Genomic DNA, 130,407 nt, shown 5'->3' with positions numbered 1-130,407 from the left:
AATAGATCTAAGGCTCTGAGATCAAGCCCCAGGACTGACATCAAGATAAAAGAAAAGAACAAACCTCTCTTTGTTGGACATAGAACCATGTCCTATTCTGGCATAAGGAGTCCAGCAATAAGTGTGACTACCTATTCAAAAGAACAGTTTTATATATATGTATATATATATATATATATATATATGAAATGGCATGAAAAGTTGGTAATTTGTTGCTTACCAATCAGTTGCTTCCTGTTATTCATAGGCCTCTTTCATTAGGATCATTACCCAAAGGCAACCAGACATGACAGGAAATATAGTAACTGAGCATCTGTAGAGAGCAATGTGTGCTTGAATAAGGTTGCAGATCTGCTTACTTTTCAATGGTATGCAATAAAATTTGCTCTACAATTTCTGCCATTATCTTTTGTAAAAACAATGTCTATAATTTTTATTATATATAGACCCAAGCTCAGACTGTCAAAGAGTAAATAGATCTTGCTAAGCATTTTACTTATACTACAGGAAGGGCCACCCTCTTTTGTTGTGATTGATGTTTGCTTCAGCAATTGCTTATTTGTGGAGGGTAAAAAGTGTCACTGAGGAATTTTCCAATGGACTTCATCCTCACTTCAGCAGTTTTTGTGACAAGCTTGTATCTACTTGTGTCAAAAAAAACCATAAGCTGGGCTGGGAATGTGGCTCAGCGGTAGAGTGCTGGCCTAGCATGCATGGAGCCCTGGGCTTGATTCCCCACCACTACATACACAGAAAAAGCCAGAAGTGGCATTGTGGCTCAAGTGGTAGAGTTCTAGCCTGGAGCAAAAAGAAGCTCAGGGATAGTATCCAGACCCTGAGTCCAAGCCCCAGGACTGGAAAAACAAAAACAAAAAACCCTGTAAGCTTCTTCCTTCTCTGAATTTCCCCACTAGCCAAGTCTCTATCATCTCTCAGGTAGCTAAGGCAAGGGAACTGAAGGGGACTGTAATGTTGCTCTTGCCTTTTTCCCAGGTCAGTACTCATCAGGTGTCCAGAATGCTAATCTGTGTAGTTGCTGTGTGTGTGTGTGTGTGTGTGTGTGAGAGAGAGAGAGAGAGAGAGAGAGAGAGAGAGAGAGAGAGAGAGAGAGAGAGAGAAGCAAAAGAGCTAGAGATCCAGAGAGAGAAAGAGAGAGAAAGCAAAAGAGCTAGAGAGAGAGGGGGGGTACTGTGGCTTGAATTCAGGGGACTGGGCCTTGTCTCGTAGCTTGTTGTTGTTTTTCTCTCAAGGCTAGTACTCTATCACTTGAACCACAGTTCCACTTATGGCTTTTTGGTGATGAATTAGAGATTAGAAATTTACAGATATCCTACCTGGGCTGGCTTTGAACCAAGAGCCTCAGGTCTCAGTCTCCTGAGTAGCTAGGTTCAAGCCATCGGCACCCAGCTTGAATGCTATGGTTAAGAAGATGATGGCTTCTGGTGTACTTGGAGCAGAATCAAAACTGCCTATCAAGTCTCATAGGGAACGGTCTGACCCACCCTACTTTCCTGTCCATTTCACCCAATTTCACCTTTTCACTTGTACTTTGGTTTGTTCTTCCTAGACCCCAAGATCTTTCTGCCTCAGGTTTTTATTCAGTTTCTCTGTCCACTAGATAGCTTCTTGTTTATCTGATGGCGCTAATGCCAGCTGATCCCTTCTTATTCTTGTCCTAGGACCTTTGTCATCATTTACTCCAACTTGTTTCGCCTGTGGTGCTTAGGATATACAGCATATTTTATTATTTGTTTATCTTGATTTTTACCACCGCTCTTAATGTAGAGAAATTGTGTCTCTTTAGTTTAATAGACCATTCCAAGAACTTGGCAGAATAAATAGGTGAAAATATGCTTATGAAAAATTTACAACTATAGCTGCTGGATCAAGGAGTTGTTAACAATCTTAACTGTCATGCAAAGGTTTGTGGTCCCAATTCATATTCTCTCTCTTTTCTTTGTCCCCCTCCTTCCATAAAACTTGATATTTTGAGCTCCATCAAGAATTCAATATTATCTAAGTGCTATTAGATCATAAGAAAAACCAATACATCGAGATTCTGATAAAATGAATATAAGAAATTGAGATTCCCAAGTTAAGCAAATTCTGGATGCTGGTTTTATCTGGGTGTGCCTCCCTAATCCAACATGTGTAAGTATTTCTGATATCAATTGCTATGATTGCTTAATGTAAAAAAATAATGAGAATTAGACAGGTAATGTCAATATTAATTTACAGCATTCTGTAGTTAGGCTAGGTCTCTTCATTTGCAAGCAGTCAGTCTTCCTCTTGCTGATAAAGAACACAGTTCACAGAAGTCCTCAAGTATTTGTAAGCATCAGGGAATCTTTGACTTCTGTTTTGCAGATTATGTCAGTATTATTATTGACAATTCCTGTAGAAAGAAATAGTTTAAAGATAATATCCCTCCCTTCCCCCCCCCCCCATCGGTTGTGGGGCCTGAGCTCTGTGCCTAAGCACTGTCCTCAGCTCTTCAGCTCAAGGCTAGCGCTCTACCACTTGAGCCACAGTGCCACTTCTGGCTTTTTCTGCTTATGTGGTGCTGAGGAATCGAACCCAAGGCCTCATACATGCAAGGCAAGCACTATAGCACGGAGCCACTTTCCCAGCCCAGATAATGGTTTTGAAGTAAATACCAACCTGCCATCCACCCATGGGAAGAAATAACAAGTAGAATATTCCATTAGCTTCTCAAGAGCGGTACCAGGAGACATGACCACCATGCATTGTCTGGTTGCAAGTAACATGGAAATTTCTTGCCGGGACCCCCATGCATCTGCCAGAGGATGGAGTCTGGAACAGGAAGAGGAAGCTGTTGATCTCCAGGCACTCAGTAGTCACTGTAGTTGATCACCAGCTCCAGCCTGGGGATAAAAGAATGCTGAACAGTCTGTCATTTTTATTCTTCAGAGTCAGTGCATTTTTCTATCAAAGACTCATATATTACTATGTTTTTTTACCTAATGAGGTGTTGCACACTGATACTTTTGTGATTAGTAAGTTCTGGTAAGTTTGTTGAACCTGTAAAACTGCATGACTTACTGTAGTCTATTATTCTAAGTAGAACCAAACTTTCTTAAAAATATTAGAGAGAAATTCCAAATGATTTCTGTTCTGCCATTTTATCCATGTCACGTTTGGACAAACATTGAGGTTTTAGCTTAAACATTCCCCCTCCCCGCTGCAGTTTTAGGTATGTCTGAGTGGTCTTTCTTTGCAGTAACATCATTATTTTATCCACTGACATTATGAAGAGGATTAGACTCCATTGTCTACATGTTAAAATCTGTCTTACTGAAATAATGTTGTTTAGCCTATAGAAATTTTCTATATTATTTCACATAAAGGTTTTGTGTGTTTGTTTGTGTGTGTGTGTGTGTGTGTGTGTGTGTGTGTGTGTGTGTATGTATGTGTGTGTGAGTTATCAACTCAGTCTTACGCATTGTCCTTTACCACTTGAGCCACAGCTTCACTTCTGGCTTTTTGGTGGTTAATTGGAGATAAAGAGTCTCACAGACTTTCCTGCCTGGACACTGACTTTGAACTGTGAGCCTCAGATCTCAGCCTCCAGAGTAGCTGGAGGCTACTAGCATCTGGCTCCACATTAACTTTTTTGAGTATCATTTCAGTTTATATTTTGCTTATGGAAACTTACCAAAATTCCCAGAGGTAATTTAAACTGAATACTAAATAGGGTTTTTCAAAAAGTTCTTTTATATTTTTTTATTTTAATTTTATTGTCAAGGTGCTGTACAGAGGGGTTACAGTTACATAAGTAAGGTAGTGAATTCATTTCTTTTCTAACTTGTTATCCTCTCTCTCATTTTTTCCCTCTTTCCTTCTCCCTCCCCCACTCCCCAAGTTGTACAAATCATTTCCAACATACTGTCTTGTGAGTATCTTGTTGCATTGGTCTCCCCTTTGTCCTTTGCCTCACCATTTTTTTTGTTCCTCTTCTCTTCCCTAATTCAGATAAACATATATACAATACCCAGGGTACCAAAATCAAATACAGTGACAATAGGAGATAAAACCACAGGGGGGAAAACACAAAAGAAAAAAGAAATCATGAAGTGCATTAAAAGCAACAGCAACAAAGAAAAACCTCTTGTGTCCATGTGTTGGAGTTCATTTAACTTAGTATCATCCTATATCACTATATATATATATATATATATAGATAGATATAGATATATACATATATATATGTATATGTATATAACTATTGAGCTCTTCTGCTCATGTCAAAGCACAATTCTTTTGTATTATTGTAATTTTTATTGTAAAAATGTTGTACAGAGGGGTTACAGTTACATGAGTAGGGTAATGAGTACATTTCATACGAGCTATGTTAGCTTCTCCTTTATTTTCCCCCTACCATCACTTCCCTGCCTGCCTCCCAAACTCATCCTGCCCACCCCCAGACATTGTAATGTTGGTATTCAATATAGTGTCCTGTACATCTCATCATCACAATGGGTCAGCCTGCATCCCCACTTAAGCGTTGTGCAATATCCCTTCCTTTCCTCAAATTACAAAAATGTATATACAAGATGCAGAACACAGACATCAAATCCAGTGAAAACAGAGCTTGTACCATGGGGGAAGAACCTACAATAGAAACAAAAGAATCACATAGCGCATTGTAAATACATTAAAAACACTAGCAAGAAAGAAAGACAGAAAAAAAAAACACCTCTTGTGTCCCTGTCTTGGGGAACATTTTGCTTAATATTATCTTATGTGGTCATATGTACATGGCCTTTGACCTTCTCTGCTTGTCCTAGACATGTACTAGTCACTGCAAACAAGGGAAAACATGTGATCTATGTTTCTTTGAGCCTGGCTTACTTCATTCAATATAATTTTTCCAAGTCTTTCCATTTCCTAATAAAAGAGGCAATGTTATTCTTTTTACAGAGGCATAGAATTCCATTGTGTGTGTATTATATTTATTTATATATAAATATCTGTATCACATTTTCTTGATCCATTCATCCACTGAGGGGCATCTGGGTTAGTTCCATATCTTAGCCATGGTAAATAATAAACATGGTTGTGCTGATAGCTTTGGTATGACCTTGTTTGTGATCATTTGGGTAAATTCCCAAAAGTGGGATTGCTGGGTCATAAGTGAGCTCTATGTGGAGTCTTTTGAGGAACCTCCATACTGCTTTCCAGAGTGGTTGAACAAGTTTACACTCCCACCAACAATGCAGTAGGGTTCCCTTTTGGCCACCACATCCACTCCAGCATCTGTTGTTATTAGAGTTTGTGATTATAGCCATTCTAGCTGGGGTGAGGTGGAATCTCAGCGTTGTCTTGATTTTCATTTCTTTTATGACTAGAGAGGTTGAGTATTTCTTCATGTGTCTATTGGCCAGTCTTATTTCCTCTTCAGAGAAGTTTCTTTTTAAGTCTTTAGCCCACTTATTTATTGGGCAGTTGTTACTTTGAGGATTTGCTGTTTTGAGTTCTAGGTATTTTAGATATGAGACCCTTTTCTGTTATATGGCTAATGAAGATCTTCTCCCAGTCCGTGGGCTTTCTGTTGATCTTGCTAGCTATGTCCTTTGCCTTGCAGAAGCTCTGCAGTTTCATGCAATCCCATTTGTCCAACCTTTCTTTGATTTGTTGTGCTTCTAGGTCTTTATTAAGAAAATTTGGGGGGGCTGGGAAGGTGGCTCGGTGGTAGTGCGCTTGCCTTGCATGCATGAGGCCCTGGGTTCTATTCCTCAGCACCACATAAGCAAAAAAAAAAAAAAGAAGTGGTGCTGTGGCTCAAGTGGTAGAGCGCTAGCCTTGAGCTGAAGAGCTGAGAGACAGTGCCCAGGTACAGAGTTCAGGTCTCACGACTGGACCCCCCCCCCCCCCCAAAAAAAAAAAAAAAGAAAAGAAAAGAAAAGAAAAATTTGGTCTGTGCCAAGGAGTGCTAGCGTTTCTCCTATTCCTTCCTGTAATGTTTTCATGTTATCTGCTTTTACTTTGAGGTCTCTGATCCATTTGGAGTTGATTATGGTGCAGGATGATATATACTGATCTAGTTTTAGTTTTCTACAGGATTTTAACCAATTTTGCCAGCACCATTTACTGAAGAGTCTGCCTTTCTTCTATTCTATTTCTTTAGCTCTCTTGTCATATATTAGGTGGCTATAGGTATGGGTTCATTTCTGGGTCTTCAGTCCTATTCCATTGGTCCTCAGATCTGTTCTTGTGCCAGTACCAAGCTGTTTTGATTACTATGGCTTTGTAGTAGAGTTTGAAATTTGGAATTGATATTCCTCCAGTGCAAAGCACAATTCTTGCTGAATTAATTTATATTCTTTGATCTCAGCCTGGCACAACTGCAACACACATGACCTTTTTCTGAAATGTTTACCTAAAGTCAGATATGTTTAGAGAAAACTCCACCTCTATTCTCTCTCTCATGAGTCATCTTAGGCTTCAGTTTTGATGCATGAGACAAAAGGCCAATTTCATGGAAATCTGCACCTAATTCTCTCCTTGAGCAATATGACGATTTAAGATTAATCATCCAATCTCCAATCTGAAATCAGGGTTGACAGATTCGCAGGAAACCTCTCTATTTCCTTAGAGTTGAAGTGGTGAAATTTATTTTAAATTGGGTGGGTCAGCCCTCACTTGAATGAAATGCTTTGGCTTATGATATTTTTACTTCCAGTTAGAAGTTTGACTATATAGAAGCTTTTCAATGTATTCAATTAGTCTACTAATGTTTTCCTTTTTTGGAATTTAATGTATTTCTAGGAAGTTATTCACATCTTCAGTGTCTTCAAATTTATTATCACATATTTTCATGGAGCACTTTTCCTAAAAATTTTAAGGAGGGTTTTATAGAATAAATGTAAAACCCAGTAACTTTTCCTTAGTAATGAGAATGTAGAAAGAAGAACTAGAAAAATAATCTATTCAATGATCTCAGTTAAAACATACTCATGAATTTGGAAATAATTTCCTTATGAATTCAAAGATTAGTATTAACAAGAAGCACAGTTAAAGAAAACAGAGAGATACTGTTCTTTTTGTTGTTGTTGTTGGTTGTGAGGCATGAACTCTGAGTCTAAGTGCTGTTCCTCAGCCCCTCAGCTTTTCAGCCCAAGGCTAGTGCTCCACCACTTGAGCCACAGTGCTACTTCTGACTTTTTCTGTTTATGTGGTGCTGAGGAATTGAACCCAGGGCCTCAGGCATGTGAGGCAAGCACTCTACCACTGAGCCACCTTCCCAGCCCAGATACTATGTTCTTAATGAAAATAATTGCTATTATGAAATAGCAGTCTCTTGAAAAATGGACACTTGCATTTTTTAGACTTGACTGGTCATCTATATAGGTGATAGAGAAAAAGAGGGTTAAAATATGGAAGTCTACATGGACTTTCTATATGTTTTATTTTGCTATATGTTTCATTAGCTTCAGTTCTTACAGGTATCTATGTCAAGTTAACTCTATGAATTAATATTTCCCCTTGAAACTCTATGTATACTAAAAATAAAAATATATTGGTTAGTCATGTGCATCCTAGTTTTCCTTGGAAAGGATAAGCTTTGAAGAAAAAATAAGAATAAGCTGGGCACTGGTGGCTCATGTCTGGAATCCTAGCTACTCAGGATGCTGAGATCTGAGGATTGTGGTTGAAAGTGAACTCTGTCACGAAAGTCCATGACACTCCAATTAACCACCAAAACAAGTCAGAAGTGGAGGTGTGGCTTAAGTGACAGAGTGCTAGCCTTGAACAGAAAAGCTCAGGGTCAGTGCCCAGGCCCTGTGTGCAAGCCCCAGTACACACAAAGAAAAATGAAAAAAAAAAAAAGTGAAAAAAAGACTCTGCTACTGAATACTTGAAAGCATTTAGTAAAAAAATGACCTTGAGTTCAAACATGAAAAAGTACATAATTATTGTTTTGGGACTTTGTCTATTAATAAAAATAGCACCTACCGTGAGCTGTTGAATTCCTCTGAAGCACGGATTTTGTTCTAAGCAAGAAGAATGCAGTCTGAAGACACCTGAACTAGCTGTCCCGTCCCGCTGAAGGTGTTGGCAGGAGGCTGATGGTGTGCATTGTTTCCTGGTATGATTGGTAGGTGTGAACTTGGATTGAGAGAAACAGGAACAAAACTAAGAGTAAACATTATTTTTACTAGTGGTTTCAAATAAAAGACCTGGTGGCATTTTTATTGTGAAAGATAATAAGAGAATTGCTCTTCTGGCAATGGGTGTTAATAAGAAAGAAACAAGGGGATTGTAGTGATTTCTGGGGGTCTGCATGAAAGCTTTCAAAATATGATCTCGGAGCTTGGGGCAGTGGTAGAACACGGCATGCCTAGAGCACTAGTACACCTCTTAGCATTCCTCCTCCTCCTCCTCCTCCTCCTCCTCCTCCTCCTCCTCCTCCTCCTCCTCCTCCTCCTCCTCCTCCTCCTCCTCCTCCTCCTCCTCCTCCTCCTCCTCCTCCTCCTCCTCCTCCTCCTCCTCCTCCTCCTCCTCCTCCTCCTCCTCCTCCTCCTCCTCCTCCTCCTCCTCCTCCTCCTCCTCCTCCTCCTCCTCCTCCTCCTCCCCCCCCCTCCCCCCCCCCCCCTTTGATGACAGCTGTACTGATGGAGAGCCTGGCTCAGGACTAGGAGGTCTATTTCAGCATGTGATAGCATCAGAATGGAAAGGGAAACTGGAATTCTAAAATTTGCAGCTATAATCATTGCCCATTGGTATATAAGCTGTCAGTCTTGTGGTGTGGTGTAACATAGATTGTGTGTGTGTGTGTGTGTGTGTGTGCCAGTACTGGAGTACTGGGGTTGGAACTCAGGGCCTGGGTGCTATTGCTTAGCTTTCTCGAGCAAGGCTGGTGCTCTACCACACCTCTACTTTTGGTTTATTTGCTGGTTAATTGAAGGTGAGATTTTCACAAACTTTCTGCATAGGCTGGGTTTTAACTATAATCCTCAGGTCTCAACCTTCTGAGTAGCTAGAATTACAGACCTGGCTAGATGCGTAAATGTGTGCCTAATCTTGGGATGGCTCCAGTGGGATCCATGTAAAGCTCTGTGTCCATAGAGTTTAGTGGGGTCATTATTTACAAGATAAAAAGCATGAGAAAAATCTCATTGTCCATTCATACAGTGAAATATCTTTTAAAATGTTCTTTTATAAATTTGAAAAATTGTGTGTTTATTTTCATTTATATGAAAATATTTTAAAATTAACTCATGAGTCTTTAACTCATATTGAAGCATCTCAATGAAAAGCAAGCAAGACACAAGTGCTTACAGATAATAGAAGCAAAAAAAAATTGTCACCAAATTCCAACCATCTAGAGATTACTTCTATCAATACTTTCAAGTATAAGTCTTCTCTTCAAAATAATTATACCTTCTTTGCTAGGAGGTGTTTAAGAAATAAAATAATTTAAAACAATTCTTAAAGATGTTATTTAGCATATTTTAGCATATATTACATACTCAATAAATATAAGTTCCCTTTCCTCCTTGAAATTCCTCTCATTACTTTTCTATTCACATACATTTGTTTTTAAAATCATACTGTTTTATTAAATGCTTGTTTCTATAAATGATTCTTACTCTTTCCAGGTTAATAAACATACGTTTTCGCCATTGCTTTGTACTTATTCAAATTTCAAATAAGCCGACGAAAGGATTTTTAACTAATTTGTGGAAATCATGGTCTGATTCATAACCACAGTTCTCCTTTAAATTTCTATTACTCTTCTAGGATCTTTGTATTGTTGTGATGATGATGATGATGATGATGATGATGATGATAATGATGATGATGGTACTTGGATTGAATGCAGAGTGTCACACGTGCCCGTTTATGTGGGAGCTGAGCTCCCAACCCTTTAGTATTATTTTTGTTTTAAAGACATCAGTTTGTTGCAATGATTGAATCAGTAGTTCTGCAAATGTCTCTCTTTTCAACTGGTCTTGTAGTTTTGTTTAAACCTGCCTCCTTTTTCTTGATAGTATTTCTTTTATTTGTAAATATTTGTATTGTTATTATAAAGGTGATGTACAGAGGGGTTACAGTCACGTAAAGAGTATGTTTTTTTTTGGATACCCATTCACTCATTCCCTCCAAGTTTTTCCCTCCCATCTCTATCCACAAGTTGTATAGTTCATTTGCAACACTTGGTACCATGTCAAATCCCTGTACTTTCTTTCTTATCTCTAAATATTTGTCAGAGGCAAATAAAATATTTTTATGGAGAACGTATTTTCATCAAAAAATAGGGTAGTAGTAGAAATGCTAAATACTAGTCTGTTTACATCTTGGTGTTCTGTAGATCATGAGTAATTTGTCTCAACTGGAAGTGCTCAAATGTTATTTTTCTTAATTACTAGGGTTCGTTGTTGACGTTATGATGTCTTATTTTGGTTGAGTCTGGCCTTGACCCTGGGAACCATCTGCCATTGCATATTATATTATTATGAGTATAAATGTATTAAATAGTTCTCTCTCTAACAGCAACGAGGAAAACATCAATTTTTAAAAATCATTTAGTGAAGCTGGGGACCAGTGCCTGTAAATCTAGCTTCTCAGGAGGCTGAGATCTGAGGATTACATTTCACAGCCAGCCCCGTTGGGAAAGTCCTTGAGACTCTTATCTCCAATTAACCACCTGAAAATTGGAAGTGGCTCTGTGGCTCAAAGTGGTAGAGCGCTAGCCTTGAGCGGAAGAGCTCAGGGACAGGGCTTAGGCTCTGAGTTCAAGCTCCATGACTGACAAATATCATTGAATAAAACTTTTCTGTTTTTTTATTGTAAAAAAAAGAAGATAGAGTAATAGCTGACCAAGTTGTCCCTGTTTTTGGTCTTTCTTACTGTCAAGTAATTCAAGTTATAACATAAATGTTGACTTCAAAGAAGATTCTAGTGATCTGAAGTGATGGTCTATTTAATCTAGGACTCGCATCCCCAAATAATTAACCTATTGCTGTCCCCAGTTTTTAAAATATTTAAGGTATTAAACTAGCTTAATGACTCTTCAAGGTCAAGAGCCTAAGCAGCTTATCAGTGTAGCTGTGTCTGACAGACTTAAGAGGTCATTCACTGTTGAAGTTCCAGATTCACTGAGAGGCACAGGACTAAAGCTGTGTCAGCCTCATTCCACCCATCGTCTTATTTTCTTCTCCACAGATTCATCATAAAGACAAGGAAAGTACATGATGAATTCCTGACTCTTTAGAGTGAATGTACTATAGTCCATGCTTCAGTTTAAGGAATGTTTCCAGTCTCCTTTCCAGCCATTTCTGGCATGTACTTTGTGCTATTTATGGTCTGTGTCACACCAGTCTGCACAGTGCTGGTGGCTGCTCCACTCCCATCCCCCCACAGTACTTCTCCGCTCTTTGCTAGCTGCTCCCCTCATACTAAACTCAGGATTCAACTCCAGAGCTTCATCTCTGATCTCCCTGCTGGGCTGGCTGCTCCTGTGTCTGCATGTCCAGAGTACCAGTGTGAAGCTTTTTGAAAGATTTTATTGAAATACCTGCATAAGAATTTATCTCTCTCCAATTAGTCTCTCCAATTAGTCCTCAAGGGTAGGCCCCTGTAGTGTTCCTCCTTGTACCCACAGTGCCTCTTCTGCTTGTGGCCAATACCCAATAAATACTTGGGCTGCAGGGAACTCAGTAGATTGAAAGTCTAAGATACATGTGGGCTGGGACTCTTGCCTTTGAGAGGACATCAAGGACAGATGTACTGGCTCTGAGACCAGGGTAGAAGATAGCAGGCGACAGTGGAGATTGAAGCATGTTTCATTGGCAGAGAAAATTTCTGCTGAGTTAGCATTTGGAATCCCAAGTACATGGGGAAATACAGTCAGATAAAAGATCAAGGTGCCAATGGCTCTTGCCTATAATACTAGCTCCTCAGAAGGCTGAGATCTGAGGATCTCAGTTCGAAGCCAGCTTGGGCCGGAAAGTCTGTGAAACTCTTATCTTGAAATAACTACCAGAAAACGACCAGAAATAACCAGAAAGTGGTCCCATGGCTCAAAGTGGTGGAACACTAGAAGTGGTAGCCTTGAGCAAAAGATCTCAGGGACAATACCTAGGCCCTGAGTTCAAGCCCAACAACCAGAAAAAACAAAAACAAAAACTTAGTGTTTGTGATCTCTTGGGATATTTATTAAAATGACAATTCTTGAGCTTCATTCTAGATTCTGAGGTAGACTGTCAATATCAGTGAGAACTATATATTTGTAGAAAACTGAGTCTGATTTAGTATTGTCTTGTTTGTGATCATTTGGGTAAATGCTCAAAAGTGGGATTGCTGGGTCATAGGCAAGCTCTATGTGGAGTCTTTTGAGGAACCTCCATACTGCTTTCTAAAGTGGCTAAACAAGTTTACACTCCTACCAACAATGCAGTAGGGCTCCCTTCTGGCCACATCCCCTCCAGCCTCTGTTGTTATTAGAGTTCTTGATTATAGCCATTCTAACTGGGGTGAGGTGATATCTCAATGTTGTTTTGATTTGCATTTTTTTTATGGCTAGGGAAGTTGAGCATTTCTTCATGTGTCTATTGGCCATTCTTATTTCTTCTTCAGAGAAGTTTCTCTGTAAGTCTTTAGTCCACTTATTTACTGGGCAGTTGTTTCTTTGAGGATTTGTTGTTAGGGGATTTAATTTTTTGAGTTCCTGGTATATTTTAGATATGAGACCCTTGTCCATTGTATGGCTACCGAAGAGCTTCTCCAATCCATGAACTTTCTATTGATCTTGCTAGCTATGTCCTTTGCCTTGCAGAAGCTCTGCAGTTTCATACAATCCCATTTGTACAACCTTTCTTTGATTTGTTGTGTTTCTGGGTCTTTATTAAGAAAATTCTGGCCTATGCCAAGGAGACATAGGGTTTCTCCTATTCTGTCCTATGTTTATTGCAGCATTATTTACTATAGCTAAGATATGGAACCAACCTAGATGCCCCTCAGTATATGAATGGATCAAGAAAATGTGGTATATATGCACAATGGAATTCTATGCTTCTATCAGAAAGAATGGCATTGCCCCATTTGTTAGGAAATGGAAAGACTTGGAAAAAATTACATTAAGTGAAGTAAGCCAGGCCCAAAGAAATATAGGTCCCATGGTTTCCCTCATTTGCAATAACTAGCATATATCTGAAGCATGCAGAAAAGTTAAGATGATGTTAAGCGAAATGAACCCCAAGATAAAGACACAAGTGGATTTTCTTTCTTGCTCTTGTTTCTAACATATTTATAAGTTACCACGTGATTTTTTGTTGCTTTGTATGTTCCTCCCCCATGGTATTACCCCTGTTTTCACTGTATTTGATGTTGGTATAATTTGGGGAGAGGAACGGAAAAAACATTGTTTAACTAGGGATACAGGTTGACCCATTGCAACAATGAGATGTACACGATGCTATGTCGCAAAAACAAACTTTACAATTTAGGCGGGTGATGGGGAGTTTAGTTGTGGAGATGGGAGGAAGGGATGGTAGGGGAAAAACAAAGGAGGAGGCAACAATGCTTGATAGGAAATGTACTCATTACCTTGCTCATGTAACTGTAACCCCTCTGTACAGTATTTTCACAATAAAAAAACTTATTAAAAAAACATGAGTCTGTATTTTACCATATGCTCATAAAACCTAGATGTATACAGTAGAAATCCCCAGTAATTGCTATATAGATTTATCCTCAGTGAATGATTTTTCAGATCTGAATATTGTGAATTGAGAAGGAAGTTGAAAACTCCTATTTTTAAGAATATACTGGGACAATAACCATGCATCATTTGAACTGCATTATCATATTTGTATAAACTAGGTACCACAAATATATAAATAAACATTGAATTTAGAGCAATCAAAAAAAGAGTCAAGTGTTTGAAGGCTGAAGACTAGGTTGAAAAAGAGCCAACACAAAAATCCCCAAAGAGGGAACAATCAATCAGCAATCAGAATAGGCAACTATTTAATCCACTCCATTTTCCTAGAGCAAGGACTTTACCTGAGCTCCACCCAGGGCACTTCCCTTGAGGTTGGAGAAGGTTGGGCAGGTGTGGCTGTCTTGGGAACAGACAGGTGAGCACAGGCCCCTAGGCCTCAGGGCCCATTCCCATCCTCCTTCCTGTCTCTGCTTTCTGCCTCCTCCCTGTGCTCTCTCCCTGTCTGTATTCCTTCCCGCTGCTTTATTTTCCTTGTCACTACTCATCCATTCCTCTCTGTTTTTCCTCCCCATTACTTCCCCACTTTGTCTTTTCTCTCTTCCTCATTACCTCTGGGCAGAATGTGAATCTAGTTTATATTCATTTATCAATCAGAGGAAAATTTGTTTTCTATTTTCATTGGGAAAAGTAATTACCCCCACATAACTTTTTTCACCCTTGAAAGAACAACTGATTAAAATTCTGGCTAGTCATTTAGAAGTCATTAGAACACACCATGGGAGAACCTAGAGCCAAGCAAGTTACTGTGGAGAGGGAATGGTGTGGGGCAGGGGATTCTGTGAGCTGGACTCCAATAACAGGGGAGCTGTTGGAATTTAGATCCTCTCTGTCAGTGAATCATGAAGGACAATACAGGGGAAATGGTAGGAGGAAAACGAAATCCCAAGGGATTCTTGAGGGCTTTTCAGAAAAGTTATCCTTCAGGGGGCAGCTTTTCCTTGACTTCCCAGAGGATTTATTCCCAAGTTTCTCAGTTGAGCACAAATATCCTGTGGGTTTTGAACCTATGTACCAGCTGTTTACCTACAAAGAAATCCTTCAGAATGGATTTCTGCTAGAACAAAGATCCTGAAATGTCTCATCACAGTCCTTTTTGTAAATATTTAGTACCCAATAGAGATCACCTTGTTAAACAGAACTAGGTAATTTCATACTCAAGAGACCTTAGTATCCAAGCAACTCACTGATTTGACAATCAAGGTCAGAGACAGAAAGGATTCCTTTGCCATTGTATACCTCATTATAGAACCTGAACCAGAATTCCCATCTCCAGTTTTCAGGATACCATGAAAAAGTGCCACTACAAAATGCAGTCTCTACAAAAGGCAGTGTATTTCATCCTCCAAAAGTTGAGGATCAAAGCAAAGAGAGTCAAAATGTTAGGTTTCATATAAGTAACATTGAAGAAATATGCTGCACCACAACCCACTGCCTTTTCTCCATGTGGATAAACTGTCTCCATTAGTATTGATGACAGTAGACTCTGATAGATGAGAATCATGAAATAATCATTTTCACAAGTTCATTCATACTTCAGGGGTGTGTGACTTCCTTATTTCTCTAATTCCAGGAAGAGATATTTGGATAAAGGATCCACCCAGGGCTTATCCTCATGTGCTTGAGTAATAGCTAATGCACTGAACCATCTCTCCTATGCATATGCGTAGCATTTGCTCAGTGCCAAAAGCTCTGCCCTAGGTCTCTTGGGGAAGCTAGCCTTCCCCACCTGTTCCCAGAGTTAGAAGATTTTTATTGCTTTGAACTTACTCATACAATTCAGACATTTCATAGCCTGACAAAACAAGAAGAGTCCATATAGTGGTGTTTAGATTTATTTTAACTAAGACCTGTAGTCAACACACACACACACACACAAAGAAATGAGACAGATGTTTTACATAAAACAAAAATTTTATAAGATAATCCTCACTCCTGCTTTGTGTAATATATATGGATGTGTTTTCTTTTATGTCTTATTGAATTCCATTGAAACATTAGCTTAGTTAGGCATATTAAATCGTAAATCGACTGCATAACATTATGATAAAAAGACTGGTATGGGAAGGGATGGGAAGGGGAAACAAAGGAGGAGGCAACAATGCTTGATAAGAAATGTACTCGTTATCTTGCCCATGTAATTGTAACCCCTCTGTACGGTATTTTCACAATAAAAAAAAAGACCTATTTAAGTCAATTCTGATTTTTTTATGAATATCAAAGTAAATTGAACAGATCTTTGTGACTTATTTAAGAAGTGGACCCAGATATGAATAAAATTTCAATCTGGTCATATAGATAGAAACTGAAACATCTAATCTTCCATACAGGAATAATTTCTATGATTTCTCTTTTAGAAATACAGGTGTTTCCATACCTACCACAAATACAAGAGACACTTTTGTGACAATGTTAGCATTGGTTAAAAATGATAATTCAGTCCACAAATATTCAACACGCATATTTATCAAATGTCCACTACACACTAGACATAACCTGGACCTTGAGATATAAAGATAAATGAGATAGTGATACAATCTTGGGTCAGGATAGGTCTTCAAGATGGGGAAAGAAAAGAAATAGTCATGCACGTAATCTTAAGAATTACTAATCACTGCAAATTTCTCAACTTAATATAAATCCTTTCCTTATTTTGACTAGATTTTCTAGCTGACAAAGTGAAGGTTGTTTTCTCTTTCAACATTTCACTGCAAATCAGTATGTCTTCTGTGGAGCTTAGTGGTTTCATCTTCAGATTTAATTTCTCATCTTTTTTCCTGCTAAGCTACATGCTTTTCTGTCTTAGCCAAGGGTTCTTGGCAAAACATGCAGTGTTTGCCAAAACATGTAGGGAACAGAACACACCCTTAGCATGAGAGAAAGGAGTTCTCTTTTATTCTACAGAAACCACAGTTTCTAAGCCTCTTGAGAGTCTTTTCTCTTTTTCCTCTTTTAGTCCTCCAGGGAAGGGAGGAGTGTGGAGGAAGGAATCTGGAAAATCTGGTTCTTTTCTTTCTTGACCACTGGATATGTTTTCCTAGCTAGCTAGTGGTGCAAAGGAGACTGCAAGAGGTCTGCTCAGTGGAGGGTAAGTTTCTTTCTCGTTCTGCTAGAGAATTTCTCCCTCTTCCACATTCTCAGCTTGTTTCCTCTGGGCAGAATACAAACTTTCATACCCTGCTATCACTAACTGTGAAGATGGAGGGGGAAGGTTCTAACTTTTGAAACTGTCCAGGTCCCATTGACAGATTCGGATAAAGTATTTTCCATTATTGTTCATCTGTTTCCCCAATTGGTTGTTTATCTAAATGACACATTTTATGATGTTGGGATATGGTTCGTGTTAAAATTTCCTGTTCACTTAAAAAAATATATGACTTGGTCCACAGGTACTATTAGATTCAAGTGCACCTTCTTAGTTATTGCTGGAGAAGGATTCACATAGCACTGTGAAGCCTGCTGAACAAACAGGTAACGCCCACCAGAAACAGTTAATGAGTCTCATGAGCCTGAGATACTTGTTGGGAAGAGTTGGCACCTCAACTTGTAATTGTTATGAGAGGGGTCACTGCATCAGCCAACTATTACCTCATATGCTCAAATTGTCTGTATTTATTTTTGTTTAAGTGATGAAGCTCATCATACTATACTTTAGTTTTCAGTGTCACTTGCTAAAGTAACTTCTCTCCTGCCACTATCTCAGGACAGGTAAAATGGAGAATGCAAATTCCCCAGATTAAAGGGGGCTGGAAAAAGGGCAGAAATGGAAATACTAGAAATAGAAAACAATAGCAAGCATGCTATTACATGAAATCCACCAGCTGTGAAAGATAGAGGTTATAATGTGTTGTGTTTGGAAACATAAACACCCCCAACTTTTTGAGATGAAGACTGAGGATAAGATATAAGTGTGTACTACTTCAGGAGGAGATTTGCCCTATTGCATCAAATCACTTTTCTGTCATTGTTGAGAATATGTTTTTCCTTCCAAAGCTCATATTTGAATCTAAGGACTTTTCTTGATGGATATACAAACCTAGTTCTATCAATCAGCCTGCTGATGGCACCTGAGAGGTGTCATGTGATATTGTGGTTTAGGTTTCCTCAAGCCTTTCTGGGGTGAGAGACCTTCTACAAGATTCAAAATGTTAACCTTCTTAGAAGATTATATTACACAACTTTTCTAGGGCTACACTACTCATAGATAGGGGATGTGCATTTCCATAGAATGTAGAGCCTAATTTTACCATGAGTCAGGAAAATGACTTCTATCAAAATCACCTGGGGACAGCCTTAGCCTTCATTCATATCAGGGTTAGCCATTTACCCCATAGGGCTGACATTTACTCCAGAGTGCTAGCCATTTACTCCATATTGCTGGCATCCTCACAAACAAACATAAGCTTCATGATAGTATGGTTCATGTATTGAATTCATAGACAGAATATCAGAACTAAAAGGGAAAATGGAACTGTAGTGATGAAAATAATTTTAGCTGTATTGTTGTACTTTGGTGTGTATTTTGCCCATCATGTAAAACATAGATTACTTTTTCATTATTTTTATTTGAAAATTCTAAAAAGAAAAAAGTGATTACTATTAATATAAATCAGGCAAAGAATACATTTCCTTTTGGACATTATCACCCCTTCCCTTTTTATCTTAAATATGTGCAGTCTTCAACTAGACAGCCCAGCTCCACTGAAAGCAATGTAAAGTCTGTCTCCAAATATATCAATGTCATCATTATTTACAACATAAATCAAGAGGAAAAACCTTATTGTCTATTCATGGAATGAAATACCTCTTAAAATACTTTTCCAAAGTCTACTAAATTGAAAAAGCAGGTAAAGCCTTTGGAATAGGATCATCTCAACTTAAAAAAATACAATGTGTAAAGGTATATAGAAAGACTAAAGAGCCTTCATAAATTTGGGTTTCATAGACACTGCATTACCTGTCAGATGAACGGTAGAGCTACAGTAGCATTAGCTGAAGTAAACTACCTTAATATTGCTAGTATTTGTCTTTAGGCAAGGGGACATTATTTCCATTCACACTTTATGTTTTATGAGTTTTCTACAATAAACATACACTCATTTTATACTAGGAGAATAATCAATGTTGCCCTACTTAGCAAAAAATAAATAGGTTGAACTTTTAACCCTGAGATGTCTTCTGATTGCATTTCTGTTTTCTCCAAATATGAAAAGGATATATTCTTGACTGGGTCTTAGTTTCCCCTTTTCCCCTTTGTGCTGTTATTATATATAGTTCTGTAGGGAGACTCCTACAGTATTAAGGATAGTTCCTGGGCTCTGTGTTTTTAGGTTACAGTGCCATCTTTGGGACATGACTGGCCTAACTGGATGATATCAATTGCTGATGATGTTAAATGCATATTTGTAGTAGGATTTTGTGACATAGGTAGTGAATTATTCCAAATATTGATGAGTGGATGAAGCTCAAATAATTTTTTCACAATTCATTTTTACTGAGATCATCATTATTAATAGCCTTATCTGTCTCCTGACAGAACAAACTATGTGATTTCAGAGTCACTGTTCTCTTTTGAATATTTCTTTTCCTTTTCATGCACTTCATTTTTATTGTTATTATAAAAGTGATATTCATAGGGGTTACAGTTACGTAAGTCAGTTAAAGAGTACATTTCTTTTTAAACAATGTCACCCCTTCCCTCATTCTCTTCCAGTTTTTCCTTCCTGTCCCTACCCATAAGTTATATAGTTCATTTTCAGTATAGTGTTTAGTGTGTACCACTACTTGATTGGTTCGCCTTTTATCCCTCCATTTCTGTGTCTCCACTTGCCCTCCCAAGGACAAATAAACAAACATGACAAAAGGAAAAGAAAGCCAAAACAGCAACAAAGAAAAAACCTCTTGTTTCCATTTCTTGGAGTTTATTTTGATAAATATTATTTTATATGGTCAGATTCACATAGTTATATTGTGCCATTGTGTTCCTCTCCTAAGAATATCCTCCTCTGATCTTACTGTGTGTGAATGGTTAGAGAATTTCTCTTTAATTTTCAGATTAAAATAGAAATTTCAAAGTACTTCTCAACAAACTCATGCTTCTGATTCCTTCTTGTCTATATGACCATATATTACCATTCTCTAGTCTTCTATTGCAGAAAACAGATCTTTTGTTGTGCCTTCCTTATTTATCTCCTTTCTTTGGGAAGGGAGACTAAGAGTGCTCTTTTTCATTTCTCCGTCTGACTGTTTCCTGAGGTTATTTTCTTTTATGAGTTGAATTTAAAAATATCCTCCAATGTTCATGCATTCAAGGTTAGGTTGTCAGCTGTTGGGGTTTTGAGAGGTGACTGGATCACAAAGGTTTTAATTCTATCAGTGGATTAATCCATTGATGAATTCACAGATGAATGGACTATAGGAGGTGGAGCCACAATGGAGGCAGTAGTTCACTGAGTGTGTCTTTGAAGGGTAGATCTTGACCTCAGGCCCTTCGTCTCTATCTCTACTTCTTGGTGCCATGAGATAAATAGCTCTGTTTCACCATACCCTCTCTGCCATCATGCACTTCCTTACCACAGGCCCAGAAATAGGGAGGCAAAAGACTGAAACTTCTGAAACTGCAAGCCAAAATAAATCCTTCCTCATCTTAAGTTGCTCATGTTGGGTATTTTGTCAAGTAATAATAATAATAATAAATCTACCATACTTCCAGATGGGGCTCAAAGGTCAAGTCTTAATTTGTCTTTCTTAAGTCCACTAGTTAAGCACCTCCCATCTTCTCTGTTGACAGTGCCATTCATACTACTAGGCAGCCCTCACTCGACCAGATTTTAATTCTTCCTCCTGAATCTGACTGTAAAGGTCTTGGTGTTCATCCTAGTTTACCTTTCTACTGGCATTTAGCTCATAGATCAATAAAGAAAATGCTCAAAAACATTTCTGAAGGAAGAAATGAGCATTGGAATTGCTTGTGGGTCATGGTGGCTCCTATACATTTGAAAACATGTCCTTGATTTACACAAGGAAAATCTCCAAGTAGATTAAATGGAAAACAATTTGAAAAGCAGTTCTTAGTGTACAACATACTTAATAACAACTATACACACACACACACACACACACACACATTTGCTCTTCCTTTTCTATAACCTCTATTTATTTTCATGTTCTCCACACCTAGTGGCTCATGCATTATTGATACCAAAGGCCTCACCCAGTCAGTGCTTCCTTCTTACATTCATAATGGAGATGTCTTAGTCAATCCATATTATGCTGATCACATGTGTGTGCTGTGACTTTTGTACCAGCACCTCATCATCACTCACCACACAGAGTCACTACCTCCCTATAAAACACACAGTCAGCATCTCTCATCTTTCAATTAGTCATCAGTTAATCAAGGGGGGGCTCAACGCTATGAAGTTCTAGCCAAACTGAGATCCTCTTTTTAGGCAAACCTCTTTAAAAATGATTAAGGGTCAATCTTTATGCAAACATCATCAAGAACAGAGGGTTTTTCAATTTTTACTTACTCTACATTCATTCAATTAGTTTGATTCACATCATACATTGACATGTCTACTCTGACCTTTGGATACAATTCAATCTGCTTATGAGCCAATGAACAAACACCATGCCAATACAACAATAACTAGACAGTTGCCAGCTGTATCTGTAAAACAGAATTCATTTATGAAATAGTTTGAAGGATTCATTGCTTCTTACTTTAATTTTAAGACGAATAAATGTTTCACATCTTTTGCTTATTATCTAAAAAATACTGGCAAAGTTGCTGCCAGTAATTCCTTCCTGATACAAATTGTGATTTCAAGTTAGCTAAAATAGAATTTAAAGAAGTTGTCTTAACAAATTAATGTTTTTTATTACCATCGAATACTGAGAAGGCACGAACACTGTAACCATAATTTATAAATAAAGGTAAACATAAAACTGCATCATATTTTGAGACAATAATGTGACTGTATAGAAATGGACTTTTTCCAAGTAACATGTAGGGTTACGGGTCAAAGTTCATTTATTTAGCTTTCATAGTTACGGTGAGAAATATGATTAAAAGCAAATAATTTTTATCCCTAATAGTAACACCATTTGCACACTACCATATGATTTTTGTTGTTATTGCATTTATATACAAGAGATACTTTTGAAAGAAAATATGAACTCCTAGTCAACCGATGACTATAATGAAAGGCTGTCATTACCAAAGGGTTTTCTCGTGGTCTTCAATTCTCCAGAAGGTGTAGCATTCTTTTAAAGTATCCTGTGCAAAATATCATACTATAACAGTGAATGATGTAATCAGGTGCTGGTGGCTCACCCCTAGAATCCTAACTACAGGAGGCTGAGATTTGAGGATTGTGGTTTGAAGCCAGCCTGGGCAGGAAAGGCCTTGATACTTTTATTTCCAATTAGCCACCTAAAAACTGGAAAGGGAGCTGTGGCTCAAAGAGGTAGAGTGCTAGCCTAGAGCACAAAAGCTCAGAGATAGTGCCCAGACCCTGAGATTATTGTTAGTAATCTCTAAATTAAATTAAATTTTTAAAAAGACATATTCTCACAATGTCCAGGATGGCCTCTAATTTGTGAAGTAGCCCAAGATGACCTTGAGATGGCCAGGATTCTCCTACCTCAGTTTCTTGAGTGCTGGAATTACATATGTATGTCACAATACCTAGCTTAATTTTAGGTAATTGTGTGTGTGTGTGTGTGTGTGTGTGTGTGTGTGTGTGTGTGTGTTTGTGTGCTGGTCCTGGGGCTTGAACTAAGGGCCAGGGGGCTGTCCCAGAGAATTTGTTATAAAGGCTAGTGCTATATTATTGAAGCCACAGAAGCCACAGTTCTATTTCCTGCTTTTTGGTGGTTAATTGGAGAGAAGAGTCTCACTGATTTTACCTGCTCTGCTGGCTTCAAATTGCCTTGCTTAGGTCTTAGCTTCCTAAGTACCTAGTATTACAAGCATGAGCCACCAGTAGTCAACAAAGTTTAGTTAATTCTTATTGAAAATGCTTCCTGGTTTTTTTTTCTTTGAAACATGGGTTTACTCAAAATGCTACGATAATGTAAATAAAGGAAGTAAGAAATTGAGATTGTACCTAGTAAGTATCAAAACTAACAGGAAAACAGGCCAAAGGTTCCTGTAGTAGTAGTCTGAATTTTCAGCATATCTAATAATATGCAAGAGAAGAAAGACCTGAAATATATTGAACATACACATGATAATTTATCAAAGTTATTTAATCATTCATCATTTCATTTAGATAACCTATATGTACTAGGTGTCAAATTCTGTATAATGGCTGGAAAGCACCAAATAATTGTAGGCTTTACCATGTTATTAAACATGAAAAAAATGGATAACCTTAATTATTAAATTTCTGGTTAAGCCAGTCTTATAAAAGTTGATGGTAGTTTAGGTTGACATTCTTACTTAGAGGGAAATTTAGAAAACACTATAAATTACTTGCACATATCAGTTGATGTGATATCTTCTTTTAAGTGCTTCTCTTATAGAAACACTTCAACTTCTGTGTGAGTAGGAAATATACATATATATAATATGTAAATGTTCATGTAACATTTTTTATTAAAATATGGACTTGACCAGGAATTGTGGAATAATGTGGTACAAATATATGAATTTATACAGATTTTTGAAACAATTATAAATATTTTACAAAATCCTGTTCATAGTAATGTGAGAAAATCATGATAGAAAAAATTCAAAATCTTAGCGCCAAATTCATATCACATCCCTCTGTTTTGACTAACTCTAGTGAAAGAAAATCTGCTACTACTGTTCTAGACCTGTCTGTTTTGGATATTCATTTTGGCTTGCCCCCATTTGCTTCATTATCTGTTCTTAAGGGTTTCAAGGAGTGGCTTTATTTCCCAGATTCATTCTTGGTAGTATTTTTTTTTTTTTGCAAGTCATTTATCACACTGTACATTCTTTTAAAAAGCATAAGAATTTATTTCCTATAACTTAATTTTAGCAGTTTTTTTCTTTTGCAAAAGATCTATTTCTCCTGAAGTGTATTGTTCATTGTAAGCTACATTCAAACATCTTGCTACATGCGGCCTTTATAAAAGCTTTTAGATGATCACTTCCTCCAAAGGCTGCTATCTAGAGGCAACACTGCTGAACTGCAGACACGTTCTTTTTTTGGCGCTCTGGAGAATTGGATTATATTCTGTTAACACAGGATGAAAGGAAGAAAAGATTACTTTTGCTCTCAAGGAGCTCTAAAGCTGGTGGGCATAGGAAAAAGAATGAGTTCACTATTGCTGAGGAAGAAGATTGGGGCAGTGGGAGAAATACATGCTCCTGAGAAGTAGCAATACCTCAGGTGAGTCCTGAAAGTGGTAGAAGAAAGCTAAGAAGGTGAGGAGAGTGCAGTATCAGGTGAAGGAACCAGTGTGGTGCAGACTGAGAGAGGTCTGAAAAGCCTGTGCCCAGCTCAACATTTATTTCACGTAAAGTAATAACAAAGGCAAGTCATGCTTTGAATTTTGCAATGTGCAAATACTGATTAACACAAAAAATGATTAATTTTCCTCATTTTATACAGCATGGCCCTAATGGTGGGATGCTCTCCTAGGTTTGTCAGCTCAATTCTCAGATCTTTACCACCACAGAAATAAAAGCCAGGCCCTCTGCCTTAGTGATTGGTCACCAGGGTGTTTTTGTGCTGTGGTTGGGCTGCCCCAAGGTCCTCTTTTAAAGTAGGACCTGACCTTTGAATAGTGCAGAAATTGCTACTGGCTCTCCATTTTCTGAAAGTTAAATCTATACTCCTATTGAGACATAAATCTTCTGCCATGTGCATTTCAAATATCCTTCTGGAATTAAATCAATAGACTTGGGTGGGTAAAAATAAAGTTTTTGGGCTGAGGTAATCTGGCTTTGATTTTAACTCTGCTACTAACTTAAGCGCTAATATGAAGCATCAATTTCTATTAGTTTTAATGTGTTCATCCCTGACATGGGTACAAATCATCCATCTAGTGTTTTCTTTATCATTTGGATCAAATTCCTTGTGATTTTATTGTTTTTCTTTTCATGATATTGTTTTGAGAGTTCATAAAGGATCATGAATTTTGAGTAATTGGTACAGAAACTGAAATTAAAAAGTAAATGACTGTACAATTTTATAATTCTTGTTTTGATTCAAACTTGTATTTGTTTTACTTGAATATATCCTGTCATTTGGGCTTTTATAAAAAAGTAAAAAAGCCAAATTTTGTTAGACAAAATTCTACTTGGCTTCTTCCAGATTTCACTTTCTTTTTCAAAGATTCTTCCTCAAACCCCCTAAGTGAAATTAATGGTAATTAATGGTAATTGCCACAGAATGTGGTATCTCTAGTATAGAAATTATAGTTATAATTGTGTTGCATTTAAGAGAGATGGTAAGAAATGGTATTTAATTCTCTACAATTCTAGAACATTTTCTGATGCTTATTAAAATTGATTTGTATTTCATGATGAAGATTATGAAATAATAAGAAATAAAATGAAATAATAACCAAATGTAAAACAATGATTTTACAGAAAAATCACTACACATTTTTTTTCTGAGTTTGAATTAACAATGAATCCAACCTTCTGTACAGTGTATATAATACTAAAGACAATGACTACCCAGGACCAAAATGGGAACATACTTTCCAGATATATGTCCATGTTATGTATGGAATACTATGTATATTAAGAAAAAGTGAAACATTATTTTCTCTTAACATGATTTAATTGAAGAAGTATATAAAACATTATTACATTTACTAGTACATTTCATTCAGAAACAGCTAATCTAAAAGCAGAATTCTGTTAAAAAATGTTTTTAAATATCCTCATATTCTAAATATCTTCTTTCCCTTCACCTAAGACTTCACCAAGAGAGCCCATATATTTATTGATTGAATAATGCTTTATCCTCAAGTAATTCTGTACATCAGACAATATCGACTCAAATAATATTGAATAATAATTATTGATTACATTTCACCTTCTGGCCTTTCAGACTCATTTTCATGCCTGAGCACAAGTACTATACCAACTTTAATTCCAGAATCTTAATTCTTATGGATTAAGGGGAGATTTTTAGGTTATCCTTTTCGGTTTTTTGGGGATGACATTCACAGAGACACCAATTTCAAAAGCTTGAGTTGCATCACCATCCGGCATGATGGGAGAGTTCTCCCTCGCTACTCATGTTCTGAGTACAAACGAGATGGTTTTGATCTGTTTCTGCTGACATGGTGGAGAAAAGTGTCCTGTAGAAATGAGTGTGCTCTTTTGGAAGCACTTTTAAGTCTTTGCATAATGAGAAACAGATAGAAAAAAGCATGTGTGCAGAAAAATTTTCTTACCCTTCTCACAAGTGGTTGTATATCTCCATTACATACTTTCATCTTTAGTCAAATGCTTAGTTCTAGTTTATTCTTCATGTTTTCAGATCTCATAATTTTCAGGTTTTAGCTCACTTGTACTTTGCATATAAGTACTTGCCAGTCACTTTTTATAATTCTTAGAATTATTGGTGTTGTGAATACAGATTTAAAGAGAGAAATTTCCATATCAGGATGGGCCACATAATTGAATGTATTGTATGCCAGGTGGTTGTTGAGTGAGTGTCAGAATGATCCTGGAACCAAGGGTGCTTGGTTAGCCCATGGATCTTACCAAATTATAGAATAGTGGAATGTAGAATTTTTTCACATATGAATAATTTTTTTCACATATGAATAATTTTATTCAATTAAATTAAAGTAACAGTTGCTGGTGCATGCAATTTGGGAAGCATTGCAAAATCTACAATATTTTAACCATTCTGCACCTAAACTTCATAGAACCAGGAAACTTTTTATTTCAACTGAAAAATATCAAAGTCAATAAAAGAGACAAAATTAGGGTAACTCCATTCAGATAAAGTTACCATATTAGAACACTGGCCAAGATGTCAAGCAATAGATTCAAGATTTTATGCTTAAACTAGTTGGTTGTAGACACATGAAAATGAAGAATTGGATAAGATTTTTCCTCCAAAAGGAATAAACCCTGAAAGTAAGTTTCATTTATACTATCTTTCCAGTCATAGTTACTACCATATAGTTCTCATATTACAGAAGTATGTAATACCACCTTGCCAGAATATTTTCTTAAGCATACAAAATCAGTCTCCCTGTGTGTTTCCATTTCACTCATTCAATATAGATAGTAGTGTTAAGAAGAGAAATGCAACTTGATAATGGAGTTCGGTAATTAGTTAATCATTCTTTGTAGGAATTCAAAGCCCTATCACAGAATTTTATTTTAGGTCTAAAATTGAATTAGGAGCTTAGTGAAGGTAAGAGTTGGGTCTGTTTTCTACATTCACAGAGCCAAGACCAACAGTCAAAACCTAGTAGCTTCTAACTAACTACTGATGAAAATAAAATTACATATGTGCTTTTGGAGAATATCTGGTTATCGTCTGAAAGTTTCATGATTTGGATCAATGAAATGATTAACCAACGTTTGATTTTTTATTGACATAATTAGCTAAACTGGTAGAAAAATTCCTGTGAACAGGAAACCATTACTACTTCTACTGTTTTGTTTCTTCTATAGACATCATACTTTTCCAATTCTAAATTATGTAACTGTTAATATTACAAATAAATTTTCATGTATTCAGCATGCTCTTAATATTGTTAGTCTTGTGAAATGGTTTGATGAGAAATATGACTTATCAATTGATGTATGCTTCATATTCCTTTTCCATTTACTTCCAGGAATGTACATAACACTCATCTTTTCTATGGAAATTTTTAATAGAAATATGACTCTAAAGAAAATCATGGCTGAAGAATGTATAAAAAACATTTGCAATTTCCAAGAATAAGAGTGTCTTGGTTTACCTGACTGGTTTTTTTCAGAGCTCAAGACCTGTAGGACTTGCAAAAGGAATTATGGGCTAGAAGCTGTATTAAAGGATGTACAACATTATCTTCAAGTTTTCTGGCACATTATTTAAAATCAGAAAGAACTACACAGGGCTTACCTAAAGTGCTCAGCCATATTTATCCTGCAAAAACTAGAATCAAAGGATGCCATTGAACTTAGAATATTTGAATATTTGTTGATTGTTAAATATAGCACATCATATATCTTTGATGGTTATACTGGCAATTACAAAGGTCTCCATCTAGAATACTGAGCATAAGAAGAGCATGAAGCTCTTACTGTGGGGAATAATGTATGTTACTGTATCGCGTTACTCTGTGTCGAGATGTTATTGGGGATGTAGAGCCAATGGTTTGGCTTATGTGAATGTCTGGACACACTTGTGTCACTTGAATTTCTGGTCCTACTAAAATACCACCACTCATCACAGGACCCATACAACTATCAGTCATGCTAGTATTGCTCATGTCAGGCAGACCAGGGCTAGACATCACTCTCTCAGCATAGTATACATTGTGGGTATTGGCTATCTCAGCAGGCACACAAATATTACCTTGAACATCATAGACGGGTGCCATTACTGTTTCAGTTACAACAACATTGGTGGGAAGCTGAGGATCAAATACAATTGTAGTAGGTTGTACACATGGTTCAGTGGTTGTGTAAGTCTCAGTCACTATGATATCCCCATGAATCACAGGTTCACACGTTGCTATTTCTGCTTGGAATTCAGCCTCGGAGAGAGTCATTCCTGAAGACTCATTGACAAAGTAATTAGGTCCCAGCAAAGGAAGATCAGTACTAATAGGTATGCAGGCCTGCTGTGAAGGAAATGGCTCAATTTCTGTGTCTAAGCAGATCTCAGCAAGAGTCCTAAATTTTGGATCTAAAGTTTCCATGTAGCTTTCATCTAAGTCGTCTACGATCCAACTGCAGCAACCAATAGAGCCCACAGGAGACCCTACTCCTTCATGGTCATAAATGAGCAAGCAGTCATTGGCTGGTCGGCCTTCATCTTCATCTGCATATGCATATGCTTTCTAAAATTAGAAGAAGAATGGAAAATTACAAAATTCTTTCTTTAAAGCGACCAATGATGAATAACAGCAAAGCTTCAGAGCAAGTTGATCTGAGAGTATTTTATGTAAAAAAAATGGAAGAAGAATTTGTGTTTGGGTGAGTGTATTACTAAAATAATAGATATTGTTAGGAGATTGGTATGTATTCATGAAGCCCAAAATATGAAGAATGAATGTGAAATTCTCTTATTTGAAAGCTAATATTTTTTTTCATTAAGTATTTGAATCAATGGAGGTATTTAAATATTTGGGATATATGTTTCTTGGATTCTGAGGTAGTCTAGAAAAAAGTTGAAGGTGTTCAGTTATGTTCAAAATACTTATTTAAGACTCATGTGATCAATTTGGAACGAAAGCATTTTAAACTTCAGAGAGCATTGTCAGAATGTTCATGAAGTTTTTTCCTGTTGTAAGTTAAAAGAGCTAGATGCTCTCTGGGGTGAGGGTTAGCCAAAGAAAGGCACTAGGAGGGGTTATTTTCTATGATGCTCCAAACTTTAAATCAAAGCTTTTAAAGTATAGTCTTAGGTAGGAGCTCAATATGTAGAAGAGAACAGATGAAAGTAGAATCTCTGCTTGAAAAGGGAAGAATGAGAGCAGAGACCTGCTAGTTACTCTTCCATTTCCCCTCATCTGCTTTGGCCCTTGAAAAGTTCCACTGAATCCTTTCATCTTCTTGTTGTTCTTCTTGAGAGTACTGAGGTTTTGAACCCTGAACCTCATACTTTCTAAACAAGCACTCTACTAATTTCAATGCCCCCCGCCCTTTATGGTAAATTTGTGTTTCTGTTCCAGATAGAATTTCATGCTTTTACCTAGGCCACCCCTGGACTTCTACAGTCCCCTGCCGATGCTCTGGCAAATAGCTAGGATGACACTAATGCATCGCTGTATACTTGGATCACCTTCTAAGGAAAGATTTAGTTGACATTTTTTGTTCGCTGGATTATGTTTTGTTGTTTTTCCTGCACTGGTCCCAAACTATAATCCTGTGTCCCAAGTTGCTGAGATTATAGACAGCCATGGCTGGCCTGTGGAATATGCAGAACTCCATTTGAAATCACTTCCTTTTTCCATTAAAATAATGAAAGATCAGGAGAGAATGAAAAGTGAACTTCTTGTCCAGACTCAAACAGTTATGGACTAAAATCTTAAAACCAATCATCCCTTTACACTGTCACCTGATATTTTCTCCCTGGCTTTGTACCAGACACTCAGTTCTATTATTAGAGACGAATGGGTTGGCATCTTGAAATTAAGACAAAACTATCTCTGCTACTTAGTATTTTGGTAATGGACTTACGTAACCGTAACCCCTCTCTACATCACGTTTATAATAACAATAAAAGAATTTAAAAAATAGCCTTTTGGTAACAGGATCATTGCCTGGATTGGATCACAAGTTGTTGTTGTTGGTGGTGGTGGTGGTGATGGTGTTGATGTTTAAAGTTGAAGGGAACATTGGCACAATTTTGCAGGAGTTCGTGAAGATTTTGTGCAAGTGACTCACCTCTGAGAAGTAGCTGTCCAGGAAGGCCATGTTCAAGCCAGCTGTGTCTTGGTATTCCCGCAGTGTGCCTATGGTGGAACTCCTCTTCCTCAAGGTTCCCGAGGCAGCGCCTCCTGCCACCAGGCCTGCGGCTGCTCCCACTGCTGTGTTGAGCTCCACTCCCGACACACCCCCTTCCACCGTGCCTCCTCCTGCATAGGTGTTGGTGTAGATTTCTGCAAAGACAGGAGTTCTCATTCCAGCGGGAGGGTTGCCCGTGTCACTGTTGCATCCTCACACATCGCAGTCTCTACATGCCTACAACCCACCACCCTATGCCACAGAGAAGGTTCTGGAAAGATAGATAAGCAGCCTCAGTAATAATATTAAGAATCTCCAAGTTGGAAGATTTTTTTTAAAAAAGCAACAGATTCAGCCAGCCCTCAGACATGGCCTTGTCTTGTGTGTATAATCTTGGTTGAAGTTGTAGAAGTTACAGAGAGGAGCTGGGTCTCTGGGCTTTGCATAGAGCTTTCCCAGCCAGGAGGGTGCATGGTCCCCACCCGGGGGGCTCCATGTCCGCGTTCACTGGGGCCCTGGGTGCGGAGCTGTCTCTCAGGAATACTCAGCCAATCTAAATACTCAGCCAATCTAAACTCTGAGTGGAAGGGATCGGGCTTTGTATACGAAGGAATCAGCACTGCAAAATCTGTCTCTCCAGAATTATACAGTCATTCTGCTTGGCTTAATCATGGATGGGTATTTTTTTTTTTCAGTATTCTTTGGTGTGCATCAGACTGTTAAGCTAGGAAGGTTACAAGATACTGATGGTCCAATAGTATATGTGAACTTAAGAAAAATTCTTCAATGTATTAGTAGAAGAGCACATAGACTGTGTTTACTTTCCTTCGAACACCTTGTAATATAGTCACTGCAATAGCCTGTAGTCTATGCTAGGTACTATTCTAATGCATTCAGAATCACACACATATATATTATAACTAACATGTATCTATAGCATATATATATATATATATATAAATTAGGTGTATATATTTATTCCTCATAGCAATATTCTGAAGCAGGTTCTTTGGTAAAACCTCTTTTGCAAAGAGTGGTTAGGTTTTGGCCAAGGATTTCTTAGTAGTAAATGGCAGAGTTAGTGATCTAACCCTAGCATTTTGGTTTCAGAATTTGCCCTTTTAATTGCTATATTATACTTTGCTTGACTTTAAGATCAAAAGCTAATGTGGCAAATTTAAATACATCATTTTTCCCTCTGAATATACTATCTCACAGGGGACTAACAGATATGCTATTTTTCTAATGGAAAGTGTCTTCTTTTACATAAGGTTGGTCTAGCTGAATGATTTTTCAAACTGTCAAAGGAAAAACAGACTTTAGTGTCCACTGACCAGAGGAATCAATACGATCCTGGGTATTAGAAGCTGTCATGGGTGGACATACATTTAATGCATCCTGAAAAGAAAAAAGAGAAGATATTAAAATACATATTTTTAAAAAATTAGATAATTAGACAAAGGAATTGCCATTTAGCAAAGCAGTTTATGACATATGTATGTATGTATACACACACACACACACACACACACACACACACACACATATATACTTGTTGTTGTTGTTGGTCATGGGGCTTGAATTCAGGGCCTGGGTGCTGTCCCTGAGCTATTTTGCTCAAGTCTAGCACTCTACCACTTTGAGCCATAGCATCACTTCCGGTTTTCTGGTGGTTGATTGGTAATCAGTGTCTCAGGGACTTTCCTGCCCCAGCTGGCTTGGAACTGTAATCCTCAGCCTCCGGGGTAGCTAGAATTACAGGCATAAGCTTCCAGCATGTGGTCAATATATCTTGATCAGTGTCACCCCTTTCAACATTCTCTCCTATCCTTACCCCATCCTCCCTTCCTTCAGCATTCTTAATTCTGGAGGGTATACATCCAGTTACTGCCTGCATTCTCCTCCTCTTGTCCTCTTCAATTGTCTGCTCCTTTCCCCTTGACCACACCTACCTCTTTCAAGTATCTGTTACCTGGTGTTTTCTTTTGCAGAACTTTGATTTTTGTCTTTCAAAAGAACTACATTATTTGAGATCTCCCTTGAATCTACCATATTTCAGTCAATACATTTGTATATACTTGCATACCACCCAACATATTTACTTATGGGTTTGTAAGTTAAATCTAGCTTCCATATATAAGGAAAAACATGGATTTTTTTGTCTCTCTGGACCTGACTTACTTTACCTAGCATATTTTTTTTTACAAGTCTTTCCATTTCTTTACAAATGGTACTAAACCATTCTTTCTAATGGATGAAATTCCATCCTGTATGTAAACCACATTTCTTGATCCATTTGTCTATTGAGGGCCATCTGGGCTGACTCCATACTTTAGCTATAGTGAATAGTGCTGCAATAAGCCACCAGCACAACCATTTATTGCAGCACTATTCACTAAAATACATGTATGATGTTAAACAGTTTAAAGTTGAGAGCTATTCATTTCCAGTTGGTATAATTTTCAAGCCATGCTAATTTTTTAAAATTTTCATATGCAGGCTGTAAATTGAGGCATATAAACTTACTGTAGCTCATTTTTATCAGTATGTATTATTTGTACATAATAAACATTTTCACACTAACGTTTCTATTCAGAGCCAGACTTAGTTTCCCTGACCAGGAACAGTGCACTCACCCTGTCTTCTGGATGGGCCCCTTCTATTCTCCACGGCTGCATTACTCCTTCTCCACCCTCGGGCACAGGGGCGAACCTTGTCCCCAGCCCTTCTGGCTGTCTTCGTTTGCAGCAACACATGAGCAGCAACAAAGGTGACACTGCCCAAGAAAGTGATGAGTTAACCCCTATTGCTTAATATTGGTGAACGAATGAGTCATTTGTGTGGTATTTTAGTTAGAACCAAAAGACAAAGATAAAAGTATCATCCCTCCGCATCCGAGAATCAAATGGACATATCCATGCTGTAACACAAATGCATTAGATCAATTAGGACTAATTGATAGAGTGAGAGATCATGTAATCCAGATTTTTCTCTGACAGATTTGGAAAGTAAAATCCGATCTTCCCCATGGCTCAAGTGACATGAGCCAGTTGGTGGTATATTAAGGATTCCAATTAAGTGTGATTCCTGATATCTCATAGACGTGTATGTGAATTTGTAAATGTGTAGACACACAGATAAATATACATACATACACGCACACACATATATAATATAGGTATACATATATGAGCTATCTTTGTGTGTATCTTCCTGAACATACAATGATTCAATTTATATTTCTGAACCTTATAATGGTCTGAGAGCAAAGCATGTTCAGTAGAAATCATACTTGGAAATTTGAATCTCTTCCTGGCTAGGGCAGGGGCTTGCCAGTCTCAGTCATCTTTGCAATCACATGGTAAACATCTGATAGTCTATTGGTGCTATGTTCTGAGTGACAGTATGAGACATGCTAGGTGTTTTAAATGCGTTTTCCCTTTATGATCTTCACATTTACTAGGCAGATCCTCTACCATTTCAGAACTGGTAGCCCTTTTTGTGTGAGTTATTTCTGGGATAGGATCTAGTGGTTTTGCTTGGGTCCAGCTTCCAACCATGCTATGCCTCCTATAACTGGTGTTATAGGCATGCACTCTTATGTTTGGTCTTGACACTAGCTTTTTTTTTTATTGTGAACTTACTGTACAGAGGGGTTACAATTACATCGGCAAGATAATGAGTACATTTCTTATCAAGCATTGTAGCCTCCTTTGTTTACCCTTCACATCCCTTCTCAGCCTCCCCCCCCCCCAACAACCCTCCTCCCCCCCACCAAAGTTGTAAAGTTCGTTTTCGACATGACAACTTGTACTTCTCATTGCTGCAACGGGTCCACCTGTATCCTTATTTAAACAACTTGTTTTTCCCCTTCCCCTCCACAAATTATACCGATATCAAATACAGTGAAAGCAGGGGTTATACTGTGGGGGAGGAACATACAAAGCAACAAAGAAATAATCTTATAAATGCGTTAGAAACAAATTCATGAAAGAAAAAAATTTAAATACATATCTTAGGGTTCATTTTCCTAACATCACCTTATCTGACTTTTTCTGCTTGACTCATACATATACTAGATGTTGCAAATAAGGGAAACCATGGGACCTATGTTTCTTTGGGCCTGACTTACTTCACTTAATATAATTTTTTCCAAGTCTTTCCATTTCCTAACAAATGGGACAGTGTCATTCTTTCTGATGGAGGCATAGAATTTCATTGTGTATATATATGCCACATTTTCTTGATCCATTCATCTACTGAGGGGCATCTGGGTTAGTTCCATATCTTAGCTATGGTAAATAATGCTGCAATAAACATAGTTGTGCTGGTAGCTTTAGTGTGGTCTTGTTTGTAAACATTTGGGTAAATGCCCCAAAGTGGGATTGCTGGGTCATAGGGGAGCTCTATGTGAAGTCTTTTGAGGAACCTCCATACTGCTTTTCAAAGTGGTTGAACAAGTTTACACTCCCACCAACAATGAAGTAAGGTTCCTTCCCTTCTGTCCACATCCCCTCCAGCATCTGTTGTTATTAGAGTTCTTGATTTTTGCCATTCTAACTGGGGTGAGGTGATATCTCAATGTTGTTTTCATTTGCATTTCTTTTATGGCTAGAGAGGTTTGAGCATTTCTTCATGTGTCTATTGGCCATCCTTCTTTCTTCTTCAGAGAAGTTTCTCTTTAAGTCTTTCGCCCACTTATTTATTGGGCAGTTGTTTCTTTGAGGATTTGTTGTTGGGGGGTTTAATTTTTTGAGTTCCAAGTATATTTTAGATATGAGACCCTTGTTGGTTGTATGGCTAGTGAAGATCTTCTCCCAATCTGTAGGCTTTCTATTGATCTTGCTAGCTATGTCCTTTGCCATGCAGAAGCTCTGCAACTTCATGCAATCCCATTTGTCCAACCTTTCTTTGATTAGTTGTGTTTCCGGGTCTCTATTAAGAAAATTTTGGCCTGCTCCAAGGAGACCTAGGGTTTCTCCTATTCCATCCTGTAATGTTTTCAGAGTTGTCAATAGCTTTTTAAAGGCTTAATTACTAAGTTTTTAAGCATGCTAAAGCTTGAGTGTCATTTTGGGTCAGGGCTTACATGTGCGTTTTTTTAGAGGTCTCTATGTGATTCTTAGGTATGGCTTGGGTTAAGAACCACTGATTTATAAAAACTGTCAATTCCACTCGTTTTCCTAGGTTCATGTTCTTGAAAATGTCTCTCATGTCATTTTCAGAATCACTCGTAAGTTTTATTTTGAGAGTCACTCATAAATAGTATTTTCTTAAAATAATGTGTGATTATTTCACAAAAGTTTCTATTTTCTCATAGTTTGGAATGATACTTTAATTTGTGCCCAGACATTAGAAATATGGCTTGATAAATTTAAACCTTTTAAAATTTAAAAATGTAGTGTTTGATCCCCATGAAATTTAAGCTTACTAGGGGCAACCTAAAATTAAGAACATATCTAGTCTTCCTCCCCCTCTTCCTTTTCCTCCACCATAAATTTCCAAAAAGGAGACTTTTCTTTTGAAAAGTTTTGATGGGAGGTCTTTTTATTCCTGCTAGTTCAGAATCCATAAGTAAACTTCCTTCCCTAAACTCCTTCTTGTGTTTTACTACCTCAGAGTGAGCTGGTTTCTTGAGCTCCAAAGTCTTCATTTCCCGAGGACCAACCCCCAGGACTGTACCTCCCCACTGGCCCCCAACCTATCTTCACACCTCTCTACCTCCTGAGTGGGGTTTTGCTTCTCCCAATCTTGTTTGTTGTTTAATGTTTGGTACTGGAGAGTCAATCGAGGACCTCATGGATGCTGAACCTGTGCTCTACCACTGGTCAACATCCTCAGCTCTTGGCTCCTTTTCTGCTCCAGTTTCCATTCTGGATTTCCTCATGTACATCGTACTTCCAAGAAAATCCTCTGGTTTCTAGATGCCGTGCAATCCGCTTCTTCCATTAAGATTTTCCTAATATCTCTTCTTTGAATTAACTGCTTCTTGCTCTCTACTCGTAAAACCTTTTAATGCAACTTCCACTATGGGATTTATGATGTTATGCTTTAGTATATGACACTTAGTGATTTTTCACATTTCCCATCTTTAGTGCTGTCATTAGTCATATATTACTTAGGGATCACCATCAAATATTTACATACCCTTACCAGTCTCATTGTTTGTTTTCAGAGCACATGAACATTGTGCCAAATGAATCCAGGCCTCCTAGCAAGGCTGGTGAGAGTTTTGGGAAAACAGGACTTAATGTAGTACTTACAGAGTAGCAGTAAGAGGCCCAGCACAATCATGCCGATCCCTGAAGGTCCAAGCCGGACATTTGACTCTCCAACTCCATCATCAGTGGTGGATCCATAGATGTCAGTCGCCCCGCTCACATCCCCAGTATAGATCCCCGTGGTACTGGAGTGCAAGCACACATTGTTGTCACATACACAGGCAATCAACTGCACAATCTGGGGCAATTCACATGCTCTGTTATAGCTGTCCTTTACTAGGATTGGAATTTGGTAAGTTCCTGGAGATAAAGGTTGCTGAGCCATAAGGATTGCAGATGTTCCTGAAAAAGAAGAGAAAAAAATAGGTTGCTCTTCTTGATAATCAAGACAATCTTGGAACCTGAGGTGTCTAGGCTCTTGGTCATGGAATGCCTTGTCTTATTATTTTCAGTTTTCATTAAAAATTAGCTGTTTATTACTGTTTCCTACTACATTGTCAATTTTATAAAGCAGGAAAGGAACTCTATTGCTCAATAGTGCTTTACATATAATATATACTCAACAAATGTTTAATGAATAAAAATATTCTGATAAAAGAAAATATTGGAAGACTTCTATTTAGGATTACAGTTTACAAATTCATCTTCAAAGATTTATCTTTTGATTGAAATTATTGCTTCTTCATTTAAAATTATTTCAATAGCTAGCCTCCAAATTCTCTGCGCTACCATTGCGGATTTTTTAGTATAGTTTATTACCTTCAGTTAGATACAAGATAAGCCATCAGGGTCTATCAAAATCTAACTGGTCCACAAGGTAATAATCAAAAAACATCATAGCACATTGTTATATACATTCTCTTTTACAATATCAGCTGGTTCTAGAAATATTTGTTGTGCAATTTTTGTTAACAAGTTTTTAGTATCTTTTTCACACCAAGGTCTATGTAGACTTTTTTTTGGTAGTACTGGATATTAAAATCTAAGGCCTCATGCATTTTTGAGACAGGTCCCCTACTCACTCAGGCTTTTTGTTCGTATTTTATTTTTGAAAGTATGTACTACCACACCCAGCTAGAATATTTTTCTTACCTATTTACTCAGAATATCTAATATGTGAAGGAGAAAAATGGTTAGCAATTCCTATTTGAATAACTGAAGAATAGGGGAAAGTGGATTAGAGTTGTTTTTACTTAATGAGAATGGATTGAATGTGCTCAGCTTTAAAATATTAAAGAGGCTTGGTTGAAAAAAAAACTAGAAAGTTGATGATAAAAAAAAACAACTGATTTTCTTCTTAGGCCAAATATGTATCGATGACATTTTTGTATTATAATTTAGGATTTTCACATCTGGTGGATTTTGTGACTGATGAAGTTTGGTGGTTTCAAAGAGGTGGAAAGAATTCCATCTCACCATGGGCCGTGGAGTCGGGAACGTCTCCCTTCCCTGTTAAATCTTTCCTATGAGTGAATACAAAATTAAGGAGATACCTTTTCTCAAAGAAGCTTCTCTCATGGCATTTCTTTTTCTATTACACATTTAACATTGCAGGGAGAACCCATGGTAGGTAAAGTACCTTTTCTGAAATCTATGCTTTTTAAATTTTTTAAAACTCTATGTCATGTTATTTTTAGCTAGCAGCAGTTAGCAGACATATATATGCTTCTTTGGGATCTATATTATACCTTGTAGTCTTTGGTGAATGTATTCTTTTGTATTTATAAACTTGTCATGATTCTAGTTTTAATATCTGCTTACACTAAGATTGTGAACACTCTACACTATAGTTTACACAGCCATTGCTCAGCTATTGGGCCCTTGAAGTGAAATTTTTATACTTACAAAAAAATCTGAACTATAGCCCTTGATAAAACAATCATCTCATTGGTCTCTGTGCTCCTAAGTAACAAGGGAATGTCTAAAGCATATTTTAAGATACCTGGATTTCAGAGACATTTATGTGACTCGATCCAAACTTTTGAAAATAGGGAAGTTTAATGTTTGGAGACTTAGTCACGGGTTCTGTTTACGTCAACTGAGCAAAATTACTTTTCTACCCACTTATATAGCATGATATATAAACTGGTATTTATACATGATTATTTAGAATAGAAGTATCGGTGAACTCTCTCTCTCTCTCTCTCTCTCCACACACACACACACACACACACACACACACACACACACACACACACACACTTTAATTTTATTTTGTTGGTCAATGGGGCTTGAACTCAGGGCCTGTACATTTTCCCTGAGCTTTATTGATTAAGGTTAGCATTCTACCACTTTTCACCACAGATCCACTTTGGGTTTTTGAGTGGTTGACTAGAGATAAAAATCCCACAGGGACTTTTCTGCCAGGACTGGCTTTGATCCTTGATCCTCACACCTCAGCTTCCTGAGTTGCTGGATTACAGGCGTGAGGCACTGGCTCCGGACTGGATAGAATATTTTGACTTTTATTTCAGCCTAATATTTTTCTAAACAGACTTTGTGCACATGAAAGTCATAGAGCAAGAAATATATATAGTTAAATAACTTTATTACTTACTAATACGTTTTGCTTTTGGGCTTGAATCATGAGCATGTTTTCATTCCACTTACCATTTATTGTCTGGATATCCCACATGTTAGCTACTTCTGATGGCTGGTCAACAACGCAGAAGGTAAAAGGGGCCCCGAAAGAATGGTCACTAACATAGATAAAAATTGATGGAGAATCAACGCAGATGGTTCTTCCAGAATAGATGACTGGACAGTAATCGCTGGCATCAGGAACCTCAATACATATAGTTCCTGTAGCTGTTTTGCCAGAGCCATCTGAAAAGTAAGGCATCATGGGTGTTGAGGTACAGAGTGTCAGGGAAACAAAAGTCTTGCTCATCTCACATAATGATGCTACTTAGAGGAGTAGTAGGAGTTAACCTGTGAAACATGACAGGTTTTTGTCTACTTTGATGATTGGCAGTTACTGTTGCTCTTGTGCACTTTTTTTCTACTTACAGTGGGTGCTTTTGAACCATTTTTCCCCATTCAAGACTTACATATTGCATTCACTCTTCTTTAAATGTAATCTTTATTCCATTCTATGAGTTCCTAAGCATGCTAAAATGGGAAATTAAATGTTCCCCTTTCAAGGTCTACTGCTTTCTATTCTTACTTTGTTCCAATAAATTAGATGCCAGTGCAACAGATAGCCTTCCATTAAGCATGCTAACTTACTCTGTCTGCAGTTTTTGTGGAAATTAAACAATTGAGTGTTAAATTTTGTTTTTATTATTGATTCAAATATATTCCATTTCTCTCTGAAATGGCTCTCTTGAAAGCATATATAAATCTATTTGATCTTTTTTGTACCATTAAGCTTTTTGAAACCATATTTGCCTAGTATAATTTATTAAAAAATAGAAAACAACAATTAGAAGTCTGAGCTTCATCTACTTTCCTACTCTATGTTCAGTTATAGTGAATGAATTCTTTTTACTTAAATTTCTTTTACTGTTATTATAGAGATGATATACAAAGGGGCTACAGTTACATAAGTCAGGTAAAGAATAGATCTCTTTTGGCTCAATTTCATCCCTTTTCTCACAGTCTCCCAGTTTTCTCTTCCCTTCTGATCCATATTTTTGGTTTTTTAATCCAGCAAAGAAGCATTAACTTTCTCATTTGTAAAGTAGAATACATTATCCTGTCTAGTACACTTAGTTCTTGTGCTAGGGGCATGTAGCTAGGGCTACTCAGATCTAAAGATCTGAAGATCATGGTTCAAAGCCAGCTTGATTAGGAAAGGCCAGGAGATTCATATCCATTTTATTAGAAAAAAAGCTGGAAATGGAGGACTGGCTCAGGCGGTAAAATATCAGATGAGTAAAAAAGCCTAGGCCCTGAGTTCAATCTCTAATAGCAGCACACACAAAAAAAAAAAAACCAAAAAAATGTTTTATGTGACTAACTGGTAGAGTCACTGAATTAATCAAATAATAATAAACCAAGTGTTTATTCATATTCCACATAATTTTGTGCAGTCTGTTATACCTGATTCAGCACTGGGCCATTCTTTCACTAGAAAGACATCAGATTATTTTATAGAATGCATTATTTATTATTCTCTGTCTTTTCTAGCTTTCTGATGATGACCTTGTGAGATGACAATCAATGCTCAAGATCTTGGTTATAGGGTTTGCCTCTACATGTATATTAGACAGAACCATCTGGACAGCTGTGTGCATAACATCTGAGCCTTGCATTTAGTTTTCTCCTAGTATGCTCTGTGTGTGTGTGTGTGTGTGTGTGTGTGTGTGTGTGTGTGTGTGTGTGTGTGTATGTGTGTGTATGTGTTTGCACCAGTCCTAGGGCTTGAACTCTGGGACTGGGCACTGTCCCTGAGCTTTTGTGTTCAAGGCTAGCATTCTACCACTTGAGCCACAGATCCACTTCCGACTTTTTGGAAGTTCATTGGAGATAACAAAGGAAGAGCCAACAATGCCCGATAGGAAATGTACTCATTTCTTTGCTGATGTAACTGTAACCCCTGTGTACAGTATTTTTACAATAAAATACATACAAAAAATAAACAGTAAGAGCCAATAAACTCTAGAATAATAATAATAATAATAAAACTTCACAGATTTTCTTGCTCAGACTGGCTTCTAAGTTTAATCCTCAGAAATCAGCCTTCTGAGTGGCAAGGATTACAGGTATGAGCCACCCTGGCTCCTGTTAACAGTTTGATTATACACTCTTCTTTCACATGAAGTGGTTACTTTTTTATTCTAATTTCTACTGAAAATTTCACATACGATCGATTGTCAAACATAGGATGTGACCAGCATGATTAGAATTCATTTTGGAAACAGTCCCTCTAAAATGCCAATAATAAATATCTTACATAACTTGCCCAAATGTTAAAAGTGAACCTCAAGGTGAAGACCAGATTGTACAGATACTACTTTCTTGAACTTTGTCATGATTTCTTTTTTGAATCTTATTCTGCTCATTTACCTTTTTCTGTTTGTCTATTATAAAAGTCAGATATGAAATTAATGTCCCAACCTGCCATATTTATTTTATAATAGGCATCTATTTGGCACACTTTAATTTTCCTCCTCTTTCCTGGCTACTGACCTTTCTCCATTGTTTTGTTCTGTATCAGATGGTTGCCTAGACATTGCTCTGAAGAATCACTATTGATAAATAAACAAACTCCTGTTGCTACTCACCAGGAAGAATGTGTCATGGATATTTTTGGTGGAGAAGTGACTTAGTTACAAATTAATTTGATGTATCTATGTTCATAGACTTTTAATTTGAATGGAATCTTATATTTGAAATGACTCTTTGGTCCCTAGTTCAGAGCATCTCAAGTCTAATTAAGTAGTGATTGTACAGGTTTCTCATTGTAGCTATATTATATATATAGTATAGCTACATATAGCTATATATAGTTATCATTATAACTACATTCTTGGGAACTTTTTTTTTAATTGTTAAAATACTGTACAGAGGGGTTACAATTACATGGGCAAGGTAATGAGTACATTCCTTATCAAGCATTGTAGCCTCTTCCATTGTTGTTGGGAACATTTTGTATACAACTCAGAGCCCTGAGTTAGCTAAATATTTCTAACATACTGTACTAATAGTGTTAGATATACTTAACAGATGAGGTCTTAGACAGAAACTGAACTTTACTTATATAATTTTAACTTATAGGCTGTAATCTGTAATATTGAAAAGAATTTTCTTACCATCTATAGCGAGGATTTCTGCTGCGTACATTCCATTGGTGATATATTTTGACTTCTTATCAAATTCCCTAGAAAACTGTATCTCCCCAGTTCTTGAATCAACTTTTAACCAGCTGCCTGCATCATGCCCTATAATATACCTGTTTTTAAATAAATAAATTTATCATTATGTTTCTATGACAATTATTACTTTTAAATTGCAGAAGAGCAATGATGCAGTAAGCTTATATATTGTGTCTATGGGATTTATGGTGCCAGTTCTCTTGATTTGGAAAATGTATATATTTGTGTATATATGAATCTAATGTTAAAACATTAACAGATATATAAAAAATTTCATTATCTTCTTAATAGAATTAATAAAATGCATGAATTTATTTCAATCCCACTTATTAAATCATAATATTAAATTATATCAAATATTTTTTATTTTCCAAATGAAGTATTATTTATTCTTTTCACATGTGATATATTTAGTATGTTTGATGTAGATTTTAGGACATATGATGGCTTTGGAATACTTTAATGTTTGGTCCATTAAAGGGCTCATGGTATTTATCCTCTCTTTGGCTTTTCTGTCTGAGTATTGCTGTAATGAATTTCTGGTACTTGACTTATTTGGAAGAAGTTTTGATTTTCTGTATCATGTATGATTTCAAATGTTCAGTTCATTTATCAGATCCTGTTTTTTTCCTTACTCCATACTAACAGACTTCATAATTTCCCTGGAGTCTATCAACTTACTGAATCACTAAAACTGCTAACATGGAAATAATTAATGAGTCAATAGACCTTATTTACTACAAAAGTACTGGAATGAAGAAAAAAATAGGAGAATATAGATAAGGCATACCTAGTTCACTTTAGATATTTCCAGAATATTTTACTTAGTTTCTAATTTCTATATAGTCTGCATACCTGGTACTTCTCATACCCATCTTTCTATCTCTCCTGTTGTGGCTCTGCTCATACTTGTCATGTTTCTGACACACATGTTACTTAGGTTTCTCCTTGCTTTATCCTCTTAGTTTATACATAGGGTAGAAATTAGTTTCAAAGTCAAAGACAGCCATAGGTATTAGGAAAACAGACAGTAACTCATTCTTATTATATGCTATTGTCCACAATTTGCTACAATCAGGCTTAATTTAGGGTAGCACAGTTGAGCACACAAGATCAGATATATTTTTGGAATAACTTAGGTGGCTCTTGTATCTTCCAATTGTTCCCAGAGAATTACTCTTATAGTCAATTGGATGATTAAAATTCTGACAAAAAATCTGAAATACCATAGTCTGCTCCAACAATCAAACAAACAAGAGCAAAACAAAATTCCCAGAGTATTACAACCTATTCCAGCACACAGTGTGAATTAATAATGGGCAGAGCCATGCCATGCTCTAGCAAATAGAATATTTTCGGTACCTGACATTTGTTGCAGGGTTGCCTGTGTCCAGATCTATGGCTGTGTACGTGCCAAGCACATAATTCAATGAGGCGTCTCCTCTCACTCCTTCTCGTACACTGAAAGTCATGGAATTTGGACGAAATGTGGGTCCTTCTCTGACATTAACAATCTGAATTCTCACAGGGGTTGAGTGCATTCGGAATTGAGAAGCAACTGAGTGGTGAAACTCGGCTTGGTTTTTAACTCCAATACTGAGATGAATATTAGGCACCTCTTCATAATCCAGCATCTGAAATGATAGTTAAAAAAACTCCCAGAAACAATAATATAATGTTTTTTTTTTTTTGCTAAAAAAGTAAGTATGGTAAACAAAACACATGCTAGAATGAAATCTGGTAGCTAGGCAACTCAGATTTTAAATTGAAATAACTTGAATTACTATACCTAATAAGGTATATTACACATATGACTGGCTTTATCTTTTGGCATGATCCAGTTTGCAGGTCATGTAAGTCTGTGACTTTGTCACTTTTTTATTTACTGTTTGTTGTAATGCTGAAAACAGACCAAAGGCAAGTGAGCCACTACTCTACATCCACAGTCCTGTGACTTCAAATTGGACTCACAATTGGAGTTTTGAATTTCTTATATTAAAACTCTGAAAAGGACTGGGCACTGGTGGCTCATGCCTATATTCCTAGCTACTTAGGAGGCTGAGATCTGAGGATCGTGGTTCAAAGCCAGCCTGGGCAGGAATGTCTGTGAGACTCTTAACTCCAATAAACCACCAGAAAACTGAAAGTGGCACTATGGCTCAAGTGGTATAGTTCTAGCCTTGAGCTGAAGAGCTGAGGGACAGCAACCAGGCCCAGAGTTCAAGCCCCACGACCAACAAAAACAAACAATAAATCAAAAACAGCCTCTGAAATGTAGAATAATATTTCCTTTCAAATTAATTTTTATGAAAAATAAAAAGCAAATTTAGTAGCTGAGCATGGTGGCATATATATGACTTCAGCCGGTGGGAGGTGGAGCAGGAGAATTCAAAGTTTGAGGCCAGCACAGACAATAATAACAGCAAGATTCTTTCTCAAAAATAAAGTAAAAACAGAAGGGCTGAGAAAGTTGCTCAAGTGGAAAAGCCTTTGACAAGCATGTACAAGGCCTTGAGTTTAAGCTCTCTCTTACCACACATACACACACACCCCACAAACCAACAAAAAAATCATGAATAATGGAATAAAAGTATTCAGAATCATTTGATGAATAAATAGGGCTCATATTCTTTGTAAAAGTCATGTAAGAGAATATTAAAAAATATTAACAGTAGGATAAAGGAGCTAATATATAAATATATAATGTAACTAAACATACAATTATATTTTTATAGAAATGATGCAAAAAATTCTATAGAATTGTTGATTATTATAGTCTGCCCGACACTATAATTTCATTGCACTAGGTCTGGTAGAGGAGAAGACTCCTTTACAAGGTACATTCAAAAAAGTAAATACCACACCCTGAGAAAAAGTCACCTTTGAACTGGGCTTCCTGGATAAAAGATGAATAGAATCTTTTGATCCAGAGTGCTTGGTGTAGGACATGAAAGTCATCAGTGGAAAGCTGTGGTCATAAAGGGCACATGGGTTGTGTCTGTCTAGAAGTGGTTTAGCCGTTAAGGAAAGCATCTTTTGCATCATTTGCCAATGACTGAAGTCAAGATGTCTGTGCCTCCAGGGAAAGTTTACATCTTATATATTTTCTCAGAGTAAAATATTTGAGCAGAGCTAAGAAAAATACTTGCCCAAATCACTTGGTGCTTTGTTTAAAGAGATCTCAGTATTTTTCACTTAAATTTTAGCAAAATTTAGGGTTCTGATAGCCATGATACATCTTTTCATAGATGGCAACATAATATCCAGTCTACTAGTCTATAATATCTATAATATCTGTGATAATGCAGTCCACATAATGAACCAGTATCTGAGATGCTTAGCACAGGGGTAAATAGGAATTATGTACTCAAAGAAGAGTTTTCTATTGGAAGGGGTTTCACTTCTACTATTCACCTTTCAATGTCTATACTCCTGTGCTATTCTTACACAAATGAAAAAAAATTGAGAAAATATAGTTTGATTGAGAAATCTCTTGGATTTTCCATATGTGTACACAGATGCATTTGTTTGTCAGAATAATTCTCTATCGAATAGAATGAGATAAACGTTGCTAATATGTGTTTAAAGTTATGTCCAACGTAGAAATCTATACAATATAGGAAATTGATTCAGGGTCAATCCTCCCTCTAACAGGGAAGATGGTAGAAACCAGGAAAGTCAGAAGGAGATTGAGTTCATTCTTTGCAAGCAGAACATCATATCAAGAGTGCAATTTGTTTGTGATTGGGTTTTGCAAAGAGCAGGATAAATTAACTGTGTATCCTAGTCTCCTGAATGGAGAGGTTGAAATGTTGGTCTCTGTGGGCTGAGGAATGACTGAATAAAACCCATTTAAAAGGGTACATGGTTGGATCTTGGAAATGTGATCTGGAACCAGACTCAGGAAGATGAACCCTCTGGAAAGAAATTGGGCTTTGGTAGGTTTTTTCACACCACGGGTATTTTTCTTACTGTCTAATTTCATATGACAGTGCTCATTTAAGAAGACACACATTCATCTCAGAACTAAGTATGAAAGTAGGTAGAGACTTTATCCTAAAGGAGTGTGTGGTAGCAGTTACTTTTATGGCAAGATGTTGGTAAAATAGCCACCAAAGTGAGTACTTTGTCCTTTCCAAGAAGGAATACTTTTGGGTACAAATGTGTATTAAAGAGGCAAGCAGGGCACACAACAGCTGGGAAGGGGTTTACAGAGGTAAGCAGATTGAGAGAGAAAAATCTCAGGCACTTGTTCTTTTCTGAACTATTCCTGGGCCCGATTGCTTGAGAGTGGCAGTTAAATATAATTTAGGGATGGGCGAGATCTTGTTGAACCTTGGCCTTGGTCATTTGTTACCTAGGTGACTGAAAGCTAAGTTTACCTCTTGGATTCTGTTTTACTTTCTACTAATAGGAAATTAATATACTTATTCCCCAGAGCTGTGAGAATTAATTAAGGTAATATACATAAGGCCTTTATGCATATAATATACTACAACAGTTGGTGCTTACTACCATTATTACTTAATAATGGTTAATGTTTTTACCTTTTCATTATCGATGTTAGAAATACCAGGTCTCTCGTGCCCTGAATGAAACATTTTCAGATGAATCTAGACAAGAAGGATCCTGCCTTCTCTTCTCTCATCTATACATTTGTATTTTACTTACAAGACAATTTTTTTTTTGTTGGTGGTGGTAGGGCTTGAGTTCTGGGCCTGGGAGTTGTTTCTGAGCTCTTCCCCTCAAGGCCAGCTCTCTACTACTTGAGACACGGCATCACTTCTGGTTTTCTAGTGGTTAATTGGAGATAAGATTCTCATGGAGTTTCCTACCTAGTCTGGCTTTGAACCACAATCCTCAGATCTCGGCCTCTTGAGTAGCTAGGAATACAGGCGTGAGCCATTGGTGCCTGGCACATTATCTTATTTATTTATTTGTTTGTTTGTTTGTTTATTATGCCAGTCCTGGGACTTGAAATCCAGGCCTGGGCACTGCCTCTGAGCTTCTTTTGCTCAAGGCTAGCCCTCTACCACTTGAACGACAGCACCACTTCTAGCTTTTTCTGTTTATGTGGTAGTGTGGAATTGAACCCAGGGCTTTTTGAGTGCTAGACAAGCACTCTACCACTAAGCCACATTCCCAGCCTCACAATTATGTTTTATATAATAACAGTTTTACTCTTATTTATTTGTTGTTAAGTCATGTGTGTGGTCTAGTTTTTGGGTGCTTTCCTTATCTTCCCAAGTAGATATTAGGCTCTGTAAGAACAAAATGGTCTTCTTTTTCTTGGTAAGAAATATTGTGTTGTTAGACTGGCTGGTTTGGACCCACATGCTTCCTTAGGACACTTGTCAATATAAAACAGTATTCATAGTCAGACAAGGCAAGACCTGGTTATAGGAACAATTTAAAACTTTTTTGGAAGAAAATATTGCAGATCCCACACTGTACCTTGACGACTTTCAGAATGCCTTCGTTGGTTTGTGGATCTGTTTGAATATCAAACCAATTCCCATCATTACCAGAGAGAATTAAGTATTTTGCCATCCAATTATCAGTGCCTTCTTCATCAAGATCAATTGCCTGTAATCTTATCAATTCTGAGCTCAGACAATTCTCTTCGATGCTTGCTGAGTACTGAAATGACATACATCAGTTTTATAATCTCTAAATGAGTCATTGATAGGTATTAACTAATACATAGTTATCTTCTGAAATAAGATCAATAAATGGCATTGATTCCTGCATCATTAATTATTACATAACATATGTCCAATCAAAGACAAGAATTAAATGTTTATAAGATGATAAAACTGATTTCAATGTGTTCCATGTGAAATCAATATGCAGCTACACTTTGTTTCATGATTTTCCTTGCTTATTTGTAATTTCTTTCTCTTTCTTTCTTTCTTTTTTCTTTGATAAGAGATCAGATGTTTTTCTATAAAGGGCCAGATAATAACTACATTAGTAATGATATTCTGTGCTGAGAAATCTCCATCTTGGCTGCTTTTCTCTCTGCCATCATAGCAGAAAGTGGCCACAGACAATTGTGAAAAGGACAATCAGTATGATATATTTTTATTAAAGCAGGTGGCAAAGCACATTTACCTCACTATTTTGAATTTTATGTTTCTTTACATCTAAAGGTTAAAATGGAAGTTGACACTGTTTGAATTTCTGCTAGAAATGGTCCATCAATAACAAATACACCACTATGTTGGGTTATTCTCAGAATGAAATCAATAAAGTTCTAATTTCTATGCATAGACAATACATGGAGCACATCTTGTTTATACAGAGTAGGATTGTTTGAAATACTGAGTCAAAGATAAATATATAATGTTAGCTGCATTTTTACACAAAAGAAATTCTATGGCTTATATAGCCATGCTGAATCCATCTATGCATGTGACAGGCTTACAAACTAGCAGGAGAGAAAATTGGTTATTGGCACTTATAGAAAAAAGGTCCATTGTAACAATGAGATGGGCAAGACACTATGTTGAAAATGAACTTTACAACTTAGGGGGAGGGGAAGGGAGGAGTTGGGAAGGTGGGGAGGAAAAGGATGGTAGGAGAAAAACAAAGGAGGAGGTAACAATGCTTGACAGGAAATGTACTCATTACTTTACTCATGAAACTGTAAACCCTCTGTACAGTATCTTTACAATGAAAAATATAAAAAAATGGAAAAAAGATTGTCATGGGTGAAACAAATATAAAAGGGTCATAAGAACAACAACTTACTGAAGTTTTCTCTAAGATGGGAAAATTATCATTGACATCGAGAACTTTGATTCTGCAGTCACATTCGGCAGATAGCCCATCTGTGGCCCCATCCCGATCAGAACCTCTCACGAGAAGGTTGTACATGCTGTGTTGCTTCATAAAGAAGAACAAGAATGGTGAGAGTTAGGCCTGGCCCTAGATACAACCCAACCCACATCCCAATGCCCTTAGTTGTCTTTTATTTTACTGTTACATCAAGTCTATATCACTCTCTTTTAATTTTCATTAAAAATATTGCAATATTTTTCTTTTCCTTTACATTGGTATAAGGACACACATGGGTCATTTTATCTCTGTTTTCCCAAATTTTCACTCTTTCAATTGCTTATCATTCACTCCTGAAAGCTTTACCTCTCTGTCAAGGAAACTGGACAGCGTGCGAACTTCTCCAGTGTACCTGTTCACCATGAACATTGGTGCACCTGTAGGCTCCTGAGCAATGATCTTGTAGGCAATTTTAGAATTCAGGTGATTGTCTTCATCTGCATCTGTAGCACTCAGTTTTACTACCAGCGCATCTAGGAATGGAGGTGAGGAATAGTTGGGAATATATGATAATTAATTCATCGAATTAGACATGTCTATGCAAATTAAACATTTCTTTGGCCATGAAAGAATAGTGGAGATTCTTTTTTTTTTTTTTTTTTTTTGGGTCCAGTCGTGGGCCTGAACTCTGGGCCTGGGCACCCTCAGCTCTTTAGCTCAAGGCTAGCACTCTACCACTTGAGCCACAGTGCCACTTCTGGCTTTTTTTTTCTGCTTATGTGGTGCTGAGGAATCAAACCCAGGGCCTCATGCATGCAAGGCAAGCACTCTACCACTGAGCCACTTTCCCAGCCCAGTGGAGATTCTCTTGAATTCTTTGTTTGGGTAGTTTTTGGAAGGTATTACCACAATTTATAACCATAGCAATGATTAAAAAAATTAATGGTATTTTCCTTCTCACAAACTCTCTACTTTTTAATAAAATGTTTGTATTTTTTAAGTTAGAAGTTTTGAGTCTATGGAAAGATTCCGTTTACTATCATAAAGCTGGAGAAAGTGATTTTGTAAGATTTGTTTTTGACATGGTCTGGAAAAATTATTTTAACAAGCCTACTTAAGGAAGACAATAGGTTAGTTAACTTGACCTTGTAATTGTTTATTAGGCATTTGTGTTTTTTATTATCATTCAGTCAGAAAGCAGAGAACTACTACTTGCTGCATGGGTGAAAACAGCACTTTATCAAACAGTGCAAGCATGGAATTGAGACAAAGATTTGAGGCTGGATGTGTTGATCCATGGACACTCAGAAGACACAGATGGAAGGATTAGGGCTTTAGGTTAACCTCTAGAAAAGTTAGGAAGACTCTATCTCCAAAACAGTCTAGGTGTTGTGACACAGGCCTGCAGCACCAGCTACTTGAGAGGCTGAAGTAGGAGGATTGGGGTTGAAGGCTAGCCTGGACACAGGTAGTGAGATGCTTTGTCTGAAAAATGAACCCAAAAGAAAGAAAGAGGACAGTGAGAGAGAGAGAGAGGGGGAGAGAGAGAGAGAAAGAAGGAAGGAAGAAAAGAAAGAAGAGAAAGGAAGGAAGGAAGGAAGGAAAGAAAGAAGGTAGGAAGGAAGGAAGGAACGAATGAATGAATGAAGGGAAGGAATTAAGGAAGGAAGGGAAAGAAAGAAAAAAGAAAAAGAAAGAAGGAAAGAAAGAAAGCAGAAAGAAAGAAAGGAAAAAAGAAAGAAAGAAAGAAAGAAAGGAAGGAAGGAAGGAAGGAAGGAAGGAAGAAAGAAAGGAAGGAAGGAAGAAAGAAAGAAAGGAAGGAAGGAAGGAAGGGAGGGATGGAAAGAGAAAAAGAGAAAGAAAGGAAAGAAAGAAGGAAGGAAGGAAGGAAGGAAGGAAGGAAAGAAAGAAGGAAGGAAGGAAGGAAGGAAGGAAGGAAGGAAGGAAGGAAGGAAGGAAGGAAGGAAGGAAGGAAGGAAGGAAGGAAAAGAAAGGGATTTGAGGCTTGGTTCAAATGGTAGAGAACCTGCCTAGCAAACATGAGTCTCTGCATTTTATCCCTAACACACACACACACACACACACACACACACACACACACACACACACTAATTATGAAGAGTTTCTTAATTATTCACAGACACAAAGATGGAACCTGGTCAATTCTCACGGGACAGATTTTTCCAGAGTCGGCAGGCCGCATGTGTTCTTTTATTTCTCCAATTGGGAATAGAACTTCTTCAACAGAAAGAGCCAGAGTTCAAGAACTTCATAGCTTATGAAAGACTTTCCTGATTTGGACCATTTCTTCTAGAATTGTACTCAGTGGATGAAGGAAGCTTTAGCAAAGTGCTAATCAGCACTGAGTGTTCTTGGTTGTGTGTATTACCTTCTTTTCCTTCATAGATTGGCCAAATGAAAAAGCATGCTAGAAAAGAAGCCAAGTTGCTGTCTGTTTTGCTTCTCTTAGACAAAATCTTTTCTCTGGCCTTGCTATGTCCTCCCATCCTCTAGGTTAAAGAACATGCTTTGTAGATCTGCCTTTCTTCTGAAGTTTTTGTTCTAATTTTTCCCTACAAATGTATTTAGAAGCATTTTGGCAGACACAGAGTTGAATGGGAGCAGGAGGACTGGAGGAGAAAAGGGTAGAAGGCAGAAAGGAAAGGGGAAAGTAGCAACCTCAAAAAAACCAAAGCATAGGAAGGAAAGAATACTCAGAAGAATGAACAAAAAGGAGTAAGCACTAGACTTGGAAATGAATGAAGCAAGCTAGAACTAAATAAAGAAGGGGAAGGCATGATGTCACTTGCTTCCCTGTGAGATGATGGCTCTCAGTGACTGGTCTGATTTGGGACAATCCCACAGACACCACTCTAACTCAGCCTAGTTGGGCTCAGCCATGAATTTTGACAAACAGGCCCAAAGAAAGCCTGTTTTTAACAATCACCCATATAGTGCTGGGAAGTTCCATTCTACTTACTGGCCTCGCTGTTCTCTTCAATGTTGGCTGTGTACACGTTTTGTGTAAACACTGGGGGGTTGTCGTTCACATCCATAACTTTGACTCTGAGCTCAAGAGGGCTCTCTAAATCTTCACCCCGTGCATTCAGAGCCCGACAATAGATCTGTGGAAAATCAGAAGGAAACTTGTCTTTCTCCATCAAAGGAAATTAATAACCATGTTTAAAGATGCATAAGGAAAGATGCTAGAAACAATATTTTTCAGTGAATTCAGACTATGTTATTTTTCTCATCCCTTCAGCCCATTTGTTTCAATCTATTATGTTTTATAAAATGTAAACCAGAGCTGGGCGCTGGTGGCTCACGCTTGTAATCCTGGCCATTCAGGAGACTGAGATCTGAGGATCACAATAGGAAGCCAGACTGGGCAGGAAAGTCCATGGGACTCTTATCTCCAATTAACCACCAGAAACTTGGAAGTGGTGCTGTGACTCAAAGTGGTTGTGTGCTAGCCTTGAGCAAAAGAATTCAGGGACAGTGCCCAGGCCCTGACTTCAAGCTCCATGACAGACATTTAAAAAAAATAAAAGATAAGCCATATTCTTTATACAATCTTTTGTACATTTGAATGGGTTTCCTCATGACATTTTGATACATGCAACTAATATACTGTGAGATGACTTTTTAAAAAGAAATGTCACAAGAATAAATCAAATCACACTGCTGTGACTTACCAGGAAAAGTGGAGTTATCTCTCTGTCTACCACTGAAGTGATATTAATTTCCCCCGTCCGAGGATTAATGGTGAACACTCCATAAGGTGGTCGATCAATTCCTGCTCCAGAGATTCTGTATGTAATCTTCTGACTCACTTCACAGTCTGAGCGAATCTATAAGCAAAGTGGCTAGGATTGTGATCGAGTTTAGAGAAGAACATGATCCTGAGAGTTCAGCAGAATGAAAAGGGCCTGGGAACTACAACAGATAGGCTGTGATTTAAAATACATCCTGACTTAGTCCTCTGTGACCTTTTACGCATTGACCTCCAAGCATTAGTGTATGGTGGGAAGGATTTTAGTGAAGAGGTTTGGTGTGGGATTTTGTGGGGAAGGACATATACAACTCCAATCAATATGTGTCTGTCAATGCACATGCATAATTGTGGGAAGGATTTTAGTGAAGAAGTTTGGTGTGGGATTTTGTGGGGAAGGACATATACAACTCCAATCAATATGTGTCTGTCAATGCACATGCATAATTGTTTTAGGTGTGTTATTGTTAACCAAAATATGATTTGATTCTCTGATTTTGTTTGCCAATGGAGTCAGACAGAAGAAATAAGTATCATTAGTGTCTTTAATAATTTGTGTTCCCAGCTGGATGCCAGTGAGTCATGACTGTAATCCTAGCTACTTAGGAGGCTGAGATCTGAGGATCCCAGTTTGAAGCTAGCCTGGGCAGAAAAGCATGTGAAACTCTTATCTCCAATTAACCAGTAGAAAGCCAGAAGTGGTGCTGTGGCTCAAACTGGTAGAGTACTAGCCTTGAATGAAAAAGCTCAGGGACAGCGCCCTGGCCTTGAGTTCAAGCCCCATGAATGACAAAGAAGAAAAAAATGAAATTAAAAAAGAATTGCGTTCTATTTAGACTTAAGTTTGAGACATCATCAAATGGTAGCTTAATAAAAAAAAAGAAAAAGATGGAGTGTACAGAGGTGACAAAGATTTTATAAATTCAAATGTACTTTATCATTCCTCTGTTACATAGATTTTATAGCCAATATTCTGTAATATGGATTTTGCTTTAGATGTTTAATAGTTATTGCTTATAAATTTAAATTGCTATAGTTTGAAATATTACCTGTACATTGAAGATGACAACATGTGATAAAATATTAAAATTTGTTACCCAAACTTTGAAATCCAAGTCAGCTGGAGAGACAGATTTGGTAAGCTCATCTGTGATTCAAAGAATGTTCTTTGGAACCCCCAAAATGGGAATAAAAAATGGATATGTGTTATAAGTAGGAAAAGAGAATGCTTTAAGTTAAATGGAAATAACAACTTAAAAATCTTCCCCCAAATCTGAAGATCATTTGCCTACCGATTTCAATGATGCCCCAAAGCAAAGATGCTCAGAAAGAGCCAGGGAGACCCTAGCCCCCAGGAACTGATCACACTTCCCTTTAACACTTTTTCTGCTAGCTATCACTTTATAAGAATACCCAAGTTTCTGCATGTAGATATCTAGTGAGAACTGTGCACATCAGCTTTAACTTTCTTGAATTAATTAAATGCAACAACCCCTTGTTTGTTTTTTCAGGATTAGTGTTCAGGCTATCAAATACCTGATCACATATATAGGCCCCAATATAGTCCACTAGTGCTGGAGATCTAAATCTTTCTTCTGGAATCCCTTGCTAAAGACCCTCTGCTGTCTAACAGTCTCTAGCATATGATACTAAAAATGTCTCTGTAGTACAAGCAAATAATTGCAAGCCATTCTCTAAATCACTACAAGCTGCAGAGGCTGCAAGTCCCAGAATTAGTCTGTGTTTTCCTGACTGCCAGGCACCTGCTATCAGCTCAGATTCCTTGTTTGTGTTGTTTTTCTCACTTACTCGGGCAATTGGATTCCTCTTGGAATTGTCTTCTCCTTCCCGACAGGCCGCAGCAAACTTGATCCACTCCCGCTTCTGCCTCCTGACTGTTTGCCACTTCGTAGTGCCATTTTCAATGTCTAATTCTTTCACCTTAAACAAAAATGGTTCATATTTGTCATGGTGCTAAAACACTTATACATAGCATGGACATTTGCTTAACATTGAAAGGTGACTCCAGAGGAAATAATGGCATTAAGTTGGATGAACACAGGAAATTTTAACTAACTTACAACTGCATACACATAACTCGGGTAACACACTGCTATTTCTTTAGAATCATCTCATTTCTAAAGAGATTCTGAAGAGACCAGTTCTATTAGTTATATGCTACATTGCACAATATACTGCAGTTTTCTTTATTTCATCTATCTTCCCTAGATAGAGGCCTCGCCTCTCCTACCCTTCCTTGTACTTTGATACAATATTACTGTTACCAGAAGTAAAATTACCACTACTCTGTGTGAGTCACATACAAAATGGAAGTTGTGATCACCTACAAGAAGGAAGGATTTTTTTTCTGCTTCTGATGACAAAGACATAACCATGGCTAAGCATCTAAGTACATCATTTCAAAATTAGAGAATATTATTAACCAGCTTGACAGCACTGCCTATAATCTTATGAATAATTCTATGGCTTTCCAGTGTTATATATTTGTATCTCTACTTGCTATATTTGTTCCTTTGTGGTTTTATGTTGCTGTTGTTGGTAGGTGCTTATAAATTTTATACTACTGAGAATTTAGAAATGCTACTATAGGCACAAACATATTTATATACAAGGAAACACAAATTTGTATATTCAGTTTTGGAAGTCTCAATGCCCTTTTTGGAGCATAGGTGATTGTAAGTTTATTTAACCCAAGGTTTAATTTAATTGCTACATGTGAGAAGCAGAAACTTTATGTGAATGTTGCTTGTTTTTTCAAGAACCAATGTATTTCTGCTCTCCAGTGTTTAATACATCTTCTTGAAATGTACTGATATTTTGTGAAGGAATATTATAACTTTTTTCCATTGAATTAAGATAATTATGATAGAAATTTACCTACCACAGTAAGATTAAGCACCACCAGAGCTGAAGAAAATTAGCTTTATTTTCTAAGTCCTAGTGTAAAAGAAACAAGATTCTTTGTTGGATTATTAAACTGCAATTGCATTTTTTTGTAGGTATGTGTTAGTCCTGGGGCTTGAACTCAGGATCTAAGTGCTGTCCTTGAGCTTTTGTATTCAATGCTAGCTCTCTACCACATGAGCTACAGCTTTACTTCTTACTTTTTTGGTGCTTAATTGGAGATAAAAGTCTCACAGTCTTTCCTTCCCTAAGCTGGTTTCAAACTTGATCTTCATATCTCAGCCTCCTGAGTAGCTAGGGTTATAGATATTAGCCACCAGGTCTTGGATACATATTTTTTATTTGTATGCTTTCCTAATTTATAGACTATATTTTTTGTTACTATCTAAAAATCCTCTACCATTCTAAACTGTTTCTTTGCTTCCTTTGCTTTGCTATAGTTTGAGAGACATGTAAAAAAGCTACAAATATAGTTTGATTATATACTTAATAAGATTCTTAAAGAACAGAAACCTGGGAGTATAGGTTTTTCATCATTTTATATCATTTTGACTAAGATTCTTTCTTTTGAGTTTTATATGGATAATTATTTATCTGGATAATTTTAAATATTCTTATTGTTGATGTACTATAAAACCAATTTTGAGGAGAGAAAAATAGCTTGTTTATACATTACCTCAACAATAAATTCACTGTTTACTTCCATCACCACCTGTTACAGAAGAAACAATATTAGAACATATTTCTAAAATTTAAGAAAGCAGTGTTATAAAAACTTTAGTGATAGATAAAATTTTATTAATTCATTTTAAAATATACATATATGGAATATTGTAAAATAATCATGAATAATCAAAAACAAGACAGTTTTTTTGCCTTTAAAATCTTTTGTATTCTTATAGAACAAATACACACACAGTGGCAATAAAAGAATTAGACTTGACAGTGAAAAGGAATATTTCTTCCTTTGGAATAGAAAGTTAATTCTGGAAATCTGTCCTATTTATAGATTTAATATACATGATCTTGATTAGGTGGTACCCCAAAATAATAAGTATTAAAGCAAAAAAATCAAAATAAAAAGTCTTGCATACACATTTGCACAATTCAGCTAATAGTCCCGAGTTACTAAAATAAATCAGCATTTGTTATATTCAGGATAATGAGCATGAAGCAAGATCAAGGTTTAGTGAGTAGTATTGATGGGTATAACATTTGTGTTATACCCAAATGTAATGTAGCCTACTACATTAGGTTTTGAGTGATGGATCCTCAGAATTACTATATGCATGGTTTGGGCAAATTTGAGTAATTTTTTTATTGTGAAAATACTGTACAGAGGGGTTACAATTACATGGGCAAGATAGTGAGTACATTTTTTTTATCCAGCATTGTAGCCTCCTCCTTTGTTTACCCTTCCCATCCCTTCCCATCCTCCCTCCCCCCCCCCCACCCAATTCTCCTCCCCCCCAAGTTGTAAAGTTCGTTTTCGACATGACAACTTATACTTCTCATTGTTGCAACAGGTCCACTTGTATCCTTATTTAAACGACTTGTTTTTCCCCTTCCCCTCCATAATGCCAAACTCTGCTCTTATTACTAGTTTGCCAAATTATTATGATTTCATTTGAATTTTGGGATCCTGTAATTATACCCATGACCCTGAATAAATATTGATGCTTGTGTTGACTACTAATATGATCTGGCACAGGTCTTCAAAAACTTTTGCTCATGAAAACGTATGTGTATATGAGTATGTAGCATATTATACAATGCACACATATATAAATTATACCATATATAAATACAAGTATATATGTAATGGAATTACTGTGGTTTGAACTGAGGATCTTCAGTTGCCAGACAGGCTCTCTACCACCTGAGCCAGGCTTCTAGCCATTTTTGCCTTAGTTGTTTTTTGAATAGGATCTCACATTTATGCCTGGGCATCCTAGATCACAGTCCTCTTATTTATACCTTCTGAGTAGCTGAGATAACAGATACTCATCATTTTATCCTGTTCCAAAACCTGAAAAAATTTTGAGAACTAAAAGGCGTGCTTTCTCAAATCTTTCTATAGTGACTGACAGTTAATGTTTTTGATCATAAAATCAAAAGTTTGCAAAGGATATTATTGAAAATATATTATAGATATTGCTATTTTAAAGTAAAACCATTACATCACTTTTGAATGCCAACCAAATTCCACTAATGACATGTTGCCTTTAAATACATGTAAAATTTGTGCTTACTTAGTTCAACATATTAATGTTTATATTGCTTTAAGAGGCACAATTTGCCTTTGGGGGAGTTACATTTTCAAAAAGTTAATAGCAGAGAAACATACCCAGTAGGTCACACAATGGTTTACTTCAGTGGTAGTCTCTTACCAAATATTCATTGATAATAGTGGTATACTGTGTATATATGTTAGGTAGGTGATGTATATAAACTATAAACACATATATCATATGTAAATATATTATAAAAATGTTAACTATAGTATATTTATTATTATATCATATTATAAATATCTAAATTATATATAATAAAAATTTAAAGTATGAACACAGAATGAGAACAGGAAGTTTTGAGATGTAATTGGAGGGAAAATTCGCACATTCCTCTTCCATAGACTTGTGAAATAGCTGAGAGGGAGGTGTCAGAAGTTATACCAGAACTTCTCTTGGGAGGTGAGCAACAAGAGAGATTAGGAATTTGACAGTGCAACACTGAATCTCCTCCTCTTCTTCTATGTGTAATTTTATTAGATGTAAAGATCAAATACCTCATTTAATCAAAGACATTTTTTTCAATTTTATATAATATGCTGTTTTATAATAAATATGACATATGGAGTTAGGTTTTTGTTGTTATAAATGAAGATTATTCTGAAAGGTATAAGGAAGAATTCAGACAGAATCTCAATTAAAAATATTGATATTAGAGATTTGATCTTTTTTTCAGACATTTCTTTTACAAATATGTTCTCATGTAATTTGTATTTTTTGACCAAAAGAAACTAAACATTGAAGACATTAAAATGTTCTTTAATTCTGTAAAAAAAAAAAAACTAAACATAATTTTATAAATTGTCTCTTGAACTCAGTGATTACTGTGGTGAATTTCCATGTCCATGAATTTACCCAGACATATATTTTAGTGAGTGCATTTTATATATTTGTGTGTGTGTGTTTGTGTGTGTGTGAGAGAGAGAGAGGGAGAGAGAAGAGAGGGAAGAGGGGGAGGGGAAGAAGACAGAGAGAGGGAGAGAGAGAGAGAAAGAGAGAGAGAGCGAGAGAGCGAGAAAGTCCTGGGCTTAAACTCAGGGCTTAGGCACTGTTGCTGAGCTTTTTTCTTATTGCCAGCCCTCTACCACTTGAGCCACAACTCCTCTTTTGATGATTAATTGGAGGTAAATGTCTCACAGACTTTCTTGCTTGAGGTTGGCTTCAAACTGTGATCCTCAAATCTCGTCCTCCTGAGTGACTAGTGTGAGCTAGGTGTGAGCCACTGGTGCTGGGCTAGTAGCTGGTATTTATTTTGTTTTTAGATTTCTGGCCCTGGGGCATTCAGATATCAGAACTGACACATTTTGTAGTTAGTGCTGTAGACTACACACCAACATGCATTCCAGGGGGAGGGTAGACGGAAGGCCTGCCTTGGATTGCCAGGTTGGTGAGCTTAGCATGGGAGACTATTATTAGCAACTAGAACCTCCCTGTCCCCACCTGCAGCTTCACATGGTATCTCTTTTCACCTCCTTCTCCATTTCCCCTCTCTCTCCTCTCTGTGATATTTTTTTCTCCCTTGTTCCTTTTTTCCTGACATTTGTCTCAGGACCTCAGTGTCTGTCATTCAGTTGCTTCCTCCACCCACTGGAAGCAGAGCTGCAGAACCTCACAGCTATAATCATCCTAATAGCCTCCTTTTACCTTGAAAGTAGTGAGAGTGAGTCTTAGCTGGGTTCTGCTCATCATTTGTGTGGAGAGTGACAGATAGTTTTCCCTCTGTAGTGGAAGACACTCTCACCAACCCCCTCCCCCCCCCCACCCGCCTCGCCCCCGCGAAGGCTTGCCTACAAACAAGCCTGGAAGGGTCACAGGCAGTATTAAAACAGAGCCGAGAATGGCCAAAAGCTACGGTTCTACTAGCTCTTTAATTCATTCAACATCCAAAGTGTTTTTTTAAATCGCCTGTTGCTGTTAGTATTTTGCCTAATTATTATGATTTTGTTTGAAATTTGGGGTTGTGTAAGTGTGCCCATGACCCTGAGAAATATTGATTCTTGTGTTATTTCTAATACTATCTTGTGGAGGTCTTCAAAAACGTGTGCTCATGAAAACTTATGTGTATATGTATATGTAGTGTAGGTTATACAATGCATACATCTAAAAGTTATGACATAGATAAAGTACGTATGTAAAGGAATTACTGTTCTTTAAACTCAGGACCTTCCACTTGCCAGGCAGGCTCTCTATCACTTGAGCCAGGCTCCAACCCCTTTTTGCCTCAATAGGCTCTCACAGTTATGCCTGGGCATCCTAGATCACAGTCCTCTTATTTACACCTTCTGAGTAGCTGAGATGACTGATGCTCATCATTCTGTCCAGTTGTAAAACCTGAGAAAGTTTTGAGAGCTAAAATGTATGCTCTCTCAAATCTTTCTCTAGTGATTGACAGCTAACACTTTTGATCATAAAATCAAAGGTTTGCAAGGAATGTTATTGAAATATATTATAAATGTTGCTACTTTAAAGTAAAACCATGATATCACTTTTGAATGTAGGTAATGGCTTTAACTGACATTGTCACTTGATGCCTATTGTCATCCATTAGAAAAAATAGATGACCAAGTTTTCCAGGAGTTAAGATTTATTTTGCTTATCTTTCTTTTTGGATGCCTGTATCTTGATTCCACTGGTTAACCAATGGATTTAATTAGCTCTACAACTGTAATGGAGTAAGCAACATGAAAATATGGGAATTCCATGTAAAAATAATTAAGCATAGAGAGTAAAATTTGATCAGGAATGTATAGTGACATAATGTCGAAAAAAAGAAGTTTACAACGTTGGATGGGGGAGGGGATGGAGTGCAGGGATGGGAAGGGAAACAAAGGAGGAGCCAACAATGCTTGATAAGAAATGTACTCATTACCTTGCTCATGTGATTGTAACCCCTCTGTAAGGTATTTTCACACTGAAAAAACTTATTAATAAAAAATTAATTTATGAATAAATATCACTTATTAGTAGAATTAAACAAGTTTTAGCATCAATTTTACTTTTGTTTCATCTTTCAATTTAAATGTGATACAGAGAGAACTTGTTCATATTGATAGGCTGATATTGGAGAGACTTTTTTTAGTCATCATTAAATTCTTTAAAGTTATTCTAAATTGTATAACCTAAGTCTACAAAGCAATCTATATTTAAAAATGAATGCTAAATAATCGATTCACTAAAAACTCTTTTGCATCCTATTTTGGTTTTGTCGCAAAAAAAGCATTGAAAACCACAGGATTTGCTAGAAGAAAGCTTTGGAGTCCATATTTGGCCCAATACAGACTTCAGATATGGAGTTATCGTTTAGTTTAATAACTTTTCTCCTTTGTAGTGAAACAGTAATAATTTCTGTGGATGAGAGATGTGAGGGTTTTTCCCCCAAAGATTTCTTCATTGATAGTAACTAATTACATAAATTTCACAGTAGTTATATTTAGCTAGTGGTGTAATTATATTTAGCTAAAGTCACAAACACATTTTGACCTTCACAATGATAAGTATTATCATTGTAATCTACAAAGTTTATGAACAAAGAAAAATACAAAAGCCTCAAGTTTTACATGAATAAAAGTTTAACTCTACAACCTTAACAATAAAAACTACTTTTTTGTTTTCTAAAGGGAAATTTGGAGAGGAGATAAGTAGGTTGATACATAAGATGCAGAGGCATGCTGACAGATTGAAGGAAAATGTATTCATATGTGTATATGTAGATTACTTAGTAATATACATAGATACATGTGTACTATATACACATGTAAATAATCACATGAACATATGTATATCTGTGTATGTAAAAAAATTCTTTAAAACTATGTGTATTTCTTTACTTTTTGTGTGTATGTGCCATTCCTGGGGCTTGAACTCAGGGCCTGAGTGCTGTCTCTGAGCTCTTTTGTTCAAGGATAGCACTCTATCACCTGAGCCACAGTTCCATTTCTGGGTTTTGGTTGGTTAATTGGAGATAAGAATCTTATAAACTTTCCTGCCTGGGCTGGCTTTAAACAGGGATCCTTAGCCTTTGAAGTGCTCGTGTGCATTTCAAGAAAACTTGTATCCCAATTAAAGACTTAGAGTGATAGAAATTAAGTTGGTATCATGTTTGCACATTTAAAATTGAATGAATTGCATTCCACAGTGGATGTTTAGCTTTATTTTATGTTGGGCTTCATAAACAGTTATGTGCTTTAGAAACAAGTTCCTTGGACTTGTAAATAGAACTGAAAATGAGACTTGGTTTTGTCCTATACCAACAGAATGACTTTGGACCACCCCTTCCCCTTTTTCCAACCCTTTCCTCCCCCTCCCCCAAGTTTCAGTATCTCCTAGGAATAGAGTTACAATGTCAATGCCATTGACCCGGCAAGTGTTTGATACATCTGTAAAGAGGAAGTAAGAATGGACAAAATTTACTTCTGTCTTAGAGGATGAGCTCTTAGCACCTGACATCTAAAAGTACTAATTAAATAATTTTTAAATTTAATTTAAATTAAAAATAGCCATATACATGAGATTTGTCTTTAACTCAAAGAGGTAAGGAAGGTGTTTTCAGTTTGTCTTACATTGCCCTTGTCCTCTCTACAAAGCTCAGCCTAACTCAACAGTCCATTCTAACCCTAAGAATCCTTGACTACAACCTCCCTCACAGACCTTTGCTCTTTCTATTTTTTCCCCTTAGACAAAGGCAGTTGCAATACTAGGTCCTAGGATATGGTTTTCAATTAGCAGGATTTATGTTGTGCCTGATAGAGACTTTGTGATATACTTCTGCTAGTCTTTGTCCCCCAAAACTGGCTTTATTGATGAGTACCAAGTTGTCCAAGTCTGGTCACTTTACATGCTGTTCCCTGAAAGAACTCAGCTGATTACCCTGGGCCCTTCTGGAATCAGGGCCAGCTCACTTTCCTGGGAGCACCTGTGAATGGGTGTTTTGGAAGAAACATGAAATGATAACATCTTCCCAAACTTTACCAAATGGCATTAGCTACATAAATCACACTGTGAAGAGCAATTCCTTGCCTGTAAAAGTCACCTTTTCAGAATACATGTGGGCCAGACCTTATCCTCTCACGTGGGTTGGCATATGGCCATGGCTAAAAGACACCCACGCCAAATGGAGCAGATTGAACCAGCTGCCACAATGGTAGCATACTAGAAAAAGGAGATGGAGGTACATACTGCTGGGGGGGGCAAAATAACCTGGAAAAATGTGTGCTTCCATAAATGTATTCCAGTTTCTGTGGGCCTTGGTGAGAGAGCTTTTGTTTTCTCTTTTCTTAAAGTGCCCTTATAATAAATTGCATTAATTTTAAGCAATGTGAAAGTGCCTAAGAAAATGAATAGTTGTGTTGGTAGCTTTAGTATGGACTTGTTTGTGATCATGTGAGTAAATGCCCAAAAGTGTGATTGCTGATAGCTAAGATATGGAACCAACCCAGATGCCCCTCAGTAGATGAATGGATCAAGAAAATGTGGTATATATACACAATGGAATTCTATGCCTCCATCAGAAAGAACGACACTGCCCCATTTGTTAGGAAATGGAAAGACTTGGAGAAAATTATATTAAGTGAAGTAAGCCAGGCCCAAAGAAACATAGGTCCCATGGTTTCCCTTATTGGCAATAAGTAGTATATGTCTGAGACAAGCAGAAACGGTCAGATAAGTTGATGCTAGGAGAAATGAACCTCAAGATAAGGATTCAAATGGTTTTTCTTTCTTGTTATTGTTTCTAACATATTTATAAGATGATTTCTTTGTTGCTTTGTATGTCCATCTCCCACAGTATAACCCCTGTTTTCACTGTATTTGATATTAGTATACTTTGAGGAAGGGAAGGAAAAAACAAATTGTTTAAATAGGAATACAGGTGGACCCATTGCAACAATGAGATGTACAAGACTTCATGTCGAAAAATGAACTTTACAACTTTGGTGGGGGAGAGAGGGGGTGTGGGCGTGGCGGGGGGATGGGATGGGATGGGATGGGATGGGATGGGAAGGGGAAACAAAGGAGGAGGCAACGATGCTTGATAAGAAATGTACTCATTACCTTGCTCGTGTAATTGTAACCCCTCTGTATGGTATTTTCACAATAAAAAGAAAAGAAAATGAATACTTGCATCCATGCTAATTTATGAAAATGTGCTGAAGAGTAAACTGTAGCTTCTGACTAGGATAGGCTATATATTGAAAGAGGAAAAAGAAGCAAGTAAAATGCATTAGGCTTAGTGGAAAAAAGCATGTTGTATGTCAAGTGCAAACCTGAAGGGTGAAGGGAATATATTATGGTACAGTTGGATGAGTTTTTGTCTTGTTTTGTGAAATGGTGATGCTGTATTCACTTTTGAGGATTTTTTATAACATGTTGAAGTAACTTCCATAATGTAGAAGTTTTTGTAACTGTCAGGTGTAGGATAGCAATATTAATATAGACCTTATCCCAGAAAAATCAATGAGTCTTTGTCTCAGTTAAAACACTCGAGCTTAATTTGAAACCCAAAAACCTAATGAAACTTGAATCTCCCACAGATATGGGAAGTACAGTGAAGCTACTTGGTAAGAAACAGAAGTTAGAAACTGAACCCATTCATGAAAGCGGTTTCATTCACAAAATAGGTGACAGGTCAAGTTTTCTACATGCAAAGTAAGTTCTGAATGGTGGTGGTGGGTGCAAGTCCAAGGAAAATAATAGAATGTTATCTATATCACCATTAACTTTTAGAAAATTGCAAACTTTTTCGGAGGCTTGTTTTCTCTTTTAACACTTGGTTGCAGAGAATCTGATGATTTTATCTAAGATACATGGAATCTGAGTCATTACTGGGGCTCTTGCAATGTGAGAATACATATTATTCTCTTACATGCTGAGAGTATTTAAAGTATTGCCCCTGCGTAAGGCTACTTTTCATCTCTGTGACTTACCTTTTTTGGAAGTCAGTTTTGAAGGACCTAGGACCACCTTGTTAATAAGCAGTTCTCTTCTGAATAATGCTTATAAATTATTGAATAAATTGGTTGCCATCCTCTTGGGGATACAGTAAAGATGCCAGGTTCAAGCCTAATTATACCACTTTTGTTTATAATTGAAGGTACATCAAGTAATGGCATTTTGGTTTGTAAGCCATGTAATTTTCTGCATAGAAAGGAAGGGCAAACATTTCTCATGCCAACATTATCTAAGGGCTGTGCGTTAGTCACTTCTGTCACACACCCTGTCATCAGGCCTGGCCTCCATGAATGCGGATTTCCAATATGGATCCCACTTGGGAAATGGATGGTAACATCATCAGAGTTCAATCAATGTTCTCATGGCTCTGTGAAGAAGCCTCCCTCTTCCCCCATACAGAGCACTGGAAGGAGTCATCAGACTAGGTATTGAAGGTCCACAATGTTTCTAAAATAGTACAAGTATCTCTAAAATAGGAGAAGTATTCAGCATCTTAAGAGCTGTAAAATATTTCTAAGGCAGGATTTTTATATGGCAACCCATCAGATTGATTTAATTGATAAAAAACCATGTCAAATACTTAGGCTCTATTCTGGAAATTATATTAATTATTAGTGTGATATATAACTGATTTGTAGGTAACTTTATTATCATGAACTCTGAAGGAATTTGAAATAAAAATGCATAGTTTTTCACTCCTTAGCTACTTATATTGACAAAACAATAGAAGTGAGATGTGCCTGAATAGAACCTTTAGTGTGGCAAGGACAGTGGGAGTTTCCATAATAAGCAGTACTGAAACAAGTCATTTAGTGTTATCTAGGGTATGACATTTAACCCAAACAAAATCCAAATCAGATAATATCATTTTTGCTCCCACCATTTTATTTCTGGAAATTTTCCTATCAAAAATAAATAAAAACCAGGCTGGGAAGGTGGCTTAGTGGTAGAGCACTTGCCTTGCATGCATGAGGCCCTGGGTTCGATTCCTCAGCACCACATAAGCAAAAAGAAAAAAGCCAGAAGTGGGGCTGTGGCTCAAATGGTAGAGTGCTAGCCTTGAGCTGAAGAGCTGAGGGACAGCACCCAGGCCCAGAGTTCAGGTCCCATGACAGGACCCCCCCCCAAAAAATAAATAAAAACCAATTTCTCTTCCACAGGTAGAATGACATTGTTTTATGCGAGACCTAATAGGCTAACTTAGTTTTAAATATGTTTATAAATTTGGATACCTGTCTCAACTTCTAATGAGATAGTGTCTATGAACTTTACCCCCCTAAGCTTTCTACTTTCCAAGAATCAGGACATCCAATGTTTACCACTTGTACACAGTCTGAATGGTTACCCTGTGTAGACCAGAATTCCCACCTGATCAATGACAATTTTTTTGGTCTTATTAACTTGATAAAATATAGGCTTTCTTCAACTAATAACTGTTAAGCCTCCAGTAATTCTTACCTAATAAAATTTATACAATTTCCAGCTTTACCTAAATTTTCAGATATTTTTTTCTCCCTCAGGCAAATTTTTCAAAATAATATTCTGGAGCCAGTCATTAGTTTTTTCTGCATAAGTATACGATAGTAATAATTAGAGAATCACAGAGTTTCCATAGTGGAAGGAACTTGATGACATCATGTCTAACTCACATTCTCCATGGGGTACAATGAAGGCCTGAGGAGTTGAAGACTATTGCCAAAGTCACACAGCCACTTTGAAGAGGAGCTCTGACTCAATCCTGGGACATTTGAGTCTCAGTTCAGTGGTGATTGTTGCCACACCTCCCTATCCAGTTTATAGTACAAGAACATGATGACTATCCTTAGGAAGAAAATGCCAAAGGACTCTTGTGATCAAATGAGACACCCCAGTGAAACCTAGAGCTTTGGATGCCTTTTATTGGTGAAGTCAGTCAAAACTTTGTTTAAAGTACTCCTTGTGGTTGAGAAGTAGCTGACACACAATACCCATAAGTCTCTGAGAAGTAGCCACTCCCTCATTAGTGGAACAGGCAATGATGCCCCAGAGAGTCTTTGATTTAGTTAATGAAAAAAGAGGCTGAGTTCAAGAACAGAAAATTAAAGACAAGTGGAAATGCTTATTTCCTTTTAACATCTACAATAGCAAACTTATTCACCTTAAACATTTGTTGCATTTGTCTCAGTTTTGAAATGAGATCTTTGCTTTCCAGATCTAGGTATTATGACTTCATATCCTAAGGAAATTCATAGGAACTTAATACTTTTCATAATGGTTGGGAAATGTCAAGCACAAATATTTCAGTATCAGTAAGAAATGGGGGAATCATTCAGTACCAAATCCCACCAAGATTATTAAAGAAAATAAATTAATACTACCAGAAGGGACCATGGGAACACAGAATATATAGAATATACTAGTCTTTCAAGATCAAGGAGAAGAAGAAATTAGCTCTGCAATTAAAGAATTTTATCATAAAACATGCCTGAGCAGAAAGAATTTAATGCACAGAAGTTGCTTCTAACATTTTGACATATGATGTTTTCCGTACAACAAACTAGTCCTCTCTGAGTCAGTGCATGGAGAAGTGTGTCAATAGGAATACACCTACACTTTACCCTTTCTGTTAATGACCCAGACAGGTTTTTAACTGTTTAGTAACTTTCTCACTTGATAAATTAACGATGGTTGTTGTAACTTGACATTGTACTTTTATTTGGTATTTCCTCATTAAGAAATGATTTTCACCAATTGTCTTATTTAAAAATCCGTCTTTCAAACTCAGAGGATGGAAACTTTCACCACTGCCCTCACATTCCCTTCCAAATTTGAGCCATATGCCCATTGGCACAATTAGGTATCTGCACCTATTTGAAGTTCTTAGAAATATAAGTGCCAGAAAAATTGAACTCACTGTATCACTAGCTAACCATGGGTTCCCAGCTCTGGCTATCTTGTCTTTTAGAACTGATGCCCTGATGGACTGAGAGGATGCAACTTGCTTAAGAATAATCTAGGAATCATTTCCCAAACTTAAGCCATTGTACTTCTGTGGGTGTTCCTGGGAAACTGAGTTACAACCCAATTTAGGGTACATGATGCCACTTCGCAGGCACTTTATTCTCTGACTGCTCCCAGGTTGAAGGAAAGCAATATAATAGCCAAAGTACTATGTTTACTTTAGAGAAATACATCACTTAAAAGCTTTCCTTCTGGCCTGTAGGGATGCTCTCATAATACAATTTAAATGTTTCATAATTAGTTGCAACATAATTTTGATACAGCTGACAGCCCTCTTTGAAAGAAACTCCTTGGGAAATAACTGTTCAGAAGAAAAGAGCTTGATCAATTTCCTGTAAAATTGCTTACCATTTGCCCTGAGAAATTTTTATACCAATATGTCTGGTTTAAGTGTAAATAAAAAATAATAGAAAAAAGTTTTATTTCCAATTAGCATTTTAGAATTGTCCTACCATTTAATCTGAATTAAATTGTGTCTCTGGGGCCATTTGAATCGAATGCAACAGAATTCCACAGCATTTCTATACTCCTTGGCTCCTTGAGAAATAGGGTTTGCTTTGAAATCAGCAGAGGCTGAGTTCCCAGTTCTCCCTTTGCAAAAAGGAGTTTAAAGCTAGAATAAATTCCATGTAGAAAACCAGGCAGTGAGCAGAAGAGACAAGACTTCCAGGCTGCATTTCTTCCCAGGCTTAAAATTCAACTTACCATTAGGATGATCAAAAGACAAATGTTCCTGAAAAGTAGCCAATCCATTCCTCTGGACTTTTCTTGTGCACAAATCCTGATGAGATTCAATTTTAGTCCAGGTCTTCTGAGTCCTGAATTAGGCTCTGCGGGAGGATGTGTTTCAAGACGCCCTTTTAGGAAGGCATGGGTGATAATTCTGGGGCTCTCTGAGCAGAGGGATGAAGATACTCTATAATGACTCGGTTTCCCCACCCCAAACTGCTGGGCCGGTCTGGAAGGCTAGCATTGTTTGGGCTCTGGGTAAGAACGAAGACACACCTTGATTCTTATTGCACTGAAACCCTTTGTTGGACACCAAAGAAAAATCTTACAGAGTGAGGACCAGATTTACGGGTAAGATACCCAATGAATAATAAATTACTCACAACATGAAAAATAATTAAAACGCTAGGGCCTATCATCATGCTGAATAAAATTAGAAGGCTCCTCCTGACTGCCAACATTGTAAAAGCAAAATTACATACACAGACAACACATACACACACATGTTCACTACAGAACCAGCTTTAAGGAATGAAACTGAAAAGACACTGGGTCTAAAGCATGGCTCAAGGAGAAAGACAGGGTAACAAAATTCTCCTTTCTTAAGTCAAGGTTTCTGGCTTCTCTTTAAAATGTCCTTTGTTCAACTCATTCTTTGGCTGTTGTGGGGCTTGAACTCAGGGCCTGGGTACCATCCCTGCGCCTCTTCGTGTTCACCACTTGAGCCACAGCACAACTTCTGGATTTTGAGTGGTTAATTGAGATAGGAGTCTCACAGGGACTTTTCTGCCTGGGCCGGTTTTGAACGATTCTCAGATCTGAACTTCCTGAGTAGCTAGGATTATAGGCGTGAGCCACCGGTGCCCGGCTTGTTCATCTTAATTTTAAAGATGTTCTGGAAAGATCACAGTTAATATGAAACAACTTGTTGAAAATAGGACTAGTATATTTGTTTCCAACATTTGACATCTTTCTTCTAGTTATATAACTGATACTTTGTGGCACATTATTTATATAATTGTTTTAAAGCTATATCAGTCAAGTTTCCTCACCTCTCATTAAATCCCCCCTGATTAAAAAAAACCAGTATAGAAGGTGTTTGAGGAATACCTTTTGAACCATCACAAATGTTTTGTAAAGAAAATCTGCAATGGACAGCTGTAAATTTTTTTTAAATATGCAAAAAAATTAGAGCATTATGTGAATTGTTCTGATGTCATTTTTCTCTTTTTTGTTCTCCCTTTCCCATTGTGCTCATGGGCTTTGAATGGGGTATAAAGTGTCCTCATGCAAAAATTGCAGGTTAGAAGCAACAGCAACTAACATAAAAAGAACTTGCAGTAAATGTTCTCTAATTGCTAATGGGTGCTGGCTGGAGAGTTTCAAAGGCAAGCAGCATCTTCACTGTCCTGCCTTCGTCACTCAGAAGCAAGGTGGATTCTAGTGATGGAATGTAGGCGGTACAGCTCTTGGTTTCTTGAGACACTTAGCATTTTTCGAAGTGAGGGAAGAGACAAGGCAATTAGAAGGCTGAAGAGAGATGAATTATACATTGGGGATGTTTATAAGAGAAAGAGGAGGAAATTGCATTGAAACAATGGGAAAATGATTGGTAACATATAGGCAGTATCTGAAGGTACTTACGTAAGCCATACTTTAAATTTGAGACTATACCTACCCCATTAGAAACATATAAGGTGAAGAGATAAAGCATAGGTGTATTATAGGCTTTTGAAGTATGTCATCAATTAGGTCCAAAATTATTTTAAGGTGAATGCTATCAATAAATAATGCTAAAAAAAAGATTCATAGTCAGAGTTCCAACCAGTATCTCAACAAATGTCTCTGAAGAGGGAGGGGAGGAGCTGCCTTGATATGAGAATTTGTTAATTTCAGAATGTTTTAATAGTAGAATGAATGTTTTTATTGGCATGGCATTTGGTGGCAGATTGTCTAAAATACTGACAAATCAGTCTTCTTCTGGTGATTTATTAAATCACAAGTGATTGTATAGTACATAGGTTTTTAAAAACGTTTTTACTATCTTTAAGTAGCTGCATAAACAAAGCAGTTTAATGAAGCATTTAACAAAGCAGTTTATGAATACAATGCATCTTGATCACAGTCACCCTCTTCAGCATTGTCACCCCCCCTTCAACCCATCCCTCCCCATAGATTTTTAAACCAAAAATGTCATGAAAAATCTGCTGTTGTGTGACTCTTCTAGGTCAGAGCTCTGATCATTTATCATTGTCGTGCTTATTTTTCAGTTCAGAGGTTTGAAATATGCCAATTATGCCTGCATGAAAAGTATTTTTCTCATCTAGGTCAGAGCAACATTAACCTTTTTGTATCCATGAGACATATGGTCTCTCAATAATGCTGTTCAAGTATGGGTTGTGAGGATGCTGAAGGAATTTGCGTTGCTTCTCAATAGGTGGAGAGTACATAATACTGTTTCTAACTTGAGACCATTTGTTTGGAATGTTTTTTAGTTTCTTAAACTAGGTGTACAAAGGAGTTGACATTCACCAAAGAAGTTTATGAATACAGTACCTCTGGGTCATATTAGCCCTTTCAACATTCTCAACTACACTTCCCACCCCATCTCTTCCCTCACTTTCCTTAATCTTTAGGTCAAGTATTGAATTTTCTTTGGCATTTAACAAAGCAGTTTACATAAACAATGCATCTTAATCTGTATCATCCTGTACCATCTGTACCCCACATTTGACACACCCCTTCCCTAATTTTTCTCAATTCTGTGGTATATACGATGCATTTTTGCTTGCATTCTATATCCTTCCTGCATTCATTCTTCTATTCCTCTCCCCTTGGTCCCCCTATCTTGCAAATACCCATTTCCTGGTACTCATTTTGTTGGGCTTTGACTTAGTCTTTCTAAAGAATTGTATTTGTAAATCCCAAAGAGCCTATTATACTTCAGTTTACTCATTTGTAACCACCTGCATACCACCCAGTCTGACGTTTACTTATAGATGTATAGGAACATTCAAGCTTGTACAAATGAGGGAAACCATGCAACCTGTGTTTCTCTGGGTCTGGATTACTTCACTTAATATAATTTTTTCCAACTCCAGAGACAGGTTGAAGTAACTCTCTCCATTCTAACAAGGCTTTTCATTGGTGGTAACAGTGATGCCTTGGTTTTGTAAAAACGTAGTGTAAAAGCATTTAGTTTACTTTTGAATAGAGAAAAACAATGAGAATTTGGCTATTGGTTCATGACTATTTGTGATAATTTGACTATTAGTGATGTTCCTTAACTTATAACTTGGTATATATCTATATCTATGGACATACCACAGACATGTAGTTTTTTTTTTTTTTAACCTTTGGACATTTAATGTGTAGTGCTGCTTAAGATTTGAATAATAGAAACACAGGAGAAGATAAACCATCTCAAAATAATGGACTCAAAAGCTTAATAAAATACGGCTGACACCTCTGCACGGGCTAGCAGCTTGATTAGTCCATGGATATGATAAATTTACATAGAGAAGATCCTGTGTTTTTCAATACTATGTACTGGGGCCATCAACCAAAATGCAATACAGAAAACCTTTGATAATAACAAGAATCACTATAGCACAACAGAGAATGAGTTCTAGAAGCCTGCACAAACTTGAATGCTCTAGTGGATTTATGGTTACTCAACGTGGGTCAGTCAGAACATACAAGCAAACTAAGGGAATACAAAGAAGCCAATGTTTGTCAAGCTAGTTTTCTTTCTGTAACTGTTACTAAGCAGGCTTAGAGCAATCTATAATAGTATGTCTCCTTAACACATAGTATTCTGAAAACTGATTTAACCAGCTAAAGAAATGCATTTTTGTCTTTCTCCCTCATGTAGTGAGGAATTAGGATAACTTGAAAGAACAAATGAAAACGTCCAGATCTCTATTTCACATTGCTTCTCATGAGAAATAAAACTATTCCTTTCTATCGCTCTGCCTGATGGAGATATTTTATAAAGGTTTACACTTTATAGCAACCATAACTAATTTCTTCTGAAATATTGTCTATCCCCATGAATGCGATTAATCAGATGAGTTACAAAAGAAAGAGCAGCAGGCAACAGAAAAAAGCATGACATTTTCTAGACATAGTCCTCCATTTGTAACCCCTGATTTCAAAGGTACTCAGAACACAAATCTGTAATTGACAAGGACAGGTGTTATCAGTCCGTTTTCTGTGGCTATTACAGAATTCTCAAGGGTGAGTACTTTTTAAGAAGAGATTCAGTACTCCTCTTATTTTGCTCAAACCTTTGGGAACTGAAAGTATAAAATCAGGAGACCCAGGAAGTTTAACCTCTGGTGAGAGCTGTATGGTTCCATCATCATATGGAAGATAGCATCTGGAAGGATCACTGAGTTTCTGAAGGGAGCGGTCACGTTAGAAAGCTAAGATGTGAACAAGATTCACAAGATACCATTGCTCTTTCCCTTAAGAACTACATCAATAACTGCAAGGGCACCATCCCCAGGGACTATCTTCCAATAGACCCCAACACTGTTTCCAACACCCCAGTACCATCACACAAGGGATCCGATTTCTAGCCCATACTTTTGGGTGATGCATACAAGCTATATTCAACTGAATCTTGTGATAACTAAGGAGTGATTGGTTGAGGCCCCATGTTCTTATTTGGACTTACTTCCTGCAAGAGATGTGCGCATGATCATTGGGTACAAGACATGTTTTAGTATTATATGTATGAAGGCAAAAATACTTGATGGCTGAACATCGTTTCTTTTTTAAAGCTTGTCCATATTTAAAAGTTTACCAAACTGTTGACTTTAGTGGTTGTTGCTAGAGACAGAAAGGTTTGAGTAAGTTTATAGTAAGTTTTAGAAAGATTTTAGTGCTTACCTTCTATGCAAAGCAGGGAATTTGACCTTCAGGTATGCTCTGGGTATTTATTTTTCTTGTGCTATGCTAAAGTAATATTTCTTATACCAGAGCATTTTCATTTTGCATATCACACCCTTGTGAACACAGTGAGAACTTTGGCAACTTGTATTTTTTTCAAAGTAATGCCATAGATGGCAGCTAATTTAATAAATGCTAGTACATATTCTCTGAAAAAATACATATGATCTATACAGACACTTCTATTATAGATATGATGCTAGCGTGGTGAACTTCTCCATTAAATCAACACATCATAGGGTTAGTGGTCAATATTATTTATGTAGTTAAGGGAAGCTCTTTTTCTTGAAAGCATGTGTGCGAGGAAAGGACATTTTAAAGTATATTATCGTTCTAGGCTATGTTTGTCAAATGTAGCACAGGTGATTCTAAAGCTGGTGCAAAGCAAAAGAGTTTTCTTTAGCTTGGGCCTGGAAGTATGTGCAGAAGGTAAACAAATTTGTCTCAGTTTTGACCTGGAGTAGTTGCTATGATGGTTCACCTGCATCACTGAAGATAAACATCCTGTCCCTTCATTAAAGTCAATTTAGGTATGGCAACAAAGGTCCAGCCAGCAGGTTATTCAGTGGGTGTTAGAAATCCTGGAGATTAAAGGTCAGTTTCCGTAAAGATGATGTTAGTTTATACCCTAAGATCATACTTAACCTTGAAGAATGAACCTCTGTTGATTCTGTCTGAGATTTCATATTCTTGGCATGGAATTTATTCCAAATACACTACGATAGAACATCTTGGCTTCCAGCTCTGTATTAATTAAAGTGTACTACTAACATATTTATTACATACTTGCTCATACTTTGGAAAATACCAGCCTCTTGATGTCTGAGCATGACAGTGGCACCTACACCACAGTGTGCTAATTAGTTAGGTGTCACATTGGCTAGTGACACAGGCAGTGCCCTCTTGTGCAAATCCATAGAGTTCACTTTGATGTTGTTAGTTATGCATCTGGATTACTCAGGTATAGAATCTGGACAGCTCAGGTTGCTTCAGCAAGAAATCTATGAGTAGGAAGGTCAAAAAGAAGGGACTTCTCCCCACCCCACCCCCGCCCAAGCATATACTTTTTGGGACAAATGTTGAACATGCAAACTTCTTGTTCCTAGACTTAGTGAAATTAGAATCGCTAGCTATAGAGTAAGATCTATTCATTTTAAACATCTCCAGGTAATTTCTGAGGCTGCTGTTTGAGGTTAAGAACTATAGAGTTAGAGCAATTGAGTGTTTCTATTGTGGGCCAGAGAAAGATTGTGCCAGGTAAACAGGATTTTTTCTTTCTTTTCTTTTTTTCTTTCTTTTCTTTTATTCTTTTCTTTTCTCTTCTTTCCTTCTTTCTTCCTTTTCTTTCATTCTTTCATCTTTGAAGTCAAGGCCTTGTATTTGTTAGGCTGGTGTTCCACCACTTAAGACAAGCCCATAGCCTTACTTTTTGATGGTTATTTTGGAGATGGATCCTAGTGAATATTTTCTGCTTGGGCTGGCTTTGAATCATGATCCTCCAGATCTCAGCTTCCTAGGATTATGGGCATAAACTATTGACACTAAGATATGATGTTTTTCTAATCTAATTAGTCTCTATTCATGGAAGGGATGAGATACTAGTCATTTTTATTTGATTTTATGTGAAATATTTACTTTCTTTTCCCTTTTCCCCCATTGTATTGTTGATGTTGTTAAAAAATAATTTATAAATATGTACTGACTCATTGTAGAAAGTGAAGGTAACATTTTTAGAAGAGTGACCTGCATTTTTCTCTCCCTTAAGAATTAATCGTGTGGTACTAGGTTCCCATATAAATATTCTCTGATTGTGTTATGGTTTTGTTACGTCCTGAGATTCTTATGGATGATGTCATTTTTAGAGGATCTCTACTCTTAGTCCACTTATGAGTAGGTCTAAGGCAGTTCCATTGCTCTTCACTATCAGCACACAACAATCTCCCTGAGTTTTGTGAGCTCATTTCTATCTTTACCATGACCTTTGTGATGTGAGGAAAGTGTATATTCTTTTACCTAATTTTAGAGATTTTTTTTTCTTGAGTCTAGTTTTACAATATTGGGAAAATATTGACGCATATTTAAAAATAAACGATTTTCCCTCTCCTTTACCCTCTGGTTCAAATGTGATACTAATTAGGTCTAAATATTTACACATCTCAACTTGTCCTGAAACATACTTAAAATAGTTGATCAAGACATATTTACAATCAAACAAAATCAAATAATTTTTGTATACACCCAATTCAGAATGAGAAGCTCTATTTAAAAAGTAAGCAGCATGGAGTGATCCAAGGACTGATTTCTCAAGAGGCTGTGAATGGAAGAATGAATTTTTAGGACAACTTGAATAGCAAACAGACTTTATGTTTTCATGTGTCCAACAAATAATTATTGGTGCCTCTGTTTACTTCTGGGCTGACCTTTGTGCCTCACACACTGACTCAAAATTTGTTATTTAATCTTGCATATACAACTGATGGCCATACATGATTTGCTTTTTAAAATAAGCGAGGGGCAAGAACCTGTCTGACACGGTGAATTAGCATAATGTCATCAACAATGAGCTCTTATCTTGTTGGAGGTTATATTTACCAAGAGCAGTAACATCATGAACAGATAGCCTTTATTTCTGGCCATCAACAGATATCATAACATTTATCTATTCAGGTCATTCCTGAGTTTGTAACAGTAAAGCCAAGTCATGCAATAAGGAGAATAATTATATCTATAAACACTATATAGAGGGCAAACATCTAATTAATGTAGATAATAAAACCATGAAGGTACATAGTAATGACAAGGAGGACCTGAAAACTTTCCTGATTTACACAATCTTGATTTATTACCCAATTTACTAATATATTAGCTTATAAGTCATTCTTTTTTTAAAAGTTTTTGTTCGTTTGTTTTGGTGGTACAGAGGTTGAACTCATGGTCTTAGGCTAATTATGCAATAAGGGTCCTTAGTACTTGAGCCATAACTCCAGTTTCAGCCTTTTTTGGCTCTAATTGTTCTTTTAAATAGAGGTTAATGTTTCATTACTTTTTAAAGGTTTTTTCTTTTGTTAGTTGTAGTGCTTGAATTCAGGACCTGTATGCTGTCCCTGACCTCTTTTGCACAAGATTAGTGCTTTACCACTTTGAGCCACAGCTCTACTTCTGGTTTTTATGTGGTTAATTGGAGATGAGTTCCATGAGGACGTTTCTGTTTGGGCTGGTTTTGAATCACAATCCTCAGATCTCAGCCTCCTGAGTAGTTAGGATTACAGGCATGAGCCACTGTCACCAAACACACATTTATTTCTTGCCTGGACTAGCATGCAATCCTCCTTTTATGATTCCAATGGAGCTGGGATGACAGGTACATACCAACATGTTGGACTATTGATTAAGATGTGGCCTTATTAACTTTTTTTTTTGCCTAGGCTAGCCTCAAACCAAGATCCTCTCAATTTCCACATTTCAAATACTGGAACCACAGGCTTGCACCACACTTAAAGGCTTAAGGCTCATTCTTACAGAAAATGTTCAAGAAGGCCTGGTCAATCAAAATTCTGAGGTATCTCCAAACGTATTTCACCAGAGTGATATAAGGCACACTGATGACGAACAGACTTGATGAGCCTGCTCCACATTTTTTCATGTACCTGCATTTCTACACTTCTGCTAAAGTGACTGTACCCATCTATGCAATAGACTCAGTGGGTAATACTTTCTAGTGATGGCCTGACCTGGTGTCAGTTGGTGTGTACAAATACACTCTCTTGCTCTGTGATTCTGGATGACTTAATTCTGCAGTAATTCACCACACGCTGGCTCCCAGTATATTTTCAGGACTGACTTTCATTTGCCTGTGGTTGTAACTGCTTTGATATTTTAGCTCCTATTGACTGCTTTCTGTTTTTGTTTCTGTCACAATTTTCTATGTGTGGTTTCTTTACAGCTATTTATCTATTTATTTATTTATTTATTTTACATTCTTTAAAAATTGCCCTGAAATCTTGTTTTGGGCTTTGCTTCTGGATGAGCTTATTATAAGATAATGATCAAATCGTTCTGAGCAGTGTGGGTCTATAATTTATCAAGCAGAATACATCTGAAAACAATATTCCATAAATTGAATGGAAGAAAGTGTGTCTCTGTGAGGGGGGGTTGGGGATGGGTGTCAATGTGACTTTCTAGGTCAAATCCATGTGAACTTTGGTAAAAATCAGAACCTGATACTCTGAATAGTTCTAGGAAGATTTTGTACAAGAAGTTTCAAAAAAATCATATTGAGTGAAGTAGGTGTATCTGTTAGCAAGAATTTGGCTTATTATATGGTATTTTCACAATAAAAAAGAAAAATAAATAAATAAATGAAAGTTGACTATAACTTACAAAAAATTAAATTAAATTAAAAAAAAGAATTTGGCTTATTAGAACTCAGTCACCAAGTCCACGGCTGGAATTTGACATCATTTTCAAATTACGTGATTAGCCTTGTGTTCTCCATTTATATTTATCCTATTTACCCTTGAATTTTGGGGACAATTTGTAATGAATTTGAAATTTAATTTTCTGCTCAACAACTTTATATCCAAGTTCTCTTTCCATGCTACTTTACTGATCTATCTGTAAGATTTTTTTCTTGTTTTCCTATTAAGCTGTGGTCCAACCATTCACTTGGAAGACTGCAGTATCTTTCTAGTTAGTCTCCTTGATTCTGTGATTTCCTCTTATGAGCACCTACTGTGAAGGTAGAGTGATGTTTTTAAAAATATAAATATTCGATAAGCACTGCTCATCCCAAACTTTCCAGTGGATTTTACCACTCTCATGAGTCAGGGTGTTACAATGGAGTGCAAAGCCAAACTCATCCCTTCTTACCTCTCACACCTCATCTTCTTTCTTTACTTTCTCTAGACCATCTGTGTCCTTGTTCTTCCTGAATACTCCCGTGTCAGAGTTGTTATGTACTTATGAAGCCACATGACTATCTTAATGGCAAATGGTATGATTTTATAAGCAAATAAGGAAAGCCATTTTAAAAGAAATAAAATAATAATGTAGATAAATGAAAAAATAAGTATGTAAAAGAAAGGTAAAAGTATAAAATCAACATGAATGTATAAAATACTAAGAATAGCAAATAAAATTTTAAATTCAAGCTTTTAAAAAAGTCTCATTAAATGAAGCTAGACCCCTAGTTTTGGATGTGGTTTAGTGTCATTGGGAAGTACTTTGCACAGTAGGCCTCTAGGTAAACAATAGGCCTCTAAGGGAACAAAAAGAAGCATGTTTCTTTCATGCATGTGTTTCTAATGCATTTATAAGATTATTTCTTTGTTGCTTTGTATGTCCCTCCCCCACAGTATAACCCCTGCTTTCACTATATTTGATGTCAGTATAACTTGTGGAGGAGATGGGGAAAAACAAGTCCTTTAAGGATACAGGTGGACCTGTTGCAACAATGAGAAGTACAAGTTGTCATGTCGAAAACGAGCTTTACAATGTTGGTGTTGGTGCGGGGTGGCGGGGGGGGGGGGGGGGGGAGGATTGGGACTGGGAGGGGAGGGGGGAGGCTGGGAAGGGATGTGAAGGATAAACAAAGGAGGAGGCTGCAATGCTTGGTAAGAAGTGTAGGCATTATCCTGCCCATGTAATTATAACCCCTCTGTACAGTATGTTCACAAATAAAATAAAATAAATTAAAAAAAAAAGAAGCACGGAATGGAAGAATAGAAATAGATTTTGGCATGTTGTAAATAAAATGATTACCTCCCCAAAATATGGGATGAAAATAACAACCTGATTTGACAACTTCTAATTATTTCTTACACCATAAAACCTTCCCAATCTTGTAATTCAGCAAAGATAATAGAGGCATATCAATCACTTTATTGCTGTAAACACAATGCTTTAGAAATTACAAGCTGTCTTGAAGAAGCCAACAGATGATGAAGTAAGGAACTAGCTACCCAAATAATCCAAAAACTTTCATATGGAAACTTGAAGGAAAGCAACTTGTTTTAAACATCACCCAAGATGAATAAGAGATTAAAGAAGCTTAGGAAACAGCAAAAGAAAAAATAAGTTATTCTAAATACAATATAACCAACTAGAAGGGAATGTAGACAGACAATAAATTATCAATTATTTCAAATTATATCAAAATTATTAGACTTTGTCCTAAATTAACTGAATCATCTTGAAGTAGATGACAGATTCAGTATCATTTATGCTAAGGATCTACCATGAAGTGATGTATTCTAATGGAGTGTTAAGTTTCAAAATATCAACAAATCAGAAATACTTGCTTTCCCTTCATAATTAGGTTACACTTTTTTAAATAGGCTTGGGATAATGGGCTAAGTATTTTTAAACATTTGCTTGAGTTCTAAATAGCCATGGCCAGTTTTGCCACCGTTTATAACATCTTTAAATCTTATACTAAAGCCACAGGGTGTCACATATATAATACTTTGGCTGACAATGAAATCTTCATGTGAATTTCAGAGATAAACTGTGTAGCCAGAAACATTCATTAGATATAGTAATACAACATTTTTGAAGAGTTGCAATTAAAATTCCGTCAGAACATCACACGGAATCAAACTTCTGATGCTAAGATCCTGATGCATAAATGTAGGACAAGTGTCCAGATAATGGTATATAAATAAACCTAGAAAATACATTTTCTGTAAAATCTTCAGTGCTAATAAAGTTAAACCGGGGAACATATGTAAAAGTGCATACTACCTAACCATGTATTTAGAATTCAATGTCAAAATTACCTTAAGATGGCATTTTTAGCGATAGTAAATGACAAAGAATTTATGATAAACTGTATTTTTTTTGCCTGAAAACAACCTTTAAAAAGTCAGTGTCACAAAAATATTCCAACCATATATGCAAAATGCTAAATTACTATCTACTTTTCTCCTTTAAGAGCAAGTTGGTGTGGGGCCAGCTTGAAATACGGATCTAAATTATTGCTATTGACGTATGGAAAGATTTCCAAATTTCTTCAAATTTAACTCAGTAAGAGAATTACACATATGAACTGGAGTAAACTATATGAAGATAAAAATGAAATCCTTCCCAAGGACTGTCAATTGAAAACAAAAAAATGCCCTTTATTGCTGTCTTGAAAGGATAATTATAAAGGTTAATACTAAACAGGTAGGACATCATTGTGCAATCCTGGAAAAAAAAATACTTTGATTTGAAGATACTTTCCTGGAAACATAGATAGCTGAAACTGTTGCTTAAAATTATGTGTTCTCTGGTTTTGTATAGATAATTCATTTTAACAGCCGTTAATAAAGTAATCAGTGTTCATTAGACTACCCCAAAAAATGTTTCTGGAAGGTGTCAGACATCTTAGGAAAATATTTACTAAGACAAATAACCTTTCTTTGGGCAGATACAATTCATTTTAATTAATTGATGACAATAAATAATTAACAATTATTTCTATTCCTTCAACTCTTGGAACCAAGCATACTAAGAACATTGGAATAAATCCCTTATGATCTTATTTCTAGAAAAATTACCTATCTTTGGTTAGCCAAAAGAAATCAAAGAAAGAGTCCCTTAGACTAGCTTTTTATACTTTCTGTGTTTTGGCATGCTATTGGTTATAAAATTTTTACATATTCTACAGAGTTAAAATGGAATATATATGGTGAGATTTAAAATATTAACTTTATCTCCTATTTATGTAGAGCAAAACAGCTCCTGGTAAAATAATTTCTCTAGGTTCTCTTTAACATTTGTTGGAATTCAATAGTATTCTTTGATTTTGTTACCTCTTGGGAAATTCAGATAGGAGAAAAGCTTTAAAATTGGTGTATAATTTACAACCCCAGAGGAAATACTTTTTCTACTTTTATTTTGTCATATCCATTTTCACTCCAATGAACTTATTAACACTGAATTTAAAAATAAGAGTAAAAATCCTTTTCATGCAATAGTGACTTATATTTTAAAATGCTTGATTCTTTCTAGAGAATTTTATTTAGATAGGTAGCATTACATAGCAAACACACAGAAATAATAAATCAAAAATTGCACATTACTAAAATTTGAAGCTAGAAAAATATATGATATTATTTCCAAACTGTCTACACATCAGACATTTTTATAAGCCAGGAGTGTATGGAGAGATCAAATAAGGAATTTAACTTTTTGCAAATAGAGAATGAGATAGAGCAAAAAGAAAAATGGGTTGCTTAGTACTATTTCACTCTTGGCATTACAACAGCATCGTCTTTGTTATAGGTTCCTGGGTGGTCACTTTAAAATGTCAGCAGAGGGTTGTTAAAGAAAAGTATTAAACTCAATTGCAAGTAATAACTAGTATGGCATTACTTTATTGAAAAGTTCTCCAGTTTTCCCCTTTGAAAAGAGTTTATATGTTCTAAAAAAAATTCTTGTAGAGCCCCTTAAAAAGTTTCCTAAAGCTTAACCACACTGCAAGCTCAGCTTACGTTAAGTCATTTTAACTTCAGAGTTATGTAATAAAGAGCTGGATATGAGCACAATCTGAAAATACAAAATGCATTGCCCATCCAGGTGCTTGGAAGGTCGTTTACCACTGGGGCAACACTCCGTCAGGCACCACTTGCTTCAGTCTAGGAAGCAAACTTGGCAAATGTTATTAATAACTCACAAGCACAGAGGTAAAGAGGAAGGCAAGTATGATGTCTCAGAACCTCACCAGTAGGCAATTATTTATTCAAGACCACACCTACCATGAAACACAGACTGGCATCTGAGAAGTCCTTGACTATACAGGAGACTGAATAGAAGCCTTAACTGGCTCAGACACTGCCAGTTTCCCTTGAACAAATTGTGCCCTCTTGCCACTCTAACATGATCTTGCTCCTAGGACACATTCTGTAGTTGGAATCTTATTATTTCATCTGGTTCATGTAAGGGGTAGTCAAGGTAGCAGCGACTGGTGGCTGATGGATTTGACTAGGGAGTCAGAAGTGTGTAGTGGCTAACCTTAGTTTGAATCTGTGCTTTGAATTTTATTTACATTAATTGAGACATTGACAGGGGGGAGAATTCAAATGTCTCCACCCACATGAGTTGAGATAGCATGTTTAATTATTTTTGAATATTGCCTGAGATATATGGCAATTCAGTACAGAGCAAGGAGAATTATGGCAATTGCCATCTCAACGCCAGTGCTTTTACATGACCACATTTTATTAGTTCCACATGCCGGATTAAAGGAGACCCAATAGGCCATGTGAACACAAAGAAGACTGTGCTTTGAGTTTTAGTTCACTGGCATGATTTCTTCCATTCGTATTAACATAACAAAACAAAAGTTTACAAATGCTAAGGAGAATGTGCCTCCTACAGCCATGTTTCTACGAATGGCTCTCATTGTGGTTTCTCACCTTGCTCCACAATTTTCTTGGCACCTCGATGTGCATTAGAAATTGCAACGTTAGATTTGGGAGGTGGAGGCCGAATCCAGACTCAACTGTGAACAAGCACACTGGGCTCCTTATTGCTTGCTGTATTGTACTGTGCTATACTTTGTGATTCGACTTCTAGCCATGCTCGGAGAGGCAGATCCCATGGTTTGGCTAAAATGATGGTCAGAGGAACGCATATTGCCAATGGTGGCTGTGCCTCCCATGCTGCTACTCAGGCCTCCGCCTCCACCCAGGTTGCTCAGTGCAATACCACCACCACTTACCCCAGCTCCACTCAACCCCCCACCACTGGCACCCAGGCTGGTGCTCACTAAGCCACTGGTGCATAGGTTCCCACCTCCACTCATCCCAGCCGCGCCACTAATTCCACTTATGCCAGCCCCAGACACAACCCTCTCTGTCACTATTACATTGTGGGCATTTGACAACTCAGGGTGCATACTCAGACTGCCCATCATGCCAGAAGTTGGTTGGATGACTCTTTCTGTGACTACCACATTTGAAGACTCTCTAGAATTAGGGATTGTAAAAGAAGTGGGTAGACTGGAACCTGGTGCTATTACCCTTTCTGTCACTATAACATTGGATCCATCTCTCAAGTCAGGCATATCTAAAATTCCATGCAAATCAGTGCCAGAGATGGGGCCTACCACTCTTTCCGTCACCACCACATTCGACGCATGACGGTTATCATGAAGGTGGACAGAGGGCTTCAGAGTGCCCGAGGTAGTGTAAGACTCAGTCACAGTGACATTGCCATAGCCCAGAGGATCAGAAATAGGTGTAGGGTGCTGTACACCAGGGCCCCGGGGATAAGTGCTCTCAGAAATTACGGTGGTCGTACCATAATGTGGGGAGATTGGTGGGTGTCCAGTAGCAATGGGCTCTGTTTGCTGAGGGATAATAGGTTCAGTGTTCAGAGGTGGCCAAGAAGGGTCAGGGTCTGGATAGGATTCGATTTCTTTCCCCAAGCTGATATCTGCCAACTTCTTAAATTTAGGCCCCAGCGTATCCAGGAAGTTTTCATCCAAGTCTTCTCCAATGAAACTACAGCAACCCACAGAGCCAGCTGGAGACCCTGCACCTTCAGTGTCATAGATCAGTAAACAGTCATTGCATGGGCGGGCTTCATCTTCATCCGCATAAGCGTATGCTTTCTGAATTTGTAGAGGAAAGAGAAAAGGAAATGATGAGTAATATTAAGGAACAATAGAACACTCTTCGCTAGTATTTTTCCTCATAGATTATTGTCAATAACAAATATGGAAAACACAATTCTAATGTCTATGGGAAATGTTTAAAGAATCATTGTATAATTGCTTGAAATAATTTGGTTAGAGATAGGTATCTTCACTATTTTGAATTTTACTGTTTGAAATTTACTTAGATGGGCTTGGTTAAAATGCTATGCACTGGACAAAACTCACATACAAAACTATATGAACTATTTTATAAGTAGGTTAAAAGGAAATGCATCAAATGTTGTACATAGTATACACAAACAGAAAGAGAAATGTAGGTTTAAATTGTTTTTTCTCTTAATGAAGCATTTATAAACAATAGTTTTATTCAGGATTATAGTTTTCTTTCTTCAGTTAGAAGATTCAGCTATTGTCTTATTTTAATGTGGCTTTTAAAAATTACTAACATTTGACCCTGGGTCTGTGCCACTTACAGATTCAGCATTGAAGGAGATAACAGATGGGTTTTAAAAATAGAATCTCTTTTAGAGAAATATAGCTTTAGTTAGAATCAGATGTAGAAACCTTCTGAAGATTTAGTATCACATGATAAATAACCACAGGCAATTGGATCTTCCTGGGAATAGCAAAGTTAACTGCTGATTCTCCAGGATTCACCGTTAGTGTATTACCTGAACTTAATTTTCTGACCATTCTAGGAGTACACCATGGCCCTCTTCTTGTAGAAGACTTACTATATGACTAGAACTAAGGGTAGTTCTGGCAATATAGAGAATATATGAGCTCAATGTGGAGGCAGATCTACAGACTAGCAGATTCTTAGTAATGATAAGTTATATAAAAGTGTATAAACAAAACACTATAAAAATACAGGAGCTGGGCATCTGTTGGCTCACATCTATAATCTTAGGGACTCAGAAAGCTGATCTCTGAGGATACCAGTTTTAAGTTAGCTTCGGCAGAAAAGTCCACAAGACTATGATCTCCAATGAACGACCAAAAAAGCCAGAAGTGGAGCTATGGCTCAAAGTGGTAGAGTACTAACCGTGAGCAAAAAAATGTCAGAGATGTCACTCTGGTCCTGAGCTGAAGCCCAAGGACTGGGGGTGGAGGGGGGGGGGACAGGAAGGGCTCAGCATAAGCAAAAGCATGAGAGCGTACACTGAGAATGTGGTACACTGAGAGCTTGGTGCCATTGAGCATTTTTAAGTGGGAGGATAAAGTACTCACACCAGAGGCTTACAAAGATAATTCCACAACAGGATAATTGGAAATCAAGACCAGACATCAGGAACTGAGACTCCCCAATGGAAATTAGTGAGCACTTAGAATATGGTGAGTGGAAGACACTTACCTGACAGAAGTAACTTTCCATGAAATTCATATTCAGACCTCCATCTCTACATTCTCTCATAGAATTTCTTCTTAATGTTCCAGAATATTCTTGACATATCTCAGGTGCAGCTGATGTTTTAACTCCATCCATTAGTTCAAATCCTGTTGTTCTTTCTTCTCCTCTCATATCTTGCATTTCTCTGCCACAGTACTCATTGGTATAAACTCCTAAAAGTGATCATAATAAATTCAAATTTTCTAATACATTGCAAGCTAAAACTAACTTGCTATAATGTGGGGCTTGTTTGGTCAAGCATGCATTTGCAAGTAAAGAAATAAGTTGAAAATGTCACTTCAGGAATGCAGAGATAACTATGATGACACTGAGTGCAAAGTACTATTAACTAACTAGCAGATTTGGTAACTATCTATTGCAATGGAGAGTGCAGAGGTTGCAACACCTACACCCTACAGAACTTGATTCAAACTGAGAAAAGTGAGAGGTAAAAATAACTCAAATTCTAAAGGCTAAAAACCATGATAAGCAAAACTTAATAAGCATCATTGCAAGCACAGGCACTCACAAGGCAAAGGAACCACTGGTTATCAGAGAAGAGGCTATGGCTATAGATAAAAGAAGGTTTTAATGGATTGATATGTGGGTGTGAAGTCTAGAGTTGAGCTTGTTGCAGTAGTTGAGATGTATGATAACGTGATGGCCTGGACTATGGAAGGTCCATGGGAGAAGAATAATCTTTGCATGGTAGGTGTCTCATGGCCTTCATATGTCAAAGGTTTTGGTTTTGAGGATAGTATGTTCATACTTTCAATTACTCTGACACTTTCTGCAGTTTATTGTTTCAGATTTATGCAAAGATTTATTGCCTTAATGAAAGAGTAGATATAAAAATAAATATTTGTGGGTTTGGCGGTTTGACAAGCCTTGAGAACTGATTGAGAACCAATGAAAAAGGAGATGTGTCAGATATGTACTAAAATTTTTTTTTCTTTCATGCGATTGTTTCTAACACATTTATAAGATTATTTCTTTGTTGCTTTGTATGTCCCTCCCCTACAGTATAACCCCTTGCTTTCACTGTATTTGATGTCGGTATAATTTGTGGAGGGGAAGCGGAAAAACAAATCGTTTAAATAGGGATACAGGTGGACCGATTGCAACAATGAGATGTACAAGTTGTTATGTCGAAAATGAACTTTACAACTTTGGTGCGGGGAAGGGGGGAAGCTGGGAGGATTGGGTGGGGAGGGGAGAGGATGGGAAGGGATGGGAAGGGGAAACAAAGGAGGAGGCTACAATGCTTGATAAGAAATGTACTCATTATCTTGTCCATGTAATTGTAAACCCTCTGTACAGTATTTTCACAATTAAAAAGAAAAAAGAAAAAGAAAAAGGAGATGTGAGTAAGCAATTAGTTTCTGCTTTCGTGGTGGAGTATCAGTGTCATTAATTATATATATAACTAAATATATATATAACTAAGTATACATAGTTATATATATTTCTCCTAATATATATGTATATTAGGATATAATATATAGATATAGATAGGACACAATATACACACATATATTAGTATGTATGTGTACATTAGGAGGAGAACTAATGTAAACATTAATGTATCTATTGTCACAAGATGTAAGCATTTTGATGTCTATTCCATTTTGGAGTGTTTAACATAGAAAAGAAATAATTATTACTTTGAAAAATGTCTAGGAGAAAAATATAAATCTATTAACATTTATGAAATAGATATCATGATACAGATATTTTCACAGATGTAAAAAGTTATTTATTTATTTTATTACTACTGTGGCTATATACCTGTAGTGAAGTTTGAATTGTTCCTGGTGTGTACCTATGCATTGGTCTCAATTCCCATTTTAAGGCAAGTTATACGGACACAGTTTGAACCCCGGGCAAGGAGAGTCTTCACCACATGCCCACAATCTTTGCTGAGAGCTCTGAAATATTTTCATATTCTTTCACTTACTTTCAATGTAAGAAATTGGATAGTCTTTTTAGGTCAATGTTTGTGCTGATGTCAAGAATGGATGTAGTTGTTTTTTCTGTTTTCATAACAAGCAGGTGAAGTAAGAGCAATCTTGAATTATTGAATTGTGGAATAAGATTCTAGCCTCCATAAATCATAGATCTATTTAATTGGGTTGTCTTTAATTTTAATTAGTGTATATGTTTCTTGGGTGAATAAAAATTGCTCTATTAGATTAAAAAGATCTTGACAAGATTGACTAGAGTTATAATTCAGCCCTTCTCTATGGAGAGTTTATGCAGATTCTAATTTAGTGGTCATCATACTTTCTGATGATTGAAAGAGGTTTGAAAATACAGAACATAAGAAGAACTACTACTACTTACTTTAAACACGTTTAAAGACAACTAAGATCATCCAAAATAGTAAATATACAGAAATACAGAACAGAGTTCCTTATCATTTATGATATTAAAATTTTTTTTCTTACCTGAGTTGTCAATGCATTCTACTATGTTCCCATTGCCAGGTAGCATTTGTGGCACACAGATAGTGGCTATATCCTAAAAGACAAGAAACTCTGTTTTTCCATTTGCAATGAGTCTTTTCTTTTTCTACTCATTATTTTTCTTTATTCCTAAGTTACTGCAGATTTCCTAAATTAATTTCATTCAGAAAACTTTTGAACACCATTTAATACATGGAATTTTTTTAAAGGATTCCCTGGTAAATTCCATTTGATTTTGAGGTTTTTGTTTTAATTGTTCTTCCTTTCCTCATTCCCTATCCTAAATTATGAATAGTATGGACTGAATGATTGCAACCATGTTGAGTATTGAGTTGAGCTGACTACCAATGTCAAGTACTTACATGGGGTTCAGGCTGTGGGCCTTCTACTGCCCATGAATGAATTGCTCCATCAGAACATTCAGGAACAGGCTCAAAGCCAACTCCACCCCCAGGGGCACCCCCACAGTCGCAGCAGATCAATAAGAACGGGACCACTGATGATAGAAAGATGGGAATAACGGAGTTAGCAGTAGGCCATATTGAAGGAAGACATTTTGTTTTTCATATGTATGCTAAAATTTTACTTCCTAATATAAATTGACTTAGTTTTAAAATTATCATGAAACTTAAAGGAAAAGGAACTGAATAACTATGAACTTCAAAATACCAGACTGGAATCAATTTTAGTTTGTTTCATATTATTAAGATATAAAATTACAGGATTAAAACTTAACTCATTATTTTGTCGTTGTTCATGGTAATAATGGAAAAGAAAGAAAATTGGAGGAGTCTGATTCTTCTGTTTTCCCTTTATGCTTTTACTTATGCTCTTGTTTTCACACATGCCTGACTTTATTTACTTTAATAGTGAAATCTTACTCAATACTCAATTGTTTTTATTGAGGCTATTATTTTCCCCTACAGAGATCATTTTTCTTTAAATTACACTTAAAGATGCTCTTGAAACATTCTAACTTTTAATAGTGTTTTTCTGGTTAATCAATTCAAAATTTTCTTATTTGTCTACTTATTATTCATTCTTTTATATAATGTAATGTTTTCTTTTTCTAGTTTGAGACCCTCTCATTTTGGTTTGGAACTTGCTATAGCACAAGCTAGCCTCAAACTCAAGATTCTTCTGCCTCTGAGTTCTGAGTGCTGGAATGTAGGAGTGAGTCGCTGCTTTCATATAATATGAACTTGATGAATGATTTTGAATGGATGAATAAATGGATGGGAAGAAAGGACATACAAATAAAAAATTTAAGAAAGAAATGAAAGGAAAAGGAAGGAAGCAAAACAGAAGAAAGTACAGAAATAATGAAAAAAGGGAGACAAGAGGGAAAAAGGAGGGAAAGAGTCCTTTGTGTTTTAATTATTGGAAACTACTAGGTTAAGAAAAAATATTAAATTTGGAAATATGGACGTTGAAATCCTTATATAATTTAGATGCTAAAATCCTTATATAATTTAGACTCTTTAATTAAGCATACTAGCCTAAGTTGATCACCAATATAAAAAACTTAAAATGACAATTTGATATTATTTACAGTTGTGATCATCAGCTCCTGGGTATTTAAGTTACTTTTATAAAGCAGTGAAGTTTAAACTTTGTAATGTTAATTGGCCAACAAAATGATTTAAAAGCTTATCTTCTAATATATATTAAATTCTGCAACTTTGCCATGTTAATCATCACACTCATTAACAATGTTAATTTTGATGAAAATATTGTTTAAAAGTCATCCTTATTTTCATAATACTTTTCCTAGTCATTATTTCTATTGCTACAATCTCAAAGGAATGAATGCTTAGTCAGGATGCCTAATTCTGTATTTTACATGGATGAATGGTGATTAAAATGTTCAAAAGGGTAAGTTAAGTCTGAGCAAACACTTTACAAATAAAATTTAGTGACAAATTCTGTTTGTAGCTGATTATGTTTTTAGAGAAACAAAGGGACATTTCACCTGGGTATGTTTAAATTCAATATGTGAACTGTGCTCTGGTGCCAACATTTTATGCTTCTGCATTGGAAAATGTCAATGCTAGTGTTTATTTATTTTTTACGGTGGTCTTGCTGTCTAGGCTGGTCTAAAACAAGTGATTGTCTTGACTTAGCCTCCCCAGTACTGGGATTACAGTTGTGTGCCATCTCATCTAGATGAAAATGGCAATGCTCACATTAATTACAGTGTGAAGATTTCAAGGTATTTACTACAGACCTTCCCTTCTCATCCTCAAATACGTTACTATGCAGCTCAGCTCTACTCTAATTTCTATCAGTGTCCAAGGTAACACCAAAGATCAGCTAGAGCACCAGGTTCTTCTTTTACAACTAGATCCCTGACCAGGGCTATTCTAGTGGCTGCCGAATTTTCTAAACACTTTCCATGTAGGCTTCTTTCAAATAATTATGGAAATATTTAAGACTACGAGGTAACTATCACATATAACAAAAGCAAGGCTCAGAGAGAGAGAGAGAGAGAGAAGAGAGAGAAAGAGAGAGAGTTTAGAACCTGGAGAATAACACTATGTCTATTTGGCTCTCTGCTTCCATTTTATTCAAATTTAACTCTAAAGTCTTAGAGTTAAATTAATTTAAATCTCTTCAAGGTTTAGCCTTTGCTTTTCTTCCTCAGGTTTCATCCCACACTAAGGTACCCTTCTTCTTTCTTCTCCATGAGAGTCCTTTATTTCAGTACTTTGTTCTTTCATTCTTTTGGGTTTTTTTTTTTAATACATATTTTTGTTGTTGTTGTTGTTTTCAGGGCTTGAACTCAGGGCCTACGTGCTGTCTCTGAGTTCTTTTGCTCAAGGCTAGCATTCTACTACTTTGAGCCACAGGACCACTTCTGGTTTTTCTTGTGATTTATAGGAGATAAGTCTCATGGGGACTTTACAGTCTGGGCTGGCTTTGAACCAAAATCCTCAGATTTTAGACTCCTGAGTAGCTGGGAGTACAGGTGTGAGCACCAGTGCTTGCCTAAAAAAATTTTTTTTAACGTTTTGCATCACATTCTTCTTCTCTTGTTTAATGCCTACCCATGAATTAAAACTCAACTCAGAGTTTACTTCTCCCTTTTCGCTTTTATAATTGCTTTCATAAATTATTTCTGACTAATCCACTCAGTAATTTGGACTTGCTTGTTGTGACACTTTCCCACCAAATTAAGTTCAACTGAGAACAAGTCTGTACCCTTTAGTATTCTAGAAGGAGGCCAAGAAGTTTAAAGATTTTGTTTTTATAAACCCAGCGCCAAGCATACGAATGTCTGGATAACATCACTGTCTAAAGAGCTGTAAAATATATCTCATCAAGAAATCAGAAAAGTTATTTCTCCCCTCTTCATGTTTTTTTTGGGGGGGGGGGGCAAAAGGGGTGGGGGAGCACATACAAATAAAATAAAGTACTTACAGCCTAGGACTAAGAAGCCCATGATGAGTAGCCCAATGCCAGCAGGACCAAAATGTACATTATCTGAGAGACTACCTTCACCTTGGTAAGAATCAGTGCTAGTGTCATAACTATTTCCATTATTATTATCATCTGGCCCATTGTAAGAGTCACCAGAGGGAGTAACGTTCTCATTTGTGGTGACATCGCCATTGTTGCCTCCTCCTCCGGTAGTTTCTCCTCCTCCGGTTTCTCCTCCTCCGGCTTGGTTATTCGTACTAGGGGTGTTTGTATTGGTCTGTGAATTACTTTGCCCACTGGCCCAGCCAGAACCATTAAGGTCAATAACAACTGTACCAGTGCAAGTTCTTTGAAGAGAATCTGTAATAGGTTCAAAATGGCAGAAATGTTTTACACTTTGGTTGTAATAACCATCAGAAAACATTGAGTTATTCTCTTTTGCGTCATTACTTCTTTCAATATCTTTATTTTCAGAAATGTAATAACTTCCCTTTCATCCCTTGTTGATGATTCTCTTGTCAATGATGATATCATTATAATTAAGCTAATTATTATTTTCTACTGGCAACCCTATTTTCTAGATATTTATTTATGTTTGCTATAAATAGTTGGATATTTAGTTATAGTTTGAAATTATAGAAGGAAGCAAATGAAAAAGACTAAAACCCTTAATCCGCACTCATAGGAGCTTAAGGACAACAAGTTTTGATGATCCTAATTGTAATGTCTAAAAGGTGTTTGTTATTTTTGTTATATTGAAATAATCATGAGTCACTCCAATTTTTAAGCTTTTTAAAAAGCATAACAATAATGTGTGCATGTATAGTTTCCTCAAGAAGAAAAAGCAGTTAGGTTGATTTCTTACCATCTATGGACAGAATGGTTCCTTCATATCTTCCCTGAAGCCTTTCATACTGTTCCATGGTTACTCTATTTCTCAACGTGATTATACCTGTTCTTGAATCAACAGCCAGCAGGCCAGCTGGATTATTTCCCATTACATATCTATGTTTGAATAAAATACACATTAATGTTAATTATATTAAAATAGGAAGATTTTGTAAATTATAAAATGTATCGCTCTGTTAGTAGTTGGAATTCCTGGATAGAGTTTTCTATTATTAGGAAACAAATTTCAGGTAGTGCCAGCTATATGAGGCCATTTAGAAGTAGATCAATGCCTTAATTTAATAAAAAGAATTTCTTCTTCTTCTTCTTCCTCCTCCTCCTCCTCCTCCTCCTCCTCCTCCTCCTCCTCCTCCTCCTCCTCCTCCTCCTCCTCTTCCTCCTCCTCCTCCTCCTCCTCCTCCTTTTTCCTTTTCTTCTTCTACTTATTTGAGAGGTCTTGCTTAATACCTCAGGCTGACCTTGAACTCCTGCCATAGCCTTCACTACTTCTGGGCTGGGAAGGTGATAGAGTGGTAGAACGCTTGCCTTGCATGCATGAGACCCTGAGTTTGATTCCCCAGCACCACATAAGCTGAAAAAGCCAGAAGTGGTGCTATGGCTCAAGTGGTAGAGCGCTAGCCTTGAGCTGAAGAGCTCAGGGACAGCGCCCAAGCCCAGAGTTCAGGGCCCATGACTGACCACATCCCCATTCCCTTACCCCCGGCAAAAAAAGTAACTACTTCTGGTAGAATTTCTCAATGCCATGAATGGCAGTATAATTCTTTTATGTTTGAAGACACATTTCCATTTGATGGCAAGAAGCTTTCAATCCTGGGATTTCCTGAGTGTTACTAATTTTAAACTATCCTGTCAAACCAAACCAAACAAAGCAACAACAACAACAGCCAAACACTAAACAACAGAAACAAAAGCAAACAAGCCTCACTGTATCAGCTTGTCCTGTGCTTCTGTTTCCCCTTCTCCCTCATTCCACACACCATGACTCTCAGGATTCCAAGCCATGTTCTTGCCTTGTACATGCAACCTACTGTCCTCAGTCTTCATCATTGACTTCAGTGTTTTATCCTCACCATTATATACTTGTGAAACAAACACTGGTCCACTACTTCTCTATCTTAGGCATTGTGTGAAGCTTAGGAAACAGAGCCTGGAGAGAAGCCCAGGTGGGGAGGACCTCAGGAAACCTACTAGGGAGAATGCAAGGACTCTGATCAGCAACTGTGGCCCGTCATGAATGAGTAAGAGTAGAAAGAGTCAACACTGTGTGAGGAGAATGTGGCGAGAGAACTTCACCATATTAGTGTGACTCCAGTTGTTCCTGATCACAATCACATCTGCCTCCCCCACACAGATATTTCCTGCTTACATGGGAGACTAGACACCGAGCTTAAAAAATGCACCTTGTACTTTTTCCTTAACATACTAACTACTTTTTCATATCAAAGTTACTGTCTAAAATTTAGTGCTGAGTAAAGTCAACAAACCCAATTAGCTACCTAAGTTGAACTAATTGCAAATGGGATAATTTTGTGGGGCGATTTATGACACATAACATTCAGGTAATTGATAAATAAGATAGATGGTTCTTTCTGATGGAGGAGTATAATTCCATTGTGTATATATACCAAATTTTCTTGATCCATTTATCCTTTATATTAAGCAAACTAAGCCAAACATAGTTTCTTTGGTTTTCCTCGTTTGTTGTAACTAGAATATGCCCAAAAATTCTACAAGTTTACACACTGGATGGTAGAAGACAAAAAAATACACTGGACCATGATAAATTATACAGTCTCTAGACATTCACACAGTGAGACCAAAGGAGGATATTCTTAGGAGAGAATCACAAAGGCTCAATAGCTTCATGCATATAATCATTCAAAATAATATTTATAGAAATGAACTTCAAGAAATGGAAGCAAGAGGTTTTTTTTTTTTCCCCTTTGTAACTATTTTTGTTTTCTTAACCTTTCATTTGTAAATTTATATGTTTCTGGAAGGGTAAGGAGAGGGCAGGACAAGGGTGAACAAATGCAGCAGTGGTACTCACTAGACACTATGTGGAATATGAACTCTACAACTTGTAGGTGGGGGCAGGAGGGGAAACTGGGATAGAGCAGGGGAAGAGCTGATACTTTCCAAAAAGAAATATACTTATTACCTGACTTAAGTAACTGTGTCTCTTTGTACATAACCTTTACAAATTACTATAATTATTAAAAAAACAAGATATATGAACACAGTATCAAAACTTTCCCAATATATCATTTCCACAGTCTTGCATCTTACATCTTTCACAATTTTTTTTATTTTCTCACATTAACCATTGGTAGTAATTCAGTAGAATGATGGTTTCCAAATAATGAAACATATGTATTAATTAAACTAGTTTTAATTTTAAATTTAATTTAATTTTAATTTTAAATTTCTAAAAGAGAAGGTATAGCTTTTAAGTTCAACGTGATTTTAATTTTTTATGGAAAATGTCATTCTTACCTAACAGTTGTTGAAGGGCGACCTGTGTCCAAGTCAGTAGCTACAAAGTCTCCAACCTTGTAGTTATCTCCCATATTGCTGGTCACTACATATGTCTTTGAACCTGGACGGAACACTGAGCCTTCAATTACATTGGTCACAGTCACAGAGACTGCAGTTGCTGTGAGTTTATACTGAGACATAATTGAATGATGAAATTCAGCTTTATTTCTAACACCGATGCTAAGTTGTAGACTCTGCATAGCTTCATAGTCTAGGGGCTAGAAAATACAGAGCAAAATAATTTTACTATAAGAAAAACATTGCAGAAGAAAAAGACATCCTTTGAAAATAAAAAATGTGGGGGGGGGGAGGATTGGGTGGGGGGGAGGGAGGATGGGAAGGGTAAACAAAGGAGGAGGCTACAGTACTTGATAAGAAATGTACTCACTATCTTGCCCATGTAATTGTAACCCCTCTTTACAGTATTTTCACAATAAAAAAAGTGTAAGTAGCATCTCAGTATATTTAGCTATGTCTATACATATAGACATAGCTAAATATAAATCCTTACAAATACCCATTTTATCTTTAGTATCTTTATCTGTAGTTCAATGAGTACACAGCAAATACAGGAAAAAAAATATACTTGTCCCATTGTTGAAAAGATTGAAAACATGTGACATAATCCCTGATTGTGCACTAACCAAATTAAAAACTTAAAATAACAAATGGTTACATTTTTGTATTATGTAGTGCAAAGTCAATTCATGTTAGAATTATTTTATGTTTCACAGAAAGTAGCTCTGTTTATAATAAAATGTCCATCAAACATATTGAGACTTCCCATTTGACTAGCTGTACCTATAAGGAACTATTTCTAAGAAATTCACTTCTGTAACTTGAACAATCAAGCAATATATATATGAATAAATTAGTTTCCTCAATATAGTCTAGAAAAATAGTTTACATTATAAAATAACCAAGTACTACTTTCATTATGAAGGGTGATGTCAAAATCCACAATTCATAAAAATCTATAGAACAACTGTCATTTTTTGTCTATGTATAAAAGCTTTGGATCATACATAATTTTAAAGTATAGCACTTTAAAAATCATTTCATAAAATGGTTTGTAAAATGTTAATATCATTTGATTGTTAAACTTAATACTTTTATAAAAAATATTTTAAACATTAAATAAATTTAGTATATCATACCTTAACGACCTTTAGAATTCCTACATTTGTTCTTTCATTCATTTCTATATCAAACCAACCTCCTTCATTTCCAGAGATAAAGAAAATTACTGCTATCCAGTTTGCTGTGTACTCCTCATCCAGATCAATTACTCTAATCTGGAGCAACTCTGAATGTAGAGCGTTTTCTTCAATACTTATGGCATACTGAAACAAGAAGCCAAAAAAAAAACCAAAACACAAAATCAACACAGAAGATGGGAGGAGAGATCTTGACCAAGGTTCTAGTGAAGTATCAACAATTATTCATTATTCAGAAATAGTATCTGTTTTTAATCATACACTTTCATTGTTTAAATATATATTTCCCTATTGTATAAACAAACACAAGAAAAAGTGTATTTTCCCTTTTGGACAGTGTGACATTAAACATGAGTACATCTGCAAACAGGACTGTCAAAGTGCATTTTCAATGTAATGAACTTAGAGTTAGTACATTTAACTTTCAGGAATGAATACGTACAGAAGGCCGTTCCATGTAGGGGATGTTATCATTGACGTCAAGGATTTTAATATTGCATTCACACTCTGCTGACATGCCATCTGCCCCGCCGTCTCGATCTGAGCCTCTTACAGCAAGAGAATACTGAGCATATTGCTAAAGATTAAAAAAAAATCACAAGCAATGTCACACCAGGTAGACGCAGTCATTAGTTTACACAAAGATTTTTAAAAACGTTTGCTAAATAATATCCTAAGTCTAGGAGAAAGCAAAGAGTATCACAAAATATTAACCTACAAATATCACGTGTATCAATATGGAAATTGCCAGTTCCATTTCCAATAATGATATTTTGTGTTAATTAAAGGAAGCAATCTTTTTATGAAAGCCTGTTTGTTTTGTTTTCTAATAGTCCAGATTCTGGAAATGTTTATAAAGGGTGAGATGGAACAGAACAATCCAGAAGTGAGAGATCTAGGTTCACAAAGGATTTATGGCATGCCAATCTCATAGGAATCCTATAACTAATCACTTCCCAAATATGCAAGGGAAATAGTAGCACACATGACTTTAATATTGAGGGTGGGTAGAGAGTTATGGCAATTGAGTTATTGATCATGTAGTTATTCTTGATTTTCTTTAACAGTACTTAAAATTTTAGAAGTTGGTAAAAGCTATGAAACTTTTCCTAGACTCATATATTGGCATTCACAGTTATGGGAAGAACTTCAGGGCATTCATTGTTAAATACATCTTTAAATCTCTTGACGGTCCCAGACTTTACAATGACAGCAGAGTTCTTTTACTTTGGATGCACCAATTTTAGAGTTCACTCCCACTAAAGCTATTTTTATATTAAAGGAATTTCACTGGGATATTTAAGTGAATTTGAAAGAGAAAAGATGGCTAGATAATTTCTTCTAAAAGGTCATTTTCAAGCAAGAAAATAATGAGAATTAGGTAACTTAAGCACTGTAACACTGAAAACTGCAAGAATAATAAAACAATTCTGATTTATCTAAAACTTAGAAGACATTACTAGGAAGACTGACATTTTAAAACCAAGGCTAATGAAAAATGAATTTAATTATATATATTACAAAAGAAAATATTCTCACATATGTGTATATATAATCATGTATAAATATACATACAAACACATATGTGTGAAATATATATAATGTTCCCATTTATGATATATATGTATATATGTGCGTATATCTGATATATATGTGTATATCATATATGTATATTGTGAACAAGTATGTCATATATTTAATCCAGTTCTAATCTTTGTATAAATGAGCAAGTAGATGTTTTAAATAATGGGACATATATAGAAATTAATAGATTCTAATCTGTTAGCAACCACTAGTTATTTATCAATAGATTGCCACAGATGTTGTTTAATTACTATCCACTATTCTGATCATGTGATTCATTAGCTAAAGTAGACCAGTAGGTGCAAAACAGAAAGAAATTTATTAGTTATCTACTCCTCAAGAGCTTAGAATATACCACGTTAAAGAAAGGTAAGTACAGTGACTCATGTATGTCAGAAGGCTGAGATCTGAGGATAGCAGTTCCAACCCAGCCAGGGCAGGAAAGGACCAGGAAACTCTTAGCTCTAGTTAACTACCTAAAAACCAGAAGTAGAAGTGTGGCTCAAGTAGTAGAATACCAGTTTTAAACAAAACACTTCAGGAACAGCGCCTAGACCCTGAGCCCCAGAACTGTTGCAAAAATAAATAAATAAGTAAAGCAAAGCAAAAGAAAAGAAGATAAGCAATAAGCATGTTTCTTAGTCTGTACATAGTTTTAGAGCCACTATCATGCTGTTCAAGTGTATTGTGATGTACCAATGGGGGAACAATGGCAAGTGTTTCTTACATTTATTTCCTTCTAGAACACACCTTTCTTTTTCAAATGGAGGCTTGATCTCTACTTTTTGCAAAATTTTATGTACTTTCACAATCTAGCTTTCTTAAATTGAGGTAGGTCCTAATTAACTGGTAACGAAACATGTCAGAATAACATAAAATTAAATAATCTTCATTGATCATTTAATTGTTTTAATATCATTGCTCTAATATTATCATTATGCAAAATGAGTATATAATTAAAATATAAAGATACTGTCTTATTTTTCCTTCTAAGTATCCTTAGTTTTAGAGTCAGTTCCTTCAAGTGAATTCCCACTTAAAGAAAAAAAATTACTTCTCTGTCTATGAAATTATTCATTGTCCGAATTTCTCCAGTATATCTGTTGATGATGAACATTGGTGCATCTGAAGGCTCCTGTCTTATGATCTTGAAGGCTATTTTTGAGTTCAAATTGTTTGGTTCATCTGCATCAGTAGCATTGAGTCTCATCACCAGTGTATCTAGAAATTCAGGAAAATTGATTGCAAGGGTAATATTGACATTTTTTGTTACAATACTCTATATTACCTCTCCAGTGATGCACAGGAGTTAATAATATGCATTTTATTATTTTTCTATTATAGAAGTTCACAATATCAATATCTTTTTAAATTTATTTTTTGTGAAAATACTGTACAGAGGGGTTACAATTACATGGGCAAGATAATGAGTACATTTCTTATCAAGCATTGTAGCCTCCTCCTTTGTTTCCCCTTCCCATCCCTTCCCATCCCCCCACCCCCCCTACACCCCCCCCCCCCAATCCTCCCTGCTTCCCCTGCTTTGGTTAGCTTGGTCTTGATAAAAGACCACAGGACCAAAGGAAATGTATTTTTTTGGTGCTTTGTTTTTTTATTAAAATACAATTTGTTTCTTCTTCTGATGCTTATGTTAAAAAAAGTGACAGTAAAATTAGATTAACTTTTACCATGCCCTAACACTTTCTAGGTATATGATCTTGTCCTCATTTTCCACATTTATGAATGAGGATGATAATAAAAACTATCCTCACAAAGTTCCTGTGAGAAGTGCATAGGTTATGACAGAAAAATGTATAGAATTTCTACCGAACAATTCACTTTTTTTTTTTTTTTTGGTCCGGTCGTGGGGCCTGAACTCTGGGCCTGGGCGCTGTCCCTCAGGCTCTTCAGCTCAAGGCTAGCACTCTACCACTTGAGCCATAGCGCCACTTCTGGTTTTTTTTCTTTTTGCTTATGTGGTGCTGAGGAATCGAACCCAGGGCCTCATGCATGCAAGGCAAGTGCTCTACCGCTGAGCCACCTTCCCAGCCCCTGAATAATTCACTTTTAATGGCTATTGTTACTGTCTTTAGACCTGTAGATTGTGATGTTCTTTATTTTTTTCAGAAAATTTATCAGTAGTTTTAATGAAGGGCACAGGAGAACAAGAAAAGCTGTCAATATTCATTCCCAAACTAGAATTGTTCTATTATTTTTTTCAAACATGTTTTTAAGTGCAAAAGGGCACCCATCCCTCCCCTCTACTCCCATCCAGCCTTCTCCTCTCTTCTCCCTTCTTTCTTCTCTTTGTTTTTTTCTTTCTCTCTCCACCTCGATTCATTTTAGTATAATTTAACAAAATGAGAATATTGGCAATTAATTATGGAACATTCATATAATGAAATGCATTGTATCTTTTTAAATGGGAGGAGTATACATGTTCTGATATGTAAATATAATGCACATATAATTAGCTAAAATCATGTGGATTAGTACATAGAAGATTCTAGTTATGTCCTGAAAGGTTTACTTACCTTCCTGTAACTATAAGTGTATATGTCTAGTAATTGGGAGAAAAGCTTATCTCTGCAGAATGGTATAATGAAGAACAAAAGTGGGTTTTCATTCCCCTCTTCCTTCCTATATTCTGTGACTTTTTACAATGAGAGTTTTTATAATAGTTTTTTTTAAGATCAAGAAATAGATATGCTTTTTAATGAACAAGAATGCAGTGAGAGCTTTGGGATTGATAAGAAATTATGTTACTTAAAAGTTTAAACATTCTGTGGTAAATTGAAGTTTTGACTACAAAAGAGTACTCATATCTTTTGATTTAATGCTTGTTCTGCATTTACATCTGTCAACAAAACAGAATGTATGGAATGGATTTCAATGCATGTCTTTGAAATAGCCTTTTTTGTGCTGTTACCCTTTCCCCTTGCTCTTTCCAGTCTCTAGTAATCACTTTTCCTTTTCATTCTTCTACAAGGTTGATTTATTGGTTTCCATGAATGAGTCAGAATACGTGGTATTTGTGGTTCAGTGTCTGGCTATTTAATTTAACATAATGACCATCAAGAAGTTCACCGAGAGCATCCAAAACACAGATTGAAGGAATTATTTCTGGTTCTTTATTAACACAATAGAGTAACTATTAGTTCAAATGATTTATGATACACTTCAAAATGACTGGAAAGGGCCGGGCACCAGTGGCTCATGCCTGCAATCCTAGCTACTCAGGAGGCTGAGATCTGAGGATTGCAGTTCATAGCCAGCCCAGGCAGAAAAGTCCAAGAGACTCTTATCTCCAATAAACCACTCAGAAAACTGGAAGTGGCACTGTGGGTCAAGTGGTAGAGCCTTGAGCTGAAGAACTGAAGGACAGTGCCCAGGCCCAGAGTTCAGACCTCATGACCAACAACAACAACAAAAGACTGGAAAAGATGAGTACAAAATTCATAACCTATAGAAGTGATTAATGGTTGAAAAGATGGAAATGCTTGTTACCAATCTGAATATTATAAATAGGTATAGGTATTGAATTGCACAATAGAACCTATGAAGAGGTAAAAATATCATATCATCTTGGAACTGTGGTGACAACCTGTCATCCAAGCTTTGTAGGAGACTGAGATACTGAGGATCACAGTTTAAGGCTAGTAAAACATGTTCATAAGGAACCAACTCCATAGGAAAAACAAAAAGCTAGATGTGGTGGTGTACACTTGGCAACCCAGCTAACACTGGAAGTGTAAATAGGAGGATTATAGTCCAAGCCAGCCTAACCAAAAAAGCAAGACTCTATCTTATAAATAGAGAAAAAAAAAGCTGGAGGACAGAATCTAGGATCAAAGTGCCTGTCTCTGCAGGAGGTGCTGGGTTCAAATTCTATTACTGCCAAGGAAAAAAAGAGATATAAGTATTAAATTTCAATAAAAAGTACCTTGAAAAACATTATAAATTGGGAGTGGGTTTCTTTTTGCCCTTCTAAAGAGCCAGACATGCCACTCCACCACTGAACAAAATGTTTTACAAGTATCTTAATTCAGGTTCTCCTAAAGAGGTAGAGTATGGGTAGAATGAGTAAGTTCTTCACCTCACTTTGGAGAACAGTTTGGAACTTCTTCCCCCTTTGAGAGAGTCTCTGTTCTGGATGCTTTTCTGTGGCTTATTTCTAATATTTGTGATGCTTACCTTGACACGGATTAGACTGCAATTTCCTGGCTGTTAAGACTGACCTTGAAACCAAGAGATTTTGTTTACTTAAAAATTACTTACTTGCATTAGAGTTTTCTTCTATTTGTCCTACGAATGTATCCATGGAAAATACTGGAGGGTTGTCATTTATGTCCATTACTCTTACTCTCAGCTCAAGAGGTCTCTCTAAGTCTTGGCCCTGTGCATTCAGAGCACGGCAGTAGATCTAGGAAAGAATAATTATATAGTGAAACACATACTTATCAAGTTTTTAACTTTTAGGGGAGTATTATGTTAGACATTGTGGGAAATTAAAAGAGACATATGATTGTGATTTTTCTGAAACTATAAATACAAGCTATAATACATGCATGTGCATATTTATGCACGTATGCAATAAGGCAGACATGAGCACAAAAGGTTTAAGAGAAGGCAGCATAATAAGATATAAGAAGAACGAAATGATGAAGTAGTAGGAAAATGTAATGATATAGATAACAATAAAAGTGTATTTCAACAGACAGAACTAGGAATTGGCAATGTTCCAAGAAAAGAGAATTTGATAAGGAAACAAGCATGTTGTATTTGAAACTAGGAAGTGGGGTTAAGGAGGAATAAAGCCAAGGAAAATCCCATAGAAACTTCAAGGAATGTAGCATTCTTAATCTAGGTAGTGGTTCTGTGTGTGATTATTATGATGAAGATATGTATATAGGTACAATGTGAACTCTTCCACATATGTTGGATACCCTATATATAAGTATAATGTATACTATTTCATATACATGTATTTTGAATAAAAATATATTGAGCCTACTTCTAGTGGCTTGCACATGTAATCCTAGCTACTCAGGAGGCTGAGATCTGAGAATTGGCATTTGAAGCCAGCACATGCAGATAAATCAAGAGACTGTTCTCTCCAATTAGCCAGTGAAATATCCAAAGTAGAGGAATGGAGTGCCTCCAGTGGTTGAGTGCCTTGAGCAAACAAAGCTATGAGCTAGCACAAGGCCCTGCGTTCAAGTTCCACTCCTGGTGCTTGCACATGTGTGCATGCACACATACACACACACACACACGATATATAATACACATATTATATAGACAGAAGAGGAAGAGAGCTTCAAGAAAAGTCAATAATATATAGACGCTTGGCAAGAGTGTAGATTCGGATTTGAAGGCTAAGGAATTGATGCAAGCAATCTTTGAACTACAAATGGACAAGAATGACAGCAGCAGGCGTAGAATACTATTATGGTGCTTTGGGGATATGGCTCACTGAGATTTTACTAGAAGTTGGATCAAAGAAAGGGTTTAAAATGTCATTATTTTTAGATTTTTACATATTAAAATGAATGGTACCCATAGTGATAGGTAAAAATGAAAGTAGCCAATGGAGAAATCAAAGAGAAATGATAATGTATAGCTGATGAGGCTCTTGAAGAAATAGGTAATTACAGGACAATAAGAATGTCTTCAGATATGCTATGGGAAAGGATCCCAAAAGGATCCACTGTTGGATTTAATGGCAAAACATTTCTGAGCTGTCAGAGAAAGAATTCAATTGCGATAAATGGCCTGGGCCTTTTGGATGGAGTTCCTCTTCAGCTAGTCTGTTTGAAGTGCAGTGAGGCTGAGGGCTTGAAGAAAGGCTGCTTAAGCCCTGTGGGAGTGTCTGTCCCAGCAATGGAAAGTTATACTGAAGCCTGTCCATTTGGGAAAGAATCCCTTTTAAGCTCTAGAATCATTACTTGTTCTTGGAATTGAAAGGAGCTCACATTCTCAACTGGGTTTTATTTTATTTTTTTGGTTGGTCGTGGGCCTTGAACTCTGGGACTAGGGGCTATCTCTGAACTTTTCAGCTCAAGGCATGTGCTCTACCACTTGAGCCACAGCACCACTTCCAGTTTTCTGGTGGTTAATTAAAGAGTCTCAGACTTTCCTGCCCGGGCTGGCTTTGAACCGCAATCCTCAAATCTTAGCCTCCTGAGTAGCTAGGATTGCAGATTACAGGCATGAGCCCCTGGTGCCCGGCTGGATTTCTTTTTTTAATGAAGTAAAATTAGATATTTATTTTTCCTTCCCACTACCCCCTAAAATAGTCTAGTGAACAATGGGAGCCAACTAGATGCTGGTCGATTTGCCCACAGCTAAGTGAAACATAGTTTGGTCTCAATTTTCTCTGTATTTATTGGGATATTTGTGCATTACAAAACAAGTAACAAATGCCTACTGCTGAGGCTCTTGAAATCAAATTGAGCATGATCTGAGTTTAAGATTTTCTAAAATTAATTTCATCCTGAACATATACATTCACATGGCACCCACTTACAATGAAAAAAGGAGTGACTTCCCGGTCAACTATGGATGTTATATTAATTTCACCGGTTTTTTGGTTAATGATGAAGATTCCATAAGGTGGCTGATCGATTCCTACTCCAGAGATGCGGTAGGTGACTGGCTGGTTTGCAGCACAATCTGAGTGAATCTGCAGGAAGAACACAGTGGAATATTACTGAGAGGGTATAAAGAGCTTGGTTTGATACATGACAACTATTTACCTTGAGAAGTGTTGAATATGCTGTCCTTGCCATCATTTGTGAAAAGTTGAAAACAGAATTACATTCTAAGATAGGTGAAATAGCTTTTGTGTTTCCATAATCACTAACATACATGCCATATTTTAATGGTAACTGACAATGCAATAACACAGATTCCCATTTCTATTTCTACTAAATAATAAAAAGTAAAATATCATCCCCAATAAAAATGCCATTGCCTTTCTTATTTAAGCCCACATCCACTCACTCTATGTATACAATTTGATCTTATATTATTTTCAGTCTCCATACTAACAGTGGATTTACAGTAGGGAACTCCTTGCTGTCCTGAAGAACTCACTAATACAGCTGTTAAAGAAATTTGATCTTTAGATTTAAAAAAACTTTTTAAAAAAGGTAAAATATTAGAAGCAGCTTTATATGGAATTGTGTAGGTAACAAAAATCATTGGAACTTAAAAATGGTTATTCTGAAAATGGGAAATTTAGTAAGAAAGTAAAGCCATTCAAATATATGCTTATAGGAATAAAAACTGTGTCTTTGAAATAAAAGACTGACAATTAGCAAAACTTACTAGGAAGTCTCCATGTGTTCCTGTGTGAATGGGTGTGTATTTGTCAGAGTGTATCTGTATTTGTTTGTATATCTGGATATGTATTAATCTTGGTGGGATATGTATGTGTATGAGTGTATGTTGTAGAAAGGGGCACATTGTGAAAGTTATAAATAAACACACAAAGTTATAAATAAACACACAAAAACAGAAGTTCATTTCTAATAGATTATAAAGCACACATGCTGAAGTAGTTTATTGATGTGTATAGGAGTGTATATCGAGAGTAAATCCACTCTGAATCACTGGGTATTCTTATGTATATTTATTTTGTCCGTTATATGAATCAATATTTAACTGTTTATCTGAGTATCTAACATTCTTAATTTACCCTGTTAGGAACTTCAGTTTTCATAACTTGAATAATTATAGTTTTTCTCTGTAACACAATTCTTCAGTCAGATAAGTTCACAGTCTATGGAGAAGACAGGTTCTGTCAAACTTAACCCTCTTCATTTGATTTCAGGTTTATGTCTTGAGTTCTAACTTACTTTGGCGATTGGGTTTCTCTTAGAGTTGTCTTCACCTTCACGACAAGCCGCAGCAAACTTGATCCATTCACGTTTTTGCCTTCTGATGGAGTGCCACTTGATGGTGCCATTTTTAGTGTTATAATCTCTTACCTTGAAAGGATAAGATAAAGTCGTAGTAGCAGTGGGAATATTTGTTCTTCAATTAGAATGTTAAGAAATTTTCATAGTTACTTCAGCTTTTCAAATTACAGTGAGTTACTTGGTATCACTGTCTTTAATTTCACAAATTTGGTAACTAAATATTAGAGTGGAACCAGGGGTTGATATGGAAATATATTCCTTAATAATTAATCGTTAATACTTATTAATTTATTGAATAATGACCTTTATAGGTAGAAAGTGACAAATGTGCGATTTCATTGCATATTTGCTAAATCTAAACCCAGGCATTCTAGTTTCTGCTAGTGTTGCTGTGTCATTTTACTAGTTTTCTCTATGAATTATGTACTTAAAACAATGTGGAAAGGGACATTTTTAAATAATATATTTATTTGCTTCATGAATGTATTATACTAACATATTCTTTATTTTTTTTTCTTTTTTGTTTGGGGACAAACAAAAGGGTAGGTTGAACTCACCATCTTCCTGGCTTGGTCTTGCCTGGGAGTACTGGTATGAACCAACATGCCCTATCATTTTGCTTTGAAATGTGGAAAAACCATTTGTTGTATCTTACCTGGATTCGAAATTCACTGTTAACTTCTACCACCACCTATAAAAATAGACAGTCACAATAGTTAACTTGGTATTGAATGCTTTAAAATTCATATTGCTTACTCATTAAAAATTGAAAGACCCAGTCTTGTGAGTCATTAGGATTATGTTATCAGTTTGCATTGCAGGTGGCTTTGGGTTACTTCATAGGTTGATGAGGGTGCTTAGAACTCTTCTTGGTTTTTGCATTTTTATTTCTCTCATTTTTATGATTCCTACTGAAAAATCTTTGAAAATTTCATTTTTAGCCATTCTTAGCCATAAGGATACTTGAAGATAGGTCCCAGAGGAGGATGTGTGCTGGAGACTTGGGCTTTCTTAGTAAATCTTATGACTGAAGAGGTAAAAATACTGATGCAACCCAGTAAGAATCAACAATGAGTTAATATACTAAAACATTAGACTATGGTTTCAGGATCTGACAAGCTTACCAATGGAAATGAGAAAAGTGCTTAGAAGCTAAGAAGGGATACAAAGCAGGGAGATATCCAAAAAGCTTCAAAATATTTGCTCCTTCATATGCAATTCTACACATAAGATTTTAGTAAAAAGAGGAAAATGCAAGTATGTAGGGGACAAATCATGAATATAAGATTTCCTTAGCTATTTTTCCTGCTTTATATAATTCCTCTGGCCACCCAAGTGGCCAAACAGCTATACTTGTTTAAACTCTGGGTCTGATCACTGTTTATAACATAGAGTAAAACATCAGAATAATTTACTTTTCCCCTAGAAAACACAGACACTTCTTAACATCCATTTATCAGGTATAATATCTCTATATCCTTGTTTAAGGTATTGTAAAAATATATATTTAAAACTTAAGTGTATATTTGAGGACCAGTTTGCTCAGATTGTTTTAAATTACAGGGAACATCCATTAAAGATACTATGCACCCTTGGTTTTAATGTCTACCTAAATAAAAGATGTTAAACATTTAATCATTTTTGTAATAAGTAAGTATAAAAATGATGTTCACAATCCCACTTTGTATCATTGATATACAACTTTTATCCATTTCATTTAAAATACTAATACTAGTAAAGTTTAAATTTAGTTAATCATTTTCATAGCTGCTTTCAATTTCATCTTTAAAGAAAAATGGAATTTCACTTTTCAAGGACATACTAAGAATTCATCATAACTGATTAAGAAAACATTTATCAATAAGAGAAAAGTATTAAGCCATGATATAGTGTTAATCATTATAATTACCCCTAGTATCATTCACTGATAATAACTACACAGTAGGCAACGCATTTAGAGAAATCTTTACATATAATCTTCACAACAAAAACATATGGTTTATACAGAGGAAACTGAAGTGTAAGTTTTGATTTATAACATCCGACTATTCAATACATTTCAGCCTAAATTTGTGTATGTGGTATTTCAACTAAATTACTAAGTAAAAACTGCTACAAAGAACTGATGATACATCTTTGTAAACTCAGAAAACTGATTTTAAGCCAATAACTTCATCCTTGTGATCACAAATATTTATACACAACATCAACAGTAATAGAAGAGGAAATTAGGGGGAAAAAACCTAAATGGTTAGAATGATTAGGATGTGTAACTAATATCGTTGTTAAAGCCATCTGGAGTATGGACCTGAGAGGATGTTTATGAAATATATTCCTCTTGCTATTTATGAAATTTCTAGCTTTTCCCTCTCTCTTGAATGTGGGTGTGGGGTAGGGCGGTGGAGACACCTTATTTGTATGTTTCAAAGTCATTTCTTCATAGTTTCCACACTGTGTATGCCTCTGTTATCTGTGACTGCACTTCCCTTCCCGTAATGAAGTGTCAGTTCTTGCTGTTTGCTTTAGATAACTATGCCAGATGACTAAGACATCTTTTTACCTTTATGCAGCTGGGTCATTCTCTTTCCCATGGGAAGCAGTTTGGGCAGAGGACCAAGCAGGTTTCAGCACAGTGTCAGACTCACAATTGGATGGGTAATTAAAAAACTGCCAAGTCTGCTTAAAAATGTGGTGGGTTGACTGATCTAAGCTTCTTTTCTTTTGTTCAAATTGTAGAACAAACTCAGAAACAAAGTCCATGTTAGACTTTCACAAGCAAAACAATAATAGTAGAAAAAGATCACAGAGTAGAGTTAGAAAACCTTTGATTTATTTTCTAAAATTCTTAGTGCTTTCATTTATTCATCTGTAAAATGGGTAGACTAACTTGTATATGAGTACTTCTACAGTTCTCACCTAAAATCCCTGTTTGCAGGGAAAATATTGAAGTATTTTCATCATGGGAAAGGTTTAATAAAATTATGGGGTTAAAACCTTACTTGGGCAACAGCTGGCAGGTGCGATGAGAAGAGGAAGAAATTACAGGCTGACAGCATTTGACAGTCAGGGTGTCAAGTCAGGATAGAGGTTAGGAGGAGCTAACCAGAAGCAGAGGCGGTGAGAATCAGAAGGAAAGATCAAGGGAGAGATAGTGGAGAGACAGAAAGAATCCTTAGGGCTTGAGAACAGATGGAATGGGGGAGTTAAGAAGGGGAGGAGTGTCGGGTAACAATGGTTTTAAAAACTAGGACTGGAAGAAACCACAGTAGTAGTAGAATTTAGCAGATCTGAAGACATTGAGTTGAAGATGAAATAGAAAGGCCAGATAAAGATGCTTTGATCTGAAATATGGATCATTCAGCCAAGAGCTGTAGATATGAGATACATATGTTCAAGTAGGAGTGTAAAATTATGGAAAATATTAAGTTCCTAAAGTAGAGGCTACAAAGAAATAACCTGTGTTTGAGGAAGACAGTGGAGAAATCCCAATAATTGTACAAATGGGAGCAAGTGTAAGAAACAAGAGAAAGAAGCAGAGAATTGGTTATAGAAATGGGAGGGAAACATACTGCATTTTAGCAGTTCTTAAAGGAAGGGAAATTAAAAGACAGATATATGAATGAAATGAAAAAAAAAATAATGGGCAGCATGAATCCTGAGGAAATCTTGAGGCTTTCAGTGATATTTTTATCTAGCTGGAATATGTCTTTACCTGAATAAACGAAAACATGAAATAATAAGAAGAGAAGGAAGACTCAAATCTGATCACCTTATGTAGACGTTTAAAGAATAAAAAAATATGGCAGGACGAAATGATAGATGTTGGAATCCAGGAAATTGGTGGAGAAGGATTTGTGATTTTTTTTCAGAAGCTGAGAAGGAGGGAGGAGTGGTATTTTTATTAGAAAGTAGAGACATTGGAAAAGAAGATACTTAATAGAAATGTGGTGATGGAGAGAGCTGGTGGAACAGGTGGAAAAAAGAAAGGACCTTGGAGGCAGCGAGTAGAAGCAAGCAAGGAAGGATGGAGATCAGGAAAATTGAAGCACATTGTAATGAGTGACCTAGATATCGTCCCTAGAGTAAAGGTGAAGTTTTTATCTGAAAACTGTGGAGCACTTTGGATTCAGCCATATGTTTAGAGTCTTGGTTACAGAAGATGTAATGGAGCTTCACTGAGAGGTAAACATGGGTTGTGAAGATGCCTGGGCCGAGCCCAGCTATGCTCTGCTTTCTTACTCACTGGGTTTGAGCCTTGGGGTAGTCCCTTCCTCAATCTGTGCTTCAGTTTCCCTATCTGTGTTGAAAACTAACACCCCTTTCGTTAGGGTTTATGAAAGCAGTGACTAATTTAACTCAATGGTTGCTTTTATTGAGTCAAATTTCTGTTCTGAGAGGCAACTTATTTGTTTATTTGTTTTAAAGGGACAGGATGCAAAATTGCATTCTAATTTTAACAATTTCCTTATAACAGTTTGTTCCATCCAGTTTTTGTGATATTATACCATGCATTTTGTATATCATAAAAATTGGCTTGAAAAAGTAATTTTCCTAAGGAAAATCGATTTCCTTTTTAATAATAGTGAGTTAATTACAATTTGTGAATCACAAACTTCTGATACATTTGTTAACTCTTAGATACTTGTTTTCTTTGGAAAACTTCTGCCTCTTGCAGTGCTCTGATAAAAGGTATCAGTTGAGTTTGGCTATAATCCACTGGGTTGATTTCTCATGTTTATTCATGAGTTTATATGTTTTCTTATCAATTCATATTTAACTGTGTATTATGAAGATCCAAGGCTTACCTGAATCATTTAAAGGGCTGTAATCCTAAAATATTATGGTAAGTCTTAGATATGATGGCAAATAGACATAATACCATACTACAAAATTTTAGTAAAACCAAATACAATGATTTCCTTGACTAATATTTTTGATAGCATTTGGGAACAGAAGTATAAACTATCTGAAAATTCCCTCTGGTGCCTCTGCTTTGTGTGTGAGTCACCTGTTGAACAATCTTGCACTAGCTTAGGCTACTGCAAAGGATATAAAGGTTAATCACAGAGCCTGTCTTTATACTGTTTCCAATCACATCGTTTCACAATCAGCAGGCATCTATTAATTATTTGCAAATCTATTAATTACAAATCTATTATTTGTAGGGATGTGATTTCTCATTTGACAAATGTATAAAACTGTATTCTCATAGACCAGTGAAGAGCATGGATCAACTACCAGTGACATATTAGAATCAGTTTGACCCAAGTCCATGCAAGGCATTTGATTTACAATTATAACCAGCAGAAGTGGCATGACCCAGCACTCTGGGAGGGTGTGTCCTCAGTTGAGGGAACTTCATAAATTTAACTGCCATGCTAAGCACAATCGGCTTCCTGCTTATTATCTATATGGAAATGCCAGTTAAGACTCAAGAATACTCAACAGCAGTGGCCTTGTTGAATGCAGTGTGGAGTTATCAAAAACTAGATATTTTCTAGATTCCTTCACTTCTTTGAATAGATAAATCTTGTTTCTAAAGCCAGACCTGTATGAAGATAGTATTCTCCCAGAGACTTTCCTATTACTTAAAGAGTAAACCAGGAAATGTTTTATGCTTTGTGACAATCTAAACTGAGTTCACCAAAGAAGATGCCAGTCCTAAACCTAAGTTAAAATACAGAAGCTGTAAGGAGCTAACTCCTACCTGACCATTCTGCAAGACTGTTGTCCCCAATTAACAAGCAAAAAGCCAGAAGTGGAGATATAGCTAACGTGGTAGATAGAACACCAATTATGAAGGAAAAAGCTGAGCTGGACCTCGACGGTAAGAGTTCAAGCCCCAGTATTGACACAAAGGGGAAAAAAAGTACAAAGTCTTTGTGACATATACCATATTGATGGAAATAATTATGTTTAAGTGTAACTTATAAGTTTCACTGAGATGACTAGAAATACTACTTTCATTTCCTATATTTTACTAAAATGTTAAATCTCTACATTATTAGTACAAGAAAACAAAAAGACTCCTCTCTGTAATTTGTCTTGTTTGGTCTGTACTGGTTTGTTAGTTTTTTTCTTGCTTTTGGTGACAGCAAACACAAGAAAATTTATCTGCTCAAACAAATTTATGAATTATATGATAAAATAAATGTTATTTTCAGTGTATTTTAGCCTGACTGCTGAGAAATATCCTGAAAAACTTCCACTATATCCTTAAGAATGTCAACTAAGAACATATCAGGGGAGTTTCTTTTAGAATGAAATATTATCCTCACAGAAAAAGAAGTAAGTACAATGAATTGAAATTGTTCAGGTCATGTGTGGCAATATATAATAACTGTTTTCTCTGTTCTTTGGGCTGGATATGCAGACATTTGCCTTTATTTTTTAAAAAAATTTCAGATTCATATAGATGTTAATGGGCTGAACAAATCTGGCAAAGTTACAAGTATTTTTTCAGAAATGGTTAAAACTCTAGAAAGTCTAGAAATTCTATTTCACAACCACCCACACAAATTTCTTTTATTTGGTGCATGTTTGTTCTCTATCCAAAAAGAGAGAGAGAGAGTACATATCAACTCCTTTCTACTCCATATACTGATTTCATGGAGGGGGGGAAAACAAGAAAGAAGAAAGGAAGAGTGTGAGAAAGAGGAAGGAAGGAAAGAAAGAAGGAAAATAAAGAATAAAGGGAAAAGAAGTAAAGGAAGGAAGGAAGAAGGAAAAGAAGGAATGGGAAAAGAAAGAAGAGAAAAAAGAAAGGAATGAATGAGAAAAAAGGAAAGAAAGAAGAAAGGAAAGAAAGGAAGGAAGCAAAGAAGAAGTAAATTGTTTAAATAGGGATACAGGTGGGCCCATTACACCAATGAGATGCACAAGATGTTATGTCAAAAAACGAACTTTAGAACTTTGGCTGGGGAGGAGGGGAGGGAGAGGGGGGAGATGGGAAGGGAAGGGAAGGGGAAACAAAGGAGGAGGCAACCATGCTTGATAAGAAATGTACTCATTACCTTGCCCATGTAATTGTAACCCCTCTGTACAGTATTTTCACAATTTAAAAAAAAAAGAAAGAATGAATGAATCAATCCCTACCTCAGGCTTGCAAAGAAAGAAAAACGAAGTATAAGTATTTTCTACCCAGGAGTCCCATGTGAAGAATAGAAGAGTCACACATCAGTCTTGGTCATTTTAAGAATAGCTCTTCTGCTTCATTCTCTCAGATCCAACCCAGTAATTTTAATAAGGTCAAACCTTTCACTTTCACATATATAACATAGACTCCACAATGTGCTGTCTGTCACCAGCTAGGTGTTGTCACCAGTAGTTGCCCTAGCTCTCGTATGGCTTTTCCTTAAAAGTTTAAAAGTCCTAAAATCTTCACAGTTGTCCAAATATATTACTAACATAGATTGTTATTTATTTACTTTGAGAAGAGGAAAGTCTTTCTATGGATTTGTTTTTCTTTTTTGGGAGGAGGGTATGGTAAAAGCAACATTCCCAGTGAGACTAGAAGAAAGAAAATTCAGCTTTCTATAGTGGTGGTTGTCTTCAAGGGGAAAATACATTATAGCAAAAACCAGATTATATAACTCCAAAGGATATTTACCAAAATCTTTTAGTAAAATTGGCAACCGAAATGAATTATGATCCAAGCCTTAGGAAGTGAAATATTTTATAAACTAAATTATGCTGTCAGTATGAAAATAAAACATTTCACTTCATCTTGGTGAAAATATTTAAGGAAATAATTAACAAAAGGCATATGAGAAATTCATGATTGATTCCAAAGTAAATTTGGCCAAATACTCCCCCACTTTCCAAAACAAATCTACAAACTGAAAAGCTATCTGACCTCAAAAATAAAGTAGAAATGGCCAGAAATCGCTCCAAAGATAATATTTGATCAGGATACATAATTTGGATAAAATGACACAATTTATTGAATAATGAATAATTAAGAAGTAGTTGCTTAAAGAAATTTTATAGACTGCATTTAAGTAGAAATGGTGATATAATAAAAAATGAAAATGAGGCATATTCTTTAGAATCAGAAAAAGTAAATGTACAAGTACCTAAAAAAATTTTTAATCAACTAAAACTTTATGATAAGTCATAATGAATCAAATTTATAAAAAATGATATTTTAAGTAATCCATTATCTGGCAATATACAAGTTTCTGTGATCAAATGATATACCACATAAACTTATTGATCATTGTCATATTCCAAATAATGACACTAAGTGGAACTAAAGATCCTCTAAAAAGTCAGTGGGTTATGGGTAATGTTGGAAGAGCATCTCAGAACTAGTGCTATTGGTGTATCAATACTCCATTACAAGTAAGTATTACTGGTTAAGAACCATAAGAATCTTTCCTTTCAATGCTGGGGATTGAACATAAGGTCTCATGAATGCCAAGTAAATGCCTTATCATGGGGCTACAATTCCAGCCCTCTAACTCCCCTTACTTATTAAACTGAATTCAATCAAACTAGTATACCATGAATCAAAGATCTAACTTGTTGTTATATAAACCCAGCATTCCAGCTCAAAACTCAAGCAAGTAGAAACAAATAGAAATCACATCTTGCCAGGGCTGGAGGGCGATTTACCTGGCACTGCCTTTTTGGATTACATTAGCTTTGCTGTTTAAACACACACACACACACACACACACACACACACACACACACACACACACACACACAACAAAACAAGTATGACTAAAAGTATTGCTCAAAGTGGCTTGATTTAATATATTGGCATTGACCTTCTTATTTACTGTCTCTAAAAAGAAATCAGTTAATAACATGTAAGAGGGCATGACAAATCATTTTATTACAGTGGGGGCTAACAAATGTAAATTTTTTTTACCATGGTCACTTCTGTTTGAAGTGGTGAGAACAAATATAGTAAATAACAACACTTACTTCTTAGTTAGGATTAAGTGCAATTCCCACCACCTTCGCCCCTCCACCTGCTATGTAATTTATAAATCCCTCATACTGCCATTTTTTAGATTAAAAATGCTGTACTTCATAATTAGATAGCGTGGGATTCTGATATGAGCAGTATGGAAAACAGAGGAGATTGCTGGATTTGTGAGGAGAGTCACACACAACTGTGATTTTAATTTATGTAGACCCTGCTCTTACATGACACGGATTCTGTTAACAAAGGTATCTGACAGAGAAGAAATCGGGACAGGACTACGATTTACAGAAGCCTACCTGTCAATGAGAACTCAAACAACTCCACTAAGGAGGGATACCAATTTCCCGAGTTGAACATTTATTTACCTAGGATGACTTAGCAATGACTTGGAGGTTAGAGATGTGATAGGCTGCATTAGTATGATCCGGAGTCTTCAATTACAGAGAGAAACACTATTTAAAAATCAAGTTCATAAAAATCACCTTGTCATTAACATAAACTTTTAATGGGTTCAGGTTAGAAGTACCACTAAGTAACATTTTCTACAGAGTTCCCACCCGCTGATAAGTGAGGACCAATAGGGAAGAATTTTGAGCAGAATTCACTTACCAGAAAAACGAACAGCACTGCTGCTGCCCTGAGAGATTGCCAGTCCATCGTAGCTGCTGAATTCCCTTACATCCAACACCCTGGGAGTTTTCTTTGTTCTGCTCTGCTCTTTTTTTTTTTTTCTTCTTTCTTTCTTTCTCCCACTCAGCTGGTATCTGATTAAAACAATTTCTCAGTAGATGTTCTTACATGCAGGCTTTGAGGTGTTTCTGCCTTCTTCTGGGAGAAGAGCTGAAGGTACGTATAACCTGTCTGGATCCCCACCCTAAAAACTTGGGCTGGTCTCACTGAAATGCTTGACAAGATCATCATTGCTCCCAGGTAAAAGCTTAGGGACACACCCTCCATCCAGCTGAAAAGTAGACTGGATGGAGCAAGGGCGATTCACACCTGCACTAAAGGTTGCTGGTGGCAAGCACTCAAAGTGACCCAAGCCAGGAAGGTTGTGCAATGAATGGGGGTTTCTCATTTTAGGCTTTATTTTTCAGCCATTTAGCTTCTCCCTTAGATAAAAGGCACATATTGTGTAGAGGTTTCTAAGAGTCAGAGAATTGTCTGACCCATGCTCAGAGCCAAACCCTGAGGTCACAATAGAAAATTACAAGTTTCCACTTCAGTGAGATGTTAGGAAAGATTCTGATATTTTCTAAGAGGCAGAAAATTTGCTAATTTTGAGAGTAAGTATTGGTTCTGAAAACATCAAATCCAACAAGCAAAGCTATGATATGTAAAATTCCTAGATTCTCTATATACGTCTCAATTCCTTTTATGTGACCAGCGTAAGTCCAGAGAAAGATCCATTTTCTCTCTAAATGAAGATTTTCTTTCCCTGATTATTTTTCTCCTTTTAAGAGGCTTGAAGAACAGCTTCAAGTAAGGTAGGTGAAAAGTCAGTGAAGAATTGCAAGCAGACAGGCAAGTCAGGAGCCAGCCAATTAGACCGAAGGAAATGGCTGCCCACACAGGCAGAGAGAAAGAGCTGTTGTAGTCCCTGTGCTCCTGAATACCTGGTGTCCCACAGGAGGCCAAGCTTGAGCAAGCATCCTTCTAAAGAAGATTCACTTCACCTAGAAGTATCTAATATAAATACTATGAGTGAAAAGAAACCTCTCTAGGTGTTAGATACCTCTAAAGTATGAAATGGAAATCTGGAAAAAGAGACCTGTCTGATAAGCTGTCAGTGATGGGCAGAGAGATGCTAACAATATCCCAGAAAAGAAGAATATCTACGAGGACCAGTCTTCAGAATGCTGTCATTTCTACTCACAGATCTGTGGCAAATGTCATTTGACAGTTTTGAAATATCACACAATTCACCATAGAGCATTGAAGGATGGAGGGTTTGTTTACAGTGAATAAAAATATTTTTGATAGCAACTAGTTGATGGGAATAAATAAAAGTAGAAAGAGACCAGCAGGTCAAATTTCTCATTAGTTAAGTAAAACATTGCATAAGCATTGTTCTATGACAGCCTGAACTGGGAGGAGGATTGTCTAACCATGAATTATAGAAATCTCACTGGGAACCAAAGACAAAAGAACCCACTTTTGTATCCTTCCACAGACAAGTGAATGCTTTATCCACCTTGGAGTCCTGATACAGGGCCAGGGTGGCACGGGGCTCTCTTTATTCATGGAATTACCCCTCCCTGGGCCCAACCCGAATCTACCTCTCTTTCAACGCCCTGTTCCAACAATCATCCCAGCCTATTTGTAGGGCAGAAACTTCTCCAGCAGATTTCTGGAGAGGAGGTATGGCAAAGCCTCAAAGTTTCAGGGCATGACAATCTTGACAGGCACCTGAGAGCTAAAAACATTAAGCACAGTAGAAGAGGGCATTTATGAGTCACAGTTCCTTTTTCCTTTGTCTCTTTTCCTATCTTACTCACTTTCACATCCTTAGAGCAGAGCAGTCCAATTGAACTTTCTAAAACTCAGAAATGGTCTCTGTCTGTAATGTCAAAAATAGGAGCCATTTGCTCAATGTGGTTAATGAGCATTGAAATGTGAGTCTTTTCTTTTTTTTTTTTTTTTTGGTCGGTTGTGGGGCTTGAACTCTGGGCCTGGGCGCTGTCCCTCAGCTCTTCAGCTCAAGGGGAGCGCTCTACCACTTGAGCCACAGCACCACTTGAAATGTGATTCTTATGGCCAAGAAACTGAATTATTAAGTTAATAGAAAGAAGTAAAGCAGTGCGGCTATTGGCTACCCAATTGAACAGTTCCGAAGAGCTAGCACGTCATTGGTTTAAAAAAATTATTGTAATGATGGGCAGAGGGTTACAGTTACATAAACCAGATATTAAGTACATTGTTTTTGAGCAGTGTCACCTCTTATTATCTTCTTTCTTATTGTAAATCTTAATTCCTTCTGATAGTTAAAAAACTCGACTCTTTAATTAACCCTATCCTAGTTCTTTTCTCAGCTCAGGGAACTCGACCTTTCTTCTAGTTTCAATGGAAGTCAGTTAAGATACTTTGAAACATAGACTACACAAGCCCTCCTCGCTTCTACTTCTACGTGCACTTTGCTTGCAGTTCTCGTGTCACCTGTATCCTCACACCACACTGTGGCATAGCTGTGCTGTACAAGTTGCTGCTTCTATTTTGGCTCAAGGCACCCACCCCCTGGGGCCTACCTGAATATTGGTTAGCTAGGTTGCCTTTCAACATGCATACCAACATTTCCCATTTCATGGAATTAAAAAATAAAATAAAATTTAGGGTAATTTTTCTGCTGGAATTTCCCTAGTGAGCTGACAAAATTCTCCGCTAGCATCCAAATTCTGGTAAGATGTTTTTTCTTTCTTCTTTCATTTTTTCCCCCTCCCCTTCCCTCCCTTCTCCTTTCTCTCTTCCTCCCCCTTCCCCCTCTCCTTGCCTCCCCATCTTTTTTTGTTTAATGGATAGAATGGATAGAAGCCTAATGTTTCTTTCCTTCTTTTAAACCAAATCTAAGGGAAAAAACCCTCAATTTTAGTTTTCTCTTGTAAATTCCAAAATAGCTTCTAATAGCTTCAATAGCTCCTAATCTGTTTATACTTTGTCTAGAAAGCATGTTTACGAGCAGAAGAAAAATCTCAAGTGATTTTTGAGAACCTTGGGTTCTATCTTGAGACATAAATGTTTTATGTTACAATAGTATTGGTAAAAGAGAATTAATGTTTGTGCATTAGTGATGACTTTTAAAGAGTAACAATTCCAATTAAGTATCCACTCATTCTACTTACATTGTTGTGCTAGACACCCTAGATTGTTCAAAATAATTTGGAATTCTGTCCTGAAGGAACTTACATTGTGGCTGCAAACTATTGAAACAGAAGTATTATTAATGTCTTCTGGAAGCTTGTCTGATGTTGTATACCTGTGTGAATTAACAGTTCATTCAGTGTGGTTTTTACATTTCATGTGCAGTGTATTTGAATTTCATGCCCATCTCTTATGCTAAATTATCATCAGTTCAGTTCTGCTTTTTCTTCTCTGCTTCCTGTGTGCTTTCACTACATTAGGTATGAGGTTTACAGAGATGCTGTGGTCCCTCCTCCAAATAGCTCTGGGCTAACTTAGAAACGAAAATACAGAGTTTTCCTCCTAAAATTAGGCAAATAGAAGCATGCAAAATATATTCTGGGAGGCTTGGTTCAATTCTGATGAAGGTGACATCTGAGAAATCTCATGCTTTTAAAGACTACATGTTTTCGACAGAATAAAACTGATCACTAATATGCTTGATTTCTTCTTCTCTTTATAGCTTATCTAGGGTTATCATTTTGTATTTTCAAGTTATATCTTCTCTTGTCTTAGCGTTTCCTCTCTGGCTTTACTTCTGGATTGTATCCAGGTCCTCTTTAGCTTGCATTGCTATGCCATATTTCTAATTGTAATGTCTGAATCCAGACTCTTCATTGACCCATTGTGTATTGTACAGAACAGCATCTCTACAACATTGCTTTCCTTACGTCTCATCTCTTCTTTTAAAAACACAGTAACTTGTTATGCTTTTCCTAGATCAAAAGGTGTCTTTGCCACCCCTTGAAAGTAGCTTGTCTCCAAGTTATTGTGTAGATCTAGTGGAAAGTCTATCACCTTCAAAAACTTAACATTTTTCACTATTTCCAATCAAGTCTGAAGTGCATACCTTGAGTACTAATGATAATAATATATTTAAAGCTAACAGTTCTGTCTGTGCCCTTTGATGTTTATCCTCTGCTGCAGTCCCTTTGCAATAAGCTTTAGTTTCAAGAAAGAGAAAATACACTGAGAAGCATTCTGGGTAGAAGGCAAGCTGTCCCTCCAACAGACAGATGTATTAACATCTTGAAAGACACAGCTACAAATTCAGGAGATCACTGGCTGGGCAACTTGTTCCTCTTCCTGTTTCAGTGGTACAGTGATAACAGTTCAAATGGAATGACTCCTCCAAAGTCTCAGTGAGCCAGGCCACATATCTGTGATTATAAGACTGTTTTAATTACCAAAAACCTTAATACTCCTGTCCCCAAATCTTCCTATATAACATTAAGCCAATGTGTGTATCTTGCAGAGCTGAAGATGGACTGAGGGCTGTCTTCTCATGGCTGAAATGTATGTAATCCCTTTCTCTACCCTTTATTTTTGCTGCCTATGTGGGTGATTGGCCAGACCTCATTCAGAACATTTTGACTGTGGTCCTGGAGTCTAAAAACCCAGTTTCACAAACTCCTAAAAATCTCTCTCTGGCCTCTCCCAGTCAACACCACTGCTCTGGGAAAAAATGAAAGAAAATGGAAGAGCCTGGTAAAAATAACAGCATACAGGACCTCCACCTTGGGTAGAAAACTACCAGCCAGGAAAGTACATGAGTGAGGAAGTTCCCATTCTTGCCTACCCCCTCTAGTTATGAGTCTGGGGACGCTTGTGTGAGCCCTCAAAGCAAACAGAATGTCTAACTTTCCTTTTGCCCTGGTTTACAAAAGTATCAAGTTTTAGATGCTTATTTTTTGCAAAAAAAAAAAAAAAAAATAGAGGCACTCTCAAAGGAAAAATAGCCAATTTATTGTGGGGATGGCTGGGGTTGGGAAAAGTGAGGAAGAATGATGGAAGGAGGGACATTTATCAAATGCATTGTACTCATAAGCTGATAGTGAATTGAAACTTTCACCCTTTGTCCAATTACTGAAAGGTAATTCCTTGTTGCTTTGTATGTCCCTCCCCCATGGTACAACCTCTGTTTTTACTGGATTTGCTGTTGGTATAATTTGTGGAGGGGAAGGGAAAACACAAATTATTTAAATAGGGATACAGGTGGATCCATTGCAACAATGAGATATACAAGACCTTAAGTCAAAAAACGAACTTTACAACTTTGGCCCTGGGAGGGGGAGTGGAAAGTGAGTGGGGAGGGGGTGGGAAGGGGAAACAAAGGAGGAGGCAACAATGCTTGATAAGAAATGCACTCATCACCTTGCCCATGTAATTGTAACCCCTCTGTATGGTATTTTCACAATAAAAAATGAATAAATAATAGAGCTTCCCACCTTTACAAAGGTGATAATCATGAGTGGATCTTAAAACAGCAAAGAGGCTTTTAAATTCTATTATAAGGTACATAGACATACACGTGGTATGAAAGTGTTTTATGAATAAAGAGACACAATTTCTATATTGGAGAAATTAGACAATTCTTCATGGAAGGCAGACTTGAATTTTTTAGGAGGACCACCATATTCACAACAAGTGGAGCTACAGATGGGAAAGAAATATGTATTTTTCACACTAAGAGTCATGTTAGACTTGAGTACAATATTTTTAAAACGTAACAGAGTTGATGAATTAAGGGAAATAGAATAGGGGCAGAACAAGGAGGACATTGGTTGTCCTTCTGAGGAATGTGGACATATTCTGTGGCAATCAGAGCTCTAGGGCCGTCAGCGTTTGCGCATTTGACAGGGATTGTGCTGTCAAACCTGTGCTATGAAGTTTGCAATCATAATAGTGGAAGTCATGAACCTGAGCCAATGTCATTCCTCTGGGAAGAGAAAGGACAACAGAGCATAATGGATATAAATAGAGAGTACAAAATGTCACTCAAGGGAGGTGGAAACATAGGGGGATGGGAACTGGTGAAAGGCACCTCTTTTCTTTTAGGATTTGGTGCAAAGGGGAGATGCTTATCCCCTTAACAAAGCAAAAGACATTCATTGAGGTTTTCAAAGAAGCTTTTAACATTTCATCTGTATTTTTCTCTTCTGAATCAATTCAAGCCTTTGTTCAGATTTGCAGCATGTTAACGTTTTCCTTCTCCCCCTTCCTCCCTCCTTTCTCCTTTCGCCTTTTTTGTTTGGTTTTGCTAGGTAACTTGAAAGGAAATAGAGGATAGAATATAATTTTATTTCCAAATGACAGGAGATATGGTCTAGTAATAAAGATTAGTACTACTTAGTCATAGCATAAATATCTTTGATGGAAAAAGCATAAGACATGATGCTAATGAACTTCGAGGCATTGACTGAAAGTCAGTACATGAGGTCACTACTGTTACCTAAAAGTACTTGTGAAAAGTAGCTCTTCTTTACAGAAGATCACCTGCACAGATATATAGGAAGAACATAGAATTAGAAAATTTATCTATTGTGCCCAGCAATAGAATTGATTCAGGCATATATGACAAATGGATTTTAATACTATTGAATGAAGGTTTTTGTTGGAGAGCCAGAAATGCTCATAGAGTCAATGGAACACACTGTTTTCTCCATTGTTAAGACTTGCCATTGTCCATAGCAGGACAAGCTGACAGTGTGTGTCTCCTCTCATGACACATGAGACTCATGCAATGTTATGCAGGTAGTGTTCTTGCTCAAAATTTTTAGTCAGGTTGTTCGAATGTGAAGTCAGTCAGGAAATCTGCAGTTTGGGAATATTTGATTGAAAAAAATGTGGGTTCCTCAATGTTACGACATACAAAATATAGTAGGGAGTTATACTGGGTTAAAGACTAAAAAGGCACCAAATTTTCACAATGTGTTAATCTTATGTCTCACAGAGAATTCATGGCAAAGAATAGGGTATTTTATGGGACGATTACTGATTTTTATTTTAAAAATACTCTAGGAAATACGTTTTAAATGTTCATTTGCCTAACTTATGTTTTTTCGTTTCTTTGTCACCCTATTTCTCCTCAACTATCCATTCAATGTGCTTATCTCATAATGTTGGTTTAATACTTCTTTTCCAGTCTCTCTCCTGAGTAAACTCAGGCAGTAACAACTTTTAGGTAGATTTGTCCAGTCTAAGCTTTTGTCCCAAGCTCCACACCTGTACATATAAATGCCTACTCAACCATTCTCTTGGAATTTTTTTAAAGTATAATTTGTGTTGAAAATTCAAGTTCCAATCTTCACCAGCATCCATTTTCCAAGGAATGAGACTTCCCTCTAATTCACCATGCAAAATAGAAGTTCAGGAGCTATTTGTAACATTTTTTCCTTCTTACTCTTTTATTTCCAAGTCATCACCAAGTTCTATTCATTTTACATCTAAAGTGTTTGTCAAGTTCATTATCTCCTCTTCATCTTGAATACCACCAGCCAGGTTCATCCCCAGGATTGTAACTCCTAATAATAACTTCCTGCATCTATTCTGGGTTTACTATAATGAAGAATTATATGAAAGACCAACCTTGAAATTTACTAAAGCCTTCACATTTTTTTCAGTGATATTTAGAATAAAGATGAGCTACACAGTCAAGAATAGTCCAGTGCTGGTCTATTCTCAAGGCTCTTCTTGCACTGTATGCTAATGGTAAGATGCTCTTGTGTAGTGGTTCCTCTCTTTATTTGCAGTTATTCTGGTTGCAAGTTTATATTTATTTGTGTGATTCTTTATTTCCTGTTCTTACCACTGAACTGTTAGGTTGTTTTGATTTAAAAAAAAAAAAAAAAGGTTAAACCCCATGAGGTGAAAAGACAGGTATGTTAGAAACAAAGAAATGAGATCTCCAGAAAGATAGGAGATTGTAGTCTTAAAACCTTAGTATTAGAGATTACATGAGCAGCAGTGAATGATTTCATAGGGATTAGGGTGTGGCCATGGAAACTTGTTTTTATGATGGTATGAATTGTGCTGGAGAGCTTATGTACATGCTCCCTGAGTAGTTAAAAGGCCCTTAAAGTGGAGAGACTTGTCGCTTTCTGTTTCCTTCCCATGGAATCTAGTATAAGTACAACTAACATTTCACATACAATTTATTGTTTTTGTCAGAAGTCCTGTCTTCTTGGTTTATCTTAGGTTTTATTTGTTTATTCATTCATTCATTCATTTTTGATACTCGACCTGGGCTTCAATTTTGTATCGAGGTACCATCCCTGAGCTTCTTTTACTCAAGATTAGCACTCCACCACTTGAGCCACAGCTCCATTTCCTGCTTTTTGATGGTCAATTGAAGATTCTGATCTGGCTGGATTCAAACCATGAACCTCAGCCTCCTGAGTAACTAGATCACAGACATCAGCCATCAGTACCAAGCCACCTTAGTTCTTAAAGCATTTCTCCAGATCAGACTCTCTCTTATGGTTGCTTTCGTAAAAACCAGCTCCAAATAATTAGTATTTGTTTAACCATCCATTTCCTCATCACTGGATCTCAACTAGTGGGCTATATGTGTATCTAGATATTTATATACATATATACATACATGCATGCATACATACATACATGTATATATAACTTTTTTCTACTGTTGTTGACTTCAAGAATTAAGTTGTAGCTGCAGTCAGTGAGAAGCTAAAATATTCTGGAAATTATGACAAGTATTACAACAAGAAACCTAGGAACAGGTTTTTAAAACATGCTTCTGGTTCTTGAGGAGGTTTTTCAACTCAAGCAACTGCAAACATCATCAAAATTCCGTGATATAATCAGTGATGTGCTATGAAATGCTGATGATTAACTTCTGGAAATGCACATCCAAGCAGTCAGACTTGTCTGTAATGAGTCATGGAGTTATATGCCTGAAGTTAGTGAGAACACCCAGGGATTTCTGCAGATGGTTTGGGGATATTGAGAACTAAGTATGATAGCAAATAAGATACCATTCTATTAAAAATCTTGGGCCAGATTTTACCACCAACCCTAACTCAAAATAAAGGGCAGTAATTCAAACTAATGTAATGCAAACCAATATCAAGGAGTGGCTGCCGAATCCTACACAATTATTTTACCATCAAGAATGTGTATTTCCAGACAGACACTAGTGGCTCAAGCCTGTAATCCTAGCTACTCAGGAGGCTAAGAAGTGAGGATCATGGTTCAAAGCCAGCCAGGATAGGAAGGTCTGTGAGACTCTCATTTCCAATAAGCTATAAAAATAAGCAAAAAGCCCAGGCCCTGAGTTCAAGCCCCAGAAAGGAGAACAAATAAAAAGAGTACTTCCATCCAGAGGATAATGGAATTATTACAGGGTGGTAAATGCCTTGGCGAATAGGTATGTAGGAACTGTTTCTGAAAATGCACTTAACATATGGGTTCTTAGGTTGTATTTTACATCATTAAGTCCATGTTTCTAGACAATGAGGACTAAGAAACTGTATTTCTAGTAACTTCCCAAAGTGAGTTGGATGCTTTAAATCTGAGAACCATTGGTAAAACCATTTAGTAAGATGGAATCCTTAATACAGTCCTGATGCATATACCACGATGGCTATGAAAATAAGTAGGGACTTGGTAATTCTATGAGTTTGTGTTTTTTCACCTGCTATTGCCAATTTAAAAACTTCTCAAGAATCTGACTGCTGTTGCCAACTAGAAGAAGTTGTTTGGCAAAAAAAAAAGGACACAATTTGGAATTAGGCAAAGCTGAGCTCAAATCCTGGGCCTTCCATTGTGAGACCATAGCCAAAATCAAATAGTATCTATGAATATAAGATCTTATTTGAAATAAGGGAAATAACATGTTTAACAGCTAAGCAAGAGCTTATGAGAATTAAATGAGGGGTACAAGAAATCAAAATTATATACAGCTTCATTAAGTTCAATTGAGATGAAACAAAGTATTTAAAACGAAGTGGTAAGAAATATGAATATGTAAGCCAATGGGAGTCATTCAAATCTGATAAGATTAGGGTTTTTTTTCAAATTCCATAATACTATCATATGGTCTTGATTTTATTAGATATATTCAGGGAGCTCTTTTCTTGAACAATCTCAGCTTCATTTAACTCACCCACTCCTCATTACTTAAGAATCCCAACGAAGATAGGAACATCTCTTTGTAAACAAAGATGGAGCAAAGGGGAGTGCTCATCTCCTAGCCAGCAAGAAAGGTTGACACTGATAACTTGAGCTTTGCCAATGGAGGATCGTCATAGAAAGTTATGCTGAGGAGAAATCCCAGGGCCTTTTGGTGCATGCTAGAAATTCATTCTACCATGACTAGCCCCCAAACTATTGAACTCATAGTGCCTTGATCTGAGCATAAGAATGAATATAAAAGAGTGAGTGTTGTCTTCTCAGAGGAATTGACATTTGGGATGGGTCTTAATAAGGTATAGAGAATGTCTTTTGATTTAAAAAAAAAAAAGGTGGGAAGAGAAAGGCATCATTCCAGAAGGTAACAGATGTTCCAGAATCATAGGGAGCCAAAGCTGACAGAGTTAGAGAAGACCCGGCAAGTGATGTCTTAGGATTGACTTTGCTGTAACTGGCCCCACCTTCTTTATTTACTCCAAGAGGAATCCCAGGTTCATGTCCTTCTCCAGCTGGAAAGTGGGTTGCAATGAGCCTCCATGGGAGGGCATGCCATGTGGGCTGTCATTCCCTCCTCTCTTCCTTTCCTCACCAAGACACACCCTTGCAGGTGGCCCTGCAATCATCACTCCACTGCTAACATCGGCCCTCATCAGAACTGCTTTTCTGAAAGTCAAGCCCTGCCTTCTCAGTTCTTGCTCAACGAAGTGTATTACTAATTGTCAAGGCACTGTAGGCTGTCTTATCCAGTGCTTTTCCTATTCAGCATGAGTTGAGAATGAAAGTCCTGATGGACAAGTTTCATATACATTTTTTTTATACAAGCACAAACCAAAACAACACTCTTAGATGCTAGGTATTCTTTGCAAATGTTTGTTTACCAATTAATTACTGTTTATTTTCTCTTATGTGGATTCTTTCCAGAGAATGTGTTCAGCCTGTGTGTGTATGTGTGTGTGTGTGTGTGTGTGTGTGTGTGTGTGTAAGATGTGTGCATTAGTACATATGCATGTGTTGATGTATTATGTGATGTTATACACTCCTCACAAAATATTAAAGATGCTCCTTCTTGTACTGTCTTTTATTTATTATTAAGACTTTGGGTACTGGAAACATTCCTACGGGACTCGATATCACATTATGAGATCTTCAGAGCTTTCTTCTAAATCTAAAAAGAGGGGCATTTGTCATAAGATATTACCCTTGGGTCAGGGTTTGCTGAGGTCAGTATCCTTGGCAAAAAGAAGTTTATCCTGGAGGGTAAGGGGAATATGGGCTCTCTTTTCAAGAGAAACCTTTTTATTTGGTGTGAGTTAATTGGTGGCAGCATGGCCATATTTATGGCATGATGTGGTGTTAATACAAACAAGATTCTACCTGCTCTTTTGACTACCTTCTCCTCCACTCACACCAAACCTTACTTAGTGTAAGAATCTTCATTTATTAAAGCAAAAATAACAACAACAAAAAAGATTCTATCAAATAAGGAAGTGGTGAATAATAAGCTTAGAGCAGTATGCCAATTAGTGAAATGTGATTATTTATTCAGACAACAAACATAGATTGAGTTCTGTTAAGTGGCCTGTGGTCTGATGGGATCCAAAACATGCCTAAGGTGGTCATGATATCCCCATGGATCAAATGAAAAAGATCCTTTAAAATTCATATTAGTGCTGTTTGTTTTCCATTCATCAGAGGAATACATCTTCTAAGTTGGAAACACTGTAGACTAAAATTATTGTAAAGGGATTGTGGTTAATTTTTATTGACCCATTATTATTTATTAAATAATTGATAGATCCAGATTTATATACTATCTATTTTTTGGGCTAATGGTTTAGTACTTCCAAATATTTACAAAGCATAACATATTTGTTAAACATAATAAAATTAATTGAATATAGATTTAACTAGTTACAACTTCATTGTGTTAGCATATACTCTAATAAAAGCTTTTATATGAGCTTATAAATATATATATATTTAAATTTTCATGTAAATTTAAAAGGGGAATCTCATACTTTAAAAATAGCTGCTTGAAACTAGGCACCGGTGGCTCATGCCTGTAATCCTAGCTACTCAGGAGGCTGAGATCTAGGATTGTGGTTCATAGCCAGCCTGGGCAGGAAAGTCCATGTGACTCTTATCTTCAGTAAACCACTAGAAATCTGGTGCTGTGGCTCAAGAAGTAGAGTGCTAGCCTTGAGCTGAGGAGCTGAGGGACAGAACCCAGGCCCAAAGTTCAAGCTCAACTGACAATAAATAAATAAATAAATAAAGCTACTTGAGAACCACAGATCTTTTAAACTGGTGCTATGATTGAGCTGAAGACACAAGTTTTTCAAAGAAAATATGAGCCTTGCTGGGTGTCAGTGGCTCAGACATAATCCTAGTTGCCAACAAGGCTGAGATCAGGGATTGCAGGTCAAAAGCAGCCTGGGAAGAAAAATATTTGACACTTTATATCCAAAATAACAAGCAAAAGCAAGGTTTGGTTGAAGTTGTAGAGTGCAGGCTAAGCAAGCCAAGAGGGCAAAGGACCTGAGTTCAAATCCTTGAACCAACAAATGACTAATGCATTAATGTGCATTATATGTCCCTCAAATGTATATAGGATTGGGGAAGAATGCAGGCAAAAATAAATATAGCACGAATGCCTTTTTAGCTGCAAAAACTAGAAGCTTCTCTTCTCCTTAACTTGATACTTAGATGACCGTGTTCTATTGCATATTTGATGGAAAATTATAAAAGCTATTAAACTTTTAGAGTTCCAAAATAAATGTATTGAAAGATTCATTTAATAATATTGTTTAATATTCAAAATAAATGAATATAAGTTCTGAATATGAAAATATAGTATGTAATGGGAATTTCTAGCAGTGAGTGCACCTATCATATACATTTTTCTTCATTAGAGGTGACAGATCAACATATGTTCTCATTTAATGAAAAGAGTTAACAACTTCCTTAATTTCTAAACTTAAACTACCTTGTATTTTATATGATATGTTCCCTTCTTTTCTACTCACTATCTTTTGAAATGTTTTCCAAAGGACATTATAAATAGTTTATTTAACTCTCTTCAGTAGTTTATTTAAGAAGCTCTGACCTTTAAAATGAAAGATTATTAAAACTTGTCAAAAAAGTGAATGCTTTATGTTCTGGGTCATATCTGTAAACAACCTTGTTAGCATGAAGAATGTAGCCTTCAATGAAAAATTTAGTACAAGGTGGCAATTTTATCCATGTTTTCCCCCTAACTTAAGAGTCTTTTTCTTTCTAGGGGCTATTAACACATCAAGATGGTATTTGTAGAATGTAGTTAGGTAATGACCTTCCATAACACTGGGAAGTTATTGAATTATGAGGTTAATGTATGACAGTTTTCCAAAATTGACCTGAAAGAAGGATTGGCATGAAGATAGAGATAGATAGCTGCCAAACTTTATGCTGGGGTGAATATTCGATTAAAATACTAAGATCTTCATTTTGAAATGAAGTTCAAGTCATGTGGACTTTCTTCTGCTGCCTAACTTTAGAAATATCTCTCAGCTAGACACATAAGCATGGCACCTCACATTAAACACGTGAATTGGAATAAAACTTGCGCAACTCAAGAAGGATTTGCCTACTGTTCTATGATCATTGTTATCTTACTATGCTACTAGCTACCACATTTGCCTTATGTCAATATTACTATCATTTTGCTAAATTAATAGGTATGCTTCATAGATGTACTCAACAAGAACTTGTTCCTCTTGTATTTCTCTGAGTAGGTGTGTCCAGTTAACATTATACTGTACTTATTATTTCTTTGTACCAACATATGTTACTCACATAGAACTTAGTTTGGCAGACAAAGCACTTCAAATACTTTAAACACATAAAAACATTATGAAAATAAATAAAATTTAAGCATATTTTTGTAGCGATATTCAAAGAAGTTATGACTAAATTATACTTTAAAGGGAATTGTTATTGTGTCAGGTAACTGAATGCTTTTCTACAAAATAGAAATGTTATGTTATAGAAGAATGAGGCTGCTCCTTTTGACAGTTTGTAATTCTGGGAAATAAATATTTTTGTAGTTAATAAGAAAATTTAAGAGAAAGGAAACTTTGGAATGGTGTTGAAAAAAGTTGCACAATTTGCTCCTAATGTAATGCATAATTCCCCCTGTGAGTTTTGTCTACTGAACTCTTGTATGAAACTGCAGCTTTTACAGACCCCAGTGATTATCATGTAATATGTAGTCCATCAATATTTTGTTTTATTTTATTTTTTGTTGTGGGGCCTGAACTCTGGGCCTGGACACTGTCCTTCAGCTCTTCAGCTCAAGACTAGCGCTCTACCACTTGAGCCACAGCCCCACTTCTGGCTTTTTCTGCTTATGTGGTGCTGAGGAATCAAACCCAGGGCCTCATTCATGCAAGGAAAGCACTCTACCACTGAGCCACCTTTTCAGCCCACCATAAATATTTTAGAGGGATCCAATTTTATGTTTGGGAACAATCATCGGTTTTCTTTATTGCTGCCATTTTTAGTATATACAAAAATATATTATATATATATATATATATATTAATAGAAAGAGAGCTGAAATGGGCGAAGAAGACTAGTCCAAAGTCAGACCAAGCTTCTGATTCCTTCTGTACCTTCTACCTTACCTCGCTTCTCAACCTGAGATTCCATAGATTTCAATTCTCAACTCATAAATCTCAAATTTCAACTGAGATTTCCCAAATTTCAATT

The 130,407-nt window shown here is 36.6% G+C and overlaps 2 protein-coding genes across 2 annotated transcripts; both read right to left on the bottom strand.

Moving 5' to 3' along the window:
- Nucleotides 1-27,988: 27,988 nt before the first annotated feature.
- Nucleotides 27,989-65,403, bottom strand: Dsg4 (desmoglein 4). The gene is given in 16 exon segments (XM_042674997.1): nt 27,989-28,753; nt 30,303-30,517; nt 31,697-31,760; nt 32,999-33,138; nt 36,626-36,925; nt 39,194-39,409; nt 42,340-42,479; nt 43,765-44,036; nt 47,857-48,042; nt 49,156-49,290; nt 49,549-49,715; nt 52,163-52,307; nt 52,878-53,033; nt 54,764-54,895; nt 56,556-56,624; nt 65,380-65,403. Coding segments are annotated over 16 exon segments (3,126 nt in total).
- A 17,803-nt stretch (nt 65,404-83,206) lies between these two features.
- On the bottom strand, nt 83,207-115,839 carry Dsg1 (desmoglein 1). Its single transcript, XM_042675325.1, has 15 exons — nt 115,438-115,839; nt 106,546-106,581; nt 105,828-105,959; nt 104,495-104,650; nt 102,244-102,388; nt 99,020-99,186; nt 96,824-96,958; nt 96,322-96,507; nt 95,123-95,382; nt 92,583-92,722; nt 91,718-92,077; nt 88,660-88,793; nt 88,280-88,352; nt 85,797-86,005; nt 83,207-84,397 (listed from the first exon to the last, which is right to left on the bottom strand). Exons 1-15 carry the CDS (start codon nt 115,483-115,485, stop codon nt 83,309-83,311), a joined length of 3,270 nt encoding a protein of 1,089 aa, XP_042531259.1. The 5' UTR covers nt 115,486-115,839; the 3' UTR covers nt 83,207-83,308.
- Between the last annotated feature and the right edge of the window lie 14,568 nt (nt 115,840-130,407).

The sequence above is a fragment of the Dipodomys spectabilis genome, unplaced genomic scaffold (assembly GCF_019054845.1).
Source record: "Dipodomys spectabilis isolate Male_0828 unplaced genomic scaffold, ASM1905484v1 ptg000024l, whole genome shotgun sequence".
Classification (NCBI taxonomy): Eukaryota; Metazoa; Chordata; class Mammalia; order Rodentia; family Heteromyidae; genus Dipodomys; species Dipodomys spectabilis.
Note: the sequence above shows the minus strand (reverse complement) of the source record. Positions and strands in the feature narration are given on the sequence as shown.

Bases quoted from the DNA above. Each gene is read 5' to 3' on its own strand.
- Dsg1 (XM_042675325.1), bottom strand. From the start codon at position 115,485: ATGGACTGGCAATCTCTCAGGGCAGCAGCAGTGCTGTTCGTTTTTCTG. The intron at 88,794-91,717 runs GTAAGTACTTTA...TTCTATCATCAG, and splicing joins GGGCTTCTTAGTCCTAGGCT to TGGTCCCGTTCTTATTGATC. The intron at 84,398-85,796 runs GTAAGTGTCTTC...CTACAAATTCAG, and splicing joins TGGAAAGTTACTTCTGTCAG to AAAGCATACGCTTATGCGGA.